Source organism: Acanthochromis polyacanthus, chromosome 9 (genome assembly GCF_021347895.1).
Source record: "Acanthochromis polyacanthus isolate Apoly-LR-REF ecotype Palm Island chromosome 9, KAUST_Apoly_ChrSc, whole genome shotgun sequence".
Classification (NCBI taxonomy): Eukaryota; Metazoa; Chordata; class Actinopteri; family Pomacentridae; genus Acanthochromis; species Acanthochromis polyacanthus.
In genome coordinates this window covers 23,498,581-23,642,759 of record NC_067121.1, presented here as the reverse complement: position 1 = coordinate 23,642,759, position 144,179 = coordinate 23,498,581, and the positions used below count along the sequence as shown (strand labels likewise).

At 40.6% G+C, this 144,179-nt stretch overlaps 1 protein-coding gene across 1 annotated transcript; it reads right to left on the bottom strand.

Annotated features, from left to right (window-relative positions):
* Positions 1–78,314: 78,314 nt before the first annotated feature.
* On the bottom strand, positions 78,315–138,572 carry cdh2 (cadherin 2, type 1, N-cadherin (neuronal)). The gene is given in 17 exon segments (XM_022202674.2): positions 78,315–79,880; positions 82,658–82,822; positions 87,106–87,245; positions 87,484–87,717; positions 88,747–88,980; positions 90,027–90,169; positions 90,911–91,164; positions 91,866–92,051; positions 92,534–92,671; positions 93,784–93,827; positions 93,830–93,955; positions 94,267–94,411; positions 95,873–96,028; positions 97,240–97,407; positions 100,987–101,207; positions 136,473–136,581; positions 138,249–138,572. Coding segments are annotated over 17 exon segments (2,730 nt in total). The 5' UTR covers positions 138,309–138,572; the 3' UTR covers positions 78,315–79,673.
* Between the last annotated feature and the right edge of the window lie 5,607 nt (positions 138,573–144,179).

The following is a 144,179-nucleotide window of genomic DNA, read 5'->3' as shown; positions in this document are numbered from 1 at the left end:
AATCTCATCTACGCAATCGTGAGTAAAATCGAATTCCAGTAGAAAATAAATCATGCCTACTTGATACTAGTGGAGATGACCATGTCTTAAAATGAAGAGTTAATCGGCTCTTTTATCCCATTTGGTGTTGCATTTGACCTTCACTATAGCCAACAGTCTTATGAGACACTTCAATAAAACATTTTTCTTGTGCTGAATCACATAACATAATATGTGGCTGCAGAAACTCAGATGCCTTTTTCTCTCCTTCATGCCCGAGTTCAAAATGCATAATTGTGAGCCTACAGTGAGTGTTTTGGAGAGCATGGATAGGAAGAATATTTCCCTATGGCGACATATAGTTGACGCAGAGCAAAAACGACATTTTCTTCCCCACACGGTTCAACTGCCAAGTCGAAAGCAGAGAAAAGAACTTTTCTCTGCTGAGACAGCTCTCACAGCAAAAGACCACCACGAAAAGGTCTTCCCAGTTTTCTCCAACACAGCCAGACAAATGTATTGTAGGCTATTTACTAGTGTGTTGGCTGTTTAGGGTAAAAACTGAAAATATGCTCCAGGTAACAGCAGAGAAACATGCATCCGTGCGAGTTATTTCTCCAACCAATTTCAATACTCTCCAGCAGCAGACTGCTCAATGAACTTTACGTGGTGTTTTGTTCGTGTTTTTGCTATCACATGTTTATTGAGGCTGTCTGTGCACACAGTAGGCCCAGCCGCTTGTGCTGGCATGCTGCAGAGAAATGGAGGAGAGTTGTTGAGTTGTGGTTTTCAAATGGGGAAACTGTTAATGTTATCCATCCATCCATTCTCTATACACCGCTTTATCCTCACTAGGGTCGCGGGGATGCTGGAGCCTATCCCAGCTGACTCAGGCGAAGGCAGGGGACACCCTGGACAGGTCGCCAGTCTGTCACAGGACTACATATATGGACAAACAATCACACTCACATTCACACCGACGGGCAATTCAGAGTTATCAATTAACCTCAGCACATTTTTGGACTGTGGGAGGAAGCCGGAGTATCCTGAGAAAACCCACGCATGCACAGGGAGAACATGCAAACTCCATGCAGAAAGATCCCGGGCTCAGGCCGGGACCCGAACCGGGGATCTTCTTGCTGCAATGCGAAAGTGCTAACCACTATTCCACTGTGCAGCCAAATGTTATCTGTTTTCAAAAAAAAATTAAAAAAAATAAAAAATTAAATGTGGAAAGTAGTTGTGTTTAAAGAAAGGGCTGCAGTGGAATAGTTCCCTTGTGTAAGCGGATGTGACAGATTCTCACCCAGGAGAGCACTTGTACTGAGCACACACTAGAGGCCAGCAGGGCCACCTGTCACACAGATCTGCAACTAAAGAACTCTATTAGCAAACAAGCACTGCTGGGCGGCACGCACGCACGCACATGCATGCACAAACACAAACATGCGCAGAATCAAGATGCAAATGAAGCCATAAATGTAGAGTGATTAGGTAAGAGGACAATAAATATGGCGCATGATAAGACATGAGTAGATGGAGAGCCCCATTCAATATTGATGCTCTTTTTAATGATCCCATTCTCTAGATTATACCCTCCTCATCATGACGGTCTGCGATATCATTGCTCAAAAGAGCGCATTTTCACTTTGCATGAATTACAGTACAGGAGGGTGTGAATGCAGCAGAAAACCAGATTTTCCCTTTATTACGTGTAAGGTGGAGCGTAACCAGGCTTCACTCTGTCCACACTCCGCTTGGCATATGACAATTATCAAGATGGATCTGCACTAAATCGTGTCCACTGCCATAAATGCAGAGTGCATTTGAAAAGAGAAGTGTTAAAATAAAAATGATCTATATTACAAATGAGCTTCCAGGCCTGACTTGACTTTGAGTGTGAATACATGCAACCTTTTTATTCTATCTTATTGCCTAAAATAATTACCTGTCACACAACGTTTATATGTAATATAGGTTACTAAGTGCGCAGGGATACCCCTCTGGAATGGAATAGCCAGAGGAATTTTCTACACTGTCACTCCGTTGCGGTCAAAAAAATATAATCATGTTTGACACAGCCACATCCTCTGGAAAACCACGACAAGTTGGGCTGTCAGGGCTCTTTTGCTTGTCTCCTGCCCTTGAAGCCTTTTGTCATTTTTCAACTTCTTGGCCCCTGACCACCCCCCTACCCTCATCCCCTCAGAGAGAGAGAGAAAGAGAGGGAGAAAGAGAGGGAGAGCAGGGATGATGTTTGATTTTTAAATGGCTGCTGGAATAATATCCATGAAATCAAGGATGATCGTAGCTGTCTCACAAACCACTACCTCCCCATTACCTCCCCATCACCGCTGCTCACGTGACGCTGTCGAGCTGATCCGAGGAGAGAAATTCATTGGAACAGGTGGAGCCGTGGACCATATCCCATTAGTGAGCCTGCCAAGGGCCGGTCCCTGTAGGAGTAAAACCCTTCTCTTCATGCACCATAGGCACACGCTACTGTATATAGACGTAAATTTATGGGCTAAAACATGCTTCTTCGGCAAAAACACGAAGAGAATGATGAGTGTATAGATCACAGCTTTCATTGCTTTTAATAAAATCTGTAAAATAAAATAAAATAGTAAAAGATGCTGCAAACTTTTATTTTTTTCCTGAGCAGTGTACTTTGCCTGGAAACATTCAGAGAACACTCATTTGCAATGAAAGTCAGCGGCTGAAAATGTACTGTAGGCTTCTTGATGTGTGTGTTGCGGGTGCATGTGAAGGGCGGACACAGCTCTGACTTTGGCTTCGACTGGCTCGGCTGTTAGCCCCTGGCTCCATGACTCTTCCCACATGGCAACACATTATGGCAACACTCTCCATTCTATGCATAGTACAAGGGAAAATGTCAAAACAAATGAGAGTCACTGTAGGTAGTGATCTGATCAACCAGTTTAAGAAAATGAAATGGAACACACTTTACGCAGTGACGAAAAAACGGAGATATTCTTTTAACTCTGTCTGTATGTGATGTGTGTGCATTACAAAATATGTCCTTTATAAGACAGAAGACATGCGACTTGCTTGGATGGATAAAGGAAGCAAGGAAAAATACTTTGAAGACTTTTTTCTTGAGTGCACAGTGAACAACTTGCTATTTTCCAGTGTGAATGCAATCCATAGATGCTTTAAAAAAATGTACAAGCAGTGATGTAAAACTGGCTTTGTATCAGTCTTTTATCAACATCTTTGTGAAGGACAGAGGCTGAAAGATCAACAAAAACAGAAATGTCTTTGGAGTACGGTCAGAATTTCATGGTATTTTTTTCAGTTTATTTTCTTTGATTGAGTGGAAACAATGAGAAAAATCAGCAGAACTTGCAATGGAAGTTCTGCTTCTGCTCTATTTTTTGCTATTTTTTTACTAGCAGTCTACATCAACAAAGAGAGCATTTTTAACTTGGCCCAGTCCTTTATTAACTAATCCTACAAAATGACTGCTGGTAGAGCTAATCTTTCATATCGCAATCTGCTGATATTAGTATCAAAGCACATACAGTGATGGATGCTGTAGCCCCAGTTATGCTAATTTGACTTGGGCTTATAATTCGCTGCTGTATCTGTGCAGTTGATTATATAACAGTGTTTTGTCAATCTCACATTTTTATGCTCTTATGTGCACTGCCTCAATTTTTTTTCATTTTATTGAACCTTTATTTATACAGGTAATCTCACTGAGACACTGGGTCTCATTCTCAAGAGAGACTTGTCCTCAAATAACATGACAAACAACACTAAGGGACGTGTACTAGATAATTTAACAATACAATATACCCTGAGTTACAGACAGACAGGTTCATGACAAAACACAACATAAAGCTCAAAACGGATTTGCAAAAGCGCTAAGTCTTCATGATGTCTTCATAATATTCGCCTCTATTATGATAAACTATTGTTGAATGCTGATGCGTGATGTGAGCATAAATAAAGTTCCCTCTGTGGCACTGGTATCAATTCATTTCTGCAATATTTCCTCATGCTCCAGTACACAAGTTATACTGTAAATTTACCTTTATGTTGCACTCCTGGCATGCGTGAGGATAAATTCATGGAAGTGTTGGTGTCTTTTGTTCTTCTCCCTGTTGGCTGTGGTCAGGTCTAGCACCTAAACCCACTCTTTCCTCAGGTAATTTGACAACTTGTTGAGAGATAGCGCAGCGAGAAAGAGGTAAAGGGGATCATGGATGAAGCAAACAGACGTGTTGCCATGGCACAAAATGGTTAGAGCGGCGGATCCCGTCTCTTCAGGAAAACAATATCAGAGAGCTGCAGCACACTCGCTGCTGTGTCCCCCTGTTGAGCTGTGCACAGTGATGCTGTTTATTTAGGTTAGCTAAGTATCCTGTTCCTCTTATGTCAGTTTCTCACCGGCTGGAACTGAAAGCTGTTGAAAGGCTATGAAAAATTTATCCAAGTTAGACTCCTGGGTCCCATGCTGAGCTGGAAAGCTGATTGAAGAAAAAGCAGTATAATTATGCTCATCAAGGGAAGAGCCTATTCTGTACATACACTCCAAAAAGTCGCCTCGCTAAGCAGGCCCCAATAATCCTCCTTTTTCCCTTTATAATGCCTTATTCTTCCTTTAAACTTTAAAGTACAGCCTCTCTTACCTTGAATTCATTCTTGAGCAGTTTGAATTTTGCACCTGACTCTCTGTAGTACGTGACACTGTCATTGCCGCAATAATAACCAGCCTAATTCAGAAGCAAGTGGGATAGAGTGCTCCAGAGCAGCGAGCGTTCATGAAGTGAAAGTGTTGCATTACTGTCCTGGGAATAGTGGTGACTAAGGATTCACTTCATGACTGAACATAATGGGGAATGTCAGCATTATAATAAGAAAGTTCCATCTCATTTTTCTTGACCTTTCGGTTGAATACTCCCTCTGAGTGTGTACTTTACAGGAAAATCAATACGTGCATCATGGTGCTCTTTGTTTTGCGTGTACAACAATTGCCAGTGGCTACATATTGTGCTTAGCATATTACGCACTATAATTCAGTAATTTGTTTACATCTGCAACGACCAGGTGAAATTACACTATTATATGGGGTTTTAATCACACAAAAGCAGAGAATTACCCCAGGCTGAGAAGTCAATCAATAAGCCTTGTAAGTGTTCAGCAACAATGACAGAACTGTTTGAACTTGCATGCATTATAGCTGGCAGTGCCCACATGTTTTAAGGTACTGTAACTCCTTCTTGGCCTGTTACTAATCGGAGCAAGTGGGGCAGAAACTGCCACTGAACAGCATGTTAATTATTAATTCTGCGTCTGCCTCTGCATATTTATTCCTGCTATTGCATAGGCCTGTGCACAAATAGGGAGGATGTGGTGGCGCTAACACGTTTAGCGTCATCTCCTTTTCCATTGTTGTATAATTAATATCTTTTTTAGAGAAGGGTTTGGCATCAAAGTTGACATTTACCACCAGGGTGTTATGCAAATACTAAAGTACACCTTGAGTTCTACATAACTTCGAATTCAAAGAAATCGAAAATAAAATATTGAAAGCGCATGGCCTTGGCAATCGCAGTGTCTATCTGCTGTTATACTTCAAGCGGCCTTAGTATCTTTCATCCTTGTTGTGCTTCCGTACAGACATTGCACCAGTCCGAGTCTTTATCTGCAGAATTGCCTTGGTATTGGACAACCAAAAAAGATCCAAAATAATGTTAAATCAAGAGAGGCTGTGTTTGATTTAGTTTTTATATTGTATATTAAGCACCCTCTAAATGTCTCGTTACGATTAAGTATTAAAGGGTGCCCCTGAACTTTCTGATGAACTACGGTGTTTCTGCATCCCACTGCTGCTTTCTCCACACTTTAAAGATTGTGACGACTAGTTTAAGAGCACCACCGCAATTGCAATTCAAAACAGAGTATTATTCAGACAGCGGCAGTGGTCCCTTTTCAACCCATCCAAAGCCATAGAGTACTTCTCTCCCGAGACTCCCCGCCTCTTCAGCCCTGACATTGTGTTCGATGGACAATTTTGAAGCCACAAAGTAAGCTGGAGAGTGGCTCAATTCCAACATGCATACCTGCATGTTCCCTTTAGACAACAACTATCCCCATGCTACAATTCAGCATATAATATTTTCTTTGTGCTACATCACATTCACGTCATTTAATTGAACCTATACTTGAATGAGACAAGCCATGTCAAAACCACTCACACGAAATTCAGTCGGATTCCTCATAGATTAAAAAAATGTTTTGGAAAAATTGCCATTCCTTCTGCATTAGGTCTTTATCTCATAAAAGTTTCACATACCTCTCTTTGCAAAAGTGCATTATTGGCTTATGTCTCTCATGCTCATGTTTCACTTTTAAGCAGCACTTTCTGCCCTGGAGTGAAATGACATGAACGTCATTGGCATGCATTTTGCACAGCCAACTCCATGTAGACGGCCTGACATTTGGGTTGTGAAGCCATTTCTGGAGTTTTAAACATAAATGAAAATTAAAAGATCAGTACTTAATTAAAAAGTTGTGCTGCTGGCACGGACCAGAGTTCTTATGGCATCAACAGTGGTGTAACTTCGAACATTTTGCGGGGATTTAGTACGAGGACACAGCAGAGTGACAGAAAGTGCACTGGTAAAATTCATATTAATAATACAAGGAACTTAGCCCACTGGGGAGAAATGCAAAGAGACAGTAAGTCAAATGGCTTTGAAGCACAAGGACAAGTAATGAATTAATTGAGACAGCACTAAGCATTATATATTACCAATGTACTGCACAGTAAAGAGAAAAAATGGGCTCTTTGTATAATGTAACGGACACATTTTCTAGTAATAATTTAAATTGCATGAAGAAAGATTTGCATTAAAAACCGTAGGATCTTTTCCCTCTTGTCTTTCCTTTCTATTTATGCCTATTTCCATTTTTTCCACTTCGGCGTCCATCTACCCGTTTATAGCCTCTACTCTGCACCACTTTGGGATAAAAAGGGTCGGAGCTTGAATATCTTTTAAGATGTAGTTTGCAGCAGCGTTGCTGGATCCGAAAGATCCCTTCCCATTTGTGAGAGGAGTGAAATCAAAGCAATCTTCTTGGCTGCACTTAAAAAGCCTTCATCTGCTGTAACTGACCCACCTCTTCACACGATGGATGATTTGGAACACTGAACCGAGGAAGTTTGAGAACATTGACTATTTTCCTGTTTGCAGTTATATAATGTATGCACCTACATTAGGTATTAGTGAGGCCGGAATTAGAGAGTGGCTGTAAAATGGAATAAAAAGGAGTTGCACACTTTGAGTAGACCACCTTCAAATGTGTCCTTCTTGCTTTTGAAGTTTTGAAAAGAAATACTAAACAAAACAAGACAAGCAAAGGTTACGTTTGAATTTATATGCAGTACATCAATAAAGTATAAAATAACCAGAAGAAGCTTTACTATGCATATGCAAGATGTGTTAAAAAATAAATGTGAGAGAGAAGGTTTGATGCAGACTCCTAAAAATGCAAAATCTACAGACGGCATATTGAAGGCTGGAGCAGACCTTGGCTGAGCTCTGCAGGAGAGCAAGAGACTAGGATGGGATGGACAGCACTGCATGTAAGGAAATAGTAGGAAATTCATCCTTGATCACAGGTAACTGTTTCAGTCATCACTGGAATACTTGACTAGGAAGTAGCACAGCAGGATAAACCAGGTGTTTAAACAGCCAGGAGAAAACGGTTCTCTTGTGACCCAGAATGGACTCATTTTAGTTAACGGTTAAGTTTGCAGGTTGCAATAATGAAGTTTGATTGTATTCCTCATTATCCAGCAAACAGGATGCCAAACAAGTCTGATTATCTACTCTCTTTAAATCAAATTAAGTATTTAGCAAAGTCATTTGGAGCCTAAGGGTTTGTTGTTCTTGTTACATGCGATTTCTTCCTTCCACTGTGAAACAAGCGAAATAACAGACGGCGCTAACAACTCGGCATTAAAGAGGCAAAAACAGTTTTACATTTGCACCTCGTGATAGATTGAATGTTCCTCTAAACGCAGTGGATGCCTGTCACAATGAATCTGATGTGCAGCTAGTCAGGGAGTGGCTCTACTTTTTGTCTCGCATGAAGCACGGGGGCATCAAGGTGTAAGATGGACTAGCTGTGCTTATTGGGGAAGACAAGTCATGTTCGCTTTCATTTTCCCAAGCCTTTGTCAAGATGCTGGGGAACGTTCAAAAGATTCGGCTTCTTTCTCTTTTTTCCCTTTTCTTCCCTTCCCTGCAATATAGAGAATAATTTATTTTAGCCTATTCAGGAAATCTGTTTATCAACAAAAGACTCAAAAGACGTCTTCACACCAAAGATTGATGACGGTAGCAAATAATGAGGAAATGCCAGTTAGGCGCTAGTCTAAATTTCCTGTAAGAATAAACCTCTACCTGTCATAGCTGTTATCATATTCAGAGAATAGCCTTCAGTGAGCTGCGAATATCAGCCTGATATCAAAGCATTCCCTGCAATGTTTCTGATATCTTTTTTTTAAACACAGTGAAAGTCAAATATGATTGAATGCTTTGTGATTTCAAATTGTAACAAGAACAATATGTGGAGTAGAATGTGAGTGAACACAAGGCATGTTTTCTCTGGGTAATATTTACCATTTTCAAATCCTCACCAAACAAACCACTCCTTTTTAATTAAATCTCGTTGTGCTGATAAAACAAACTCACAAGCGAAAGCTCTTTTACAACCATCAACCAGCATAAGTACAATAATAGCCAGTTAATGGGCTTGCAGAACAGAATGAATTGATTTTATGGCATTGCTATTAATGTCTATAAAAATACAGTTAATCCTGTTGTAAATGAGTGATGTTGAACATGGAGGGAGGATTAAATATTAGCTTTGTGCTAAACTACAGCAAAATATTTCCTTATTGGGTTGAGATCTAGAGACCAAGCTGGCATTTTTATGATGTTTCCGGAAATATCCTAAGATGACAAGATGCATCATCCTGCTGAAAGCATTCTTTTTAAAAAAAAAAAAAAAAAAAAGGTCAGCTGTGTAAATGAAAAAAAATGTATTTTGTCAGAAATGTTTAGGTACGCTGTATGATTGAAATCCTAAATAAAAAGAGTGCGCCAAGAAAAACCTTGACTAAGCAGCCTCAATGCAAGATGGACCAATGGATTCATGCAGTTTATGATAAATTGTCACCCTGCCATGACCACATTGCAACACAAACCTTTATCCTTTCTGGCAAAGCTTCCCTCAGTGCTGTGGTGATGACATCCCCACTCTGGCTTCTTTTCATTTGTTTACAGAGTGGAACCTGGCATGGTGTTTTGCTGCTGTGGTCCATCCATTTTAAGATTTGACTAGCTGTCTGATTTAGGATGCCCCTCTGCACATCACTGTGGTACTGAACTGTTTTTGTGGGCCATCTGTCAGCTTGAACAAATCTTATCGTTCTGCTGTGACCTCTCCTGGCAACAAGGCTTCTTTTACCACAAATCTGTCAAAGACAGGATTTTTTTTTTACTTTCTTTTTTTTTCTCCATATGTTATGCTCTTAGCACTATTCTGATTAAGCTGAAGCCATTGTCGTGAGCAAACTTCCCTAAATGGAGAACATGTTTATGTTGGAATTAGCACGTCTGGAATCAAACATCATACCACATTCAAAGTTGCTGAGATCACATCCTGCCCATTCTAGCATTTAGTCAAACAGCTAGTGAGCCTCTCAACCCTGTTTGCATGCTTTACACTCATGCATTATTTATATACTGTATGACTCACTGTCTGGAGAAACAAGCTGTTTGTGTACATGAGCATGTGTGCTTAATAAAGTGGATAGCAAGTGTGCTGGAGATCTCTTCCGAAAACGCCGCCATAAAAAATCTAGTCACATGCAGTTTCGGAAGTTCCCTCGGGCCTCCACCTTTTAAAATGTTTAAGAGCTTTGTTAGACCATGACGTCAATGCTGATTTATAAAATTAAAAGCTGAACATAACAGAATAAATAAAGCAGAAGCGAGGACTGTGCTGAAGGTGCAAAGAACGCACTGCAAAAGGTCGAAAAAAAATCATATTATGCCAACATCAATATGTGAGCTTTGCCATTGTGAGTGTGTTAGCAGTCTTGTTTTTAGTATTTAGCTGCGAGTGTCCTACTAATCTTGTTTCCTTCCTCTAGACCACAATACAGACATTTGAAAATAGATATACTACATGTGCCCACATGCACACGTCACTACATTGATGGCACACAAATTTAGCAAATCCTCCTCAAATCCTCACAGCTCTGTAAACATCAGTGCTGAGGGTGATTTTGATCCCTCTAATGAAGAGCTCATACGGGCGGTTTTGCAGGAGGCTTCACTCACTGGAATGGTCCAGTTAAATTGGACAGACATGCCCCGAAAAAAAAGAGCAACTGCGTGGTGTCTGTGTCCCGATGTCAGGAGTGAGCCTTGAAACAGAGGCATGCACACTCACCCACCGATGCCGCTGAATGCTGACATCAAAACAAACAGACAGAGGAAATAAGCCATGGCATTGAATCAACAAACAGCTGTCAACCATCCCTGCGTTACATTGATGGGCTCAGCCGTGGTGAGAACAACGCAGCGTAAATGGGAAGGGACAGATGGACACGCTCCGTTTGGGTGACAGACTGCACAGCCCTGGGAAAGGTGTGGGACAGACAGCTTTTTTTTCCCCCAAAGAAAAATGTTTGACACAGTAAAAGCTTGTTGCAAAAATCACATCAGGCTACCTGAGTGGGGTTAGTGACCGATGCTGGTGATAAAATAAACATATGAAGGTATTAAAAACATTTCTAAGCTGCAGAGAAATCCACAAGTAATGTTTTTTTTTTCGCATGACATGGAAATTGGATGATCTAATTAGACTTAATAATCAAAGCTTCAATCAAGCGTTGCTCGTAGTTTAAACTCATCATCATCTTCAATTTTATCCTAATAGATGTATTTCGCTATGAGTTTTGAATGTGTGCAATTAGAATCTGAATGTGTTTTTTCCCCCTCAGTGAATAGAAAGTAATCAAATGGAATTGCGCTGGTGAGGTTGTCACAAAAGATGCATGCCAGAAGTCCCCTGATAATGCTGCCATGGAGATTGCATGTGATCTCGGGAGTGATAAGAATGCATATTATAAATCTCTGGGCTTCCCGCAGCATATTGTGCATCACTTGCATATCTGGTATCACACATTAGGTCACATAACAGCACTGCCACGAGTCATATTTTGTTTGTTTTTTTAATGCGAATCTTTGCTCAAAACTTGTGTTTTCATTGTTTATTTGCAAAGAAATCAGGCAATACTAAGGGCACTCCAAGATTTGTGCGCTATCACCAAAACTGTATAGCGATATCTTGCCAATAGCATCACATACTATCAAGCTGGAGGGGCAAAGCGGGACACAGATTATAAATCTTCCCTATGTCTTTTGGGAACAGAACTATGTATCCGTCTCAATCAACACCATAGATCTTCCTGAATTTGACAACTCCACTCAATTGCCCTTGTCTAATGGCTTGTATTCTGATATTGAAATGCAGAACAATGTGCAAGTGCTTCTGGGGGAACAGATTGTGTAGTCTGGATGGAAAATAACTTTATATGAAATTATACATTTGCTTAATAGCAATGCCACTCGCGCATCTTCGATATAAATGATCTCGGATGAACTTTGATTTTCAGAGCTGTCAGGAGCCACCAGAGATGTTTGCATCGCTGTGAATTTTTCCCTCAGTTGTGTAAACAAATGTAGGCCATCAATTCTCACAGACACATTTGATGTGTAATGTTGGAAGAGCAATGCACAAACAGAACAGGCAAACATCAGAAAAAACTATGAAGATACTACCTACAAAAATATACAATACATGCTAGGTGTCTTTGTTGTGGTTGTGTTGTGAGATTAAAGGAAGGGTTACGGCAGCGGATGTTTAAATTCTGTTTTTGTAAGCAGAAAGAAAGAGGCGGTAAAGATCACACACACATTCAGGAGAGACTGAAGACTGGTATTATGGTTGAAAATGGATATGTCAAACATGCAAAAACAACATTGTTGGATCATTCTATAATGTGTCCCAGATGAGCAAAAGTGTTGCTTTCTGATAAGACTAGAAAGTGGGTCTGATGTGTTTTGTCTGCAGTGAAACCAAAATACAGTAGAAATTCCAGTTATACAATGACACATTTCACTTTTTCTAGCATAATTTTTAGTAATAGTTTTTCATAATTATTGTTTTCTGTCAATGAAACTGGCACATTGTTTGTTTTCATGACAAAGGGAGATGACACTCGCGATAGCTTGTGATCAATGGCTGCTTTTAAAAGACAGATTTCATCCTGTGATGCTCGGCAGCTCTAATTAATATGCCACCCTCCTGGCAGGAACACAGTTTTGACCTAATCGTGCTTATGGTGCCACACTTTGTCACTAACTGCAGAATGGCAGATTGGCAGGAGCAGCCTATGGTTCTAAAATCTGAATGTTGTTCACTCCACATCAAAATAGCAGCCTGTTTCATTATTTATTCAAAGCTGACATGAACATTTTCCTTTAAAAAGACTTAAAAAACAACAGTTGCAAGGATTACTGATGCCTGATTTATTAAAAATTGTTAGTCCGCTAAGGAACGCTTTAGAGTTATGTGACGATCGGCGTACATTTGTCCGTCCGTCTGTTAACAGCATTACTCAAAAAAGGAATAACAGATTTCGATGAAATTTTCAGAGACCAACAGACTAGATTTTGGCAGTGATATGGCTTATAGTCTCGATCCACAGATTTGTTAAAGATTTCTGTGTCATTGCGAGATAGCGGCATGGTGTCACTGTAACATGTGATCTTCAGCTGCCTGCTGATGATCACATGATTGCGATCCTACGACAAATTCACCACTGCGGACTTACCCGTTGGAAATCAAAGAACGACTTAACAGCCTTGGCAGGGTACTGCGCTCTCTGAGTGCTTTTCTTGTTATTTATGCTATCAAAGCATGCACATGAATATCTTTTGTTAAACATTCTTGTCGTATTATGTGGCATATTAGAAAATATCAGTGTGGCTCAGAATACCATCATTTCATCAAATCCTACTGACCCACAAGGCCTGTCAAATTTTTCTCAGTGTCAAAATGAAAATGAGATAATTCAAGGCAGGAATGAGATAACTTATGTATAAAAACAAGAGCACTAGTTTTTTTGTTTTCTTGTTTGTTGCAATTTGTAATCGTTTTTTTCCTTTAAATTACCTTGTTAAATTGAAGTTCTGGCCACGTTACACCAGCTTTAAACTTATTGTGGTATAAACCAGACCATTCTGCAGCACAAAGTGATCTGGATGCACCTCATACCATTATTTAGGGGTTATTGCATTTGTTTTCTGCTTTGTTCCTTGTTTGTTGATGACACAAGGACCAATATGACACAATCATTTGGGGAAAAGCTACTAGGCCAAGGACACAGCATGAAGTCCTATGAAAACAATGGTTGGTGGAATTGTTTTAGTGGTATATTTGCATGTGCAATGGCAAGCACTCTCATCAAAATGGCTAACTTGTGTAAACCAAGTTAGCCAGAATATATCCCCTTTGCACCCCATAAGTCATGTCCTTTTCCACAGTGGAAGCCGATCCATTCCAACCCCACAATGTTTGGAATAGCATCCCCATCTACCAAGCTTGATATCCCAATTCCCCTAACTGGAATTCTGAATGGATGGCTGGTTTTATTCCTTTGGGAATCAAGAGAAAGCAAGACCGGACTGGCTCTACAGGCAGCCAAGAAAAGCGCTGCAGCTGGTCAATGTTCATGTTCATCCTATATTTCTGCCGTCCAGTTGGCTCCCTTGTTCATGCCATTCCTGTGATCTCCCTCCTTTCTTGGTCCTTCCTGGTGTTTCCCTTCATCCTGTTCTATGTTCTCTTCATTATACGGGTCCTTTCCTTCCTTTTCCACCTCTTCTTTTTCTGCCCACCAGCTATGTGGTCTTGGGCCTCATCTTCCTCTTGGTTCTGATTGTTCAGATTGTGGTCTTGTTGATCTGGGTTACCAGTCACGACCAGTTCCTCCTTCAGAGCAGGTTGCACCATACAAATCCTTGTCGAAACTTAAGATTTTCTGTGTGATAAGCTGTGAACTTGGAAGTTGTTGCTGTTTCCTGTAGAGAATGAGACTTTAAAGATAGTAACCTGTAGATAGTGGAAGGGGAGGAGAAAGCAGTGTGAAATGTGGGCTTATACCCTCAGTCTACATCCGGTGAGTCACACTATAATATATGATATCTCTGATAAATACTTTAAGACCTCAAATACCAAACCAAACTAAGCAAACATCTATTCCTCAAATGTGAATGTTTTCTGTTTTTGGTCAAAATATCTATTTTGTCTTAAGTTTGTTCGTATCTGCAAGAGGAATCCTTTTGCCACTATTGGTTTGCACATTTCTGCTATCAATTTTCCACAGTCCTGCAGTCTCGATGCTCGACTTCTATTTTTTTAACACTGCATTGATCCCTTAAGAATTCAATTATGGTTTGCCTCAATCCAGTGTGAGGTCAGAAAACAGTGTCAACAACAGCCTCTTGGGTGGAGGATCAGGGTCACTTCACTGCTGGATGTTTACTATCAGCTCAGCTTAAAACTGGGTTTTGCAAAAGACAGTCTGTCTAAATAACTTTTCTCCTGGCCACCCTGCTTCCTGGTCCCTGACGAAACTACATTATACTTTATTGTATATTTCAAACAAACAAAAGCCTCAAAATATTGCAAAAAAAAAAAAACTATCAAAAACAGTCATGTTGGAAGGATTTAAATAGAAAAAGATGAAAAAAATACTGAAACCCCCCCAGCTGTGAGCATTCTGCTGATCCAATATATTCTATAGCAATGTTCTACATATGTTCTAGGTGGCTTTACAAGTCTCCTCAAAATATATTCTGCTTGAAATTCTACAATATCAATTTAAAATGTGGGACTGGAGATCGGTGTTTTCAACAGCCATACACTTACGAATGCCTGTCATGTCTCTTGGCTCTTTGACATCACAGTAGTGTCAAAACCAACTGCTTCAAATAGCCACATTGACAGCAATTTAATGAGGGCTCGGACTGCCTAACACTATTACTGCTCTAATTATTCTCAAAGTGCTCGGTGTGTGAATATGATCTGATCTTCAACAGAAACACGCAGAGGTTCTAGAAGTGCATAAAATCTTAAAGGAACGCAGTCTCTTCAGGGGATAGAGACTTAACGAGCTCAACTGCCTTTGAGTTGCCTGGAGACAGTGGCAGGGTTATAAAGCATTAAGGAAGGAAATCAAGTCCTCCTGAACACAGAAAAAAAGAAAGAGGCTGCAGAGGTTCTGACTAAGCTGTGGGCGGCGACTAAAGAGGCTGCAGGGCTGCTGAGGACAAACAGTGAAGAACCCTGCAGAAGATCTGAGATCAATACAGGAAAAATAATCAACAATCACCGAGGCAGTGACATTTAGTCAGAGCTGATTTAATACCACAATCAGACTTACATCTATGGGAAACAATTCAGTGTAAGTTAACACTGAGAAAGTTGAAGGCTTAGAAATGACATTTCAAAGCACAATGATATCGTGAAGACCATTTCCTTTCTTAATTACAGACTGAATCATGGCAGCGTTTAATAATATGCAGTGTCAAGCACTGTCAAGAGGTATATTTCTATTACTAATCTCATTTCCCTCTTTTTTCCCTGCCTCTCTCTGTCTTGCATTGTCACTTTTCTTAACAAAAACTCCAAAAAATGTGACAGTTGTGTTGATGGGATTGTAGGATTTGGTGCTGCCCTACAGCCAAAACCTTCTATTATTTGGTGCCCTTCTTTCTTTCTCCCTCTCTGTTGTCAACCTGGAAAGCCTCAGGTTGAAAAGTCAAATCTTTTCCCTGCTCTGTTTCCTAATTTCCAGCATGTGCGACTGTGATGAAGATTAATTATTCAGAATTTCTCATCCATTTTTATGTGTTCTAAGCACATCTCCTGGCATAACAATGTTGCATAACAGGTACACCACTTTTAGATTACAAGGCCCTACAGATCTTCATGGTCACAGAAGATGCTTTCTTGTAGTGCCAACATGGGGTTGATGTTGGGTTTTGAGTGATTTGCTTAACAACTATTGAATAGATTGATGTGATATTTGGTCCACACATTTATGCCTCCCATAGGACAAACTGTGCTAACCTTTTCTGATATCTGTGTAGCTCCATCATCAGGTTTGACCAACATTTTTCTACATGTAAAAGTGTTATGGCATTCTCATTGGTGGCGTATAGCTCATGTTAACATGTTAACATGCTAACAGAGATGGTAAACATATAAAATATTACACATCAGCAGGATAAGCCTGCTATCCTTGTCATTGGGGGCAGCTAGCATTATCATTTTGCTCAAAATAGGCTCTGCTGCTGTCCCCACAGCCTCGCAATCTGTACACTCTTGATCTGATTCTATTAAGTATTCATTTATATTAAGCATCACTGAAAAGGCTAACTGCTGATGAAAATCCTATGAGCATTTTTTTCATTAATTCTCTAAGAGGCTGTCAGTCTTTGCTTGCGCTCTCAGAGAAATGCCATCATCACTTTATCATATCTGCGAAGACAGTTGTTTAAATGTGCAACTACTTATTTAGATTTTAATATTTTAGAGGGTCAATTTTGATGACAGCATATTGCATGGAGAAAATGAAAACAGTAAATCAGGGTGAGGAGACCTTCTTGGGATGATTGTATAGTCTTGTCTTTTGGGAGGAAAACAAGGCAGAAACACAGACCTTGGCTAATTTGATTGGCATCTATTTTGATGGCTGCTGAAGTGTCCAGGTGCCCTCTTATCTAATTCTCTGTTCGGCTGGGAGGCTGGAGTCTATAATAGCCTCGTTATGGAAGCTTGTTAAATTCATTATGAAAGAAGGAAGCGAGAGCGACAGAGGGGGCAAGAGCTCAGTTGTTCTGACATTCTTCTGGCACAGACTCTGCAGGGGGAATAGTGTTTCTCATTTTCATTAGATTTCATTAGATAACACCTCGCTTTTCACAAGCAGTTAAAAAGATGAAATGCTATTTTGCACTTTTGCTGTGTCCTCTGCCCACACAGAGCTGCTTCCAAGACAGTGTTGTTGTAGAAACAGAAAAAAATAAAAATAATTGTAAGACTTAACTCATGTCTCTGCTTGAATGTTAGGGCAAAGATTTGCATGTCTTTCTCATGTATGAAACTAACAAGCAGCACGACTTTACCTGGCATGTTAACCCCAGTTGGCTATGTCTGGAAACAGACCAAATGTAAAACTTTTTCTTTTTTTTTCTTTTTTTTGAAACAGCCACCCACATTGTATCACTGAATACATGCCACAGTCTGCAGCACCTCCAGAGACGCTGTATAAATTATCATGGTGCCAACCAGACGAAGATGGCACACTGTCTTGATGTGTGGATGAGAATATGTTAGAAGTGTGACAGGGAAAAGTTATAATGTTCTTTTAGGATCACACAGTTCTGAAACTAATACATCTGTATTATTTTACCATTGTGCTCACAGTCAAGCAGTAACTATTTCACATATCCAGCATTTTACATGTATGTTGGACATCCAGTTATGTCTATATGCAAGTGAAAAGCAGTGAGACAAAGAGAAGATCTGAACACTTTACAGGACATATTATGTGCATCAGTGGCTAGTAAGAAACGTCAGTGCAGTCATAACATCATTGACAAATGAATGGTGGTGATTACATACTCAGCCCATGAAAAGAACTATAAAAATGTTTACCATTGGCAGCAAACATTTAAAGATGAACTTATTTCTGACTGTTAGTGAAGGTTGCATAGCATGTAGTAAATAGACCTAAATTGCCCTCAGTTCTTCCATCTATCCATTAGCTATACCCGCTTAATCATGTAGATAATCACAGGACTAATGAATAGAAACAGACAACAGACAGACAACCACGCAAAGCTATGGCCAATTTTAAATTACCAGCTAACCTGCAGTATATGTCTTTGGACTGTGGAAGGAAGCAGGAGCACCTGAAAAAGCTCACATATCCACAGACAGAACATGTAAACCTTTCACAGACAAGCCTCAGCTGACCACCAGGTTGGAACCCACAGATTGCACAGACTGTACGGAAACTATGGACGAGGCAACCATGACATCACTATTGATTTTTGAAGCCTCAAGTTTGGAATTTGGCCTTTGCCATCTAGGTCTTTTGAAAGTGAGTGAGATACGGATCTGACGGAGAAGTCAAAATCGCTATGTCTGGTGATACGTTAGCGAGCATATCTTGCTTTATTGTCTAATTTCTTCTAATGAGATCATAATGTATGAGAATCAACATCATGTTGTATTCAAAAAGTCATGAAACTAGTAATCGAGATGATAAATTAATTACAAAAATGTTTACTGAGGCAACAGATTAAGTGGGGAAAAGGGTTTTCTCATTGACTTCTATCCAACCAGACTTCTTATGGCAAACACAAAAGTCACCCCCTGCTGGCTGCTTGAAAGAATGCAGGTTTAAGGCACTAGCTGCGGCGCAAAAGATAAAATACTGTGACCGCTTTAATAACTTTAATATGCAAACTGGACTTTGCTAAATAACATTACAAGGTTATTGAGATTACTTCACACACTTCTCAACTTGCATTTGCCGCTCCTCAGCAAGACTTGTGTCGCTACACTTGAATCAACTTACTCACATTTACATTTATAATATTCGGTAATCCTATTAACAATCTATGTTATATACAGTCACATGCTCAGTTCAATTATGTGTGCATGCAGCATATGGATCTAATTACAGAATGCTAATTAGTCTCTAAGGTATATATGACAGAGTCAGAATCAGGTCCATTAACAGTCAGGAAAAACTGTTTTTTTTTCCTTCAACAACATATTTCAGGGTTTCAAATATGCATTCTGCAACTATCTGTTCCAATGCCAACAGTGCACTTATGGCTCCTTTCAGAAATGTAACTCCCTTAAAATGCACCTAGGTGTTGCTTTTTGAGACGTAAATAATAACCTTTTCAAATATCTGTGGCAGAATATCAACAGAATTCTTTTTTAAGTGGCGCACAAGCGTTCATATCAAATTCTGGCTCGGCTCTTTGTATTGCTGTAACCCTCTTAACCTCCAAACACCAACCTCTCCTAGTGCGCTCCCATTTCACTTTCCAAGTGTTGTATGCCGTGCTGTTTCTCCATCCTGCCCTGCAACCACAAAGCCGCATACCGCAGAATATCAATCAATCTGGCCGTAGCACGCTTCATGGCTCTTCAACTCAGCCTCTTCTACTTTAGTTCAAGCAATCAACTGATTGTTCTTCAGCCTCCCAAACCTCTCCTAAGTCACCCCACAGATTTCAGCTGAAATGTCAACCAAATTAGCAGCAGACTACTGGCAAGCATCGCTATCAAACAGAAAAGGCATTCTCAGCCACGGTGCTGCTTCCACACTGAGCTAACAACTGTGCAAGACAAAACAACTATACCGCTGCATCTCTGGCTTTCAAAAAAGTTCCTGGCAAGCTGTTCATGTCAGAAGTGTGGCCATCTGAAAGTCCAAACAACAGCACTGCTGCTATTGGAAGATGCCTCTTACTTCCATGCCTTTGCACGCACCCTGATGTCTCTTTATTTTAAAATTTATTCCTGTATGGGGAATGTTTCCAGTTCCCCTTGCATATTATTTACTATATTATTGTTTTTCTATGCTGCTTTGCTCCTGCCCCAGCAGGGAGCATCTCCAAAAGCAGAACTGCACTGCCAAGTCAGAGTCTGTTTACGTCCATATCTGTAACACAGCATTAATGTTATTTACAGGTAAAAGTAGCCCCATATAAAATATGAAAAATGCATTTTTCTGAGCATTAATGCTTGTTTTTTTTGTTATATGCTAAAACTAGTATTACTATTTCCAATCTTTTAAATGAAATCTAAATATTTCAAAAAAATAATGTAGTAGTTCTGTAGACAACATTTTTATGAGTGTGTTAGAAAGGAAGGAATAATTAGCCCCGTTTTTGTCTCCTGAGGTGTAATTTTCCAGAGCTTGCCATAATTGCCAGGGAAGGAAGTTTTAGTATGAAGTACAGGTTTCTAACAGTAAACTCTGATTATGGGATAGACCCTCAATCAATTGATAAAGTGCAGAAATCATGGAAGGGTGGTTGGAACACTTTCTTACAGCATTCCCCACAGTCAGGTAAGAGAATTCACTCACAGAAACTTTAATTACAATTGCATGAATGGCTGACTACTGTGTATTTCATCATTGTATCGTTAAATAGCACTGCAGTGTTAAATATAGACAGATGAAGAGGCATTAAACTGAGTTTAGTCACATGCACAGTAGTGGAATTCGGTAGTATTTATAGAAGATTAAATTATGGTATTTGATCCACTTATCGTTCAGTCTCACGCAGGTAAAATCTTCTCTATTAACTGGAAGAGTAAAGTTCCTGTTAGCATCCTCAGTATTGTCAACAGTGTTTGCACAGTAAAATTCATTCTATTTTCAGCATGATCCTGAGAAAAGATGAGAACAAGCTATGATTGCTACTTAATTAATTGCTGATATTCCTTGTTTGACAGAGAGGAGAGCACTTAACAAGTATTCAAAACATCAATATTGAAGTCATACTTAGCTTTTTAAGTCTAGCATAATTATCTCTAATCACCTGCTCGTGTAAAATCACACAACTCCAAATTTTCACACTAGGATTCAGTTGAATAAAGAAATGCAGCAGTATTGTATTTTAATTAATACCAGCCAGCAGGGACACATTTTCTTACTTGTTTATGATTGTGCCATAATTCTCAAAGGCCCTGTTCAGCCCCCTCAATATGTCATGTTTAATCAGCAGTTTATGCCATGAAAAAGACGTAGGCTGCTGCTTTCCAAAGACAAATGGTGTCTCTTTTCATCCTTAACTTGCGTCCTCTACGTCTGGCACACACGGCTGCTATTCCAAGCTACCCCATGTCTTCCAGTGCTGTAAACAAAGTTATCCTAAGGCATTTGTTCCCTGCCATAAAGCGTCTGACAGTCTGTCCAATATCATGTTTCACACAAACAGCAATTTCTTGACAGGACTCGTTTATAATGACAGCCATATAGCATAAAGATCAAAGCTACTATCAGGGCTTCAGTTCACAATAATACTGTTTATGCTTCTGCACAGCAGGAAAAAAAAGCTTTCCATGCTGTGCGCTTTATTGAAAGCTGTTTATTACTTTTCTATTACAAAATATTAAAAAAAAAACACAAAAAATGATGATTTGCCGTGATAGGAATCTCAAATCTCAAATACTGTAAATACAAGACTGCCAAACCTGTAAAAAGCCATCTTCAAATAATTCACCTGATGCCAACAGAATTTGTTGCAGGTTTATTTACTTCATGTAATGCTATCAAGAGTTAGTAAACTGAATATTCTGCATGCAGGTCACATGCTGCCTGCCTTTTTTGTCCTAATCCATCTTATATCTTTTATTTCATACAGACATTTTCCCCTCAAAGAACCGTTTTCGTTGGGCTGCTACTGGCAAACGTTGATTGACTCATCTCTGTTTAACGTGGGCACAATCCCTGTGCTCCACAGGCATACACGACATTTTATAAATGCAATTAACATGCAGTGCAGTGTCTCTCTAAAAAGGACGATATAGACGTGTAGAGTGTTTTCAGAATTTTTTATATATAAATTATACATAATATATATGGAATATATGACTACAGTTTGCCCATCGAAGTGACTGGGTTTCTGAAATCCTGCATTTTGTCTATTTTCTACAACTGTATAGAAAAGCTACAGATTCTGCAGACCCGCATAATGCTTGCTTTTATCTCGCCGCAGAAAGAAGAGAGCCACGTGGCACTTAGGCATTTACTTAAATTGCACCCTTCAAGAGCAGTTGTCAGAAACGCTTCACACTTACATAGAAAGGTAAACAAAACAAAACATCCACCATGACAGCAATGCAATGAAACATACAAACCCACAAAAACAAGGACACCAAGCAAAGCTTTTAGAAAAGGCTTGTTTGTGCCCCGCATCCACCATGATGTGGCCGTCAGTATAATAATACTAATAATACTAATCTACCTTTGTACCACATTTGAAAACTTCAGATGTAACAAGATAGTGTCCAGGGAACTCCAATAATCTACAGCTCACTGTGAACAGTCTGAAATGAGACTGGAAATCCTCTAACAATAGAAAACACTTATTACTCTTGGGCTGGTACAAACAGCAAGTTGTCTCAGCATTCAGCAACAGATCAGTTTGTTACGCAGCTACACACATCCTTAAAATGAGACCCATCTCAAAGATGTACGGTCCTATATAACTAAACTGCATTCTCAAGTGTGTCTTGAGGGAAAAGCATTTTCTCCAGAATTGCATTTGCTAGCAACGTCTCAGTAATACGTTTCTAATCAACTTATCTTTGCCATTTATTGTATTGCTTTCCAACTGTTGCTCTTTCTCAGTAAACAAATCGTATATTATTGGGACTGATTGCCCTGGTAACCCAGAAAATGGAGAAGCTTTAAACATGTTGTAAAAGGGTATCTTTTAATGCAAACCGAGAGGTCTGGGTGTCTGAAATTAACCAGAAAATGAAAGTCAGAGCAGTGCTCCCCCACAAGACACAAATCCTGTTCACTTGGGTGATAACAGTGTTAGGCTGATGCCACCACTAACCTCCAATGTACTAACATTGACTTTGTGGCTCTTTGCAGGTGCAAACATTTTTTTTTATTTTGTTATGCTCTTACCCTACTGGGAGAAAATGTGTTTCTTTCAGAACTTGATTGAGAATACAGTTACGTTGTGTAGCAACATCATTTTGGGGAGGACAGGGCTGCTCAAAACTTAATTTACACTCAGATTAATACTATTTTCAAGACTGAAAAGTGAAGTAGTGCATGTGGCTTAAGATATAATAAGCAGCAATGGTTCATATTTTATATTTCCATATTCTCACGACTGAATACATTAAATATGGTTACATTAACCTAGCCAAATTTGCGCTTCACATGGCCCTGAACAAGGATGTATAAGAATAATTTGAAAAGTTCTCAGCCTCACCAAAAAAGCATCACGGAAAAAAGATCGCTCCTAGTTTGATAAGTCAACATAGTCTTCAATGGAGACTATTTTGACAAGTCTCCATTGAAGTTAAAGGAGACTTGTCAACATAGATCCTTTAACTTCAATGCACTCAGTTCACTGATGTTCAAATTTTGCTATTCCACTCACAGAAGGAGGTCACATCTTCAGCCTCCAGTTACTCCTCAACAGCATGCATGACGTCATCATCAATCTGAAAACGGCGACCACACAAGTGGGACTTGAGTGTTTGTGCACAGTGATATAAAGCTTTAAAGTATATATTTCTGACCAAAAATTGTAGTTTTGTCTCTTGTTTCTGGGTGAGGATGAGAACTTTTTGTAGGACCAGTCATATTTTTTATGGTTTCAAAGATGACAACTAATAAATGTTGAGCTGTTGTTTATTGTGTGTTAACGTGATAATGTACATTACAACAATGATGTCACTTTTTCCAAACTTGGCGAATCACAGTCTACTTCAATCAGTTGAACGAAAGTGCACCAAAACAAGAAAAACATTGTGTAATTTAGCATTATGGCCTTCAACTGAAGGGAGCAGAATAGAGAGCAAATATCAAGCAGGCCTGGAAATACCTTCAGGTGTCATAAGTTCATGTGGCTTTATAAATAAGCTTTTTTTTTTTTTACCCCCTTTCTTTTTCCCAAAATGAAGGACCTGTTTAACCATGTACTGTATGTTGCTGGAGTAATGAATTATTCTGTGGTGAAATTACAACACAGCCTCAACAAGTGGTCATTGTGCAGTCTGCACAATTTTGCGCTCCAGGCAAATGAAGCTGTGAATGAAATGATGCAATAAAGAGTAACAATGTTTTCATTATCAGTAACTGCTCATTTCTAATCTACTGTATGAAGGTACTGTGATTTCCTCCAAATAGTTTCCACATAAGAGTGCCTAATTAGTAATCAGTACAAGTGCTCAGTGCTGATAAAATACAAAAAAAAGATGATCTGCTGAATACCTTTCTTTCTTCTTGCTTTTTTCCCCCCTCCACTGGCTGAAGCTGGGGTTTTCAACAAAGTGCTGCTATTTAAATCAATACATTCCTCATTACAGAATGATGAATATTTCATCAGCAAGACTATTACTTCAAATGAATAATTTAACTGTGTTATATCAGTCAGGGTTGGGGGTTCAGTGGTACCCTGGTCCCTCAGCTTTTAAACCCAATCACTCATTATGAAGCTCTTTAAAACACTGCATAACCCCACCAAAAAAGGTTCTGGATTAGGTTCAGAGATTGTTCTCTCTGAAAATGCCAGAGTCACAGTTCAAACCACTGACAGTAAAGATATCCTCAGCTCCAATTAGCCATGATATATACATGGCATTGGAAGCATTTTGTCTTTATTATAATGAGCTCCATGCATGAAATCCTGTCCGGATGTATGGCTTTCGTGCTCATTATAAATATGAAAACTGCGCATGACCTAAAAGAGCAATTCATCAATATTCAAAGGACAAAAAGGAATAAGTATGGATAGTTACCAGATTAGGGACTGCTTTGTGATGGCAGCTCATTTTTGTATTTTTGCAGCTTGATTTTGTTCATTTGTTTGTTGTTGTAGATACACAAATAACACTGTGTGATCATTCAGATTATTGTGACTCTGGATTATCTACACTACCGCTCAGAAGTTTGGGGACACTTAGAAATGTCCTTATTTTTAAAGGAAAAACAGTTTTTTTTTTCCAATGAAGAAAACATTAAATGAATCAGAAATACAGTGTAGACATTGTTAATGTGGTAAATGACTATTCTAGCTTGAAATGGCTGATTTTTAATGGAATATTTATGTAGGGGTACAGAGGAACATTTCCAGCAGCCATCACTCCTGTGTTCTAATGCTACATTGTGTTAGCTAATGGTGTTGAAAGGCTGATTGATGATTAGAAAACTCTTGTGCAACTATGTTAGTGCATGAATAAAAGTGGGAATTTTCATGGAAAACATGAAAATGCCTGAGTAATGCCAAACTTTTGAACAGTAGTGTACATAATTTGATCTTATTTAAAGTGTGTGCGGTAGAAATTAGCTCTGTCTTTTCCCCCTTCCTCTTTTTTTCCCCCACTTTCTCATTTGTAATACATAGCCTCAGCTAAAGCGATGTGGACCTGCTCAATGATAGAATGTAGGTTTAAAGCAGAGAGCTTAAGAGTTCATATTAAAACCTTTGATTAATCATTTAAGCCCTAAAACACATATTTCCAGTCCACCACCAACGGACCAAATCTTGGTACCCCAAACATGACCTGAGCTCAGGGATACTACAATAAAGAATATCTTTATTATCAGTGACATCAAATTCACTATCATACATTAAATATTGAGTGAGTAGATTTTAACCTTCGGGATTTCCACAGGGAATAAGGATGAATCCACTTCCCCCCCTCTGAAATTCATCAAAATGGAGATAAGAGTTCTTTCAAGTGTTGAGCTGTGCTGGGTATTAAGCAACGCAAGGTCAAATTCAGTGTTCATGTAAGATTATGGAAATGTCAGTCTATTGCCTCCCTCTCAACTCTGTAGTTAAGAACACTGAGAGCACAGTAGTTAAGGATGTCATACACAGATAGACGTGTTGATTGTATGAGAAGTACCTATTTCAGTCACATGCTTGCTCATTTGTAGTCTTTCAATCAGACAGGTAATAATTTTGGTGTAATTACTTCCATTAGCATGAATTGCTCTTCTCATGCTTGAGTATGTGCTGACATATAAATTGTGAATGCAGGTAGTTAAACGTGGAGCATCACAGGCTCAGCAATCTGCTCCTTCAAAACGCAGCTATAGCTTCATCCTTTTAGGCAAAACAAGAGGTGTAGTGGATATAATTTCCTATCTGCCTGCTCTACAAAATAAAAAAAATAAAATGAAGCCGAGACTCATGTTGCATTTTATTCATCCATATATAAGATCCCATGTCTGCTCTGAGTTTTCATTCGTTCACTGTGAGGTCCTTCCAAAGCTTGGTCTCTTTGTTGTCCTTTAACTATAACTTTATGAACATGCAGTATAACGAATGGCCTTACATGTTTTAAGAACAAACATACATTTAAAAGAGGGGGCTGGCATGGCTCAGTGGGTAGAGTGGCCGTCTTGTAACTGGAAGGTTGCCGGTTCGATCCTCGGCCCGTTGTGCTCATGTTGAGGTGTCCCTGAGCAAGACACCTAACCCCTAATTGCTCCTGATGGGTCGTGGTTAGCACCTTGCATGGCAGCTCCTGCCATCAGTGTGTGAATGGGTAAATATGACATATCATCATGTAAAGTGCTTTGGATAAAAGCGCTATATAAATACAACCATTTAAAAGAGAACAGGATCGTGACATTCATTTCTCTGCGGTGGAGTTGTGTGATGATCGTCTGTTAGTAACATTGCTCAAAAACAGACAAATTGATTTGGATGAAATTTTCATCAAAGGTCAGAAATGAAACAAAGACTAACTGATTAGATTTTGGCAGTGATGCAGCTTAAAGTCTGGATATACAGATTTGTTCAATATTCCTGTATCATTGCAAGATAGCGGCACGTTGTCACTGTAACTGTGACTACAAGTGAACACACGATAACATGGTGGCGATTCTGCTACAAATCGACCGCTGCGGACTTATCGGGACTTATCCATCGGAAATCATACAAGGAACAACTGATTTAATTTTGTTTTTTTCTTTTTTTATATCAATTCATGCCACCAGCTACATATTTAAGGTCACACGATTCGGTATCCGTACATAAGGTACACATGCATAACACACGCCTGTGCTCAACGCAAGGGTTTTTTTTTTTTATTAAAGCTTTCAACTGTTGGAAATGAGGAGGCTGAGCAGCCTTGGTGGAGCACTGTGCTCTCTGAGTGCTTTTCTTGTTCGTTTTGCTTTAGCTCTATTTTGTTCTTAAGTTGAACTGCAGTGTTAAACATTCACTCAAAAGACTAAAAGACCATATAAAAGATGTAATTTTTTGTGAACAGAACTGTTGTGAATTTAAATTGTTATATTAGTTATATAGCTTCAGGGGGATTTGCAGTGAATATAAGTTTAGGTTTAAGGCTGTCATAGTATTATAGTATTATACAATCTTCCTTTGTCCACATAATGCTCAGCATTTTCCAAATAACCACAGTATTTCACATCAAAAAGTTATCCTTATGTCTCCTAAAATGCAGCTATAACTGCATACCTTTTCATATTTGTAGCTAAATCATTCTTCGGAGCATAAAAAAATCATTAGTTCAGCAAGTGTGCAGAAAAGACTTCCAAATGGCTTCATCTACATCACTAGTGAGCTTCAAAAGCTTTTCATACAATTTACATCAGAGGCATTTTCCGAATGTAAAAGGCTTTGTAATGTCTGATCTGGGTTGGTGAGTCATTCAACAAAAGAATACTTCATGCAGGTAAAAAAATAAATGAAAGTAATTTTAAACATCTGAAATCTAAGCAAATGAAACTGTTGATCTTTTTTTTTTTTTTTTTTAAAGCCTTGTCATTTTGCCCAGTCTGTGTTTGCTAAATAGTTCTGACCATGACCTTTGAGCATCGAAACATTTAGCACTGCTGGTTAATCTCTGCATCGGTGAACCATTCATACTGCTCTAACAGTCCGTCCTCATAGACTGCGCTGATAACAGTGGCAGAAACAACCTACATCTAGATAGAGCTCTCCCTGGACTCTCTCCTATCTCTCTATCCTCTGTCCTGGAGACCTACTGAATGACAAACTGTACTGTTCTCTGTGGATCAATGGCTCATAAGTATAAACCAATTTCCTTTACAAACTGCACTCTGGGAAATAAATAGACACACTTCCTTGGGAGCCTGACACTGCATGAGCTTCAGCAGCCCATTATTCATTTTAATGTTGTGGAACCTTGATAGATGAGGCAAACTTTGGAGATTAGGCTAAAAAGTAAATCTTGCAAAAGTAAAACTCACGTCAGAAAATGTTTGATATAAGGGACAGAAAAAGGAATGACTATTGTACACAGAATTCTCTTTAGACAACTGCTTTATACAAAATATCTCACAAGATAATACAGTGATTTGCTCAGTTTTAAGCCCTTTGAAAAGAATTGTGACATCCTGCCAAGCATTTCCCAAGCCTACTTTTTAAGATCAACTTGACTGGACCCCATTCATTTCATTATGAACTACATGAAGTTTTAAAGGCTCAAAACTTGCTTTAAATGGCCACTTTATCACCATCACATTCCATTAACTTCATATGTCTTTATGCACTTATTTTGTCAAAGTTTTCAAGCTGTTAAAGCAGAGAAAGGTTTTAGAAACTCTCCTTATTGATGTGTTCAAGGATTCTCCGACATGTGAGACTTCCAAGTCAGCTGCTGAACGTAAATCAATATTTTAAAAAAAGAATAAATGAAAAATACCAAATTCATGTTTTCTTTTCAAAACAGCCAGCTTACTTAGCCTTTTCATCTTCTGACGCTATAGCTCATCAATGCAGCGCTTTTTGGCAGACAATGACCTGTGCTGGAGTATTGAAGAGTCCTTCAATGCGTTGCCAAATACAGCTTTATAAAGAGTCCTTGTCTGCAACTGCAGTGCAACAGCACACAGTCTCTCTGCGTAGATTAATTTCATTCAACACAGTAGCGCATTATTGAATCAAAGCTAAGCTATCCACCAAATTGTTTTCAGAATCTGAGGTCGCTTGCTTCCCTCTCTCAGTTCTGTTAAGTTTTGTTAAGTGCTTATTTCTACAATGTATAGTGCATGATACAAAAGCAAACTCTCTCAGTGATAATGCTACAATGCAAACCGATAGAGTGAAATGGCTGAGGCATCTGAACACATTACGGACAAAATGCTAAAAGGAATACAAACTGAGAGAAAAGGCAGGAAAAAAAATAGATGCTGTAGCATTTAGATTAGACCTCTAGAGTACTGTGTTTTGCTACAGTAAATCAAATGTGAGCAGAGAACAATAAAACGAATAAACATAAAATATACAAATAAAAGAATAATCTCAGCAGTGAAGATGACAAAAAAAAACTGTAGTGGAAGCAAAAGAAAAAAGTGTTTGATATGATTTGTATTGCTTGTTCGTTCACTGATAGAAAAGGATGGTTCTATTCAGGTCTGCACAAATTTCTTCTCCCCAGTGAACTAAACGTATATTCTTGTGTCATGGCAATGCTGTTTTTAGTAAGCCTTTTGGTTTAGGTTGTGAATGAAAGATATTATCAGAGTGACAGTAAAATAATGTCCATACTTCTCAAAAATCTTCTGTCCGCTTCGGGGAAGGTCATCGGTGCTCTGTGTGGTGTTGTATCGACGCTGGAGACGGTAAATGGTGGTGATGTTGACATTAAAGTGACGGGCAATGTCTCGGACAGACTCTCCAGCTTGCAGACGTCCGATGGCTTGTTTCCTCTCAATTTGGTTTAAGCGTGGCATAGTTAAACAGCAAGTGAAATGCCTATGATCTTGAACGAAATTTATACCCACTGAAGGTGTCGATAAATCGTGCATATCCAATTACACGTGCAAAGTGTGAATCATGTCCACATCATCAATGCATTGGTGTATTGCGACGATTCGTTTTCCATTTTCGGTTTTCACACCAACCTTACAAAACGCAACAGAAAATGTTAAGAACACACCATGCACCACAAAGTACCAAATGCATTTTTGTTTTGGGAAACCAAATTTAATTTTTCATCAGGTAAAAGAAACTTGCGTTTCTTTTGCGTGTGAGTATAGTAATACATGGTGTCATCAAAAAGTTCCATGTACCCATGTAGTGAGTACATGCAGTGTGTCATCGTCACACGTGTAGTCTGGAGTCAGGAGACCCTGTGACTTTGTACCACTAATAGTGGGAGTTGTGTTACTCACATTTTTGTGGCCACTGGTTGGTTGTGGTTTCTGTAGGAGTTGCAACCTGAAGCGACAAAGAAAACATCATATTCTGTGTCAGTCAGCAGCTCAGGATGCACCAGCCTTCATGTTGAGGTTCATCACTGGTCTACAGCTACCACTAAGAGAAAGACCATCAGTTTTCACAGTGAAGGTGTATGCAGTTTCCAACAGTTGACAGTGTACACTACTGTTAAAGGTTTGGGGTCACTTAGAAATGTCCTCATTTTTGAAAGAAAAGCAGTTCTTTTCAATGAAGATAACGTTAAATTAATCAGACATACAGTCTACACATTGTTCATGTGGTAAATGACTATTCTAGTTGGAAAAGGCTAATCGATGATTAGAAAAACCTTGTGCAATTATGTTAGCACATGAATAAAAGTGAGAGTTTTCATAGTAAACATGAAATTGCCTGGGTGACCCCAATCTTTTGAACAGTGGTGTACATCTGGTCGGGAGTGCACAAGAAGCAAACTTGTTGTTTTCTTCAACATTCTCATGGCTGTGCAGTAGAAACCATTCCCCCATAGTCGGGCTGTCGAGGCCAAGTTCAGCTGTAATCCCCTGAGGCGTCTGTGGAAGAACAGGCGATCTGTGGTGCAATGGCATGTGGGTGCTCCAATGTGTGTCACAGCGCTGTGATTACTCCCAGGTTTAAAGCCGCCACAACAGCACAGTCACTGCTCCCTACCCACCATGTTTGCTAGATGTGACTTCCTGTGACTTCTTCCTTTTCCCCAAAATAAAATTCAAGTTGAAGGATCAGCGTCTGGACACAGTTTAAGAGATTCAGTGCCCATCCCAGATTGTGCTTGACATGTTTATATAACTTACTTTCAGCACTGGAGAAGCACTGAGAGGTCTCTATCGCTGCACGGAGAGACTACTTCAGTAGGAATGGCAGGCGAATTTACCGGTAAGTCAGATATGGTGTTTGATTCTTATAGACAGGAATGGCTTACATAGATATGTTGATGCTTTTCCCTGCTTGGGGGGGAACCTTTTTGGAATACGATGCTACAAAATAAGTTTTGTGTATTGCATTAATAAACTTGTTAAAGGTTTGGTAGGTGTGGTGACATTCTGTACTAACAATTACAACAAGACCCCACTGATATTTTTAACTCTGTGACAATGGGCCAGCATTAGAAATAATTCTACATTTTTTTTTGCTATACAACAGCATGCATATATAAGTTCTTTCCAGTATGTTCTTGTGCAAATGCATGGCTGTTTGAAATTTGTTGGGTAAATGCGAAGCAGGATGCTAAAAAGACAAGTGTGCTTCCAGATCAGCTTCACCTTCCCAATAATACAAAACAATACTCAAAAAAGGCGTAAAGGTGTATACATCATCACTTAGGGCAAAATACTCCAGATTCTGTTTGAAACGTTAACTGTTTAAACTCTCTCCATACATACAAGACTTTAAAATGAATAAAATGCTGTAAAATCCAATTCTCTTTTACTGTTTAGAATGTCAGGTGGCATTACAGCGATCGTGGATATTCAAATATTTCAGATTGTGCTAAAAAGAATTCAATAGTTACTTTTTTTTCCTATTACGCTACTGGATGAAGAACCATCTCTATACAGTAAGAGACTAAAGGCACCAGTATAAAGGAATCAGTGACCCCAATCATTAAAATGATGGCTGATACAAAAAAACTATTGAAACGCTTTAGCCGGAGTGAGCCATTGTTCTTTCTTTGCTTCTCTTATTCTTAAATTACCTTGACACTAATTACCAGGAGCTCTGCGGTCTTCGACATCCACACAGACTCGTCATCTCTCTCCTTTAAGTTTAATCTGCAGTGTGTGTAACAGCCACTCCAGCTTCATACGCATTTCTTTTTTTGCCACTACTCAATACTGCAACTGCGACTGCCAACGTAGGACTATTAAACACTAGCCTGTGTCAAATGAATCTCTGATCTTTTATCAAGACTTCATTATCTCCAAATTCACTATGGATTTCTGATAATTGCATCGTGGGTGAGTGATGGACGACTTGCTCCACTGATTGAAGCCACTCCTACCTTAACCATCAAGGCGATTTGTTCATGCTGATGGAGTTGCAGTTATACACTGAATTGATTTCAAATGGTATCCACTTGGTCGTCCTAAACTTCTTATTCCAGTGAATGATGATAAAATCCTTCTGTTGCGTCTCTTGGACGACTAAAATGAAGGGTCACATTATCCTTGATAAAGTTTCCTACTGTCTACTTCTGTATTTGCTGACCTTTCTGACACTCCTCTTTGTCATATGATGAGCAATGGGAATGAAATGGCATTCAATCAATAGAGGTTTTATACATCAACATGTTTGCTTGCTTTCAGCTATTTTGACAGAAATCCAATTTACCCACAACAAGGTCAAGTATGAAAAGATATTAAACAACACCTTCCCAATTATTTGCTGTCTCACAACCAAAAAAAGAATGAGTCTTCATCTAAAGATTATTTCAAACACTAAAAAGAAACTCTATTTCTTATGAGTACAAAGTCTAAACTCTTCCCCAATGGAAACCATTAAATAAGCATAAGGAAAAGATCTTGGTGAGGAGATTTCTGAAGACCTCTGTGATATCAGAATGAGTTGTGTACATTTGTTCTACAAACTCCAGACATTAAGTTCAAGGTGCAGAGGTTATATTATTCAAAGGAAATGCCAGGATTTTTCTTGAGGTGTCAGCTCAGTGTGATAAATGTTCCTGTGCTGAAGGTACTCTGATACACCGTGTGTAGTTGACCATATGGCATCTGTTTTAAATGGTTGCCCAGCCTCTTCCGTTTTTTTCTTTGCACCTGTCTCCTTCTATAGTTTTAACTCTGCATCTGCCAGCAAATTTACAGAAGCCTTTTAAGCCCATTTTCTCTTCCAGCACCACTTCAGTGCCTCCGCTCAGTTCTGAAGAGTTTCTTTGATTGCTTTAACAGCACTTGCTTGAGTTCCCTTGATGCCGATGCTCCTTTTAAAGACTAAATTGTCAACAACAAAAAAATCCCTGTCTTAACTAAATGAAACCACTTCAGCCACACTGAGAGGATGGCTTAATGTTATATCATGAACTGATATAATGTTTTCAATTACTTGCGAATAGTTATCTGAAACAGACATTTTTGGGGTCCCTGGAGTTCAAAACACTTGTGTGTGTATATTTGAAAGCAAACAGTACGAATATTTTCAACAAAACAATTTACAGAAAAACACTTGCTTCTCATTTACCTACAGCACGATAAGTGTCTATCTGACAATGTTAGCTGGCAGCAAAAACACCCAAATCACCCCCTATTCATACTTGTCTGCTACTGAAATGTTGTTTACCAATTTACAGCTTTGTATCATAACTGTGATCACAAGTTGCCCTCTGTAGTGCGAATCATCTCCAAAATTAAAGGACTGAAATGGTGTAGTTACTCAACCCTGCATCTCAATGTGGCAGATAAGAGCCTTCAAAATATCAAAAGGTCTTTGGCAAGTGGACTTGCAGCTCATCAAAAAGGTTTCAGATGTTCTCCGTCATCAGCCTGTAAACTGATTGTCCAAATTAGGATTGCACAGACAGAGCTATCGACTGCAGCATCAATTTGATGAAGTTGCCAAATATAAAAACTTCAGCAGTGATATCCTCTTGTTGATGTTGATGCTTTTGGGTGCAGGAAGCAAATGTTTTCAGCAAATAAGCCTGAAAACCAAACTGTACACTACCATCCCAGCACCACACAGCAGACAAACAACATTAGCAATTAGCTGGTGAACAAAGCAGACTTTTTTTTGCTGCTAAAAAGCTAAGACCAAAAACATTTTATAAACTAAGAGGAGATTTTGACCTCCCCAGACTTTATGAAATGCTCAGAAGTATGACTTCAAATGACTGCTGATTCATGTCTTAAAGGGAGATAATTAGACCCTCCAGAAAAACACGAACAAAAATCCTTGATTATGCGGGCTAAAATCCTTGATTATGCGAATAAATATGCGGGGTTTTTATGCCATTTTATGTGGGGAAATTGCGGAAAGTTGCAAAGTATGCAAATAGTTGTGAAATATGCAAAAATATGCACAATTCACCTGCCGTCTGGCTGCGGAGGGATGTGTCCTCTAATCAGACACTGGGACTGCTGCGGGGTTACTGGACTGACAGCCTGTGCTTTGAGAGGGGGAGAAGCTCACAGCAGCACCTGCTGCTTGTTGAGGACAGTAGCTGCAGAATGATCTGAGTTTTCCTGTCAGTCTCCAAAACGGCAGAAAAAGTCGTTAGATTTGTGGCTCGTCGCTTTAGACAAAAAAAGTCGCTAGGATGCTTTGGAAAGTCGCTAGATTTAGCGAGAAAGTCGCTAAGTTGGCAACATTGGCACCGCGCTCCGCATCAGCTCGTGCTTCTAGTGTGTGTGAGAATGCGCGAACTGATGACGTCAGGCCGGGCGTCACATAAAACCTCGCTCACAACTCCATTTATATTGGTTATAGTTTTCTCATTTTATGCGGAAATTGTGAAATCAAGCGGGACCCGCATATTTCTCTTTTTTTTCGTGGAAATGTGAGATTCTTGCGGGAATTATGTGCTGTTTTACGGGGATTATGTGGCCTTTTGGGAAATAATTGACCCCCGCATAATCAGCGGCATTTTGGTGATTAATGCGGGAATTCATGCGATCGCATAATCGCGGTTTTCTGGAGGGTCTAGATAATATGTCACTGGTGGTGTGTAAGCAGCATGCTTACATTGATCCCAAGTTTAAGGTTTTGATCAAACCATGCTGTGATGTTAAGTTATGGGTTTTGAGGCCTGTTAATAATGTCAGCTGACTAAACTATACAGTCATGAGCAAAAAGCTACACTCACATTGCAAAGACCATGTATATAAATATGACAATCTGCTGGGTAATATATATATATATATATATATATATATATATATATATATATATATATATATATATATATTGTATATATAGCAACTTAAATCGTTGCTTTCAGTGTATAGCTTGTAGGAAGCTATATAGTCAAATTTTCCTGGTGGCATTACCTCTTAAGTTCTCCTGAGTAATTCTGTTTAAGTACAGCTGCTGACTTCTCTGAGCCAATATACAAAGGGCCAATTTGTGACATTAACTAGCCACAAGTGTTACAATGAGAAAGTCTAAGGAGCTCATTACCGATCTAAAAAGAAAAAAAAACATCATTGACTTGAACAAGTCAGGAAATTCCCCTGGAACCAATTTATAGCAGCAACAGATCCCAAAATCATCTGGACAAACGACTGTATGTTTAAAGCAGTTGTGTCACTGCCATGATCAGTAAGCAAACACAAACAACCTCCTTCTGCTGAGAGAAAATCACTCTGAATGGTCAAGAGTCAACCAAGAATCACTAAAAAAGCAGGTCTGTAATGAATTAGAAGCTGCTGGAATACAGGTGTCCATAGCCAAGTGTGTTTTACATCACCAGGAGGTGAGAGGCTGCCATGCAGGAAGGAAGACCTTTTTCTAAAAACGACACCGTCAGGCTCAACTGAGGTTTGATGTTGATCACATGGGGGAAAAAAGAGAAAGAAAAAAGAAAGAAAAGCACTCTGAAGGAAAGTTTTGTGGTCAGTGTGAGAGTGGATGAAAACTTTAATTTCTCCTCTTGACACTTTAATTTTACATTTTACACTTTTCCTTATGTGTATTTTGCTTTTGGGGAATTAAAACACAGCACACAGCCATTAATTAGTTTCAGTTATCCTTTAACTTACAGGTCAAATGTGTTTTAATTGTTTCTTCCTTTGTTCATACTTACCTTTTTTCATTCCTTTGCTGTGACTCACATGCAGGCATAGTGTTTGGGAGGAGGCCGGCCCACCACTTCCTGAACATATGCTATTGGTGATGTCAGAGTGACATCAGTGGGCCAGACCAAGTGGAGGATTTTTTTTCCTCTTGTGATCAATGTTACTTTTGTATTAAAAGGCATCATTCAGTAGTGACTTCAAATGTGCAGTTCTAAGGGAGACATTTAGAAATGCCAACATGTCTGTAATGTGTACAGTGATGCTGTTTGCAGTTTTGTTTGCATCAAGGTTATCGAATAGGTCACCATTCTGTTTGATGGTAGGGCCGAATTAATGAAGGTGTGAACTGAGCTCCATATATGAGGAGTAGAGTGTTTGAGGTTCTTTGGGGACAGAGGTGAGACCGTGCCGCTAAAATGTGACATGTTTGAGAAGCTATGGGTTCATGTTTAAATAATTTTTCCTTTTAAATAATTTTCTTGTTTTGTTTTGTCACTTCAAGCTTCACATAAACAGAGAAGCACTGTAAAATATGTTTTTTTTTCTTCTTTCTTTTACTGCTTTTGCTCACAAGAAGGCTGCTGAGTTTGCCTGCCTGACACCTTCCTTGACCTTTTGGCCAGACTGTTCCACGGTCAGATGAAACAAAAACTGAGCTATTTGGTGACAATGAGCAGAAACATGTTTTAAGGAGATAAGGAAAGCCCTTTAACCCCACAAGCACTAAACCTACTATCAAGTGTGGTGGCAGTATTATGCTCTGTGGCTGTTTTGGTGCCAATAAGGAAGAAGATCACCTCATTCTTCAGGAAAACATAAAAACCATCAGCCAGAAGGTTGGGTCAAGACACTGACCCAAAACACACATTAAAACCGGTAGAGGAATAGCTAAAACAGGCTAGCATTAAGGTTTTAGACAGGCCTTTAAAAGTCCTGACTTAAACATCGAGAATCTGTGCACTGTGTCAGAAAGCCGACAAATTTATTTTAAAGGTACCAATTCTGTCAAGAGGAGAGGTCAAAGCTACAAAAACTTGCCAGACATTTGTAGACAACTAGCTAAAGTGCCTGTATATTCTTTTTCATAACTGCTAAACATTAATGTTCATGTGCGATGTGAATCACTCAATCAAAGTCACTGAATGGAATAATTAAAGTGGAAGAAAAGATAAATCTCTTAAAAGCATTTTTGTGAACATATCTAGGTTACTAAACACATTGCTCGACTCCAACAGAGACATATGGGAAAACCAATTCACACAGAACACTGAGAGGTTTTGATCTCCTGCAAGAGCCATTTTCTCTGAACCTCCTACTTAATGTTTTGACACTGTTATCCATGTAAATGCTCGGCGCAGTGCTTATGAATACTGAGAGCTCTCTTTTGCACATGAATTGTCAGAGTGGTTGGAGATCATTTAATTCGTAGGAGATGGTAATTAACACATGCATTCATTTCAGGTTATGCACCTCTTTGATGGCAGCGAAAGAAGAAGAGAGGAAGACGGGGCTGGAGAGAGAAGGAGAGGAGGAGGAGGAGAGAGGGGAAGGGAGGGGAAAAGATGGAAGAAAGAAATACAAAGAGACAGACGGAAAGCTACACAGGGACGGAAGAGGCAAATCCCTCATAACCATGTATTACTAATGTGTGGCAATGTGCAGGAAAGACTCTTCATTAACATTGTTGATACTAAACACAACCTCATTTAAAAAGCACAAAGAGCATACATTATCAACAGGCATGACAAAAGACTGGAATCAGAAGCAGCAACCATTTATTTTACATAAAAAATTATGTTCTCTTTCCTCGTTGACTACATTGTCCGTCATTGACATCATGTTCAATTAAAAAAAGATTTCTATGCATTTCTGCACACATTTGTTGTGGAAGTCTGAGCGGGGGAAGGGTCACTTTGAAAACATGAATGAATAAATGATGTGCATGTAAACATTTAGAACAAAGGAAGATATAAGTAGGCAGTTGTATGGAGAAAGGCAAACGTGAGAAATGTGAGGAAGGCTTTGCATTATAATTGTGAGATTTAACCATTTGAAGGGCTATTATCCTCCTCATACGGCCTTCAGCCAATCTCATTGAGTACGGAGATTTTTTCATCTCTTCAGCGGATGCTAATATGCCAGCACCTTCCTTTGGGTAAATATCTCATTGTTTTTAAAGGTCATGTCCCAAATACTGACTCATAGCTCATGCAAAAGGGCAGGTGTTCTTGAATGAGAGGTCATTTGCAAAGAGTAATATCCATCCATACATTGTATCTGTTTTCTGTAATCTTCCAGCCTCCCATGAATCTTATCTGTTATCCATCTATACATCAGCTCCGAGGATCAGCAGCAAGCAGCCGCCACGGTCTGATTTACACTTGACGTATGCTTTCAACTGTAAAAGACAAAATACTTCACAGTTTGGTCTCTTGTCGCAGAATCTCAGATGGTAGAATGGCATTGTTTAGACATAATTCGCGTTAAGGAAAATGTAAACTGTGCTGTTGATGTGTTGTTGTGAATTTGCGATTCAAATGCTGTCATTCTACTCTAGTGACATGTACAGTACAGGGAGGTAAACAATCGTTACATCCTCAAATCCTGCCTTCTCTCACTGTAACTTCAATTCCAGTGGAGCTGTTACCTCAGTTAGAGCAGTCTCTGGCGTGGCCTTTAAAATACACGTTGGAGACAATTCATAAATTCAAATATTCAGCTTTCAGAAGTACTAATTGTGTGCGAAAGCTGTTCAAGAAACCAGTAAGGAAGCGATACTACATCGTCGAACTCAGTGATGTAGTTGTGGGGATTTCAATTCTAACCAGTTTCAACTCACAGCCACGTACAGTATTTATGACTCTTGATAAAAGCAAGAGGAAGACCTGTATTTGTCTGTCTATTCTGTGTAGGTGATAGCCACATGCTGCGTGTGACACATTGCTCATAACAGAACAGAGCGCACTGCTTGTGCCTGTAGTATATAGTATTCTGAATTAGCGGATGTAGAAGAGGTGAAAATAAAGAACCAGCCTTGAAACTGTACTGCTGTGTGGACCTCGTTAGTCCTGTAAGAATGATGAGGAGAAATGTGAGATCAGACTGTAGTTTCATTTTAAAATGACCCCGTTCCACAGCTTAGTACTTGTTTACAAGAGAAGAGACTTTCACAATGAGGACTAATAGATGAGTTTCACAGACTGAATCTCTGCTATTAATCCACAGGGAAGCTAAACCTTCCCAAATCCAACCACAGGAGCTGCAAACATTACCCCAAAACTTTGATGCCATTCAAGAAAGACTGCCACACAATGACAAAACACTTAACAATCAGTGTGCTAGCTGAGAAAATGTTATTTTCTAACGTGACCCAAAGTTTGTGTCTGGCTGCTGCGAGCTTTTAGAAATATGAACAATTGCATGCAATGTGACACTTTTGCTTTTGTGTTTTTGATTTTGAAAAAGCACTAAAAGGAGACAGTATTGTCCAAGACCCCTTTCAGTGCAGAGAGTTTCTCTTTCTACACTTGCATACAACCCACATTGTCTATTCCTGCACAGGCTTGCAATACATCATTAGAGTTGTTAAGCTATGATTGGACAATGGTAGCTCAATCGAGGGGATTAACATGAGGTATAGCTTTAAATATTTCCTCTTAAAGTATTTCTCAAAGCATTACACCAAGAATCCAATCCGATCTATAATTCCCATCATAAAACAACAAACGGGGGTGACTCCACTGACAATGAAAAGGACGCTGACTTTATAGACAGTGTGGAGTAACGATATTCTGTGGATGTACATTTTCCACTCCTCTTTGTTGTCGATGTAAAAGCTCAACCTGCCAGTTCACAAAGTCAGCCTGACACTTCTTTAAGTATCGTTTTGTCACATAGCTTCAAAAAATGTTGTCTTGGTTTTGCAGGTGAGCTTTTAACCTTCAATTACTTGTCTATACCATCGCTAATAATTTATATTTATGCACTGATTTGCTCAAAATTGTACTGTGGCAATTGGAGCTCTAAAGACTTTATGCTAGATGCCTTAGCAAATAAAGGTAGGCATTCTACCAATCAGTTAACATATTCATTCAGCTTTGTACATTTAGATTAAGGGAAGACATTAAATTATCATTGATGCAGCTAACTGATAGTCAGGTTTTCAAAGGGACTGATGCCCTGAGCAGTGAACCCCTGGCTGCCTCTTGCCACATAAACCTGTGACCATTTTCTCTAAATTTTTACATTCTATGCCTTCAAAAAATGTGCCCTAATACACTGACTGCTGTGTTCCACGGGTTGTCTGAATCTACAGAAAATAAATTAATTTGTAGTGCACCTTTTAGTGGGAAAGAGCACTTTGACCAACAGCAGTCTTTATAAATCAAATTACCCAGTGTCCTTGAATGCGCACGGCTTTTACAGAGAGAAGAGGAAGTAAAATAGATGCAAAAATTGCCAGTGTGTGTTGGCGTGTAGCGCTCGTTCAAGTGTTTGCTCGGGGAAAGGGAAACATGCCGAATTATCTTTTATTACTTTAGAAAAGGGAAAATACAATTCCCTTTCATCAGCTGACTATTTCTGCATGTGATGGTATATAGAGGAAATAAGATGGTGACCGGGGGCCCTGGGGAGCAGGAGAATGGTGATGATACCGGTATCGTCATGACCGGTCTGTCACTATGCGTGGACAAACTGTGTGGGGATGATCGGGGACAAAGGAGGCGATTAGTTGGACAGAGCACTCGTAATACACTCCCTGGGGACCAGTAAGTCAGGCTGCTCAATGCTGCAGCCAGCCTCTCTGAGCAATTAAAAGCGCCGGGAGAGTCAGAGTGGCTTAGCCTGATGCTCTGCAGCTCTGCACTAGTGCTAAGAGCAGAGGGTCACTTTCAACCCCTATCAGTCCACCTGTGTCTTAATGTACCCATCCACACTGGCTAGAAGAACTGAGAACAGAGCCAAAGGGACAAGTGGGGCCAAAGCAGTACACGGGAGGAATTATTCTCCCCTCTCCCCATAACTGTGTCTGACATATCCTTTGGCTTCCCTCCCAGATCACTAGCAATACATATATTTTTCTTTATACCCTTGTTATCCCCCAGTTCCTTAATGAATTATTTATAGTGGGGTGGGGCTGAGGGGGTAGAGAGCATTTCCCTTGGAGTAAACATACCAATAAAAGGAGAGAAGACCGCAATAAAAAGATATGGAAGCCATCATTTGCCCTTTTACCAAAATGGGTTTCAAAGTATGATTGACTGCGCACCATTTGAAACTTCAAAAAGAGACAGAGTATTTAGCAACACTGTTTTCAGTAAGTGGAAAGAGTGAAACTGGAAGAACCTTGGGGAAAAAAAATCAGCTGGATTTGTATTTTAGAGGCCTTTGTTATGAACGCCTTCATAATTCATTTGTGCTGCACGAACAATTGATCTTAACTGTAATAATCCCGGCTGCTGCATAAACGTAATCGATTAAATCCTCTTAAATATTCCATTTTTGGATGCAGTCTGACCTGCACAGAGCAGGAGCAAACATAGTCATTAAACTGTTGCTCCGTTTGCAGGTTTCTGCAAATTCATAGGTGGGCGTCACATATTACCTGTGGCTACCTGGCAATCAGAAACAACAATAAAGTCTTTACTGTACGGGAAACATTCTGAGAAGAAGGCCCCAGGACATTCCTCAAAAGGTTTTTTTTTTTTTCATTTTTTTTTTTTTTCTCTTTTGCACCAGTCTACAAGACAAGCAACATTATGAGAATGAAGGTGGTGATGCCTTGAGGGGAACAATTTCCAACTTACCTGCAGCGCGTTCATGTGCACTCTCTCACCTCGAGCTCCTCGGAGAAATCCATGCTCCAATTTACCGCTTCCCGGAGAATGTGAGAAATAACTGTCCTGAAATGAGGAATCAGCTCTTTGTTACATTTCATTAATTTGGAGGAGAAGCCATCAGCTCCATGCAAAAGATCACAGTGTCAGAACTGACCCGCACACCACTCTCAGTGAGGTCCACACGTGTGAAAGTGGATTATTCCACCACATATGAATCTGCATGATTTCTTGATTTATATTTTTGCTCACTGAGACACACTTGCTTGCAGAGCTTCCAGTGTTTCAGAGTTGCAGGAGAGGGCAGCGATATGTCAAAGAAGAGAGCCTGTTAATTGAAGTTGTACATAATAAAAGAAGAGGTTGGGGGGTGAAGAGGGGGGGTCTGTTCATTAATAACTGATCAAAGAGCCGTTAAATTGAAATGTGTTTGCATCAATTAATCATCCCCCCAGATGCCACTAATCAGCCTTTTCCATCGTAGCATCATAGCAGTCCTGCAGACTACACTAGTTGTGCTGAGCTTAAACCATCATTCATCATGTTTTACTGTGCTCTTAAAGCCGGCCTCAAGTCTGTGACAGAGTGATTAAAACACTATTGCCACTGAGCGCTGCAGGCTTTACCCACAATCTATTCGGAAAATTGGTTGCAGCCTATCCTGTGTACAGTGTGAAACTTGATTACCATGTTTCTATGAGCTATTGATATTCTTTTGAACTTTTAACAGTGCGGCAAGGCATTTCTGTAACAGTCTGTGGCGACAGCTTTAGCTCCTAAAATGTTTAGTTCAATCATTGTCAGGTTCCACAATTACCTGGTGTGTTCAGGGGGTGGACACTCATTAGCGGCTTGTGCGCGCGGCAGAGTCAAATTCAAAAGGTACTGATGACTTCATTAAAGCCGTTGGTTTGAGGTAGCGTTGTTAAACCTCAATGTACTTTTAAAAAACAGGTTCCATCTACTTTGATCCAGCAACTAAGCTACTGTAAGTGTCTGAAGTCAAACACGCACAGATAGTCGAATTGTGCAGCCAAACAGGAACATGCATGTACACTACTGTTCAAAAGTTGGGGGTCACTTAAAAATATCTTCATTTTTTAAAAGAAAGACACTTTTTTTTCAATGAAGATAACATTAAATGAATCAGAAAGGCAGTCTAGACATTGTTAATGTGGTAAATAAATATTCCAGCTGGAAATGGCTGATTTTTAATGGAATATCTCCATAGGGTACAGAGGAACATTTCCAGCAACCATCACTCCTGTGTTCTAATGCTACATTGTGTTAGCTAATGGTGTTGAAAGGCTAATTGGTGATTAAAAAACCCTTGTGCAGTTATATTAACACATGAATAAAAGTGTGAGTTTTAATGGAAAACATGAAATTGCCGAGGTGATCCCAAATCTTTGAACGGTAACCTGTACATACAGCTACACACGTGGACAAAATTGTTGGTACCCCTCAGTTAAAGAAGGAAAACCCACAATTCTCACTGAAATCACTTGAAACTCACAAAAGTAACAATAAATAAAAATTTATTGAAAATTAAATAATCAAAAACAGCCATCACTTTTGAATTGTTGATTAACATAATTATTTAAAAAAAACAAACTAATGAAACAGGCCTGGACAAAAATGATGGTACCTCTATAAAAGATTGAAAACTATTTGACCAGAGTGACATGATTAACTCAGGTGTGTCATTTAATTGACATCACAGGTGTTTCCAAACTCATAATCAGTCAGTCTGCCTATTTAAAGGGAGACAAGTAGTCACCCTGCTGTTTGGTGAAAAGGTGTGTACCACACTGAACATGGACAACAGAAAGCGAAGGAGAGAATTGTCCCAGGACATCCGAAAAAAAATTATAGACAAACATCTTAAAGGTAAAGGCTATAAGACCATCTCTAAACAGCTTGAAGTTCCTGTGACAACAGTGGCTCATATTATTCAGAAGTTCAAGACCCACGGGACAGTAGCCAACCTCCCTGGACGTGGCCGCAAGAGGAAAATTGATGACAAATTGAAGAGACGGATCGTTGGAATTGTATCCAAAGAGCCCAGAGCAACCTCCAAAGAAATTAAAGGTGAACTCCAAGGCCAAGGTACATCAGTGTCAGATCGCACCATTCGTCGTTGTTTGAGCCAAAGTGGACTTCATGGGAGACGACCAAGGAGGACACCACTGCTGAAAAAAACTCATAAAAAAGCCAGACTGGAATTTGCAAAAATGCATGTTGACAAGTCACAACGCTTCTGGGAGAATGTCCTTTGGACAGATGAGACCAAACTGGAGCTTTTGGTAAGGCACATCAACTCTATGTTCATAGACTCAAAAACCAAGCATACGAAGAAAAGAACACTGTCCCTACGGTGAAACATGGAGGAGGCTCAGTAATGTTTTGGGGCTGCTTTGCTGCATCTGGCACAGGGTGTCTTGAAAGTGTGCAAGGTACGATGAAATCTGAAGATTATCAAGGCATTCTGGAGAGAAATGTGCTGCCTAGTGTCAGAAAGCTTGGTCTCAGTCGCAGGTCATGGGTCTTCCAACAGGACAACGATCCAAAACACACAGCCAAAACACCCAAGAATGGCTGAGAGAAAAGCGTTGGACTATTCTAAAGTGGCCTTCTATGAGCCCAGATCTGAATCCCATTGAACATATGTGGAAGGAGCTGAAACATGCCATTTGGAGAAGACACCCATCAAACCTGAGACAACTGGAGCTGTTTGCTCATGAGGAGTGGGCCAAAATACCTGTTGACAGCTGCAGAACGCTCATTGACAAATACAGAAATCGTTTAATTGCAGTGATTGCCTCAAAAGGTTGTGCAACAAAATATTAAGTTATGGGTACCATCATTTTGTCCAGCCCTATTTCATTAGTTGTTTTTTTAAATAATTATGTTAATCAACAATTCAAAAGTGATGGCTGATTTTGATTATTTAATTTTCAATAAATTTTTATTTATTGTTACTTTTGTGAGTTTCAAGTGATTTCAGTGAGAATTGTGGGTTTTTCCTTCTTTAACTGAGGGGTACCAACAATTTTGTCCACGTGTGTATTGCTAAAAAGAGGAAAAAAGAGAGAAATGTGAACAATAAAGCATAAAATTACAAATACTGTTGTGGAGTGTGAGACTCCATAACTGATCATCAACAACTGTGTATTGAAAAGCAAGGACGCCTATATGTACGTACTACACAATGTACCAGAAGATAAATAAAAATGTGCACCTGCTGTGGTGTTTGTACTGCTTTGTGTTGTCTGTCTTGCTTTACTGCAATGATTAGATTCATTCTAGTGAGGCCAGACCGAGAGAGGCTCTGATTTGTTGTATTAGTTGTATGCATACACGACCGTTCAAAATTTGGAATCACCCAGACAATTTCATATTTTCCATGAAAACTCACACTTTTATTCATGTGCTAAAATAATTGCACAAGGCTTTTCTAATCATCAATGAGCCTTTCAGCACCATTAGCTAACACAATGTAGCATTAGAACACAGGAGTGATGGCTGCTGGAAATGTTCCTCTGTACCCCTATGGAGATAATCCATTAAAAATCAGTGGTTTCCAGCTGGAATAGTCATTTACCACATTAACAATGTCTAGACTGTATTTCTGATTCATTCATTGTTATCTTCATTGAAAAAATTGCTTTTCTTTTAAAAATAAGGACATTTCTAAGTGACCCCAAATTTTTGAACTCTAAGCTGTAAAGCACCCATTTATGAAAAAAAAAAGAACTAGCATTTGATTTGAACAATGGCATTTGGGAGCAGTTTCCAAGTTTGACATTAGTCCCCTTATCCACAAATAATGAAATAAATAGCAACAATTAATAATATTCATTAGATTTTTTTCCTAAATGTGTTTTTAATACTGCTGATAGCAACGTGTCACTTAAGTCACTTATGGATAAAGTCATAACAGATCCATGTGTTCCAAAGAGTCACCTCCATCTAATCTGCATGAAATCGGAGCCTCCATCTTTAATTAAGATGAAAGCACAAACTGCCTTTTCATATTTACTACATCAGTGAACATCCAGGTTAATCCTAGCAGGGATTATCTCCACTCGCTGAGAGTGACCACTCATGTAATAAACTCACAGGTAAGGTGACTAAGTTTCAGGCAGCCTGTGGACTTACAAGATGGCCCAGTCACAGGTCGTAATAGTCAGAACCACTAAGCCATGTTAAGAAATGTCCCCATCGTCTTTACTTAAACTTTAATATCTCCAGGCTGTGTCTCCGGCCCGATGCTGTTGACATAAAAATGATCAATGACAGTAGATCAGCCCCATGGAAGTGCAAGATGCACATCACATGATTAATGGCTTTGCCAGCTGTCATGAACTATACTGGACCAATACAGTGAAGGCTTCATAAATCATAAGTGTTCCGACACATGAAGTTTTGCGCACTTTATAAAAGCCAACATTTGGTGTATTTTCATTTTTCTTCTTTTTGATTTTCTGCAGCACTTTCAGGAACATAACGGGGATCAACTTTGCTTCCAGTTCAGTGCTTTTGTACCTACTGTATTCTGTTGACTGTATCGGCGCTGCAGAATGCCTGCAGTCTAACGATGAATTAAACATGAAATTTAAGGAGCACAAATAAGATGTCCCGCAGGAAAGTCTGTCATGTGCTGTCATACACTAATGAATGTCCCTAAAAGCTGCATTAAGTGTTTACCACTAGGAGAGACTCTGAAACAGATTCATAGCAACCGGGCCCTGATATATCATCGGCTTATCAGGTGCTTAGGGCTTAAGTATTAGTAGAAAATTGGCTGTTTTACATATCCAACAAACACCGAGCTACAACAGCATCTCAATGGAGCCTTTTTTTGTTGTTGTTTCTACTGTCAAATATAAGCCTAATGCTGAATCTCATTTCATCCCTGCTTTCGTCTATGAACCCTTGAGAAGAAATATCTGCTACTGAACGCAAGCAAAAGCTGCAGAGCTGAGTGTTCATTTTTAAAGTTGTAATCCGTAAGATTTGAGTCCAGTTGAGTTTGGTCACCGTGATATTAGCAAGTGCAGCTCAATAGCTATAGGTTCCGGCATGAACAATCCTTGAGCTGTTGCTTTGTCAAATAACCTGATGTATCTTGCAGTGCTGCCCTATAAATTCAAATTTCTTTGACATAGAAGTCAATCAATAATTGCTGATTCTGCAGGAAAGTTGGCTACTACTTTTTCTCACAAGTTGGTTGTGTGCGGTCCCATTGCCTGCAGCTCTGCGTCCGTGTGGGTTGTTTTTTCTTGCGATAGGAGAATTACTTTAGTCTTGTTTTGTAGACACATTGATAACAGCTCTGCCAAACATTAACTGGGGTGAAAAATATATTGCATTCCCAGCCCGTGTTTTGTTAGATTATTGCTTGTGATGTGAAGCAAAGTAGTAGAAATGTTCTTGCTTTAAAAACATAGCAGTACAATGTAAACATGGTGTGCATGTGAATGCAGTCGAATCCAGTAAGGGAATGGAGGACTCTGCTATTCCTAATAAAAAAAATAAATAAAAATGCGATAACTGAATTGATGGTAGCATTATAAAAAAAAAAACAACTCTAAAACGTCCAAAGTATCAAAGTGGAATTTGATTGGTGAAGGTTCTAACTTTTAAAATGATTAGTATTATAAGCCATTCCTTCCTTTGCAGGAGTAAATCTATTTTAGTCAGCATAATCAAAATATTACTTTATGGGGGTAAAATAGTTATGTTTTGTTGACTCAAGTTAAATTCCTTCCACAGTGCATGCTGTTAATTCCCAAAATGTGTGCGTGGTGTATTTTGTGAGAAACGTTTTTCTACTACTTATTATAATGACTAATGAACTTAAAATGGTATTTAAATTTCCTGCATTTGCATTCCATCACAGGCTGTTTTGGTGCCATGTGGTCACAGTACTCTCCTTAATGGCCTATTAGTAAGACAGGTCAACAGGGGTACAACATATCCACCCACCAAGCCACCTACACATATGTACGAACAAGTTTCATTTGCTCGCACATACATGTGTGTTTGCCCACAAGTGTGCACAACGAAAGAAGAGGAGGTAGAGGGAGAGAACAGGAGAGAAGGAGAGAGATGGAGGTCAGAATTAATAGAACCCTGAACCTTTAATAACACCGTACAATAGTGAGGCCATTACGATTATATTACAACTCATTACCCTAATATCTCCTCCTCCATCCTGTACAGGGTGATGCGCAGCTCTGCAGAGATCCATCAGCTTCTTATGTGTTGGGTACTCTGTGAGCATATGGTGCATTTAACGATGTGGAAATAATAAAATAAAATAAATAAATAACTCCACACGAATCTGAAGACAGTTGTTTATCTGACCATGCCTTTGGGAATGCATATGTTTCCATTAACACAGAGAAAAATAGAGCAAAAGCGCTGGCTCTTTGTTGTATTTAATTACCCACAATTTTCCAGGCAAGTCGGCGAGCCAAGTTACCACTTTTGCCCTGACTATATGAATATACAAATTACATCCATAGCTTATCTATCTAATCCACACCGTTTCTTTAATATCATGCCTTCAAAGTGAGTGATTGTTTCAGAATGAAACTGCAAAAAATTTGAAGAAATCTATTTATATTTGTTGAGGTTTTCTATTCAAGGCTAAGAATTTGCCGGTTTCTCAGCAGTGCAAGGTTACTCCTCAAGCCATTTCTCCCACCCTCCACTCACTCCAAACAGCAGTTTATGTGAGTTTATCAGTTTTAATCTAACATGGCAAGGTCAACACACAATGAAGAGCAACTGCTATCACCGAGCGGATCCGCAGAAATGTCTGCCAATGCCACGAGGCAGAAACAAAAAAGGCATCGCAACTTAAAACATTGCATGTCAAGAGCTGTAAATGCAGTTCGCTGCGACCTGGTAAATGGAATAGAATAACTCGAAATCTGTATGTGTACTATCTTTTAACACGCATACCCGTGTCAGACCCCTATGGCTGTTTTCACCTGTGTATTTTTAGAGCTTTGTGGTCGACTTGCAAACTGAGGGTTTACACTGCACCGCCTCTTGGCCAGTGCATGCTGGGCTAGATCCAGCTCTACTGGGACCCTGAACAGTATAAGCTGGTATAGACAATGGATGAATGCAAGGAAGTCTCCCTGGAGAGAAGATGTTTTCTACTTTATCTGTTATGAAAATGACGGGCCAATGCATTCTTTACAGGCATGCTCAGTCCTGTTTGTTATGCAGGATGTTGGAGAAGAACATTGTCTTGTTCAAAAGCTCACCTAGAGGTGGGTTTTTGTAGCGATGGGCACAAGCAGACAGCTGTACACAGTGTTGTAAAAACAGTCAAGACCATTGCCAAGGAGCACATCTACATAGCCACAGTTATCAGCAGAGGAAGCCTCTTAGGTTAATGATACTACCAAGAGCACAAATAAAGCAAGAGAAGCCAGACAGTGAACCATGTTAGCACAAGCAGGAACTAGTTTGTTGCGGTGTAGTGAGAGACATAGTGATCCAGGCTCTTCAGTAAATAACACTGATCTCAGATTGCCACATCATGGGAGAGGAGGAAAAGTGCCTCCCTCGCTAAAAGTGCATCTTGAGGCCCAGAATGATTGAAGAAGCAACAAACAAATGGGAGCCGAGGAAGTCCGAGTGCCTGGCCAGCGGCAAAGAACAGAGGTGCAAACACGTACCTCACAAAGCACAAACATTTCCTTCCACAAAGCCCACCCGAAGTGTCATAAGTGGACTCTCAGAAAGTACATTTTCCTTACAAAAACTAACCGAGAGCAGCAGTAGCAAGTGACAGCACAACTTAATAACCTGGTAACCCGAAGCAGGCGACACAAAACAAGAGTTTTGCTGCAGTTTTTGGTTGATGTTTCAGTGAGTGGAGGAAGTCATGTGGGAGTGTGGCACTGCGTATAAGTTCCCTGCCTGATCTGGCCTCACAGGCTTCTCAACTGGTATAAACAAAATAAATTAAATGTCTTCAAATCTGAGAAAAAGATCAAATTTCCTGTGCCAATAGGGATATTTATTTCCCATGAGTTTTTGGCTGTTGACATTTGAAAACACATACTCTTACTAAGAAACTATGATTAGATATTCTAAATTTCTAGTTTTTATTTCTGAATTAGGAAGTTTAATCGACAAGAAGTTGATGGTTCTTGTAGTGGGGCAACCATCAGTATCTATATACCCGTAATATCACCTAGGGTTGTGGGGGTTGGAGTCTATCTCAGCTGACTTTGGGGTGAAAGGCAGGAGACACCCTGGACAGATCACCAGTCTATCACAGAACTACAATAGAGACAACAAGTAAAATTTAGAGTTACCAACTAACCTCAACATTGTGAGATAGTGGCACGCTGTTACTGTAACTATGACTACAATTAAACATTACGATCATGATTGTGTTCTACTACAAATCGACAGCCACTGGCTTATCGGACTTATCCATCGGAAATGATAAAAGGAACAGTTGATTAAATTGTCGGGGCATTTCCGAGTCCCAGCATTCCCACGCCGCACATATTTAGGTCACGCGATTCGGTGTCCGTACATAACATACACATGCATAACACAGTGTGCTCAGTGCAAGGTCATTTTGTTTGTGGTACATCTATATTAAATAGCCACATTCTAGGTGCCATAATTCTGCCACAAATTTTTCAAAATTTCAATCGTTGGAAGTATACAACAACTGAGCAGCCTTGGCAGAGTACTGCACACTCTGAGTATTTTCTTGTATTAAACGTATTTATTGTGTTGTGCATACTTAGTAATAGCAGTTTTATATCAGCTCCTGGATTTTTGGGAAATGTCCAAGTATTTGAAAGCTCTTGGGGAAACTGGAAAATAAAATGCTACAATCAGTACAATTATGTGCCGGAGACAGAAGACGCATTAGTATGAAGGAGGGAGCCAACACACAACATCCTCATTAAATATGTGTCTCAGGCTGTGAACAGCAAGGTTGACTCTTTGATAGACCAGAGCAGAGGACAAAAGCAATCCAAAACTCCTCCTCGCCACTATGATTAATACTCCAAGAGCTAAGGCATCCCTGTGCCTTTTTTCTCCCTTTTTGATCATATCAGATGATTCCAGTCACAGTGGATTCTAAAATAAATAAGTCAATAAAATTGAAAATGAAATACAAAAGCACTGCAGACACCATTAGGCACCATGGGAGGGAGGAGACTACAATCTCAACTCTGCCTTTGTGGAATCTGCCTGCAGTGTGTTAACATGTCAAGTTCAATGAGCGCATCTATATCATTAGTGGTTTCTACAGGACCATGCCTCGATTCTCATCTCTGTTTTTGTCGGCCATTCGACCTCTGACCTGCTGTCTCCATCTTGCCACTAGGTGCCCTGGACTTTCTTTCTTTGCAGTCTCAGTCAGCTGACTTCCCACCCACTCACACCCCTCAGCAGCTACTTCTTTGGTTCTCCGTATGCAAAACTCTCTGCTGCACCTGCTTCCCACCAGGTCTTGCGTCATCCGGCTTTGTATTCTGTTACCTGTGCCGTTTCCCTGCATCTGTATCGGCTCCTGTACCACCTGCCCGTCTGCCAGTCGATCTGCCTGAAAGCCTTCGTTTACTCTTAAATAAAGTGAATCAACTGTTCCTGCCCGTCTAGTGCTCGTAGCAGTGTTCCTGCAAACCAACCATGCAGTGTTCTTATATATGCTCCAAACATAAACAAGAAAAATGAATAATTCTTAAAAAAAAGAAATAAAAAGAATCCGAGCCACGTTTGCATGTATGGTATGTTTTGCATGTTTTTGTTCATGTGCTGCATTATCTCTTGCAGGCAGATGATTAAATAAATGCAAGCAAACAGCGGAAGAGGCTCGAGTCGAAATTAGACCTGGAAGATGAGATAATGTAATATGAGAAATAGCAGAGTGAGAAGTTAAATGTTATGCATGTTGTTGGTACTGTGTTGATAGTTAAATTTGTTGAATAAAGTGTTCAGATTGGTTCTGTTTAGCACTAATGGTTCAAGATACAGGATGGAAATTATATAGAAAGCAGTTATGAAGTGATCGCTACTTTCAACACGTTCACTCTGAGGAAAATGTCTCATCGCAACAAATAACAAATTCTTCAAGGAGAGAAAATCATAGACAGAAATAATTCCAGATACATTGTTCTAACTGTAAGACCATACAGTGGTGCGAAGGAAACGTTACTGCACTCACAAAGTTTTGCTTTTTTGCAAACACTTAAATTGTCTGTCTTTTTTCATGGATATATGCAATTTATTTTCACGCGTGAAAATGACCACATTTTAAGTGATATTTAGTTATCAACATTTATTCTTCACTTCTAATTCTGAAGTGATGTTGAGGGTGAAGATATAATAGTGGTTGAGTTAACTATCATCTCCACCACAGCTCGAAGCTCCTCAGTCATAAATGATAGGAAAAGCAATTAAAATACAGTGGTGAAAGTGACAATAAACCAAAGCACTAGCGTGACTCAGAACATTAAAACATATAGATAATGTAAATATATGTTACAACGGAACTGAAAATTCAAAATAATTGAAGTCATGCTCAAAAGATAAAATGTAAATAAATCTGTGGTATTGATTACGCACAATGTGACATTAATTCTCAGTTTGATTATTTATAACTCGAAAAAATGTCAATAATAACACATTTTTGATCACTTTAGCCAGTTTAAAAGTATTTTGGACTGTTTTTGAGGTATTTCAGGAATCTTTGAAATTTTAGTACTTCGGATAAACTTTTATGTCATATTGGATGAGTTTCAAATAATTTTGAACAATTTTAGGCCGAGAGGAAAATCAGACCAACCGGATGAATAAAATAAATGCAGCATGGCTCAGAAAACAGGGAACCGGAACAAGTTGTTGGAGATACATTAAGCATGTTGAAACATCTTTCAATTATTTTCAACCAAAACAAAACATGACACATATTAATCAGTAAATGTGGTGTATTTTTATACAGGCTATCGAAATATACTATATTGTCAAAAGTATTCGCTCACCTGCCTGTCTCAATATGAACGTAAGTGACATCCCATTCCTAATCCATAGCGTTCAATATGACGTCGTCCACCTTTGCAGATATAACAGCTTCAACCTTCAGGGAAAGCTGTCCACAAGTTTAGGAGTGTGTTTATAGGAATCTTTGACCATTCTTCCATCAGTTCACACACTGATGTTGGACCACAAGGTCTGTCTCTCTCCGCTCTAATTCATCTAAAGTGTTGAGGTCAGGACTCTGTGCAGGCCAGTCAAGTTCACCACACCAGACTTTGTCATCCATGTCTTTATGGACCTTGCTTGTGCAGTGGTGCACAGTCATGTTGGAAGAGGAAGGGCCAGCTCCAACTGTTCCCACAAAGTGGGAGCATGGAATTGTCCAAAATGTCTTGGTATGCTGAAGCATTCAGTTCCTTTCACTGAACTAAGGGCCAAGCCCAGCTCCTGAAAACAACCCCAAACCATAATCCCCCTCCACCAAACTTTACACTTGGCACAATGCAGTTCGACAAATATCATTTCCTGGCAACGCCAAACCGAGACTAGTCCATCAGATTGCCAGATGGAGAAGCACGATTGGTTACTCCAGAGAACACGTCTCCACTGCTCTAGAGTCCAGTGGCGCGTGCTTTACACCACTGTATCCAACGTTTTGCATTGCACTTGGTGATGTATGGCTTGGATGCAGCTGCTCGGCAGTGGAACCCATTCCATGAAGCTCTGATGAAGCACTTTCTTGAGCTAATCTGAAGACCACATGAGTTGGAGGTCTATAGCGATTGACTCTGCGAAAGTTGGTGACCTTTGGCATATGCACCTCAGCATCCGCTGACCGCTCCGCGTCAGTTACGTGGCGCCACTTGGTGCTGAGTTGCTGTCGTTCCACACACTTCACTTTCTTTATACAGCTGACAGCTGACTGTGAATTAGGAGCGAAGAAATTCACAACTGGATTTGTTGCACAGGTGTATCTATCACGTTCCACGCTGGAATTCACTGACCTCTTGTGAGCAACCATCTTTCACATATGTTTGTTAAGGCAGTCTGCATAATTAGGTGCTTGATTGTATACACCTGTGGCCATGGAAGTGATTGGAACACCTGATACTGATTATTTGGATGGGTGAGCGAATACTTGGCAATAGCCAACCAAAACAAAAACATGGAGAATATTAATGAAGTTTAAAAAATAAGTTTTATTGAAATAAACAAAATCTCTTTTATGCTGGATTTTATAAAGAAAACTGATGAGTCGAGACTCAAAACTGGAATAAAAATTGTCTAAAATATGGAAAAAAATTGTCCCAAATGACTCAAAAGTGCCATTTTACACTCATTTCAAGTTATTTTTGGAGAGTTTTCTATTTAAAAACAGTCTGTGGAAGCTAGCATTTACCTTCTTGCCAAAAACAAGTTGTTTTTGGCAAGAAGGTAACTGAGTAAAAGCACAGTTAATAAATGTGGTGTAGTTTTATACAGGCTATTGAAAATACGGTATGTACGTTTCAAATCTAGCTATTTGTAATGCAATGTCCTTGACAGATTGTACAAGAAGCTATGTTTTATTTTAAATTATGCAACAGTTTCATAATTTCTTAAATAAAATGGTCTCGGCACTTACCTCCACTGTGGCAACATTACTGGTTTGCTTTCATCGGTGCCATGTCCAGCCTCACAGACAGGAAACATGCAGGCAGTCCTGTAAGGATGTGGTCTGGTAATTTCTGTCCACAGAGAGCAAGCCGCAGGAATGAACCGGGGGTGTGTGGGGGGGGGGGCGGGAGTTCTTCTGTTCATGGCTGTGAAAAATAATCTGTGAACATTCTTCTGAAAGCAGACAAACAAAATTAGATCAAGCTGATGGAAAAGGTGTCAAGGCTAACGCTTTGGGTTGTTAACACTGCTGATTTCGGTGACCAGACTCTGCCCCCGGTTCACATGTGCTCTGATCATGAGAGACCTTGTGGTTTTCAAAAAGCAATGGCTCTAAGTGCTTAAAAGCTGTTTTGAATCAAGGGGGAGAGGAAATATGTTTCCCAAAGTGTTTATTTTGTCTGTTATGTGGTGCCTGCGCTAAAATATCTTAATACAATCATCAAGATGCTCTGAAACCAGCATACAGTGACTGAATACATTAGAGTGCAACATCTGGAATCATTAAATTTCACTTTTTTTGGGGGGGGGGGGGGGGGGGGGGGGGGGGGTTGGTGAGAGAGTTGTTACAGTAACCAGTGTGGTATAAACTTGAAATAAATTGACAGGTGGTTGTGCCATGATATGTATGCTAATCACTCCTCCACCGTGGAACATGAGTGAATATGAAATATGAATATGGAGGAGTGTCATCCTGTGCCTGCTGTTTCAGGACACCTGGCTATTACGCTGCCACACCGCTGCTACTTACACAAGTTTCCTCAAGGTTACTTCATCCTATGTCTGTCCTTGCAGGCTGCACATCTTCCCTGAGCATTTAACGTCACTTGAATCGCCGCACGTTATGTTAACTATCAAAGAGTGTAACGGTGAACATTTCTCCCCTATAAAGCAGAGATGCGGTCATTTTAGAGGCCAGAAAGAAATCTGAAACAAAAGCCAGCAGCTTAAACAAAAAAAGGAGAGAAGTAAAATAGATTTTTAAACATTTCATTTGATTAGGAATCATCTCTGGAGAGCCGTACAGCTTTTCTCTCTACTCGCCATTAAACAGACGAGCAGTGCGAGGATTAGAGGAGTCAGAACGAAAGCTACCATCTTAGAATAATTATCATCATTCTGTAACTTTTAAGTTCCGGGAGTGGAGGCTCTGACATCTCTCCGCACAAGGGCAGGCTAGTACGCAGGAGACATCCACACTGTATGCACAGCTCTGTATGGCTACCTCAGTTTCACCTCAGTTCCTAGAATCTCTTCAGCGTAATCGCTAAGTACTCAAAAAAGGGGCTTTTTTGGAGGGGGGAGGGGGGGAGGGGAAATCATTGGATGATGTGAATTATTAATTAAGAGGAAAGCAACCATTTTGGCTCCGGATTTAGACGCCACAGAATTCACAGTGCACTCGCCAAGACAATAATAGCACGGATGCACATGAATGCCCTCAAAACAAACACACAAGCACACACACAATGCAGATGCAGGGAAACAAGGAGCATGAATGGATCCAAATACCCTCCCTAATCCTGGTGGAATATTTTGTCGTTCCTGGCTCTCGTGTGGGCGAGGATGCAGGAATGCAGAATCCAGTAAGTGGTGCCCTATAGCCAGCACTGGGAGAGCCCCTGCCAGCCTGATGTGTTCTGCTAGCAATCACAGCACACTGAGTCACGGGCCAGTGGAAAATGCCAGATAAACATCACACTGGGAATGAGCTTCCTCCCTCTCTCCTCTCTCTCTCTCTCTCTCCCTCTCTCTCTCTCTGGCAGCTTAAGTGGTTTAAGAATAGCACTAGAGATGGAGCTGCTTATTTTAAGTGACACCATGAGAGTCAAAAGGTCAAATGAAATATACAAGGTTAGAACAGGCGAATAAGGTGCCGAGTAGATCCGATGACTGAGGTACATGCCAGGGTATGTTGTGGGTTGCGCTCTGATTCAAACGCCACTCTGCATGTTATTCCATCTCGCCGACATCTCCGCTGTCATCCTCTATTATGTACTGTGCAATAAAGGGGGTGGAAGTCGGCAGGAAGCAGAGAGGAACTGAAACCTGAGTCGGAGCTGCAGGAATACTGCATTAGGACTACTTGGCTTCGTCTCAACCATCCAATTCGCAACTTCACACAAACATTCACAAAAGCTTGTTGTAATTTCCTGTGAGACCTTAAAACAGAGTCAGGAACAGCTCTCACTGCAGGCTGGTATTGTAAATCACATGAGGGCAGCTCTGATATTTCATTTTTGCTGAACATCTCTCGGCTCATCGACCGGTGGGAGAAAGTAGCCTGTGAAACATCTCTTCCTGCGCGATGCACTCCGAGTAGGACTTACACCATCTACCACTTTTGTCAGACATAACAGCTTTTTACTTGTTAAAGCAATGGATATAAAAATATTCCCTTGACTTTCAAGGTAATATACAGTGCTGGAAAGTATCTAAGTAGCTGTACTCAAGTACTGAAGTGCACTTTGGCAGAACTTTACTCGTATGTTTTTATTTAAATAATTCACTAGATGGTTGCACTTTTGCTCCGCTACATTTATTTACTGGCCAAAGTTACAGGTGACTTTGGAACTCATGGTCAGCTTATTAAAACTTACGCTATGCTGTGATACAATAAAATGCCAGCGGTATATAAAATATTTAAAAGTAGTTTCACCTCCAACATCTGCAGTTAAATACTGCTCACCCATAGGTGCCTCGGTAATAATGCTCAGTATGATATAACACTCTGGAGAGGGTCATCCGGGAAAAATATGCTTTTATTTTTGATACTTCATTGTTTGTTTTTTATTCTGCCACTTCTTGCCCTATAGATAGCTTTATAATTGGGAAACAAAAAGCACATGTGAACTATAGTTTATGTTCTTTCTAGCTCTTTATTAATGTTATGCTCTCACCGAATAAAAGAACTTTGTCCAAATATGTCAGGGCAAAATGCAGCTTGTCGATCTGAACAGTACTTGGTGCCTCAGTATGGCTTCAGGTTCAGGAGTTTAAGTGTAAAAATCTGAAGCAAAACTGCTTTTTACCATGTTTTGATGGATGCAATCATGCAGTTTAAAAACTAGTACAACAACTTTAAACTTTAAACTTGGCAAAGCCTCGTGTCAGGCTCTTCATCCCTGAAATCAGTTATCTTTTTGCCTTTAGTGAGTCTTTTCCAGCCGTAAAGGATGAAAAAGCAAAGTTTCGGTCCATTTCCTCAAAACTACCTCATTACTGTGCTGACTGAGTGCTGCCTGTACTGTATAGCTGCTGCACAGAGCATGGATGAACTGCTGTTAAGTGCCATACCGTTCCTCCTCCTCTTTCTTCCTGGCATTCACTTGCGGTGGCAGCCGGTGATCATGGCAACGGCTAGTCTTTGGCGGGACCGCTCAGGTCTAGACTGGTCCAAACTACAGTAGACTGCTGGCTGCAGTGCTAAGGCGCTGTGTTTAATTAGGCCCATCCTGCTGAGCTGCTGCTGTTTATTTCCCCTGTGACACTCTGCTGATCTCCGCTGAGCAGCCAGGGAGAGAGAGAGAGAGAGAGAGAGAGAGAGACAGAGAATCGTTATGCATACACTTCTGCAAAAAAGCACCCATACACTGACTGCTACATCTGCACAAAAGGCGTCTCACGCCACTACTACACACAAACTCGCAGTACAGCAATCCTCTCACATGACCTGACTATGCTTCGCTATATACACATTCAATTTCTGGAAAATTTCATTCTGTGCACACACCATCACTTTGCTGAGAGACACAAGCAGCTCATACTGCTCAGTCAGTGATCCTTTGGTCTTCGCCTGCACACCCACATTATCACACTGCGTCAATGTGCTAGCCTCACACATCTCTAAGAAGCACTTTAAAACTCGCTCAAGTTGAGCCGACAAAGTCTACACTTGATATTAGCTCTGCCATTATTTTGACACATGATCAATCGTCAAGTGCATTGGTCGAGTGCCATGTTTCTTGACAGGAGACAGAGCCATCATTAAAACACTGGTTTGACATTTCAGGAAATTTGTTTAATCACTTTCTTGCTGAAAGTTAGAAGAGAACTTCAAAAACTGTTTCATGTCTGTGCAGCATGTGAAACTATCCACTTGTTAAGAAGCGATGTATCGACCTTCTGATTGTACTGTTTCCAGGTCCAACTGTGCTGGCTGAGGCTCTCTTCTTTTCAGCGTGCCATAGTGCTCTGTCCCTTGCTGTTTGAAAAAGATCTGAGTCCAACAAAAAATTGTTCAACTGCCATTTTACCATTTCCTTGCAATGCATGCATTACACGTCAGCAGGGAACACAAAAGTGTTACAATATGGCAGCCTTGTTGATGTGGGTTGAGAAAAATGCCCTGAAACTTCTGAAAGACATTTCCAGTGCTGTTTAAATTAGCGTAATGATCCTGCTGTAGTTTGCCAAGGGAAAGCAGATAATTATACAACATTTAGCAGCAAAATTTAAACCTCTGACAGAGGATGCGAGAAAACCTTGGGTTCTGGCATTCACTTGGATGTTATTTGGACTCGTACCACCTACCTGAACAGTGCTGCAGACCAAACACCCTCCAATGGCAATGGCTGTCCCAGATGGTCACTGCTTCATCCAGCAGGACCGTGTGCCCTGGCACACCAAAAGAACTGCTCAGGAACTGCTTGAGGAACATGACCAAGAGGCGAAGGTGGTGACGGAGGCTCCAAACTACTCAGATCTCAATCCTATCGAGGATCTGCAGGAGGTGACAGAATGAGTCCAATCCACAGAAGCACCGCCACAAAACCCACAGGACTCAAAGATTGTGGTGCCAGAACCCATAGGACATCCCCAGCATTGCCATGTTCATACCTTGACAGGTCAAAGCTGTTTTTGCGGCACTAGAGGGACCTACATGATATTGACAGGTGGTCTAAGTTTTTGTATTTTAACAATGACCTCAGTCAGAACATGGCTCATCATCTATACATGTCAACTAGAAAACTAGTTCACTGCTAACTTCTTATTCACCCGATTTTCATAAATCGTCTTCACGGATACCTGGCCTCTAACTGTTTATACCACCTGGGAGAACAGTTACAAAGCTAATCATCCTTTTCAACCCTCTATGGTGCTGCACTGAGGAAGGAAGTAGGTTTGAAATGCTTTACAGGTTCTGTTCAATTTTGGGATCTGAATGAGCAGATGCCACATGTGGATTTAACAAGAACTCAAATTAGCACAAAGACCAGAAGGGAGAGCGTCAGTCTGGTGTGTCCAAAGGCAACAAAGTCTTTTAATCATCTTCACATTGTAAAGAAATCATTGAAGACTGACTAAGTCCTTGCCAAAAAGGTGTCTCGTACATACAGCAACTTCTCAAAACCCATTTAAGTTTTTGTAGCCTATTAACCATGATAGAAATCATTTTATCAGTTTAATTTCAGAAGCAAGATCACACACACACACACACACACACACACACACACACACACACACACACACACACACACACACACACACACACACACACACACACACACACACACACACATATATATATATATATATCACAATAATATTCTCACTCAGAACCATTACTGAGAACCACGTGGCTCTCAGTAATGATGTAGTCTTTGTTTGCAAATGAGCTTTGTAGGTGCTGCTGAGTAGAATGTCATCTTTAGACAAAGTCCTGAGAGTTGTTTTTCCTCTAGTTTTAGTACAAAGTTAAGCTAACCAGCAGCAGAAAGTTTACCACTAAGACATGAGAAGCATCAATTTCCTCATCAGTTTCACAGCAAAAAAACCTCCAAAGAGTAGTTCCCATTGTCATACTCAGAGTTCAATAGCACGCTGTGTTCTTGTCACAAATATGGTTTAAATTTGCAAAAAGTTCAGGGCACTTTTTGGTACACAAATTCATGCTAGCAAGCTACTTTGACACCCCGTGACGGAAAATATCAGAAATGATTGTTCCACACAGAACTGAAAATGGAGACATGCCACGTGGAGAAAAGGGCAGCAGCCATGTCACTCTGGTACAGAAATCAATCCAACAAAATAAGCAACCGCCCTGACAGAAGTTAAGTTGGGTCTGTGAGTTTCTTTGGATCCCTGCAGGGCAAAAACTCCACAGTTCTTTTAAACAGTAGCTGTTTAATTTAAGTGTGGGTCCAGTGAACTGGAAGAGAATTACTGTTTATCTCTACTTGGTCTCCATGCAGCAGAGAGAAGCATCAGGTCAGCACAACGCTGCGGCCCAATGGAGACAGAGATAGATGGATTGTCAGAACACCTCAGTACCAAACAGCTCATAATGTAGGACACGTTTTCCCTATGTGCAATTTAAGCTGCTTAGCTAAACAAATCTGAGTGAAGCTAAGGTAGACGAACAGGATAATGTGCTGTCCACACATTTTTCCTTGCTTTTTACTTTCTTCATTGTGTTTCAGTAGCTGCAAATTGAGAACAATTGGAGCACATGGCATGTTGAAAATCAGTTTGACTACTCTGGCACCAACTAAGCTGTGAAAGTAGGACTGGCAGAGCAACCATATGCTCCGTGCCAGATCGTTGTTGTAACACAAAAACTGCACACACACAACAATTATTTAGAGGAAATATGATTGATTTTCTGCTTTTAAATGTGAACCAGCACTGACTCATGCCCTCCAGTTTTAATGATAGGCAAACCGGTACCTTAATGTGGGATGAAAAAGTATAAATAGCATAATGTAGAGCTCTTTTCCTCACATCTGGAACATTATGGCACAATATCAATACCAAGGTCATTTAAATGTTTTAGTCCAGATGAGTAACTCATGAATCTGTATTTCAGCTCCAGGTGCTTAATTGTTATGACATTTCAAATTATGTTCTTGTTTTCTGGTTTCTGGCAATCCCTCCCCTTGGCCCCCAAGATCAGAAGAGAATATTTTCCTTAGTAAATGGCACAATTTCTCCTCTTTAGGCTAAATATATGTGAAGAATAATTCATGAGACACACTTTTACGGTATCCGCTTTGGCTTGTAATTCATTGGGCCATATGGTGTCAGTGTGTCTGGGTGATAAAGTGACTGAAAGCAGCAAAAAGGACATCCAGGAATTCTTTTGAAGTGCACAGCTGTGCTCATATCAGTTGTATATGAAGCATAATGAGGGATCTCCTTGTCACTGTCACCTGTGATAGACTCATCCGACTCCAAATCACAGGGCTAATGGAGAGATCGCCCAGCGGGATACAAAAGAGAGATATTGTTGTTCGAGGTTACAGTGGCACTTGAGCATTGAAATGGGATGCATAACGGCAGATTTATTTATGGTGTTAATGTATCTGAGAGGAGCTCATTTGTCTGTCGCCATGTATACTTGACTGGAGAGGACTGAGATTAGCTGTGGAGTCAATGTGACCTTTCTTTCTGTCATTCCTCCGTTTTTCTCGCTGTCTGTTCCAGCCAGCTTTGCTATTTTTCTCAGACTGTGTGCACAGAATGACCATCATCTTGGATTGGGGACAGCCCCGCTTTGTTTCTTGATCCCGTGCCTTGGACTAGAACATTTTGGAGTATGCCTCGAGGAAGCAGCTCTTTGATGCTTACTTAACTTGATGAAAAAAAGAAAATGCGCTTGTCATTTTACTAGCATATGAGAGCAGTTGTGATTTCTTTTAGTTTTGTTTACTTCACCTTGCCATCCATAAATGTAATAAATACATAGCAAACAAGAAAAATGAGAATTAAATTGACAGTATCTCGGCCCCGTTACTTCAAACGATCAGAAATGACAAAGATAATAAAATGGTTTTATTACACCCAATATATCAGTGTTTGCATAATGTTTTTGGACTCTTTGAAAGACAAATATTTGCTTAGTGCTTTGACAGGCGTCAGAATCTGACGCCAAAACAGATTCATGGCACAAAACCCTCCAGCCAAATGTTTGGAAAGATTAGCCACAGTCTAACTGGCGGTTTAATTATTTTTGATTGCACATTATTAGCAACTCTCTCAGCACATATTTCCGTCTCTTGTTTGGCGAACGGAGCCCATTGTTGATTTCCTTTTTCTCCATGTTACCAGAGTTCAGGACAACACTGTTGGCACTGAAATGATTGGGAGAAAAAAAAGAGAGCTGTGACAGGCTTGAACAAACAATCTCAGCATGATCAAAGCTGCTGAGTGGAAGAGAACACTGTGTACAATGATTGGAGAGGGCCGGGAGGAGGGCACTGTAGTGAAACAGATCACCTCAACACAAAGTTTCTCTGACACTGCAGTTCATGCGATGGAATGGGGAGGTGCAGTTACAATCCATTAATCATAGCTTCAACACGAATGTCAGGCAGTCTACTCGTGGTGGCAACTTTCCGGCAAGCCAAGACGTGTTTGCCGTCGCCGCTTCATAATTGAACAGCCTTTGAATCTATCAGTTATCACATTACAACCCGAGGAATGACAACAGGAAGCAACAATAACAACAAAACACGAGTGCGAGGTCCGGTCATCACTATACATTGTAATCAAACTGACAGGGTAACAACCTCCACTGTCACATTCACAATCTCCCTACTTGTATGTAATTGCCACATTTCTCCCCCTGTAGTGAGTATTACCGGCAGGAGCTGCATCCCCGTGGAGGGAGACAGACACGTGACACCGACCACTGTCATTAGACACTGAGTGGAGGCAAAGATCAGCTGACAACTCCTACCTAATGGTTGCACGTCGGGACGGGGAGCTGATGGGGGACTGGGCAAGTAAAAGCGCATAATGGGGTGGTGGAATTAAATGATAGTAGCGAACTGGCTGTGATGTAGAGTCGGCTAAATTGGGTTGCAGACTGCAAAGCTGTAAATGATGCTCACTGATTTAAATCTTACTGTGTGATGTCATCCTCCCGCCTCATAATAAAGCAGCTTGAGGCTTTCCTAATGATCACACGAGCCAGTGAAGTTGTTGGGGTGGAGCATTTTTCGCTCACGTAATTAGGGATGGTTTTGTTAAAGGCAATGAAAAGTCGAGAGGAAAGAAAAATGAATGCTAACCACAGTAAATAAGGAACAATAACAAATTCTTAGATTTGTTCTTGATCAAGGTGAGTTAGAGCTGAAGGAATGCTATATTTTTCAGTGTTTTACTGTGCACTCTCTTAAAATTTTAATGCCAAAAAAATATGGTTTGTGCCTTTCAGAATGAAAATCAAGCATTTGTGGATTAAAAAAAATATATTTTAGTTTCTTATTTTTCATTTACAGTTAGATATAAGTAGTTAAATAGAAAAATAATCGCAATAGCACAAATGAAGAAAGTTACATCACACCTCATATGGATGAAACATTACAGCTGATATTGTCATTCTACATCAACATAATTATATATATGTAATAAATACATGACAGTTGTGCTATTGTTCTGTGTTTAGTTTATTGACAAAGTTTAACTGAGAAAAATGTGCCGCATCTTGAACCTTCAATTTGCATTCTTGTACGAAATGTCTGCTTGAATCCATTATGCTTACAAGTCAGTACATAGATGCATATAAGCACGAATTCAGCGGACACTTCTGGGTCAGATTGCAATCCAGTCTGTTCCTTCTACGTACAATTAAAGCACCTCTGAGGAATAGTCTACTGTGTCCCAATTATATTTCTCCAAATGTTCCCGACAACATCTCTGCAGCTCCCGCTCCTCTCCCACTCCTCCCACTTCTAAGTTTGGGTGACAGGCATCTCAAATACCTTGTCTGTAGAGCTTTTCACAATGCCCCAGATCCATCATTGCAGGGCCATTGAGGCTCAATGTGTGCATCCATTAACTGTATCTATGGTGGAACCTTACAAAGGGCCAGCTTGAAGAGGGTCACTGGTGCGTGGGCCCCAGCCATCATAAATCTGCTGCAGTCCAGAGCTGAACCTCCCCTGTGCTCAGCTAATGGTGCTCTAATCACTGGGACCACTTCTTGGGTGGGTTGCAGGGTGTGTGTGTGTGTGTGTGTGTGTGTGTGTGTGTGTGTGTGTGTGTGTGTGTGTGTGAGTGAGAGAGGAAGGGGTAGGGGGCTTACGAGGAGACGGGGTGTGTAAAACATTATTCATTTGTTTCCGAGCTGAGAGACCAATGAGCTCTAACTAATCACCGGGCTTTTGTCTTTTCCATGAAAGTGTTTCTGAACAGCGCAAATTTGCCAACTGTTTTAGAACACTTCCTTTGTCAAGATATTGATATTAATCATTGTCTTTATCCCCACTCCAGCACTGTGTTAATATCCATATGAATAAAACATAGACTGTGCACACGGGACGGTCAAATCCTGTCCCTTGCTTGCTCCTGAATGGATCTCATTGTTCCTCATTACTGAAGTGGGTCAGTGCCTCTTCACCTCTCTGCTCACCTGTAGGAAAACATATGGGTTAAGAGAGAACTGCAATATTAATGCCCTCCATAAAGCAGAGAGGACCTTATCCGCTCCCATATCTTGCCATAAATATAGGTTTACGCTTTGTTTATGTGCTGGAAACTAGATCTATAAATATCACAGATGGTCATTGGTTCCTTTGTGATTGTAGATACGAGTTTAACAGCATTAGATGATTGCTTACAACACCAAGGGTATTAAATTCTCTGCAATAATATGTTCACTGATGATGATGATGTAAACATTCATTACAGTGTGTAGAAAATCTTATAAAAGATCATCTGTGGCAATATCACACCCTGGATCAATCAGAAAACCTAAGAAATGTATTTACGCAGGAGACAAAGTTCAGGAAAAATTGGTTTTTCAGAATTGCATTTCAAGAAAGCTGTGTGAAGTAAGTGGATTTTGTACCAAAGTTGCAAATTATTACCCCGTTTCATGTGTTTCCCTGTGCTCTCGATGCTGAGCAGCATCCCTGTAAGCACTCGCATGCAGGTACAAGCGTCCCACTAATTTGCCTGCGGGGCCCACCGGAACGGCTAATTCCCCTGTGTTGTCGAACATCGTCTAAATTGGGTTATTTTAAGGAAACTAAATGGGATATGAGAGGATTCTTTAACACGCACTATCCAATAGTTTGTCTTCTGTAGATTGGGCAAAGAAAATTACATTTTTATTCCTTTCGCTTTCCTTTTCTGCTCGCCACCTCCAGCTTTGTAGGCATCTCAGTCAGAACATCTCCCACTGGAGTCTGTGGGTGTCCTCTCAACTAAAAAAGGAGCTCCTGTTGGTCTTCCCATTGCATCCTACCCACACACATCCAAAAGGTTCCCTTCTCTTCGCCAATCGGCCCCTGCAAATCCTGGCAGTCATCACAGTGTCTGAAAAACAAAAGAAACGTGTCTACCTTAATACTGTCCCTGGGTGCCTCGAGATGCAGAGCTGGTATTGGCAAAAAGAGGAGAGTACGTCTGCCTGAGGCCCCCTAGTCGTCCTCTTCCCTTCATCTGGTGGATGATCAAACCTCAGAGGAAGATTTGAGTCAAGGGCTTGGAAGACAATGGCTTTCTTTTCTACCAAACACTGCAGGGTTACTGGTGGAATGAGGCCAGTCGTATTCTCACATCAATTACGCCACTGAGACAATAGACACGTCCAGTGCTTGATGTCCAGTCGTGCTTTTTATGAAGCCCCAACATACTTAACAAGTGAATAAATATGATCGTTAACTATTCATAAGGTTGAATTTGTCAAATAATTTTAGAATTTGTTTTTTTTTTAAACCAATTATTTTTGAAAGGTTTGATTCACACATTGGAATTAATTTTAATTTTATTACAGAAACTTATTTTTTTTAGTCTGTCTTTGATTCATAATGCGTTTTTCTCCATATAATCCAACAGCTCATTTACTTAAAGTCACATTTTATTTCAAAATATGACCTAAAACCAACAATGTGCTAAATAATACAAGTTGGTTACTTCGTCTGAGTGTTTAATCTATTTCACAGCAGACTTGTTGGTTCAGCATCCCAACGACTTTGTTGTTGCTCTAGCAAGGGCTAACTAATTTGGAAGCTGTTGAGTTGCTTAAACGAACAAGTTCAACAGCAGAATACCAGACATGCTGCCTCCGAGCTCACTGGCTTGTTTGCCACAGACTATGTGTGCTTTAATTGCTGTTTATTTCCTCCATGATATGCTATTCAGGACTCGTCGGACGCTGTTAATTCAATGCCAGACGCTGCTCAGTGTATAATCACAGGGGTCAAATACACCATCATGAGTGGCCTGTATGCACCTGGTATTTCACAAACAGTGTAGCAAACTGTCATTCACAATCTGCATGAGGAAGATTTCTTCTTCTCTCTTCTTCTTCAAAGTCCTGTAGTCAAAAACAACATTTGTGCTCCTCCACTGCTGAACTTTTCTCCCCACTAAAATGTACAAGTTACACTTTATCTTGAGTTTATTCAACATAATGCATTCTCGTACTTTTAAGAACCAGGCTACATCTACTGTTGATCCATCCATTATCTATACACCACTTAATGCTCATTAGGGTCTGAATGCAGGACCACCTAAGGAACATATTCCAACTTCTTCGACTTTTACATGAGAATCAATATCTTAGACACAACCAGCAATGTTTCACTTTGTACTGCCCTTCATGCTCCTTCACTTGCAGCCTATAGAACATGAAATATTTTAATTTATTTGTATCTGAGCAGTGCCACTAAAACTGTTTTGACTGCCACAGGGGGAGAAAAAAAAGATTTTGTGTGCTGAAAATAATATCCCGCACCACAATACATTGAAATCCTCTGGGTGCTCTTCTTGCCTTAGAAGAAGGGCTAATTCTAATCCTGCAGTGATATTTTAGGACAATTTAAAGTCTCTTTTGTTCTATACTGGTATTAGCATTAACCTAAAGTGACCCGTCATGACAGCTTCTATGCCAAGGAAAGTGTGTGGGCGTCTCCACAAAGGAAATTTATGGGCCCGAATAGAGGTTTCTGGTCTCCGGATATTCGGACCCTATTAAAGAATATTCGTTCCGCCCTGTAACGTCCGATGTGGGGTGGGGGTGATGTGGCAGAGACGGCCGGAATATTCGAATCCATTCGTCTGGTCTCCCGGACGCAAATTTTGCACACTGCCCTCATTTTGTCTTCAGTTAAACTGAAGAATTCCCAAACAGCGGAGGTCTTCGGCATCTTGTCTTGTGTTTATGCAACGAAGTGAAGCGTGACGTCAGAGTCGGCAGCCACCCGGACATTCGGGTGGTGGTAACAAACACGAATGGAGGAGCCGAGATGAGCCGAACACGACGGGATGAGCCAAAGTGGGCCGAAGGCGAAGGGAAGAGAATATTCCGAATATTCCTATTTTTGTCTGGAGGGAGGAGGGGGTGATCACATAGACATATGTGTATATGTTTTGTGATCACATGATGGGATGAGCTGATGTGGGCTGAAGGCGGAGGGAAGACAGTAACGCCGAATATTCGTTCCGCCTGGTAACGTCCGACCGGGGGGTGGGGGGGATATTCGGATACCAAACTTAATATCCGGATACCGCCGTAGCGAACGAATATTCAGATATTCGGGATATTCGGGTCCAGCCCTACCTGACACCAACAGCTACTATTTGAGAAATGCATTATAGTGATGCCTTTACAGTGTAGCCTCAGAATAGTTGCAATTTTTGTAATGCAATCTCAAATAAAATCATTTTAATGACGCATTGCATGCTTTTCTCCTCATGACACTGTGGGCAGGTTAAAGAAAATATTTTCTCTGATGTAATCTATAGCTGCAGCACTTTACAATCAGTGAGGCGTATGGCGTAATACACCAGAGAAAGCCGTATCGGGTATTCATCTGAGGTAATTTCCAATGTGTAAACATGAATGTTGTCCTTGATAAGGCTGTGCCCAATAGTCCAGCAAAGATGATAGATGGCCAGCGATCCGCCTGTGCGTTATTCAGCGATCCTCCAAACGTGCTCATCTGCTGCGGGGATTAACATTCTGCTGGGGTCCTGCTTCCTCTGTGTGCCCGGTCAAAAAAAAAAAAAAAGCACCAGAGGCTCCACAAAATATTAAATACATATGCAAACAAGCAGGCGAGCAAATAAATAAATAAAAGGAAATATTCATGCCTACCTGTTGGATGTTGTTTGGTAATGATTTCAGGATCACTCATGCATTCAGTGTGCTTTATTAAATGGAATTCCTACAGTGTAGTTAAAGGAATTTCACTGTGTGCATTCAGCTGGAGATAAGATTATCCGTGGTGTTGTACAATGGCTCATTTTAGTGCTGGTGGAGATTTTGTCAAAAGAGATTATTTGTCTAATCCCCTTTCAGTCTATCTTCTTCTGTAAAATGCACTAAATATACCTAATATACATAATATGTGTGCTGAACATATTAAACAACCTTTTCTTGAAATAAGATAGATATTATTCAAGCAAGAAAATGTCTGCGAATTAGATCCTTTAATTGCCTGGAGCGGAAATAGATATACACTTCCGCATGGCTGTAAGTTAAAAGGGCATTTTGATGTTGCTTAAAATATCTGAAGACTAACCTTTATTTTGTTTCCCCCAAGCCATTAGCTGAAACCGACCTGCTGCTAAGCTACAGTAGGTCTGAGAAGTTACGCTGTGGCAGGTCCAAGTCTCCAAATGAAATGTTGGGGCGAGAAACATTCACGTAAACACACAGCTGTGCAACAAAAAAAACAAAAAACTCTGAAACTCTCTCTTATTATAAAGCGTGACTGATCACAGTATCTTGCCATTAGTGGTGTCGGAGCTCAAATTAAGTTTCCTGGATAACAAAGTCATGCTGTTCTTGGACGGGTGGCAATATCCGCCATTTCCGTCTCACTTGAACATATTTTTAATTCAGTTTGACTTGTGTTATCCCCGTTCCTTCCTAGACAACAAAGCTGAACTCTTCCGAAAGACTATTTTGCACATGAATGTTTAATGACGCTCACCAAGCCAACAATAACCATGGAATTATTGACTTTGCATGGCCAATTCATGACTAATGTGTCTTAATTACGTCTCTATGGCTCCTATTTAAAACACTAATGGGCAGTAACAGATCTCAAACAGCGATGTGCTATATTAAATTAATTATTGATCTGAAGCCCCACATGCAATTGATGTCTCAGTCCTTGGATACCTTGCTATTGATGCATTTTCAGCGATGTCGTAAAGTGTGTCTGGAGCCGAAATGCATCAGACTGTGGAGCTTCACGCAGACCAACATGCGTAAGCGTCCGCCACGATGCAGTTTGTGGTCCATACTGAACTCAGGGAAATCAATCCAGAATGCACAGGAGTTGCATTTACAACGACTGGCTGGGCTGTGCTGTCAATAGGTGGGGATAATGAGCTGAAATTGTTCTGTATTAGCGGTCAGCATATTTCCACACGCAATTAAAAAGAATTTGCTGCTACAACCATGTTTGTCTAATTGAACAAGGGAGTGTGGATGTAAAGGGATTCACGAGGTCGTATAACTTCTCATGACATCAGTGGTAAAATAGAATTAGATTAAGAGTTTAGCAAACGGCCACTTTTATTCATTTAACTACACATTTAATGATTTGGCACGTGACTGACTGGAGCTGACTCTGCTGGCACATCTGTCTTTACTGTACTACATTGTTCTGCATACTTGTACTTCTTGGCTGTCATGTAGGGTATACCGCTGCCAGGAACAACAATACTGGAAAGAGCAATATAAAAAAATTGTCATTCCTTCGTCATGTGCATTGTTATGGTTTGTGCACCTGACCAAAACCACTTCCACTACGCCGTACGTACAGATAATAAAAGTCGTTCCGGAGTTCTGAGTTCTATGTTCGGGGCTTTAAAACCAATGAGGATGATTTATCCATCTTGGCAGGCATGCATTTCTGCTTGTTTATAAACTGAAGACTTTATGGGCTTCTCAGTTTTGGCACTGCTGTCTTCATCTGTCTTTTAGCGTGCTTTTCTTTTACAGATGAAATAGTCTCTATGCTGCAGGAGAAAACAAACCACCTAAACATTGTATTTTAGAGCCCTTTGCACACACACGGGCTTTAAAGTACACCCTGACTGATACTGCATCAAAAACAGGGCTAATGTAATATATAAATACAGATAACCCTGCAGATGTAAAGCTCGGATCCTTACAGAACTGGGAAATGCTGTGGTTCCTGAATTGCTCCAGGCTGTAATGACATTAGGCTGCAGCGTCATGGCCGCACGCGTTACGCTCAGCTCTGTGGGACTGGAACAGCATCTGGCCTGTCTGTTTATTTGTTTGCCCGTAATACAATTCTTTCCACGCTGATAAAACAAGTAGAATGAGGCAGTCCCTTTACCTGCTTTTGGTTGAGGATGTGCCTTCTTTTTTGTGCTGGCCGGTCGCTTCTTTTCTTCTTGCTTTTTTTTTTTGCTACTTTTTGTGCTAAAAAATACTATGCGTGAACAAACATGAAAACAAAAGAGAAGAAAGGAAGGTTATACTTTGTTCAAGAGCAAAGTCACCAAGAAGAGTTTTGAAATGCTTCACGCACTGAGGAGAGCGTAAGGCTGAGTTTTAGTCAATCCTGCCCTCAGCGTAGGAGTTTATTAAGGGTTATTATAGCCGTAATAAAACAGAAAGAGGTTTCAGGGATGCAACCTAAAAAGCCATTTAGCTCCGTAATGAGCAGACTGTACACCAACATAAATCAACCTCTCTGAAGATTCAATCTGGTGTAGCAATAACTGGATTTTTTTTTTGGTTTTATCTCTTCTATCCTACAAGAGACATGCAAATGAGCAAGAGCTCCAGGTTAGCAATAAGGCCCAATGTGACACTTATGAAATCTCCCCTGGGGAAAATGTGCGCTTGGACTGTGGACTTCTAAAGGACACCGTATGTAAAAACTTTCCTCGACAGAAAGTAAAGACGTTCCCACTTTAAGCCATCCTTCTTTTGAGGCTTCTCTCCTCTCAGAATTGAGGGTAAAGGGTCAAATCAAAAGAAGAGGACATCTGCGAAAATGACGGCCTGACGACAAATTAGGGTGGAAACTCATTTGACATCATTCACTCGCCGCGTAAATCTGTTTTACACCTTCTGAGAGTAGCTTAGGCGATGTCGCATTAGCATGAAATGCCAGTTTGAACTATTTATTATATCATGGGAATTTTGTCAATTGAATCTAAAGAAGTAAAAGGGATTAAAGAGAGCCTGTAATTGCAGTGTTTGTCACTACTTACCCAGTCACAGCACACTGCTTGACATATATGTCAGAGCTGGCTGATGATTTTCGGTTGCTTTTTCTTATTGCTACTTTACAGTAAAGTGCCGCAATTCGTGTAATAGCTGGCATTTTACAGATGTCAAGCAAATAATAGGCTGATTAAAACATACATGAATTGATGTGAGCCCTCATATCGCATCTCGCAGTTCACAACGTGTGAATGAAAACTGATGTTCTTCAGACTCTCTGTGCTCTGGAGTTTTGTTCCTGCCTGGCTGATGGCTTGTCACTCTGGCTCGCGGCTATCCATACGAATGGCTGACTACAATAGAGTCAGCAGACAGGAAAGACTGGCCTACCCAGTGGCCTCTTTTCTCCTCCATATAGACAATAATAAAACAACCCCGCGGTACAATCAGCTGCACATTGATCTCAGTGCCGTGTACCCTGCAGCATTTATTAGCCACACATCGTGGAAGTCCCTCACTAGTCAGCACCAAGACCACAGCAGCGAATTTGTGCCTATTGGAAGAAATTATCCGGTTATTGTGCGAATGTGACCAAGGGACCAAAAGCCTTAATGACAAGAGGGTGATGGAGTGTCAAGTGTTTAAAAGCATGAATAAATCTAAAACCTCTCCAGGGATTCTTTGTTTACCCACTTTTCCCTTGCTGTTGTTGCACATACTATTTCACAAGAGAATAAAAAAAAAAAATCTAAAAGTATTTCTCTGGAGTGAGTAGTTGCCTAATGTAATTGCCTCTTTCAGCCGTTTTCAGATGGTGAGCGTGTTTGTGTGTGTGAGAGAGAGAGAAATAAAGAGGGAAGGAAACGGAGGAAGAAAGAGAAAGCGATGGCCTGGGTGTCTTTTAATGTGTGTGCATGGTTTATGATTACATGTCCTTTGTGGAACACATCAACCATTCATGCAAGAGAAACCACAGCGAGATGAGAAATGCCTTCCGTGCACTCGCAGGCAGCAGAAAGTGACATTGAACGTTCGTACACGAGCTGAAAATCTCATGCTCAGCCGATATGCATCTTATGAAAGGAACAGCGCTCGTGGTTTTCGTCTCAGCGCACCCCCACCTTCGCCCTCGCCCTCCCTCCCGCCTCCCCTTTCTCCAATTCTGCGACCACGGTGTCATGGCTGTGTGTGGACTGAGAATAATGGCGGGATGGGGCCTGATAAATGAGAGCTGATAAATCAGTATCACGAACAGCGGCAGAACAATATCTGCTGAAACAGAGGGTAAGCCAGTCGAGAGATATCTGTCTGAAGTCAGTGAGAACACAGGGAGGTGTAGATCAAGGCTGGGTGTTGGTGCAACTGCAAAAAAAAACGGAGGCTGAAGAACAAGTCCCCCCTCAGTCTCTGTGGGGGAGACAATCCAGACAAACTGATCTAATATTACACTTAGAGGACAACCGTGTAGAAATTAAATTGATTGATTCAGCACGAGTGACTAGGTCTGCACACAAATACATTGAAGAGTGCATGTGCCCTGGTGTGCGCTCTGTCATCCAGCCTACTTACTTATTCATTCGAAGGTAGCATGCAGGGGCTGGGAAACCATAAGAAATATGCTCTTGCTGCTTCGGGCCAGAAATTTCTATCGATAGCCCGGGTAGCATCCATCTTCCCAAAGTCCACCAAAGGTCAGGAGCAGCATAACTTAGAAGCTGGTTTGCATTGGATTCTAGTCTGTATTCTGCATGTTTACTGACAGTCCCCCCACGGAGGCTGGGTGGCTCTGTGACACTTGCTCAGCCATCCACACACAACACACTGAGGAGCTGAGGATGGCTGTCTTGTAAATCTGCGGCGGTGGTGAGGGGGTGTTGGTGAAAGCATTGTTTCACAGTCAATAAAAGTGGCCCTGGGGTGCTTGTAAGAACAGCAATCTGCAGCCATTTTCCAAAGAGAACATCTTGGGAGTACTCTGGGGGTTGTAAGTTGAGTTCCTCACCGTATTCGGAGTTAATACTTCCGATAGAACCTAAAATAATAATCTGCCCGGCACATATTGCAGAATCTAATGGAGAAGATATGGTAGTCACTGGAATGCAATGTGTGCACGAGAAGCCAGATTTCACTCCAGGAGACACAACAAAGCCCACGATGCTAGCAACAACTGATAGCACATTCATTATTTATCTATTGTTTGGTATTCTGAGGTGTTTGCTTTTTAATGTGCATTTTGTATGTCAAAGGCGTTCCACATGAACTGGCAGAGGGAATCAAGTGTCATTTGCATCCAACTTAATTAGCTGTGCAAATAGTTTCCTGCATATTTAAATTCCTTGCATTACTGTTTTTAGTCCATTTCTTATCTAGCTAAAATGTGTAAATGAGATACTGTTTTTGAGCAATTATTTCACCCCAACCTTGTTGACCATATGGCAAATAAATGATGAAAATATGTTCTCACACAAATAGTTATTTATTCTAATTACTGCTCAGTCAGTCTATGTCAGTGATTATAACCCTCAAAATACTCTACATTATCCTTTGATTTCCCACATATTGTAGCCCAGCAGCAGCCCAACAGGCCCCTTTCACTGCATTATTCCTCAGTCTCCAACAGCACATATCTATAACTGGTACAGAGCTGTATGTTTTGGGTGTGGATGGTGAAGGAGCTGTGTAGCAGCAGCCTTTTATGTCCTGGGCTCTCTTAGATTGCCAGCATACCTTCGGGATAATCCATGTTGTGAAATTGAAGTGCAGTGCTGGAATATTCAATTCTTTTTTTCCCCTGCTGAGGGTTTAAAAAATGAAGCAGGACTTGACTGCTTGGTGGATATTGAACCTGTTGGAGCAATCTGACCATCAACGATGACAATACAGCGGAGTGGAGGAGCCGGCAGAGAAGTTAAAGGCGGGAACAGGCAGCATTTAAACTCCACTGACTTGTGGCGCAATCATAATGCTGTTCATCTTTTGTGTGAATTTAAAGTGTTTGACATTTTACGAAAATATGATTATTTGCTTTCTGGCGGAGAGTAAGATGATCTGTCCCGTAGCCAGCAGTGGATTAGCTTAGTAAAGGAAAACAAACAAAAAAAAAGTAAATGGTGTGAACAACTTTAACCCTAACCTGCCACTGTCCAAAGGCTCCAACACCTCTAAAGCTCTGTAGTTAACATGCTGTATTTTGTTTGTTAAATCCATATGAAAGCCTAAGACATAGTTTGGTACATAATCCAGTGTAAAGCAAAGAACTACCATTTTACATGCTGTATTTTGAGATTATGCATACTAAATGTTTATTTAGAGAGCACAATAGAGGGTATTGGTTGCCAGATTTTCTTTTGCGCAAAGTTAACCAGCTTCTGACTCTAACCTTATCGTAATGGACAGATAAAGTGCCTTTAATAAGTTTTTGCACCCTCTTGTTTTTCAACATTTAATCCAAAGTTATTTAAATCAATCCACTGGATTTTAAGAAAGTTCCTTGAAGACGTTTCACCTCTCATCCAAGAGGCTTCTTCAGTTCTGGTGGTGGTTGGTGTTGCCTCAGGCTTTTTAAACCTCTGTGAGGTGTGTTCAGGCCTATTATTCCAACAACCAATACCAAAACTCGTCTGACTACTCAACGATGGTCGTTGTGAGTATCGGTGAGAGTCGTTGAAATGCACAGATGTCACTGAGCCCTCGTGTGCTAATGGTGGTCATTAGCATCAGTCTGCTGAGTAGTTCTTTTGGGAAGTTTTGAAAGGACCTGATTGTACATCGGCGAAAGATGATGTCGCAGACCACCCCCCCGTTCAGAGATGGCTTCTCTACTGTGACGCCATTCATGTCAAAGTAGAGAAGCCATCTCTGAACGGGGGGGGTGGGGGGTGGTGGTGGGGGGGGTGGTCTGCGACATCATCTTTTGCCGATTTACAATCAGGTCCTTTCAAAACTTCCCAAAAGAACTACTCAGCAGACTCCCACCGATACTCACAACAACCATCTTTGAGTAGTCAGATGAGTCTTGGTATTGGTTGTTGGAACAATAGCACCGAACACACCTCACAGAGCTTTAAAAAGCTGAGGCAACACCAACCACCACCAGAACTGAAGAAGCCTCTTGGATGAGAGGTGAAACATCTTCAAGGAACTTTCTTAAAGTCCAGTGGATTGACTTTGGATCACCATGACCTGGATGAATGAGAACCTACACAGACATCAACATTTAATGATTTTTGTTTGTATGACAGGAATTTACAAAAATCCAAGCAACCCCAAAACAAAACTTGTTCACGTCAACTTGAAAACACATTTACAAGGTCCAGTCAGTTATTTAAAAATATGAAACCTGGCATAAGAACCTTCCAGTCACAATTTAGTAGATGCACCTCTGGTTGCAAAGACAGCATGGAGTCCATGTGCAATTATACTCCATGCTTCTTTGCAAAACTACTCAAGTTCTCTCAGGTTACATGGGGATCTGGAGTGAACAGCCTTTTCCAAGTGCAGTCACAAATTCTCAGTTGGATTGAGGTCTTGTTTCAGACTCGGCCACCACAAACATTCACCTTGTCTTTAAACTGTTTATATGTAGTTTTGGCTTACGCTCCTGGCCCGTTGTCTTGCTGGAGAACAAATCTTCTCTCATGTTACAGTTCTCTCATAGACTGCATCAGGTTGTCCTCTAGGATTTCCCAATACTCTGCTTCATTCATTTGCCCTTCCATCTTTTCAAGCCGTCCAGGGCCTGCTTCCAGGGGTATTCCACATCATGATGCTGCCACCACCACCCCTCATGGTGAGGATAATGTGTTTGAGATGATGTGCAGTGTTTGGTTTCATACAAACACAGCCTCTAGTCTGACGACCAAAAAGCTCAATTTTGGTCTCATCAGACCAAAGAACCTTTTAGAGTTTGACTTAAAAATGACCAACATAGCTTCTGGAAAGCTTTTAGTTGAGATTAAATCTGAGTGTTTTCAACAGTTTGTTATGCCTTCATTGTGTAGTTACAGAGAGCAGCACTCATTCACCAGTGACTGGCCCTCCAGAAACAGGTGTCTTTATACTACAGTCACTTGAGAAACATTCACTGCACTCAGATGATTTCCATTTCATATTATACGACTTTTTGCGCCAATTGGCTGCACCTGTGTTGAATTAGGCGAGTCACTTTGAGGGAGTGAATTTCTGATGCAGTCCCATATTTTATCTTTCATACTTTTAATTAACCTACGTTACTTTGTACAAATCTGTTTTCACTTGACAAGGAATAGTTTAATCGTCTGGTTTTTGTTTTTGTAAGTTCTTGTCAAAAAAATCCTACTTGATTTGACCATGATTTGATGTTTTAAAAAATAAAACAAACAAACAAAAAAAACAATAGGAGGAAATTCCAAGGGGTTGAATATTTTTAATGTGTACTGTATTCCCAGAAAACAAATAAGCATCTTTTCAAAACTCTTAAACTATTCCTTTAATGGTGGAAAATAATGTGAAAGTATGTCCGGCTTGGGTACATCTGAGCCATAAAAAGGATTGGATAAAGCCCCTTGTTTAGGATGTTGAGTCACTAAACCACATCTGCGACTGTTCAAGATCAAAGCAAAGAAAGTAGTTAGTCAAAGGTTTAAGTGGTGCAACCCCTTCTACCGGGAAGGCAGAAACAAAGGAAATACATTAAAACCAGCCGTTTGAAAACCTCAAATGAAAGGAAGTGATTTGGAAAGCAAATCTGATTCAGTTGCACTTGGAACAACACCTCGAGGTCAGACAGTGTGTTGTTGAACATTTCACGTGACGGGACACCATAAAATTTTGTGCTGCTTTTTGGCAAATGGAGTGCACAGCTATGCATACTCCAAGATAAGTGATACGCACAAGACAAGGTCATTTGAAAACACATCTGCGAGAATAACTCCTCGGCTCATTCGGGGGGATGTATGAAACACTGCTGGTGTTCTTCAGAGGTACAGGATGTGGAACTGATTAACACAGACCAGCTACACTGATTACACCGGCTGAAAAACAAAAGGCGAGTACGGTTCACTGGTTATTCTCCGATAGACATTCATAGTGTTTTGTGAGAGCACTGCAAAACTTGCTCCTGCCTAATTTGGTTGAATTAATAAGCCATGTCCACATCTATTCCACTCGGAGCAAATGGTGGCTCTGTGAATTACAGGCCCTGATCTAACAGAGGAGGGAGGGGAAGGGAAAGGCGGGCTGAAGGCTAAACGGCTGACGCTCCGTGACTTTCATCAACCAAAGACACCACACGTGACAGCTGAACAGATCGTTACTGCTGCTACCACCACCACATACTGCACACACACACACGGTCTTGTTTTCATCCTTCCAAGTGTCCCAGGAGACCAGATACAAGCAGAATCCCTGGAGGCAGTTTTTGGAGGCGCTCTTCTTTTTGAGTCCAATCTGACCTACAGCACTCAACGTTAGTCCCTGAGAGCAGACAGGTGCCGGATGGATTTGGGTTTTTCATGAGCTTTTTGACCTCGGCTTGGCCATAGGACACACAGAGTAGACTGTGCTACAGAGTGAGCTATTGTTTAGCTCACAGCCTCACAACTTATCATCCACGGACCTACACAAGCCATAAGCACTTTTATGCAAACAACAAATAAATACGGCTATACATGATTTATTCTGCCTTCTGGCAAAATCTTGTACGATTAACTATTGTTTTTTGTTTAAAGCTATTGTCCTCTGAGATAGATTACACAATTCACAATCTAATTAAGCCTCGGCAACACTGTTGAGTTTGAATAAAACAAATAAATAAAAGAGGCAGTTTTTTCGCTCCAAAATTAGCATTTTATTTGGATGGTTGGGGTCAGAGATGTATAATTTGGGTTCCAGTACACATGGTTATCCACAAGGCTTGAATCCAAAAACCTTTTCCAGTCTTAAAGCTGATTCAGTAATTAGTGCCGAGCGCGTCATCCCCTCCCCGCCCCCACCCCCTTTTTGGTACAAATTCAACAGTTGTGCTGACAAGATCACTACTTTTCGATTTTTTTTTTTTTTAAATCAACGTGGGTTTTTTTTCATGTTTCATACAAAAAACTCTTAACTTCTACACATTTAATGTCACCCAGATTTTTATTTTTTTTTTCAACTTCGTAAATAAATTTGGGAAACAACATTTTTTTTTTTTTTTTTCCATTTTTGTTGTCATGAAAAGATAAAAACATGCAAAAACTTGAATTTGTAGTCCAAATTATACATTTACAAGTTTGGAACTTTTTGCACTTCTTCATATACTACATCAAAAGAAAAGATAAAGAAAAAAAACATTATGTACACACATCTTTTTACAGTGAAGCAAAACTTGAAAATATCAGATGATGACTAAGGCAAATGAAGTGTACATAGATTAGACCAAAACAGTTTGTTGTTTTTGTAAAATACTACATCACTTCAAAAAAAAGAAAAAAAATCTGCTACAAAGTATGATTCGTACCTCCCTTTATTTGCAACCAGCTGCATAACTTTAATTTTTTAGTGAGAAAGTCTAAAGTTCTAGCGTACTGTACAGTGCTGCTCTTAATTGTTTTTCCTTCCATCCAAGCTAACAGATGATCCTTCATTTCTTCATCTTTGTGATTTATTTAAATAATCTTCAACAAACAGGAGCGTTGTGTAACCAAAGTAAAATAAAAAGCATGTAGAAGCATACCAGAGTGGAACATACTTTGTTTGAAATCACTCCAAAAGTCAGTACCATTAAAGCCTTGAACATAAAACTAATCATTTAGATCCAAAAAAATGTACAAAAAGGCACATTATATCCCAGTGCTTCTGTACTGTGAAATTCAAGTGTAACTGAGCGCATTCAATACCAACAATCTGAGTGGTGACAGTCCACCAGTGTTCCCTCCCACATCCTCCATAACTGGACCACAGCCTATGCCTAAGCTTTCAACAAGCATATGTATGCGTAGACTACAACAATAAGCCTAGGTTGGTTGTTTTTTTTGAAAAAAATTCTGAATCAATGTTTATTTTTTGTTGTTTTTTTTTCTGTCACAGTTCTATCACTCTCTCAGGGAATATCAGAAGCTGTCCGTGTCCATCAACAGGAAATCTTTCCTTTTCTTCAACATTTTTTTTCCTCATCTTTCCATCCTCCAAGGTGTGGCTGTGTGTCCTAGTCGTCGCTCCCACCGTACATGTCTGCCAGTTTTCTAAAGCGCGGGCCCCAGTCGTTGAGGTAATCGTAGTCCTGGTCGCCCCCGCTGCTGGAGGAGTTGAGGGAGCTTAGGGAGCCAGCTGTGGAGCCGCTGCCCTCGTAGTCGAACACTAGCAGGGAGTCATAGGGAGGAGCAGTGGGGTCATTGTCTGCTGCCTTGAGTCCCTGTACAGAAGGAAATAAAACCACAGTGAGATGAGAAGATTAAGGGACATCTGCACACCAACACCGCCTGCAAGGAGTGAGCCACACAAACGGAGTTCCCTCCCACCTGCTGCTCCACAAAAACAGGCTAATCTATCCTAAAACCAGTCAGTGGATCTCCCTCCCCATGTTCAGGAAATCAGGTTTTTGTCCAGATTAATCAGGCTCTAAGGTTCCTGTGAGTTCCCTCTGTGTCTTAGTTGGGATTCTCCTGATGTTTCTCGGATGCTGGATTATCCAGTGCTTGATCAACAGCCAAGACTGAGCATGACCACTAGCCTCAGATGACGAGAAGCATTTCCCCTTCCCCCACTGACCCCTGTGTAAGCACCACCCACCCTCAGCCTCCTCTGCTGTACCTTGCACAGGCAGTACAACTGTGGAGCTGATACTTTGTCATCGATCATCCAGATGGCAATAGCTTTAATATTTCATATGACTCCTGCCTAAACAGTAGAAATAAGCACAGAGCTCAACAGAGAGTGTGTGTGTGTGTGTGTGTGTGTGTGTGTGTGTGTGTGTGTGTGTGTGTGTGTGTGTGTGTGTGTGTGTGTGTGTGTGTGTGTGTGTGTGTGTGTGTGTCACATATGTGTGTCTCTGTGTGTTATCTTGAGGCTCATGTTAGTAGTGGGGGTGGTTCTATTTTGAAGATTGTGCTTGACATTCCCAGAAATCCTCATAGCGTCATGAGAGGTCCTTACGGATTGTTATTGATTTCCAGCCTCATTCCCTAACGGGACTCAGGAGGCTTGATGGATTGCTAACCTAGGAGTTGAGATGTGCTCTGGCCATGAACCACTTTGGATCCAGGCCTGGTTTCGCCCTCTTATCACCACAACTGAGGACAACCAACAAATAATAAATGAATTAAAAGAAGTGGAGCAACATAAAACAGAGAAACGAGACCTCAGCTCATTGGGAACTTGTCAAAGATTTATAGTTTCCTCTATGCTACCATTATAGGGCTAAAATGCTTTCAAATAAAAAGATGGATTGAATTAAAGTGCCTAGGCACTTAGCGATTATTTTCCACTTGTTAGCTTTCGCTAAGTATTTGCTCTGGGCTGTAGTGCTGATAATTTTGTGGGAAATATGACAGATGGATCGTTCATTACAATTACAACCATAATCGCTCTGCTGGTTATAGCCTCCTCCATCTACAACCAAAATCCCACTGGCAGTTTCATAAGGTTAGTCAATCACAGAACTCAGCCTTGTAATTTCATTATGATGGAGTCTTCCTCTGGGTTGGAGACAATCACCACTTTTAGTGAAATGGTGAACCGTCATCATTTTGTGAAGTCACTCTGTTCCACAGATAACAAAGCCATGTAATCAAACCCACTGCTATCTCTGTTCAAAGACAAAATGCTGGGGCTGAAATGAGGCACTATGCAAAAGAGTGAATGAAATCACTTCAGCTTTGTCTCCCTCTGTGGCACTGGTCCCACGTGTGACCAACAGAGGTCATGTCAAGTTGGTGCTGAAGCATTTAATGTTGCCCCCCCACTGTGAGAACAGACCAGGAGTTGACTAACAGACCTTTGTTTGTCCAACTGTGAGGTTAAAGTCCTTATGCTAAACCTACGCCTAATTTTTTTGCCTCTCTAATTTAATTAAGAGCCACAAGCTCCCGGGGCATGTGTACAATTCAGGATGGAGATCAGACACACTCCCCTCCCCCACCCCACTCTGTCTCCCTGCTCCACTGGCAGATAGCCCTATCAGTTAGGTCAGATTCCAGCTCCATGTGCACGCTGAAGCTACCATGACTGAGCTATAGCAGCGGTCAAATTTGAAACTAAAAACAGATCAACACTGCCTGGTTGCACTGAGTGTTTTCTGGGTCAGGATGCTCAGAAACATCTCAAAGGTCTTGTGAGCATATTAAAATAACAAGTAAAAACATGCCTGATGAAGGATGGTGCGCATTGTCACGCTGCTCTTTACTGCACAGCGCGAAAAAACATTACATTTCACTCCATATCAGCTGCTACGACAAGTGCATTAGATGTATTCATGACTTACGGTGAGAGAGAAAATGCGTTGTGCCTGGGTAAAGGATCTGAGAGATAGATGTTCGGGGAGCAGAGCTGAAAGAGTAAGTTCTAATCTAAAAACATGGGCGCCATCCAAAAACTAGAGGAGAACTCCATTTGTAATGCTGTGAAACTCTTGTCTGTTGGAGCTTGTGAAAAATATATGACTGCTCTTTTCATTTTACATTCTCCCGTCATGCTGGAGTCAATGATGGCCCCAGGCAAACGGGGGCACTCTGAACAGTGCACTCCGATAGAAAGCCAATGTATTGCTGCTCTCATCTCCTATTTCTATGCTGACACATCTATAACTCTACTTTGGCGGAAAGTGAGGCGAAAAACAATTACATCCAAATAAGTTAGCATCATGTACTTTTGGGTTTTATATGTGTCTGAGCGAATAAATGTGAGATGAGAAAGTTTCTACTTTCTGCCGGGAAAAGATGAAAACAATTCTAATAAGAATTGATTCAATTTAAAGTATTTTTCTCCGATGATAAGGCACCGCAAAACTCATTGGTGCTCAGTCATATGAATCACATTGTTTGTTTAGAAATAAGTTTATTATGAGAAAAACATTCAACTTGGAAATGAAATTCGAGTTCTGCGACAGCACCGAGATCGCACAATTTGATTTCACCACACAACAAAACAAGTTTCAGGTTTTTTTCAATAACTGTTGCTGGCTGGTGTTTTTACCTCATTGATGAAGTCTCCGATGTCTCCAGGGTGGGGTGCTGCTGACCTCATGGGGTACTGTGGCTCGGGGTGGAGGGGTCTCTCGTCTAGACGACGGATTCCCACTGGCTTGATGGCATCGGGCTCTATCGTGTCTGGCTGCTGGAGCTGACTCAGGTCGTAATCCTGGAAAACACGTAGACAGATGGGACTTAGCCAAGCAGCGTGACAAGACCCCGAACCGAGTGTGATTATTTAAATAGGTAAACACATCCAGTGCTGTAAAGAAGAAGGAGAAGTTCAACTGAGTGGAGGAGAGATTTGAAAGTTAGAATGCAGCGAGGAGAGTTGAGGGAACACGAGGGAAACTTTAATCTTCTTGTCTGTGAAGCACAAGCCCAGGGACAATTTGACACATAAAAAGAGGCAGCACTGAGGGGGTCCAAGCTGAGGACCACATCATACGCTGCAGAGTGTTTGTACTTGTGCGGTGTGCTGCAGGAAGGATGTGCAGACGACTGTTTGCTCTAATCAATGCCCAGACACGGGATGGTGGATATGCATAAGCCATTGCTAATCCTATTAACATTACCAAGGCAACCTGAATGGCTCACAGTTTGTGCAAAGTCATGGGCAGGAAGGAGGAGGTGAAAGAGTGAAGAGAGAAAAGGAGTTAGGGGAGAGAAAGAGGCTGTGGTGAAGAGCTGAGCAGCTGAGCTGAATGACTGGATGGTATCAGGGTGACAGCAGATATGATAGAGAAAACGCCATTTGAGAATCAGAATGTGTGCCTAATAAGCGTGCATGATGGATTGTCCCTCTTTAAGAGATTTTCGGTAATCCATCCATCTCTAATATCCCCCTTCAAAATTGTCTTTGCTCAGTTGCACATGTACCTACACACACACACAGACAGGCACTCCCAGGGAAGGAAAGCTGCAGACGCTCCGATGTAAAAATAAACATGAGAATACACATAAACCCTGGGATGATGCACAAACAAACCAGATATATAAACACCACAAAGCTAACAGGCACTTGGCAAACACTCAACCCCATACTACTAGGTCTAATTTCAAATATATTGATTATTTATTAGTCATTTAATTTCATTGGGGAATAGGAAAAGACTTGAGGTAAGTCTGAAAGAAACAATGGTCATCACACATCATGCAGTAAAGGCATCCATCATCTTTGGTTCATTTCAGTCTGACTCCCGTTTCACCTTGTCTAAGGTCGCACACCGGAGGGGTCAGGGGCTGGTGACAGGAATTGCAACAGAGCCATATAATGGCTGAACTAAGCAGGAAGGTCTAATGACATACCAGCCCCCTTCAGGGAATTGACTCCTCACGCGTACACTGGCCTGGTGAAATGGCTGCCCCTGGCACTCATGACCCACATTCAACCACGCAAGACTGAACATTACTAAGCCTTATACACTTTATCTGCTGTGAGACATAGCTGAGCAATTTAAAACGGAACAGAGTTTATCATTACGCCAATGGAGAAGTCCAACCCAACCTCTAAAATGCAGGGTGCAGCTTAGTGAGCATATTGGTATATTTTAATAGGTCTAGTCAGCGCTCAAAATTGCAATAATGACATTATAGACATCAGTTCCTGTGCTGAGCTGTGGGAAAGTGTTTCTTCCTCTATGCCTTTAAATAAAGAAATTTGCATCATCTGGCTAAACTGTTGCCTTGTGTACAATATGCCAGAAAGAAACAGCTCAATATTTTGGGAAATAGAGTATTCACTTTCTTGCTGTGAATTAGGTATGAAGATTGATGTTATATCTGTTCATATAAAAAAGGGCTGGAGCTGGTTATGCTAGCACATAGCCTAGACATGGAGCTGCTGATGTTTACCTTTTTTTAGAAGTTAAATTTCAATTATTACTACATAGACACAAGCACAGCATTCTCATCTAGCACTGGGGGGGCAAATAATAAGCCTATTTCCTAGATTTTGTAAGTACTCCAAAATGTTTAATGTAGTTTTAGCAATTACTTCCTTTTGTAAAATATTACAAAAAAACCCCCAAAACAAATAATGGCAGAAATCTCAAAAAGCAAGCATCATGTTGTAATAATAAAGAGTCTGAGTTATGCTTTAAGAGACGTTATAGTCCTCCGGACATGGTGAACTTCTTTTTATCTGTGGTGACAAAAACATGCAGCACTGACCCTATCTACATAACCAGGCCAGATTTGTTTTATTTTATTCGCCGTATGAAATTGATGAATAAATCCAAACGTTGTTCCAAAGCCACGCTGTCGATGGTTAATGCGAATCAATTTAATTTGAGGTCATCTGAGGAAGCAGATGACTCACCTCAGTCTTACGTTTTATTTTCATTTGAGAACCTGTGCACGGCAACTTTTGAATTTGCCATTATTTCTGCATTATTTTTTCCATGTCCAGGTAGCGCGGCCTGATCAGCTGTCTGCTTTTGATAAAATGAGTACTTCAAAAACCAATACAAACCCAAGCAATGGCAGCAACAGCTAAAATCATATACTCCGAGAGCACCCAATAGTCTGACACTTCAATTTCCTCCCCAGCAGGAGATAGGGAGAACAGAGGTGGGCATTATAAAGACCACATCACTGGGAAACTCAGGTCCATTTTTTACCCAACACTGACTCCAACGATTCCGCAGACAAGACCATTTTCTCCTGGCGGTCTGCCCTTCTCTGCGCCACTCAAAAAGGAAGCTTGTTTTCCCTCGATAAATCGCTGCACCCGCTCGTTTCCCTTTGAGGGGTGTTATATCATGCAACAGTTTCCTTCTCAACATGTTCAACTCCACAGGTTTGTACATTTTGTGTGCAAAACTGAGGATGTGAATACACAAGTAAGTGCGCTCCCTCCTGCCTAATCATTGGCAGATGTGTAATGGCTTTCCAGTCATATTGTTACCTTAGACAGGGTTTCATTATTGTGCCACAGCAGATGTCTGTCTCTAAATGACATCAGCTTACCAATTACCAGTCTCCGAGGCTAATTTGGCACTGCGCTGGGTCAGACTGGGGTCCCCCGCACATTTCTGCTGTACCTAAGTCACCGAAGCACTTCAGCCAGCAGCAAGAAAATAGCCCATTTGGTATATTACTGCCTTTTTATGAAATGATTCCGTTCTGCTAACAAGGGGTTATTAGGACAATTGAATTTGTGTCTGTGTGCGCCTGATCAGTGCAGGAGGATACAGAGATGTGACTTTATTGGAGCCTGTGGCACTGCATTTCTGTTGTGCATGTGTGTGCTCGGGTTGTGGAGCGGCAAACAGTTCCAGCTGAGGAAACGTTTCCAATATTTCCAGAACCGATTGGAAGAAAATGTGTTTGCCTTATTGATTCCTGCTTTCGATTCCCAGCTCCCTTCTAGAAAAAAGTGCTATTTCAAATTTACAATGAAAACTGTCATACTCCTCATTGTGAATGACTGAGAAATGCACGTTGGAGCAGCATAACTAGAGGACTTACACTATAAAGAAGCACTGGGACTGTATGTATTCCTGCAGACAGAATCTAGGTGGTCTTCTTTGTCGTCATGCTGCTTCAGCTATATAGAGACTGTTTCTGTGCTGCATAGATGTGACCTGAATATTCTTCCCCAACAAAGACCACACACCCGCCTTCTGTCACCCTTTCAAAGGCCACATACAGCTTTCTGTGTTTGGCTGGGTGTTCTTTCACAGTTTTTATACTGGTACAAACATGACACCTACATTTCTCTGATAGAAACATAAAAATGTTACTAATTTACTAGTCAAAAGTGTGGTATCTTTATCTAAACAAAATAGAGTGCAAAATATTTCAAGATATATCAGAAACAATCTAATGAAACAGCAAATTAAAAAAAACAGACTCAGTTTCTGTACTTTCTACTAGAGTTAAGATCTGATAACCAGCACTGATTATGTGTGGAAGCTATTTGGTTATTAAAATTAAAACATTTTTTAAGTTAAATCTTTCCTCCATTCAGTTGAGCTTCTTCTTCCTTGTAAGTTGCAACTTGTCAGTATTGCTAAGATGTGTGGGTGTTATCTGTGACTGCACTATTCAGGTAAAATGCAGAAAAAATACTTTCAAATCTTAAGCATTTTTTCATTACTGAAAATATTCACATCTAATTAACATATATATATATATATATAAACATATATAATTCAACATAAACAATTCGGACTGTGTGGGTTTTATCACATTTGTTTTACAGAGGGCCTGGCTAACAAAAGCAAGCACCCCCATAAACATAATAAGAATCCGATCGCTGACTGGTGCTCAGAGTTTGCCACCTGCTCAAAGCCAATGAGAAGAGCATAGATGAAGCAGTGTAAACAAAAATAAAAGGTGTTTTTCTTATGTGGTTAATGATCAGGCTAATGTAGGACAGCAACTATAATAAGATTGGATGTAGAACACCAGATTTCGTAAAAAGTGTGTTTACCATGTGATTCTTACCTGATCCTCTTCTCCTCCCCCTTCTTCATCATACTTGAGGATGTTGTCTCTCACATCATCCTCAGGATCGATAAGGAGCTGCTTGGCCTGACGCTCTTTATCTCGGCGCTTCATCCACACCACAAACATCAGCACGAGAACTAGCAGGCAGACAGATCGAGAGAGAGATCTCGTATTACAAAAAATAAAAACTTACATATTTTCATTCAAATGTAATCGGATCCGATGCTTTAGAGCTTGGATGCGGGCCTGATCAAGGCTATCTTTTTGGTAATCCTACAGTAATCTAGTGATATCTCGGATCATGTTTAGCTGTCTTTATAATCCCTGTGTGCATTCGTGTGATGTGCTGTTTGAGAGAGGCACTGAGACACTCACTGAGGAGGATGATGATGCAGAGGAGGATGGATATGATGGCGCCTGTGCCCAGACCGGCAGCCATGATGTGCTGCTGGTCCGTGCAGTCTCCATTGATGTCGCACTGGCACACTTTAATCCGCAAGTAGGAGGTGTTGGACATGGGCAGGTTGCCTGAGTCTGTGATTATGATGGGGATCTCATAGATACCACTTTCAAGGAAACCAATCTTCAGGCTCACCTGAGCATAGTCACCTGAGAGATGGAGAGGAGAAAAGACAGAAAGAAAGAGAGAGAGAGAGAGAGAGAGAGAGAGAGAGAGAGCGAGAGAGAGAGAGCGAGAGAGAGAGAGCGAGAGAGAGAGAGCGAGAGAGAGAGACTGATCCACGATGGCTTGGTGTCAGAGGAAATACATTTTGAGTGCTGAGTGTGGAGATTAAGTAACTCAGTGTGTTTAAATATAAAATAACATAATGTTTCTTTAGCAAAGAAGTCTTTCAGAGGGGATTAAATCCAAATGCTGAACAGTCGTTTGTAGAGACTGTGTTCACAGCACGATTACATTCCTATTACCACAAATATGCAGCATAAATTCCTACCTGGAAGTTGCATCAGCATATCTAATCCAAAACATGGTCAGGATTTGGATTTGGAGCTTATAAATCTACTGAATACCTTTTGATAATGCTGCTTAGGCTGAATTCCCAGCTGCGATAATCCAAATGCCATTATCCTATTAAGATATATTCACTGCATTTCAACTCACACTATCTAACAGCTAACACACAACAAATGAGTTTTTGCTCTCATGTTTTTGTTTTAAATTAGCATAAACAATTAATGAGTGTTTGGTCAGGTTAATATATTATTATGCTGTCGGTTCCAGCTCTGACACCTCAGCGGAGAGCTGTTTACACACATTTCATGAGTGCTGCTCAGAAGGATCACGGATCAAAGTGTTCAACTTTAATTACTAGACAGCAAACTGCTGAATGCTATCCATATTGTTTGATATTTTACAGTTTTCTCGTTAATTATTAAATGCCAGCGATTTTAAAAGAGAGAGATGGTTCATCTAGTGTTCCTTCATTCGACAGGAACAAACACAATCATAGGTGAAGGCCAAAAAGCTGAATTGTGTCTGACGTATCTTGGCAACAGCAAAATGATGATTAGATTAGTTTCATTTCATTAGCACGGGGTTTTAATATAGCACAAATGGCCAAATATGAACATAACTAGGTTGATTAATGTGAAATTGTGTAAGTATTTCCCGTATCTTACCACTAATTCTTGTTATGGTCCAGTTTCTCCGGACATCAGAAGGCTTATGGGCTAACTCGAAGGCAAATGGCCCAGCATTTGGGTTCAGGTCTCCATCGAGGGCTGTGATGTTGATGGCATTTGGCTCTGGCTTTTCGCAAATCTCCGCCTCCTGAGGGAACACCTTGGGTGCGTTGTCATTGATATCCAGCAGGAAGATCTGGAGAGTGCCTGTGCCACTTGCTGGGGGCACACCTGTATGGGCCATAAAATGACACACACTCAGCACATACATATTTATGAGAGAAGGAAATTCTTAAAGTCTATATATGGAAAGGAATATATACTATTGAAATGTTATCTCTCATTTTGTAATCATTATACAGTCGACAGAGAAAAGTAAAGTATGAAGTTTATTCTCTGGGTCTCAAGCTATAATAAGACACTCTAAACAGCTATTTACTCTAGTGGGAGAAGACCCATACAAACTGCATACTGATCTGAGAATCTAATCTCAAGTGAGGAGGTAGACAGAAAGAGTTAGATATCAGAACATTTGGTGTGTTTGTGTGTGTGGCTGAAGAACGTCTTCCTGACGAAGGACACGGGATGGGAATACTAAAGCAGACAAACAGAGCCCACTGTCGCTCCTCTCAGGCTCCTCTATGTATTCACTCAGCTAAGAGGCTTTTTTGCCATTCAGGCCACGCTCAAAGGAGCTAGTCATCCAATCCTGACCCATTAATGCTGAGAAACCTCTTTATTGGTGGAGTTTTTAAGCCTATTGGCCTAAGCTATGCTCCGTAGAACAGGGTAAACCTGAACAGAGGTAAATCCCACCAGTGCAGGGAAGAGGTGAATACATCCACATGCTGGATGGTTCTGGGATTGCTAGCACATTAACCTTCAGCTAAGGTGGTCAGTGTTCCAGACATGCCAAGTGCCTGGTACAAGGTCAGCCTTCAGGCATGGCGGACAGCTTTGTGGTTGTACCTGAGATAGATTTCGCGACAGATACGGTGCATTATGTGAACTCATTTCAGGTGAAAAACATACCAGAGGTAGTCAAAGTGATGCGAGGTAGAAGATTGAACTTCGAGAGGTAGGCTACATTAGGGATCCGTTCGGCTTCCTTTTGAAAAGGGAGCATTATCTCCTCCTGAATGCTCTAACAATAATGGTCTGGAACAGAGTGCTTGTGTAACAGCCGGGCTAAAACACCTAGACCATGTAACTAGTGCATCACAGAAGCTCAACAAGGTAGTTTTGGACACTGCAGTACCACTTGAATGGTTACATACCGCTATCAGAAGCCAGGAACGTTGCATTGTACAAACTGTTCTTCACAAAGGGTGACTCTCTGTCCAAAATGGCAATTGTTGTGATTCGGCCAGTGTTGGGATCAATCCTTAGCCAGTTGGCTGGATCGGAAAGTTTGGAGTATCTGAGATGACCAAAAAAAACAAACAAAAAAACAAGTGATTTACACAGTGATTCAGAATTTCTGCAAGTTCTCCTGTAAAAGTAGTGAGAAAGTCTAAAAAGTTATTTTTTTTCTGCAAAGAAAGATCTTTGTCTTCATTTCCAGTACGGCATTTCTTTGTTCCAAATGTGTTTTTTTTTGTGTTTTTATTTGTGTACACTGAATAAATATTTCAGATTCAATGCATTTTACATAATTATTCTAACTTTTGAGAGCAGCCTCACAGGGGAGACCAAACTGGCTTGTTGTTATCAGTAGCTCAAACTAATTTGTAGGACAAACCATGGAATTACAAAGCCAGCATATTTTTCATGGACTGTTTTCAGGCAGATAAACACTTCCACGGCCAAGAGCTGTGATGAAGAGGGGAAAAAAATAAGGCTTGTTCAAGAATGAGATGCAGACATGCTGGCTGCTTAGTGTTATTTAAACAGAACTAATGGAGAGAGTGGCTACAGTGAACAGTCAACCCATATCACTCCATTTCACTCTACTTAGTAGAGAGTACTATTTATAATATAGATATTAGATTTAGTTTATTTACATGTGCTGCATTTTAAAAGAGGGAGCAGACGTTGAGACGAAGAAATTCAGGTAAATTTTAAGCTTGGAATAATTACTAATAGTTTTCACATTTGTTAGCTGGACTTGATTCTATTGAGGGTGATTAAATCAGACATTTCTTTTTACTGGAAAATCTACCTGATGGTTTGCTGCATGTAGCGATCGGGGTCTTGTGCAGTCAAGGTGGTGAGAGTTGTCTCCTGCATCATCCCCTCTTCCAGTTTAATGAGTTTGGGGTTGGGTTCGAAGTAGGGACTCTCGTTGACATCTATCACTTTGATGGAGACAGTGGCAGTGGACTGTCGGGGAGAGTGGATGCCTCTGGCCAGTGGAACCTCGTTTCTGGCTTCCACTGTCAGCACATATGTCCTACTGATTTCATAGTCAATAGGCTGAAAAGCAGTAAGAATACAAAGAGAGTGAATCACGCATACAAATGCAGTAGAAATTAAATCATACATTTTTTGTCCTCGTTGCACTGATTAGAGACTAAGTCACAGAATTAAAGCCTTTTTTCTTCTTCTTGCCTGAAAAATGTTACTATGTAAACTTGTAGTAGACAGTGGGATAAGATAAAGAGACTGAATCTGGTTGTGTTCAAGGACGCACAACAGCAAGGTAGGTGGTCCAAGAACTGTGCCTAAATTTTAACGTTTTAAGTTTTTATGTATTAATTAATTAAATATACACCAAATTCCAATCTGACATGTCCATGCTTTAAACAACTGAACTGGAGAGTTGGATTACCAGTTTGTCCTTCTTATTACTGGGAGCAACATATAAAACGTCCTCACTTCTATCAAACTCAGTGTACTTAAAATAGTTTCTGCAACATCATAAAAAATACACTCACAGAATATTCTGCCACACTATGATGCAGAGCTGACCACCACCAAAGCCTTTCAGTATAGCTTACACACACACACACACACACACACACACGCACACGCACACGCACACGCACACGCACACGCACACGCACACGCACACGCACACGCACACACGCACACACGCACACACGCACACACGCACACATGCATGCACTATGCATCTCCAAGGGAATAAAGGGTGGAGTTTGAAGAGGAGGCCTTACCTTGACAACAGTTACCAGGCCCTCGTTAGTGGTTGGATCAGTGGGCACAGAGAACCTGCCGGTGGGGTCGCCCCCGGTGATTTTGTAGACAGCGTTCCATGCCGGCGTGTTGGGCTGGTCCTTGTCAGTCACCGTCAGGTTGGCCACAATGACATTCACGCGGTTCTCAGGCACCTCGCCGTAAAACTGCATGAATAAACCATGAATGCACAGAACAGCGAGTTGTTAGTGATACTGCTGTGGCAGCAAAAAATAAACCAAGCCCAGCCTCAAACAGCACAGCAGGACCAATCTCGGGTAAATAGACATCTAAGGTAACTTATCATGTCGTCATGGTCATCTCATTCCCTGTGCACCCCCGATAGCACAACAGTAGCATTACAAATTTCAGTGATTCGCGAGCACAGTAAGTGCCTCTTTCACTCGGGCAGACATCCCCGTAGTTGCATGTGTCAACATTTGGAGGGGGATATAACACTTTACGCATGGCTGGCTACTTGTATATCTGTACGGCTTCAGAAATGCAGGGCAAGCAGAACTAGGTAAGTGAGCAGAACTGACGGTTGACTGCATATATCCACAGTGGGGAGTGAAATGTTGGTCCTTGTGGTGCATTTCATACCCTAACCGTACAGTGTTGGCGCCTCAGATATGCGCTTGTTTCTTACCGTCTCAGCAGTAAACTCTGGCGGGTTGTCATTAATGTCAGTGACTCTGATGACAGCAGTAGCTGTGTTGGAGAGGCCGTACATGGGGTTGCCCTCCATGTCAGTGGCCTGGATGATCAACGTATACTGAGGCACTTTCTAGAGGGGCAGAAAAGAGAGATATGGGGATATTTGTTGAACCAACAAAAAAAAGACTTAAAAGCTTCATGAAGACAGGTATTGAATTGTGGTAAACTTCTCAACAGTCACTGATAGAATGGCAGCACATTGTACATCAGTGTTAATGTGCTCAGCTACAATGAAACAAATATGAACTGCTTAATTGTGATGACTAATGGTAGGCTTTTCTATAAATCAGATTTATTCCCTACAGGGTGATGTGCGTTTGTGTGTGCATGTGTGAAAAGTACACCTCTGCAATGAACACTATTATGAAGCTAACAAATGACTCTTTTCACATTAAAAACCACTCAGGTGATGGACCAGTTGCTAGGTAATGAGAGTCGGGCAAATTACTTTCATGGTGGCAACTGGCGGACATAAAACGGTGGCCCCAGGGCGAAAGTGATTGAGCAGCCACCTCAGCCAGATTGCCCTCACTAGAATTGCACCAACTGGCTTCGGCTGTATATATTATTTTATTTATTTTCTCAAACAGTCATGCAATTCCAATTAAATGAAAGAGTGGCAACATTTACAGCATGGGGAATAAAGAGAATGAAGATGCAAGTAAAGCTTCTGCTTTAGAGAAAGAAAAGCAAGAGAAGAGGGGCGCGAATGAGAGGAAACATTTAGCTGTTCAGTGATGCATGCTGCCTCCTTGTAAGAGTAAATAAGTGTGAAACAGTCCACTTCTACTTCTCATTTAGTTGGTAATAAGCAAAACTCACTTTGGCTCATTAGTTCTCAGACAGTCTGGATATTAGCAGCAATACTCAAGCTGTGTTTTGTCATCATATTTTTTAAAAACACAGCCCATTTATGTAAACATGGAAAGTGATACGTTGATATATATCTTGAGCAAGAAGCAAATTCAAGATGAAGAATAATTAATATAATGGATGGCCTTGCTAATGGAAGTCTCACTTAAATGCAGATGTAATATATCTATTTAGTCCACATTCATCAACATTGGTAATGACAGAGACAACCTGAAGTGGCAACAGTAATTAGGTCTATTACATGAGGGAAAAAAACCTAAGTAGGAGAAGGTAAAGAAAAAATCTGAATGGGAGTAAAGTGTTGAATACCTCTCTGTCCAGGCCAGCTGCCACTGTAATGATGCCTCCCGTTTATTGTTGATGGTGAACATATTGGAGGTCGGACTCTCGGGATTCTGAGACAAAATCTTGTAACGTAGCATCCCATTAGCTGTTTTGGGGTCATCTTTGTCAACAGAAGTTACTGTCATAACAAATGTTCCTGTGGGAAAGAAAGAAGGCAGAATGCCAATATTTTCACATCATCTCTCCATTTCATTTTTTTTTTACTTGCAATCTAAAGGCATTAGCAGTTGAGAGAACAGTGCTACACCGAACACTACTAGATTTACAGCTTTGTAATATATTCAGGCATTTTTTTTTATTTTTTATGGCCTCAGAAAACCACTGATGGCTGTTAACAAAGTGGCCACCCCAGGAATGCCATCAATGCTGTTTGATCTGCTAAAACTACGGCAGCATGCGGCGCTGGAGGCTCCAACAACAACCAATACACCTCATGTAGTATATTACCTGGCTTGGAACCCTCTGGAACAGTGCCATTCCAGATCTGATGAGTGAACTCGGGCCTGTTGTCGTTCATGTCGATCACATTGATCACAATATCAATGGGGTTTTCTACTTGGTTGCCATTCAGGTCTACTGCATGAGCTCTCAGCTGGAAGAAAACACAAACACATCTGGACTGCAGAACTGTTCAAGCAAAGGGCTACGCTCACCTCTGCAAACAATACACTGAGACACAACTTAAACAACTTACTCCATTAAACTTTTGGATAGCATCCTTCTCTAGAAAGCTTTTGTATATATAGGAAGCCTTTTATTCAGACCACCAACATAAGGAGAGGGATTGTGTTACTTTCCCCACTTCTAGCTCTGCATGTACATGGCAAAAGATAGACAATGACTACACTTTGTCAGCTTCTGCCACAGAATAGTCAATAACACTGGCACTGTAGCTGCATATTTATGGGTGTCTCTTGAAGCAGAGACATTCTGGTTTAATTCATCTCATATTTATACTGTTGCTAACTTCGGCTTAGCACAAGTTCACTTTTGTTTTACAAGAACAAGTCTGATGTACTGCATCATTTTGCACTTCAAATGCATTTTTCCCTCCATGCATAGGACTGTAAGATTCATGCCTGACACAGGATTTCAATTCACTGATGTATACCATTCATGCTCTTGAATAAATGTAGTTGCTACAGTGTAGAATGAAATCTACAGGCTATGTGTATGGTTTACATCACATGCCCTTATATGGTCGCCTTAGAGTGTTTTATAAAAGCACATTCTGTTGATAGTTTATCATTTGTTTACATGTTAATCATCCATACATAATCATTTTTTCATGCATTCATTTATCCCCCAAGTAACTGCTATGTACTTTGATTAAGATTCATTCTTTTGGCCTCAGCATTAATCGCAGTTTATCCATGACAGTAGTTCGAGTGTAAACTAATCAACAAATTACATGATACAGTGTCAAGTGCCTACAGTAAAATAAAAATGACAGGTCGTAAACAGAAATTGGTCAACTCGCAAATTAGGGACATGCATAACTAAAATAAAAATGAAGCTGCTCCTGCACTGCCCTTGGGTTTACATTCTCCACATGCAGCTTAACCTGCAAGGATGTTTGTGAAGGTCTTTTTTGGTAAAAGTCTTTTGTGACCTTCGGCAATATCTTGAATAGACTCAATTTGATGAATACGATGAAGCAAGTAATTCCGTTTGAACTATAAATCACTTGATGTGCCCCAGTTGGTGTTGAAGCACATCATTTAATGACTATTTTAATATAATGGAAAAACCACAAATGAATAAAGCAGCCTTAAACTGTAGCTAGAGGTTACCTTAATGTATCTAACACGCACCAATTTCACTCAAAATCCTTTAAATTCTCAGACGGATCAGTCAGATTTCCTAGGAGACCCCATGTCTTTATTGAGTCTGAGGAGACTGTTTAGGCTACACGTGACCCTTGAGCACATGCCAACTGGCAGGAAAGTACAGAACTGCCAGAGAGAACACATTCCTCTTGATAAAGGAGAGTGGAGAAACATTTTCAAATCACAAAGAAATCATTATAGGGCAACTATTGCCTCTGACTTACATGGAAGTTGGGGATGTGCTCTCGATCCAGGGGTTTGTTGACAGAGAGCTCTCCAGAAATTGGGTCAATGATGAAGATTCCAGTGGGAGGCTGGTCAGCACCAGGGCCTGTCACACTGTATCTTAGGGACCGGTTTTTGTCATGATCAGATCGGATCTGTGGGCGTAAAGATTTATTAATAATAAATTTGAACCATTTCAACCATTGTCTGATTGATACTGGGTATTTCATAGACTTCAATAATTTGTTAACATAAACTACTTTCATAAAGAAAGACTTAACATTAAAAAGCATGTTTAGAATTCCCAATTTTACACAGAAATTTTCAATACTTAATAATTATAAATCATAACACTGGCATACATATACACATGTACAGAGATAATGCATATCAGTGGTTATCCCTGCCTAGTTGGTGAATATATCTACTACTAACAGAGCATGTCTACAACTTCTGATTATTATTCATCTTTCATTTTAACTATTAACTGTTTCAAAGATCAATGATAAATCCAACATTTGAGAAGCTATACTAAGCAAATCTATATTACAATATATATTGCTTTTGCTAATAACTGAGTGTGAGTTACATATTGACTGATCATTTCAGCACCAATCACAGTATTGGTTTAAAAATAGGTTGCAGTGTGAGTAAAAGTGTGCATATAATGAGTGTCTACATTGTATTGAAGTTCTGTCTTGGCTGGGCTGTCTATCCTGTTTGCTGTGTAAGCTGAGACGCTCTGTGCCTACACCCTTGATTCATTCTGAGCAAACAGAGTATTTCTTCTTCCTGATATCACAGACTAAAGCCGGAAATCATCCCTTCAAATATGGCTGGATTAAAAATAAAACATACACATAGCATATACCAGATTCTGCAAGGAAATAGTCTTAATATGCTGAAAAAGAATCTACTTCTTAGCTGTCCAAGTGTCTCTTGTCAGCCACCTGGACCTCGCCCTGACCAGAGAATTATTGTGAATTACTAGGCTTGCTTCTGCCCTTCAGCCATGGAAAAAAAGAGTCAATATCTCAACAGTCAACAGAGGAACAATTACACTGGAGAGGATGTCAGATTTCTCTCTGTTTCTAAATAATGGCAAGGTACACTACTACAGACTGCCCCCTGAAACAAAAAATAAATAATACAGAGGACGAAAAAGCCCTGACCTTTAGGAAAGTGCTGTAAATATGAAGCATTTAGTTGAAGGAATAGGTTTCATGTCTGTGACCATCTGAGTAGGAGCTCAGGGCAAGGGAAAACCTACAAGGTTGTCATATCAGGCAAAAAGCATTTTCTCTGAAGCTGGAAAACTGGTGTCTGTGTATACGCATGTGCTATGTGCTAGGGTGAAGTACATTACCCGGACAAGCTCTTGAGGGAATGGGCCTCGTGAGTTCTCTGGGACATTGATTGGGGGGATGACCCAGTCTCTCTTCATGCGTTTCAGTTGGCTGTCTGTGTTTCGTGATGGAAATGCTATTTCCTTTAAATCCTTCGACATGACTGGAGGTACCGCGTCTTCCTGGACCTGACAAAAGAAAATGATTTAGTGATCACATCTATGAAGGCACGTAGGAGTACATACATTTTCAGTCATGCTAGCAGGAAAGCTCTATATATGGTAGTGCTGCTCCGTAGGTTGCTATGCCGCCGACTGAAATATCTGAACTATGTCACAGATCGCCATGAAATTTAGCACAAACACTCCTGCATGTTAGCTTCCTGCTGTAACACCTGAGGAACCTCTGACTTTACCTCTAACACCACCACTTGTGATTTGACATCTGAACAGCTATTGTATGCCACAAAATTTGGTACACACATTCATGCTCCCTTTACGTAGTATGGACTGTAATGGTTTTAGTGATTGCTTCGCTTTGATCAAACTCTTGGCAAGACAAACTTTGTCCAATACTTGCTAAACAAATGACTTGTCATAATAGTTGTCATTTGATGTGTTTTATGGATTTATATTGATAGCCATGGGATATAAACCACTATCCTAATATTGTGTAGATCTACCTCTTGGCACTAAAACATGTCTGACTTGTTGAGCCACAGACACGTGATCTCTAGGGATGTGTGGTACTGGAACATTGGCAACTGCTCCTTTGAATCCTGCATGTCGTGGACTAAGACACTGATGCTTGATCAAACTAGGATCTCTGGAATTTGCATGCAAGGTCAACGCCTTGGCCTCTTTGAGTCATTCATCAATGTTTAAGTGGGTGGTGTGTGTCAAAGTAACATACATGCCAGGTTTCCCAGCAGAATGTTGCATGTTACAAGATGATCAATGTTATTCAGTTCACGAGTCAAGAAATTACTGTGATAAGAAAAGAAAAGGTGGCCATTTTCTACACAACCTTACAATATCTTACAAATGTAATTGAATACATAGTCTGTGTTCAAACAAGCAATCCCTTCTGTTATGGCTTTCTTTGTAGCTTAAAATATACACAATACGACATCTGACGTTATGCCTCGAAACTCCTGCGTATCGCTGTTGCGGCAACCATACACCTCCAGTCCTGGTTTGCTTTAAATGGCAGACCTCTTCTTATGTCCTGATAAAATGCACCCACACAAATAGACCAGCTTCCATAATGGATCTGCCATCCTCCCTCGGCTGTAATGAACGAGATTTGAAACAAAGGAGGATGGTACCTGAAAGCCAGACACTAAACACACAGATGGCTCAAATTGCCTATGCTGCTCCAGAGACTGAGGAGACTGAAGTAGTGCCAGAGAAAGTTAAAATAACCTTGAACAAAACAAGGCTGGAAGGAAAACAGAAAAACAATATGTAAAATCCGTCAATGTCAATAAATGATAGTTGAGATTTTAATGAAACTGCAACGTCCCTTGAAGTATCGTCCCAACTGGTGTCTCTAAGTATTTGAATGTTGATCGGTTGTGAGGTAGTCAAGTCCTGCAAACTACTTTAAAGTGTCTTATGCAAACACAGAAATTAATTACCACGTTCTCACCTTATAACATGACCCATATCCCAGACTCCCCCTCCTTTAACATCTGGGGAGCTGTCGCAGAGCTTCCACTAATCATGTTTGAAATCCGATTATACTGCTTTCACACATTGGCAATGCAGAGAGGCAAGCGGACAGATAGTGAAGGAGCATGTTTCAGAAATATCTATTACCCTATTAAAATGGGTGCGAGTGAGCGCAGTAATTATTTGCAACTTGCGTCTGGAATGACGAATGGCATGGTGGGTTTGTTCAGCCCAATACAAATCTATCTCTGGTACGCTGGAGGTCTGCACCCATCCACACTCTGCGAACCCTCTCCATCTTCTGACGAGGACTCTACTTCAGAGTCCAGAAGAGTGCTAGGCTGAGTGATGCCCTCAGTGTTTCCGAGTTTATGGGAAGGATTTCATACGTGCACATTTGCCTTTTTAGAAAAATTCTGCCTTTCAGGTACAGAATGTTTTCTTGTCATGGACTGCGGCGGCGCCGAGGTTCTAATGGAGGTAGAGATAGTGGGCAAGTACACACTCACGTTAATGAGGACATTGTTTGGTTGCCATTGATTAAAATGTTTCCCCAAGGCTGGGGCATTCATGGCACTAATAAAAAAAATTAATCGCTGATGTGATTAAGAGATGCGTGATGATTCATGACAATAATTGTGCTGGGGGAAGATAACCGCTCATGACCTCATAAACGTGCTAGAAAAGGGAAAGTCAATCCCTGATTTCATTATGAACAATCAGGGCAAATCCAACAGCTCTCAGCAGACACAAATCTGAATATAGCTACTGATAAAACAGTTGATATTTTTTACACATGTGAGATACATATTTTTTTTCCAGACATATTGTACAAAACTTTATGCTGACATGATAGTATATACTTACCTTTGACCAACCAACAACAGTGAGCAATGGTATCATTAAAATCACATATACCTGCAGGAATCCCTATAGTAAATGGCTGTCAGTGGCTAACGATGGGTGTTTTGAAAAGCCATGAAATCATTACCCGCTACAAGTTTAATTTTGGCTGAGCAGACTCCTGTGCCTCAAGCACTGACAGTAACAACACATAACTGCCAGTATTAACTTTTAATCTGCACCCACATAAAATGTGATGCCCACCTTTCCAGAGATTATCTGTTGTGCCGCACAATTATAAATGGCCACATGTGACCATTTGTTTAAGTGCATTAAAAGGATTAAAAAGAAAAGCACACTGGTCTTTGCAAAACAAACACGATTATTGCGTTTGGGGGTGTTCAGTTAGTCACCAGAAGGCTAATGATCTAAGATTTTACAACAATGATTACTCACATATGCACGTCAAGGCTCACATTTACCCCAACGGAACGAGTTAGAATAGAGCAGAAAATACCATGGGCTCATCTGTTTGTGTATATGTGTAGTGTCACTCCTGCAAGTTTAAAGCAGCAGATATTATCTAATTGAGCAGGATCACATAATCCACCGTCTTTAACCGAGGTTAAACCTTCTACAATAACGCAGCCTTTAGAGCTTCTTTTCATTTCCTGGTTGCAAGGCAGGCAGACAGGACATGTGCAGTGCTTTTTTGTGCACTTCCACTGATCCTCAGCCAACCACAATGTTGACATAAAAGCACATGGTCATTCTAACTAATTGCAGATGACTGCACAACACATCCAGTGGAACAGTTAGTGCAGCTCTCTACTGCTCAGACAGATGCTTCACATCTTCCAAAGCACTGAGAGAGGTGTGTCCCCTTTTGGATGGTAAGGCAATAACCTCACAATCACAAGGCATGCTCAGTGAAATCAACTTTATGGGGAGCTATTCTGCATCTGCTCCTGCTACCCACTGACCGTGTTGAGTATATGTTTGTGCTCCTAGTAAATTGACACATTAAGTTTTAATTAGCAAGCATCCATCCAGTCTCTCGGAACACCTGCTACAATTTAGGGAACTAGTCATCTGTGAATGTGCAATGCGCCTAATAAGTGTAAGTTATTTGATGCAAGGGCAGAATTGATCAGTCCACCTTTCTTCGACTTAACATCAGTCAGACACTCACACTCACACTCAGACACAAACAAGACAGAAATGTTATTGGAGTGGTTGAGGTGTATTTACCTGCTGGCTGGAGTGTGTTGAGGGTGTCAGCCTGACTTGGGTCACCCATTGCTGCTGAGTGGTAGTGTCACTGGCCTTGATCTGCAGAGGTGACGCAGGGAGCACAGAGTGCTGAAGAGTCCTGGCAGCATAAACTACTCCGTAGGCGTCTATCCGAAAGTCAGAGGGGTTACTGCATTCAAACTGCACCTGACCACCTCGGCCACAGCTGATAAATCTCACTGCAAGAGAGACAGACGGATAGATTTAGGTTAAAAAATTAGCCTGACAACAAAAAGAAACCTGGAAAAAAGTGGGGATATAGACAAAAGGAGGAGGAAGACAGGCAGCCAAACAGAAGGTCCACAAAGGTTTTCTGATTCTCCTTCTCGCTCATACATTATTCACTTCAAGCTGTGCCCCAAAGGTATTGCTCAAAACAGGTGCAGTGGAGGAGAAAGATGGAGGGAGACAAAACTAAAGAAAAAGGGGAAGTGTGCCCCTTAAGGGCTATTAAATGAGAGCCCAAAAACCCTAAACAATACATTAAAAAACTGACGTGTAAATTAGACTAGTCTAATTGCACTGCTGTGGTTGGGTTTGAGAAAATACATACAGTCGGCAAAAACATGTACATTTCTGCTGCAAAAGTGCTTTTATATTTCCAGCTAAGGCCATAGCATGCTAGCTTTGTCCCCTCATCACATACAGGGATTCGTTCTGTGGATGACTACGAGCTCAGCTTCTTGAGAGACAGAATAAGGGAGTGTGATGTTTATTTCATAAGTAAGTACACATAGAGAACACTGAAACTCAAGCACATATACAGACACTGCAGACAGGTGGCTCATGGGGGCTCGAGTCCCACAGGTGCCTCAGTGGCAGTGGTACAACATAGGTTCATGTTACAACTGAGTGACAGTACAGCACAGCTTGCGTACCTCCTACGCGCACACACACACACACATACACACACAAACAACACCTAAGAACTTCACTGTGTGATCCTGTTGTTGTGTGGATATGCGCCCCCCCATCCCTCCTTTGTGTTTATAGCACACAAAAGGAATAAAAGGAAAGATAAAAATTCCCTCCAGCCACAGAGATCACAATGTTACCATATATCGTTTGTATGGAGGCTCTGCTGATGCCGCTTTGAATTATTAAAGCAGATGTGGAATACTTAACAAAAACCCTTGAAGGTGGGTGCCTAATCTTCCTTTGTGCTGCTACCTTGGGGACCAACTGACGTCTTCTGAGCATCATCTGCACTTGGAGAGCATCAAGTTCCTCTGGGCAACCACCACAAGTACCACCACATTGTGCTACTATTAAATTTCCTCATCATGACAGTAGGAAATTTACACTTTTCTTGCAAATGTTTTCAGAGAGGCTCTTGGACCCAGCACTTGGTTGTAAAAGGAAGGTAAATGCCTTCCTTAAAGAAAAAAAACTATTGAAAAGAGTGGAAAAAGTCGATACCAGACAAGCATCCTATAGAAGCTGGCATGTGTCTGAATCTGAGTACAATGTAAGGGAGAGTGAGAGAGAAAGAGAATGAAATATACAAGCATACCTGAGGAAAGTAGGGAAACTGACTGTAATCACAATGTATTCATCCGGATGAATAAGAATACGGTTTTGCTCTATTTTATCAAAACCCAAACAGGGAGAACAAATTTTCTGCAAGAACCATGTATTGCATTCCATACAGCCTGGTAAAAAATTTAAACATGGACAAACCAAGATAACAGCAATGAAAACTGATTTCTTTTTTTACCTGAAAAACTGACATTTATCTAAATATTGCTTAACAGCACACAAGGTGAATTATCATTACAGGACAGCCAGCAGTTCCAATAATAAAGACAAAAGATGGCAACATCTTCCTTCTACACTGAACTACACTTCATATTGACCATCTTTTCTTGGCTCCCAGTGTTCAATTACCCTTGACCAATTAGTTTTGTTTTCCCTTTGAACCTGGCAAAGCTGACATCAGATAGATGACCTTCTCTCTCTGAAGGTTTTGCCTTAAAGCCAGGTGCCTGTAAACTCAAAGCCTTCAGGCAATCACCACCCAGCCCAAGTCAGCAGATACTCAGACAGAGGCAGAATACAGAGTAAGGGACTGTCAAAATAACTCACAATAAAGTAGAAGAAAGTCTACAGATTTAAGAAGCTTCCCAATGTTCAGGCTGGGTAAAGTCTGAATGAAATGTGTGCATTCGGAATAATGCCATTAAACAGCAATTATTTCAATGAAAAATAACTAACTAATTTTCAATGTAATAATGGCTATGGAAAACACTTCTTCAAATTAGCTACAGATGAAGACACATGCAAGTATGAGCCTGGTTAGTGTCTACTAATGATTACAACAACCTGTTTAGTGTTTATGTCCACAAGAGACTGATAGAGACATTCCAGTCAGCAAGTTGCTAATAAGTAATTACAATGTAATGGTGACGCAAAACTGACTGGTTTAGGTGTAAAACAATAATTAATAGACAATAGTCCACTGGCTTCATTCCTCAATCCAAATTTTTTAACTTGCCGCTATTATGTCACAACTTATCTCCAATGCCAATCATCACACATGCATCCCACTCTGTCAGATTATAGATACTTATATCCCCTCTCTGCTTCCCAAAGATGCATCCCACGTGTTTCCATTTTCTGTCCTACTGGCACTTTTGATGATACATTTTTTTGTGGTTAACAATGTACTTGACAGCAGCATTCCCCTGCAAGTTATTTTAACCCAAGCCTCTTCTTGAGCTGAGCTCCAGCTTTTTAGCATTGTCTGAAATTTGGCCACCTCTGAGAAGCCCTTCAACAGTCAGGCCCCACAGCAATCACTACACAAACTCCCAGCAGGCACAACCATTTCCAATGATAATGAATGGGAATGTCCTGCGTGTGTCTATTCATTTATCAGACAGGCTCCGGTGGCTTATAAAAGCACTGAAATGTGTAGTGTGGCACAGCTGCAGCTTATCTATATCTAGATGTATTAGCTCCCCAAGGTACACGGCCAAAAGAGCTCCGGGTGGCCACGCCCTATCACGCATGTCGTCATGGGTACGATGGTATAGGTTTGAATTGGGCAGAAATGCCGATGCAGCACAGGGCGCCTGGGGGTTAGGGTTAAAAAGGAGGGGGGAAGAGAGGGGAAAACAGGCATGTCAGCAGAAAGGCCCGTCCAACTAATGCCCTGCACCGGGGCCCAAAATTACGTCCGACTCAATGATCCTATTCACAGCGTGGATGCCCCTCCCTTCACCCGACAACACAAAAACCCCTACTAACCTCTCCATAGTGCAAGAGTGCCTCTCTATTGTCTGCTCCATCACGTGATAACGCTAACTCAGACAGACACAAATAGAGAGACAAGGGGAGAGGCAGAGAGATACATTTAATTTGGAACATGGAATGTGGACTCAGTGACTCCACGGAAGCAAAAGAAAATGTTCCACAGTCTCATTTTTATATCTGCCTGTCAAATGCACTGGCTGCAAGTGGGCTGACTAAGAATCCCTCTAATGTGTTGTGAATTTGACAAGACAGAAGTCTCTCACGTGAGATCATCCTGATATTACTACCATTAATTTCTGGGGAGTGAAGTCACTGACAGTTGAGAAATACTCAGCGTAGGTGTTTCATCAGTAGCTGCAGATAAATGCAAACACAGGCAAATACCCCGGTGGCAAACCCCCCAACCCAACCCTGGCAAACTGTGCAGCACCCCTGACAAAATGCATTCTTCACAAATGAATGTGACCAGGTTTAGTACAGTGGCCTGTACTGGCAATGAGACAATGCAATATGAAGCAGAGGCTCCAGCTGAATGTGCCATGTGAAACATCCATGCCAACACCACTGTTTATAAGATCCTGTTAAGCCCCACTGGAGCTCGCACTTTGGTACTTCAATTCAAACTGCTGTGATATGAAATTCTAATCTCGTTCAAAACTGGGGAGAACACACTAAATTAAGGTCAGCATTCTCTACCAGCGTACAGAATTTGCGGCCAACCACAAAAATATCAAGCACATTCTGTAATTGTCCAATTATTGCATAAACTGCTAAAAGCACAATGCACTAATGTAGCACAAAGTAAGATCGCTGCTTGCTACATGTAATTGTTCATGCGTGTGTTATTCCTTTTAAGCATATTTTTTCTCATGTTTTTGTGATGAATGCATATCCCACAGCTTGAAGGCTAGTAGGGAAACAAACAACAACTTAATGTGCAACTTAATACTTCCTATTCTTCATAATTATAGCTATTTTCATGCAAATGCTCAGTTTTTTGCCTTCCAATAGAAAATACTGCTTTGTTGCTCCCTGATCTAATGCAATCAAAGACGCCTTCCCATTTTTTCAACAAATTTACATAATCTGTAGACTGAAACACATAGTTTACATTACAATTAATTGTGTCAAGAATTCAGCCTGCAGTTCATGAATCCTCTTTAACCTATTTTAATACAACAAACAGAACCGGTACAGTCAATCATGATAGTCGAGACTAAATGTCCATTTATTTTAAGAAGTTGAGATGCAGAGATGAGACCAAGGTACATTTCTGTTTGCCGAAAATAGGGTATTCTTCAGAGAAACTAAACTGTTTGTAGCTCAAGCTTGGATCTGGGAATGATGATACTGCCTTTTGCCAGACTAAGCCCTTGAAGGCGTTTCACTAATGCACTGCACTTCAAACGCGCAAAGCATTCCATGCATTTATAGCTAGGCCTAAAATATGTAAGGGATTTGCATGAAAAAAACATGCAGCGTTTGTACTCTGTTCAGTGTCTCGAGCAATTAAGAAAACTAAAGAGGAATTGCATCAGAGCATAAACACATTTAACAAGCAGCTGGCTCATTTTTCTAGCTTGATTGCAGTGACCATTCCCTTAGCACTTGGTTTGTGTAGTTTATGTATGTTGTTGGAGCCGCAGTTCCTTCCTAAAACTGCTGCCTCAATCCGAGAATTATGGAGAGGTCCTCAAAAAATGTATATTAACTACTTTTCCCTACCACACACAGCCAGATTAGCATACACACTGAGCATAGATATCTGAGTAGCTATAGCCATATGCTAGATTTTTAAGCTCCCTTGATCCAACAAAGTGGTCCTTAGAAGAGAGAGACTATTAAAATTTTGTTTTGAGGTATTTTTATTACATCATTTTTACATTTGCATTTGCATATTTTGGTCATTTGCTCTCCAATGGCACAGCAACCACATCTGACAACTAATTTCTTCACTTAAGGACAATTATGAGGTAAGCAAACCCCCCACTAATCCAAGAGTCGCCTCTAATGCCAAAGCTTCTCTCTGGTCCTATTGGGGAGAAAGGCTCAATCTAAGCAAAGATTAGCAACAAGAAAACGAGCATCAGCCGTCTCGACTGGCTGTCCCATGCCTGCATATCAATTGCATGGTTGGCAAATACCCGTGGACTTCTGACTGAGCAAGAAAGCTGACCAAATGCAACTGATCTTCCCCAACTTAAATTTGGAAAGGGCCTCTTATTCCAGTAGCGAAACAGGGTCCTCTAAAAAGAAAAATGCACGATGACAGTTTTGTTTTGAATAAGTAACGCTTGGTCTTTGAAAATCTCCCTGGGTTAGTAGTGAAGGGGAAGAACAGGGGAACATCACAATTATTCTCAGGCTTTTGTTGGGCAAATGAAATGGTTCTGTGTTTTCTAGTACAATGACAGTTGAGCATTGTGTGGATTATTGTGCCACTGGAGCCAGGAACTGATAAGGCTAAGCTACATCCTTCTGCAGTTATCAGCACATAGCTACTGGGATTTTGTTCTCTGAGTTATTGAGACAAGCAGCTTGATACACAGGCTTTAGAGGGGCATTAAACTGACCACATTACCAAGATGTCAAACACTCCTAGTCATCAATATGCTTTTCAAAAACAGCTCTGTGACCCACTGTGAATACATACAGGTTAAGCTGTTACGTTACATTAATATGCCAATAAATCAAACTGCTAAAACAACAAAACCAGATTGCTTTACAGACTGCCAGAGAACTTGTTTTTTACACTGTTCTTTCTCCTTCAAGTTCAAAGTAGTCTAATTGATACCCTTTTTTAAAAGGAAACTTATAATTACTGTACACTATGTTGTGACTGAATGCTAGGTAAACATCAGTATAATACCAACGTAGCCTCATGTCTCTGAATCCACCTTCTACAACGCCCAGTTGGCAGAACATCACAGATGTATAAATCAAAGTTCTATGAAATGAGGTGTTGAACTTCATGTCTGTAACAGCTAACCTTTGATATTATTGTATCCACTCACAAAGGTCACACGCTTTTGATTGGCCTCTATAACCCAATTCACCTTACAACTGCTGACACTGGCCAGTTTGCTCAATCTACAAAGGCTTTAATGATGCAGAAAGGAGGAAGGAGAAAGGAACAGAGGAGTCATTCCATCTCATTTCAACAAATCTGAGGAAATTTTGTTGCATGACCTCCTCTGATCATCTCCAAACTTTTTTTTTAACTATCCCAACATAAGAATAGATTACTTGCAAAGTTTTAGCATCATATGATTGCTATTTGCTAAGTTATAAAATATTTAAATCCCTATTTTTCCACTCGGAAATTGATATGTTAGGTAGAAAGGCTTGATTTAGGAAGATAATACTGGGAACTGACTGATGATATAGACTTACAAGTGATCTGAAGGGTTCAAACACCTTAACAATAGAGCAGGAAAAAATTTTTTGGAATGAATATACCCATTTCTCTGTGGTACAGGGCAATTTAAAAATTTGGCGAAAATGGCATTTTTCAAGAATTTAGGCATTTTTTTCACAAATTTTAATAAGTAACAAGGTTCATATGTTATAAAAATCTCAAAGTACCTTAAAAGTTCTCTCTAACCTAAAAATATCCAAGAGCTAGCTAGTCTCCTTAGACCTCAAAACGATGCCTATTTATGAAACAGACTGAAAAACACCATACATATATTGGCACAGAAACCAATGTGGGACATGGAGTAGAAACATGAAACTTTGTCTGTATAACAATAAACATCCGAATAATTGATATCTGAAGTATCAACATTGTTTCTTGAATCCTTCATGGCCAATTTAACCAAGAAATGCACTATGTTTTATAGGCGTTTTTTTAGGAATTCTAACTAATATATTGCAGTTAAAATGAGTTATATTGCCTTAGGTCCCATGTAAAACATGTAATTTGTCCCCAACTTATCACACCACTATTTCTGTCCTTTGAACTGCTTGAATTTCTCTGAAATCAGGCCATCATCTGCACCAGATATGTGGTACTGTCCACCACGGCGTGTTGAAGGAGCAGTGATTGGACAGAGGATGTGGGCTGTAGGCACCCACACTACGTCATCCTTTCTAGGCCATGTGAACTTCTTGCTGGGACCTTTTGGGTGCATGAATTTCACTTGCAAATCTTCAAATTCAGCTGATAAGTCAAATACGATACCGAGGCTGTCCTGAGAATGCAGTCTGGGAGTGATGCCATTTCTTCTTATTCAGTTACTGTATGAAAGAAAAAACAATGTCTATATAATAATTAACTTCAGATATGCCCTTTGTAACTTATACTACGATGCTGATGCTTCAGATTCATCTTTCATCTTTAGTTGGTCATGTAAATGGTTCCTAAAAACAAAAACGAGGATCAAAATGTATAGTAAATTGATTCAGCAGTTGCTCATCTTTGGCACAAGAAACAAATATGAAAGTAAGTTCACACATACTTCACACATACTAGTTCCTCCAAAAAAATTTGAACCGCGTACCATGTATCCCACATGCACTTTTTAATGCCTAAAGTTAGGCTATTTTGGGTCTACACCTGAGTTCAACAGCCTATAAATCAATAAATAAGCTTTATTTTAATGTTTTAAAACTTTTACCTTATGCAACTTTCATTAGTAAAGAAGAAAATTCATTCTTTCAATGTCTTTTCACAAGAATAAGTCCTAAAATAGAGGCATGAAAAACCCAAAATAAAGTCGCCCATGAAATAATAAGGATATTTTGGGAAATTCCACAGTCCAGTATTTTTTTATTTTCATTCATTTCTATACTTTTCTCACCAGAAGGGTAAAAGTTTTGGAAGGGGAAAAAATTCTGACCATGTAAAAGGAGTATAAATTGCTTTTTTTAGTAGTTTAAAACCCTAAAATCATAGGCGAGGATTAAGTTTGGACTGACTATGGGTATTAGATTAGATCATTACTGCTTATACTGTATGTTTATAACCATAATACTTTGCATTTGTTCATAAAATTACCCAAATAAAGCCCAAAAAAATTTTTGGGAGGATCTGAGAAAGTGGTGCAACAAGCATTTGTTGAATTGACATGGAATGACTCAGAGATGAAAAACTAAAGTTGGGAAAATAAACCAATCTGTGTGAAGTCAGAGGCCAAAGGTGGGTTGAGACGCAGAGATGCCCTTTAAAAACCAGGCTGTGAATAATAAGCCACTTAAGATGTTCGCATGAATCAGTTTTTATTGTTTCTGTATTGAGGAGGTCATTCTCTGGTGACCATACACCAGAGACATGCACCGTAATACACATTTTAGGAAATGCTCCACCGCACTGTGCATTTATCACTGCTATGCCATGGTGCTGCTGCAGCGCTATTGCGGCTCAGGCATTTTCAGCTGACCAGAAAGTTAACTCATCCCTGAGGCTCTGGTTGGATAAGATAGAACCATAAATATTAAACATCAGACGTTGATTGCTTTCATTTATTATGCATCTGCTATTATGTAAACAAAGGTAGTACTTGAAGAAAGAGCTCAAATATTATGCACCTTTAGATTTAATCAGACACTGGAATAAATTTTTATGGACGAAAACATGACTTATTTTATTATTTTTATGTATTTGTCATTGTATTGTATTGTCATTGTTGTACAGAGTAAGTGTGGTAAACAACTGAAATGTGCTAAAGACACTACTTAAACTGAATACAAGAGTTAGTTTTATATTGGTTAGTTGTTTTTTTTGGAGGCTGATATTCAAAAAACAAAAGTAAAAAAGTAAAGCAGCTAATGGCTGTGTCAGCTAATCACTATGAGCCCACATGCCTCTGGTTCCAGGCAGTGGTGATATTTTCTGAAGAGGCTGATCACGAGGGCCAGGCAGTAAAACTGCCTCAGTGCAACCTGTAATGTGACATTATTAGAGTCTTTTGATCTCAAAAGCACAGACTCAAAGCAATTTAGTTCTCTCCCTTGATCACTTATGTCAAAATACCATCATAACAATCAAAGAGACAAAAAAAACAGCGAGTGACCAGTGATGAGATAACCTCTGCTGGCATGTTGTTCACTGGGTCTTTTAAGGCTTTTTAATCACACCAGCAGAGTGCTTCCCATCTCTGATTTGTTGCTGAGAGAGGAAACAGAAATATACCATATGTCTGTGCCCAGAATTGTTCCACAGGGACAATCATTATCCAGGACTTTTGGTGGAAAAATAGAATAGGTGACTTATGCAATGATGTCAGTGCCTCACGCTGCTTTCACAGAGTAGAAAACTAAAAATGTTATAATCATAAATAGCTAGGTGATGATCTCAAGCTCATCTCTTATTATATATGCCTGTCCAAGTTTTTGCAATAATAATCTATGATCGCAATCTTGCTTGTCTCTCAGGTTTATTATTAGAAATACTGCCTGCCATTGCTGTATCTTGTATGTCTGATACAGAACAAGATCATATATAGATGTATACATACATACACACGTGCACGCTGCAATGTGGATTAGGTTAAGTTTGTTGAAGACGTTTAATCTTTCACCAAACTCTTCTTCCATGAGTTACTCATCGCTGAAGTACATTTCTTCAGAGCATATTGCGTCCGCTCTTCTTAATATGACCTCACCGCAATAAAAAAAAATCTTTTTAACATTTCAACTGATTACAAAATAGAATGATTTGTGGCTAGCTACACAAAGTTAACTGATTAAACCATTAATCAAACATAATTATTATATGAATCCACTACTGGCATGGCCACCAGTGCCACACAGAATTGTTCCAACACCTATTTGTGTGCAAACATTGCATGTTTAAGTAGAGGGTGGAAACACATTGTGTCAGTCAAATCCTAACCCTAACCGCTGACATATTTGTTGTGTATGTAGTGAAGAAGCAACAAATGGAAGCTGTGCATATGGCCACATTTTGGCATTAGGGTGGACAGTTGGGAAATTAATTCCGCTGGAGGAGTGGTGTGAAAGAGCCTGAAGACTCGTCACAAAAGATCTTTATGAAGCAGAAAAATACCAACTTTAAAAAATTTTTTGAAGGTGACAGTAGGTAAATACTGGATACGAATATAAAATTTAGCATGATAATATACTATTGGATGAATAGGTATCAGTTTTTAAGTACTATGAAAACTGAAAAACTATTTTATTATAAGCACAAATTGTGTTTAAGTTTAATAAGATTTTGATGTTAAATATAGTCCTAGATGTTCCGTATATGTACTAAATCGTATGCTGGATATGTTCCAAGACAGTTAAAGGACAGACAGGACCTTTACCAGGAGACAACAAACCCACACAGTTAATTAAAACTTTGATTTGCACTGGACAAAGGTTGCGCAAATGAATGTGCAAGAAGACAAAGCCATTTCCCAGGAGATTGACCACAGAGGAAGCTATTTGTACGTTATCAGTTTTGATAAGATTAGCACAGTTGTTTATTAGAATGTGATTAAATTTTGAAAAATTGCCTAACCTCTTGTGTCATTACTTGACATGAAGTTCATTTAATGCTGAAATTAAGCACATCCAGCCACTGTAAATAATAACCATCATGTGTGACAAGGCCGCGTGCTTCAAATGTGCCGCAACTTTAGCACGTCTCACTATATTTAAACATTCACACTTTCATTACATGGTGCTGAATAGGATACGTGAGTGAGCAGCCAGAACAAACATAATGGCGAGGACATCGTGATATTCAAGGCAATGTAACACCATAATATGAATGATGTTAAAATTTGAATGCACAGCTCCCTCCTATCTTAAGTGAGTCATATTCGCACATTCATGAGTGAGTGGAAGTTAAGGCAGCTTATTATAGTGGGCGTAAAGACAACATCCTGTGTATTAGAAGAACAGCAGTAGAAAAAAGTACAAGGCAAAATGGAAAGCCAGCTTTATTTCTGTGTTTAAAGGCTGTGTGCAAAACTCACAGAGGAGTTCTGCGTTTCTTTTTTTGGCTGACCCCACCTTACTTTTCTGATAAATCCATGATGCCCCTGATTTAGCTTTGCTGCTGTTGTTGAAGTGGACTTAAGATGTTTGATAATGTTTTTCATGACATTTGATGGCCTTCACAACTTTACAGAAACCCAACTAGTTTAGCCTAAGGTGAGATCTGATTAAGCAAAATAAAATCAAACACTCCAGTAGATAAACCATGACTGAATATGATTTATATGCTTTTATGCAAATGTAATTTTAACAATTTCCTTAGCAATGATGGCTCAATACTGATTACCAAGAAAGTGATAGCTAATGAAAGAGGGTTGTGCATTCTCTGCCTTCGTAGGGAATAAAACCTGTGCCTGCTTTGCAAAGCTCTGTTGTCAATCAAACCCATGCAAATGACTAGCTCAGGTAAAGACTGATACAGTCCAGTGCATCCAATTACAAACCTAACCACACACACAAACATGCCATTTCTGTTCCCTTCTTCTACCCTTTTTTTTTTCTTAAAATGCACACATAGATTGGTGCACATACACGCAGGGACATGCACACACACACACACACACAAATATATAGTTTCCCTTTTTTCTTCTATGTCTATGTGCTCAAAACAGAACAGTGCTGCAATTTGAGCCATATTGAAAATCTGGGGGATTTTATATAACAGAGTGTCTGTAAAAAATGTACATAGAAGAATGTGTTTCACTCACCTACAGTACAAAATGTAAAATAAAAGCAGTAGAAAAATGCATGGGGATCTGGGACCACTTCTGGGGCCGTTATGTCATGTGTAGCACAGTCACAAGTTCATGCTGAGTTTTTGAGAAAAAAGCTAATGGAATTCCTGCTTTTCTGCTTTTTGCTTTGGAGAAGTCAGGGCACGGGGAGAAACAAGGAGAAGGCATGTGAATCCTCTTTGGCTGGAAAACAAAGCGGCAGACAAAGGAAGATGAGGCTGACAGCCTCTGGAGAAGACGAGAAGACTATTATATTGTAGGATCGGGGCTGCTTCTGCGTCTCTCTCGAAGTAAAGAAAAATGATTCACTGACTCCTATGCACAAAAAGGAGACATAGTATACATATATGTACATATATAGGGAGAGAGAGAGACGGAGAGAGAGAGACAGAGAGAGAGAGATGTGCCTAGACCAAGGTTTGTGAATTGTGCAAATGTACAATCGTGCAGTAATCACTTCAAAAATTCCTAGAGGGATACATACATTTAAAATTTAAAAGAAATAATATGAAAGAAAGAGGAGAAAAAGAGTAGGGAAAAACATTCCTTTACCGGAGAGCCTATTGGGACATTTAAAATGCTTCTTTTTTTCAAGCTAAACAAAGCAAATGAGTCACTGTGGTAGGCAGACCATTACAGTCACATTTACCAACCATTATCCTCTTTTTACTCACTTGACCAATACTACACGTCACGAGACAATTGAAAGTCTCCCTCTCTCTAAAACCTCTTTGTAAGAGGAAAACAAACCAACATATGGAAAAACCCAATGCTGTAGAGGTACTGGATTTAGAAAACTGTGCCTTCTGAAAGGTTGGGGAGAAAAGAAAATGTTTAAAAAAAAACAAAACACCGTCAAGACAATGACAGCAAGAAAAAAAAGATTCTTCAGAGAGAGGGATTTGGGCAGCTGCCAATACACAGTGTGTGCATTCGCCATTGCACATTTGAATCAATACGTGTCAAATTCTGCTTGAAACACAATTAGCCCGCGCTTAAAGAAAAATACACAGCAGGAAGATTAAAGATAAGTCCAATGTTCCTCTCAAAAGCTTTCACATCAACGCATACACAGCTTTTCAGACACATGACAGCTTGTTATGTGCTGCTGCAGTCGAAGAAAGCAAACAGAGGAAAGCATGCGTTTGTATGATTTACAAACACTGTCTTAATGTGTCAGCTGAGCTTATGCCTTTGTGCTGTCTTGGTTCCTGGAGATGCTGAATGCATCTCTCTGCTAACTCTTTGACCTGCTTGACCCTCCCCCACACTCAGTGTGTTCAAAGAGGTCAAGTGATTGCGTATGGGTGTGTAGAATAAAGGGAGGAGGGAGGTTTTTCTATGGATGGATGCAACCTGTGCAAAAGCAGTTAATGTTTGTATCTCAAGGCAGATTTTTTTTGTTTTCACATGCTGCCTGTTTGTATACTTCTGTTGTTTTTCTAAGTTGGGCAGAAAGTTTGTATGTTGTGTTTTAGTTATTCAGCTGTGTGATTCCTGGTACTGGTTTTTATGTCATTATTGCAGAAGTTCAGGCTCCGACACTCAATGCGGCATCAATTTGCAAAAGAGACACATCTTTCTATTAGGGCTGCTCACTTTCATATGCATGACTTTTTTTTTTTATTTCTGAGCAGAAGCAATTTAACACAATCCAACCCAACAAACTGACGTACTGCATTGGAGTCTCGCCTTCACATAATGCAGTGTGAGCAGCATTAAAACTACTTGATACCTTAAAAAAGTATGTCCATTTCAAAATGCCTATAGATTGAACAATATGTGCCCATTCATGGTGGGCAAGGCTGCACTATGGTTTTAACAATTCTTATAGATAAAGAATGACCGTGATTTCTATTCTGCGAGCAAAATCTGCATTACACATCACAAACATAGACTGGTTATTTGCAGGCCCTGCATGGTAACAGTTGCTCAGTGCAAATGCAACATCAGGTGTGAACAATTAGTCTTGGCATCAGTCCAGCACAAGGAAGTGTCTCCTCTCACATGCATTATCTGTGTTAAGGGAACAGTTCAGCATTACCATGTGGGGAGCCCAGCAGTGCAACTGGACTCAGAGAAGAGCCCTCTCACTCCCATGTAATCAGATGAACTGAGTGGGTTCAGAGAGGGATCTGTGCAGCTGTGCTTTATTACAGACACAATGACTCCCAGATTAGGGAAACTGGAAGGAGGGAGGAAGGGAATAGACGGTCGGAGGGGGAGGGGGAGGGGGGGGCCTGCGAACACATCTGTCCTCAGTTTGTCTGCAGCTATAACACCAAACCACAAGCATGGCCATGTACAAATCTGTCTCTGCTTGGAAAGGCTGACTGCGGAAATGTTTCCAGACCTTGGGTTTTTAACGCGAAGACTCGTGGGAATACTCTGTCGCCTCGTGGTGATAGCAGTGTTCACCAGGGTCACTCTAACATCGACAGCGGTGGCACAAACAAGCAGGTGGCACAAAACACGTGAATCACTGTAGACAGCTTCTCATGCCGCTGTATAGTCAGTCCATGTGTCTCACAGAAACAGTGTTTTCTTGTGACCCTTAGTTAGGCAGTGAATGACATGCTGTCGTCTTACCGTTTAGATTTGCCTATTGTTTTCATATTAAAATATCACCAAAGCAGCCTGACTGATCAAAAGACAAGATGATTGTTGCTCAATTATACAACTGTTTCTATCCTTTGTTTCTTCCATCTGTGTTTCTACACAGCTCTGAAGTGGGTTTTCAAACTTCAAAAAATGCAAGCGATCACATTGCCTCTATCTGAGTCACCCTAGACCGACCTAGAGAGAGAGAGAGAGAGTGTGCGGGAGAGACAGATGAGAAAAAGAGAAGTGAGGTGCTATGTTTGGTCGGTGCTGTCCTATCATTCTGCTTCAGTGGAACCTCTCCGGCAAACACAAAAATGCAGGTTCACAGAGTGTCATGCCAACAGAGGCCAGACTCACCAGGAAGACATCCCACTGCCATAAGAGCTTACTGAAAAGCCTTTCTAACCCCTTTAGAACATCTTACGCATAGAGAGTGATTAAACATCAAACCACACTGTTTCACCCAAATCCACCACCCAATTCCTGATGTGTCTCCCTTTTTGTCTTGCCATCTCCCTTTACGTATACATAAGTAGAGATAAGCTAATTCTTAAGACTATTCAGAATGAATCCCACAAAAAGGCATTTCAAGAGTTTCTTACACTGTTGAGAAAGCTTTTCCTTCGCTACACTATACTTACTAACAAGAAAACTACAACTAACTTAAAGACAACATAAATTTGATTTTTATGGACACTGATCTGCTTTTTCATTACTGAGAAAAGGCCAAAGTTGGATAAAATTGGCAGAAAGTGGCCGGCAGGTACATGACAAAGGCAGCATATAGCAATACTTCCATGTTGGAAACAGTTGTGAGGATTAAATTGTTCCAGGTGGGGTCTTATTTTCTTGAAAACTCCTCTTCTAGGCCTGCAGGTATAAGAATAGCAATTCTCAAGACTGAAATTGATCCTATTTTTTTAAAGCGCATGAACGGACCAACAAGACTGATGGGGGTTGCATCTCGTGGTCTGTGGCTGGTTTTATTACGTACACCGCTTCCCGTCTTAGGCCGCTCTCCCCACTTATCCGCATGCCTCTGATTCACTGGAGTGGGCAAAGGAATTAATTTTTTTTTTTTACTAGCCTAATCTCATTACTTTCATTGGCTGATAAAACCCTGTGCTAAAAGTAAGCTTATTATTTATTGTTTTCAACAAAGTGTATCTGCACCAGGTGTGTGACCATGCTCAGATTAATGTAGGGATTCAAACAAGCAGACCAGGGGTGATAATAATAACCTTTTTTTCGTTGTTCATATCTTCTGTGGTCAGGGTATGGTACAGCTGCTCAAGAACCAATATGATCTCCTCTGCTACTCTATATTTTCTCAGACCACACAGGACGGATGCAGCAATATACGTGGACACTCAAGATGTATGGCCTAATAACTCACATTATATGAATTCAATAACACATGTCTGTAGCACTGCATGGTTGGTGATGGGAACAGTAAAACAAACTTTAATATCCTAGTGTATTAGAACTGTTAATGACCGGTACTGCGGGCATTTGGATTGTAATTCACTGTCCATGTCTTCGTACTGCCAATGCAGACTGTAATTCTCATGCTAACACTGTACGCAAGTGTCAATGAGATGGCCTCCCAAAAAAGGCAAACACAGCACCAGTACATAACATTCAGCTGACATTTTTACAAGCTTACCAGCTCTGTGACGTCAACACAGAACTTGTGGAGCCCTGAAGCTCACCACAATATCTGATTCACCACCACCTATTGTTTCTTTTTTTATGGGAAAGCACAACACCGACCTCTTTTGAAGGTTATTCATCAGCATGAGATTTGGCATCAGAGAGCAAATAATGAGTTAGCAGAGGTTGAGCTTTGGCAAGGCGAAAGAATACAGTTAAATATGGCAAACATGGCATGCTATGAGATCACAGACTGCCAGCCAGCTGTGTCTGTTGATGCAGTGGAAACCTTTCAAGTCTCTTCAGCATATGGTTTGAATCAAGCACGTCAGAGTCATACTGAGTTTTGAAAACAAGCAAAGGTCCCATGTATTTGCAAATGCTGGATTAATTAAAGCACTGAGAAACAGACCTTAAAATGCATCCTGACATGCAGAAATGCTGACAGTGAACTTATACGACCGCCACATCATTTTAAAGGGATAAAGAAAAAACTTGGCCAACTGTTTCAGTGTAATCAAGCAGCTCCTTTAAATTAAAATGTAAACGGCATTTGACAATGAATGTCACTGTTAATGAAGGGTGCTATACATTTAAAACCAAGGATTTAACTCTATAATGTGGTGCTGAAGTTGCTACATGTACATTAAATCTCCAAAAATACTGCTCAAGTGAAACAGTTGAGGTGAAATGAAATAGAACACAACTACAGCCACGGCCCTTTTCTTCCAGCACAGGAAATTGTTGTGGATAGAAACTTACAGAGCTTGACTCCAGAATACATCTCCCACCACCTGCTGCACATGCTCAGACGCAGACGTGCATCAACTAACAGCTACAAATCATACAGAGGTGAAACTGTAGTTTATTGAGTGTGAAGGCCATCCTTCCTATGAAATGCATTATTCTGTTTTACACATCACTGTACTGTGTGAAAATCTAAACAAAAACAGAGTAAATGTGTAAAAAGACAATACTGAGAGCCATTAAGTCCAGCTGTGTAACTTCCATTACCGAAGTGTCAAACAGGGTGCTGTTATACTCATTAACAGTGCACACAAAAGGCAGGGGACAGCAGGTTTTTAGACTCCTTTTAAAGCAAACACTCTAAAATGGCAAATAAATGTTAACTTCTTTTTCTTGGGAGGATGTTAATAACTGATTAACTGATTGGAGACTACTGCCCTACTGACACTCAAAACTATAAACTATGAAGCAGATATTTAACACATTTAACCCATGTCAGTCATGTATATGTGCAGGGTCAGATTTAACCTCGCATTACCTTCATATACCAACTACAACACCTCATATTATGCCCCATTATGTGCCACACATGTTTATCATATCTACATATCGGCTAGAATGTCTAACAACCTGTTGTTATTAAATTTCTTTCCCTGTGCGGCTGACATGAATAGAAGTTGCCACCCATTAAATTACAGGAACTAACTGCTTACGTTAATAATCACAATGTCGCCATGATAGCTGTCATGATTGCTATGATAACGAGTGTTCATCCCAAGTAAAGCAGGCAGAGTGCAGAAATGGGATCCAGGTCAGAGAACTCGTGTTGAACTGCTTCACAATAAACACCGATTGCGTTTGGTGTAAAACGTCGTGGGCCAGAAATGGTTAGGTGATACACTCAGATACACTCTGGGAAAGGGCGTTGTCCATGAACCTCAGCATGTTGCTCCCTCTTGCGTTACACATCCCCCCCATCCTTTGTGCACGGGGACAATAACAGCGCTTGAGGGGGGTGTACTGCAGCGCTGACGGGGTGATCTGGTTACCTTCCCAACCACTGCCTTGACAACATATGGAAGAAGCTCACAAAACACTCAGGAAAGAGAAGGACGAAGACATGCCCACTTTGATATTAAAGCAAGTTTCTGATTTCCATCTCATTACTACAAGCAAACTCACAAAAAAATGAAAGCTCCCATAATCAAAATCGGTGTGTAGAAAAATAATTATATCGTTCCTCTCTTTTGCGCACTCATTTACATAATGTGGGCGTAGAAGGGTCAAAGATCATCCCCATTGCAAATCCCTTTGAGTAAGAGCTCACAATGGGCAGGAGCTGAATGCTTTTAGCCTAGCGGCAAAGGGGAGAGAAGCTCCTCCCTTGGTGCCGCGTTCCTCCATCCCTATTCCCACACCTCCACTACATCCCGTTATTCACAGAGTTCACCGTTTGAAAAGTATCTTACAGCCTGCACTGTAACCTGAAGCGGTCTATTGCATATCAGTTTTCGACCGAGTAAGAAGAGCTGTGGAAGGGAGGAGAGGGAACAGAAGAAGACAGAAAAAGGCATTGTGAAACAAAGAGAAAGAGAAGGGGGGGTAAAAGCGGAGCTCTACTTGTAGCTGTTTTATTGAATGCTGGTCCACGGCGGAAACTGTGGGGCTCCTTTCAGTTGTCACATTAAAAGACCCATCCGTCAGAAACAGAGCTCAGTGTAGTCCCCACAGACCTGTAAGGAGGGGGCACTTTCTACTGTGCTGGCCAACACTGCTTAACCCAGCTAGTCGAAATAAGATTTCCAGTGGCCCTCCTTACGACCAGCATACAAACAAGGCCAACAATCCACAGAAAAGAAAATAATTAAAGATAATGATCGCAGGGAGGATACCCGTACACTAAACCAACCATATATAACCAGTGTATTTACTACCTCTTACCCTGAACAACATTAGACTGCACACTATCTAAAAATGCACGGTTCACATTAAGTTCATTCAGCACTAATATTAGAACATGGCATTATGAGGCCATTAAATCTCATTCCTTCCTTGAAAACTACAGTTGTTTTTTTGATTGGGACTTGAGCCTCAAAGAGGGCGGTTATGCCAGAAGCTTAATGATTAAATATGCAGGCTTCTGTCAAAATAACAGCAAATATCTTAAAGTGACAGCAGCTGGTATGCTAGCAGATATTGTGTTGCATTTTGAGCTACAAGTTACGTGCAAGAAGGGGATAACATGACAGCTGTAGCGACCCGGGATACCGAGAAGACCTGGAAGCACAAACATTTGCCTTTCTGCCTCACTGGAATCCACATTAGGAGGTCACCGGCATTACTGAACCCCCCTCCGATGTGCCTCAATAGCAGCTGTGCACGAGGGTTTACAGCCCAAACACAAACAAGAGATAGGGTGTCTAGAAAGAGATGGGTGTTTTGCCATGCGTGTACAGTATGACACTGATGCACCAGGCTTGACTGCGCCTGGAGTAAATTAAATTACCATCTCATGACAACCGGTTTTATGGAACCAAGTACACATTTACATATATTTGTTTAAAAAGAGAGGATTAGGATGAGAAATGAGGTGAGTGGTAATATGAGACACCCCGTTTTTGCATCATAAATCAATCAAGTAATCATCACCAGGATCATGTAATCCTACATCAAATCCTGAAATGTTTGATGTTGTCCATGCATATGTCCCACTCAATCAGACTAAGGTCTTCTGCTCAAGTACACCAGTGGGAGCCAAGCTTTTAAGATCAATGTAACATATGGAACACACCAAACCGAGAAGGAGTGGCGCCCATGGGTTAGATTTAAACACGGACAGACAGCTGGTGCCGTGAGCTATGACAGCAGAGAATTCTTATGGAATTCAATTCCTTTTTTAACGGCTGTGGAATTGTGGGCAAACTGTGGAGCTTCTCTGGTAAGAACATTAAAGGGAGTTTTACGAGTCTGCGAGCAGAAAACGGGTCACTTTAATGAGGGGCAATGTCCAGCCCATGCTCCTCCTCTCTTTAACAGCATGCTGCCTCAAAGCACACGAAGGACCCTCAGCCACATCAGAGACATCTGGCCCCTCCATCTACAAACATGGCCCTTAATGGGCAATTACAAACTTCAGTACCTGGGAATATGCTTCAATTTATAGTTCCAATGTATTCAAACTCAGAATCCACTGTCTATCATGACCACATTAGGTTATATGAGACAGGAGGCCCATCAGACCTAATAAGCCTTATCCTTTCCAGAGGATGGCCATTAAACTCCCTCTTTCCATGCCAAACCAGCCATCAGCTCCCAGTCTAGTAAATTAAACAAATGAATGGCATCCTCAGTATTACAATTAAAGCATAGAATAACATGAAACTATGAAGCTCATTAAAGCTCTACTCCATCTACCATCTATGCAGAGCCTGGGCAAACTCAATTATAAATCATTTAAAAGGCAGACATCCAATGTGTGTATTTTGTTTCACCCTTTCAAAGTCAGGCTCATATTCAGTCCTACTACATGCTTACATTGGAGCGTTCTTGAAGGGAGGGTGAGAGGGAAGCAGTTTGCACAGAGCCATTTTAGTTGCCCCTGACAACCCACAGCTTTTGCCAAGTTGAGCCCTCTTCATTTAAGTTCGCCTCTTCTTCATTTCACTCTTCCTCCCTCTTTTTTCAGTTGGGGGTCTCCTGCTTTTATTAAGTACCCTCCCCCTTTCGTTACAAACACAAACACGTTATCCATGTCAAATCCATTGGAGACAGCCTGAGGAAGTCAATATGGAGCCAATAGATTCTGTGCTCCCTCTGTGGAGCTTGGAGGTAGAAATGGCTGAAACTAACAGAGAAAGCTTAAAACAGTAAACTTTTTAAAGGCAAGATTATACATATATATTTGTAGTGGAATTTTAATTCAACCCAAGATCATTGCACATTCAGCAAAGGTCTATTCAGGTATGACAGATGCTTCAGCAAAAGGTTTATGTTGTAAAATAAAGTAAGCCTCATTCTGAAATGAACATCTGGACATGAGGAAAAAAAGGACACAATTGTTTTCAGAATCTTGATAAATTCAGAAACAGTAAAACAAGGATTTTGGGACTGATACATTAAGCGGTATAGTGCCTGAACTAAGAGAAAATGTAAACTGAAAAAGTGAAATACTTCTTTGCTCCCAATTAGATGTAAAAATAACAACACTCCTAAAAGTATTCTTAGAAGTGTGACATTTATTCACAACTTCTTTACAATTTTATTTAGCAGATGCTTTTTTGAAATGTCTGCTCAGGGGAAAGTACAATACACTACAAAAACATATGCAGTATTCTGCAGTCTTTTTTTCCCCTGCAATTAACACATGCCAACAGCCTTTCACCCTCCTCTCCTGAGCCGCAGGTGTGAGGAGACCAATGTGTGACCTGATGAAAGACACACTGCCAGTGTAGTGCCAAACAGTTATTTCCCCTCACTGATAGGCCATTCTTTATTTAGCCTTGCCTAAGGAGGTATGCTTAGCCACCGTGCAGACCAACACACACCGGCACCGACGCTAAAAATAAACCATCACCACCAGCACAGCCCACTGGTCACACATTAACCACAGCTAAACTAGCTATTCCCTGCCTGATATGATAGTAAGCCCTGGAATTAAACACTGACACAAAACAAGAGCGGAAAGGACTGAACATGGCATCACAGGTGAAAGTATGAATCACCACCTGTACAGCGGTATTTCTCGCGCTCTTCTCCCTGCTCACCCAATGGCCGGAACTCTAGAAGTGACAGTGAATACTAACAATGTGAGCTAGTGTCTCCTGGGCCTCTGTACAGCAGGCACAGCGTAGAATCATAAATGAGCGACTTTGACAGAAAACACATAGGCTTATAGAAAAAAAAGGGGTGAAGGATGAGCAGCCGAGGAGGCAATGAATTTAGAGGTTGGGGGATTTTTGATATGACAGGGGGTAGTTATTTGCTGGCAGCAGCAAGCCCTTTACCAACAAAGGGCCTTTCATATTTCCTGTGAACAGAGACAGAGACTCCCATTAATCCCGAAGGGAGGGCTCATCTCAGGCTTCTCGTCCACACATAAATTACTCTTCTTATGCCCTTCCTCCCATTACTACTCAGTGTTTACAGCATAAAGAGTAAAGAAAGAAAGGAGGAGTCAGTCGCACATCTTTAATGTGTTAGGCCACTCATAAAAACAGTTATGTTGACGCTAACTCATAACACATGTGCCAACATTTGCTTTGCTCCAAGCCACAGTCAGGAAACTGTGGCCACCCTTTTCTCTGTGTCACTCTTCTCATTCTGTCTCTCCATGTCTCATTTCTGTCTGTCTTTCTCATATGGGAGGAGTGAAAACACTCTGCCCAGCTGTCGCATTTTTGAGCAGATGAAACCGCTCTGACGGGCAGAGAACATGCCAATCCCCACTTATCCTGCACAGAATGGAGTTTAACGGTGGCACACAGCTGCCTGTGTACACATGCTTAGACCCCTTGGTGGTCTGGTGGAAGGCATGATAAGCGACAAAGGAACCCTCGGCTCGCCTATGTGGCATGCTGAGAATGGATTTGCAAGAAGTGGACAGGAGCAAAAAGGGAGTGAGGATGGAAATGGAGAGAGCATGAGAGAAGGAAAGAGTAAAAAAAAAAAAAAAAAAACATTTTATGCATGTGCCCAATGTCTGAGCCGCCTTATTTCAAACAGACACAAATCAATGGTGGTGTAATTGCATTTTCCAAGCACACTGCAGACGGACCAATAAATGAAGGCCAGGGACCAGAGGATAGGCTAAGAAGCGGCTAGACACTGCATTGTGTGGCCAAGTTTTACAAAACGCTGTTCCAGCTGTTAGCAGGGTCCAACACACGCTCACACACAGCTTTAAATGTCTGCAACAGCTCTCTGTTCACAAGGTGTTCTGGCTGTTGGTTCATCTACCATTAAAAGCTAAGCCCACACTCTTCCTGTGAGACTGGTTTGATTACAGTTGTAAGTGGCACAAAAATGTGGATGAATCATCTCCATAATGTAGTGATTTGCTGACCTCATCAGTCAGGATATTTATTTATGCAGTTGTGCTTAAGTGCGGGCTTCTGGGCTCAATGCTATAAATACTTAGTCTGAAGTCATAGAACTGTGGCAGCGGTGGATGCGTGCATGTACTATATGCAGTCTGAAATCACAAACATAGAAGTGCATTTCACTGTACTCCATCTTGTAGCATCAAATATCTATCACCAAAAAGCCACGGATCTCTTTCACACATCAATATGTAACCTATTGCAGGTCCTGAACCTTACTTTTATGAAAAGCCTCAGAATTCACAACATTCTAATTCAGAGGATAGGCGTGACTATGTGGGCAGTCAAAATGCAATAAAACTAATCTACAACTCTGACGCTCATGAATAAGTATCCTCTTTCAATCAACTACACAATCTTTCAACAGATGTATAAAAGAACAATGTGTGTCAGTGTTGTCCACTACAGTCACTCTGCCCAGAGTAAGCCTGGTAAACGCAGAACAAAGCCTTGTTTGTGTCTTTTGACCTCGGCTCTCCCAGACAACACATTCTTGGTAGGACAGAGGGGAAACATTCAAACGGGTTCACCACAGTTGTTTTTCTGCTATTTATCCAATATAATCTGCTTTAAAAGACAAGCTGTGTTCGTGTGTGTGACTCGAGGCGGGACAGCAGCTTTAAACAAACACTAAATACTGAAGTAATAATGCCATGTCAACGTAATGGTTTATGTTCTTGCCAAGTCATCCACAGCATTCTTTGTTTTGGTCTGTTCTAAGCTGAAGAAATCATTGGTTCACAACTCATGGGATAATCAGCTGAATTAATTGCATATTCTTTCCAAAAGTTGCTCCATTATTATTGCCTCTAAAAAGAGTGCAATAAATTCCAAGCATGAATAAAGGCTAATTTCTCTGTTTCCACAAAAACAGACTAAATTTTTTTTCACTCGACGGAATCCCTAATTACTAACGGACTAGTGTGGCCATGCAGAGTGTGTTTCTGACTGACAGCTCTATCAACCACTGACAGAGGTTTTAAATTACATACTACATCAGTGCAGAGCATGATGAGTAAAAACAGGGTCATGGAATTAATGTCTTTATTCGTTACTAACACCCATAACCACAGCAATGTAAGAACAGGGCAAAATGGTGGCAGCTGTATGAAACATTTCTTCTTTTCACTCTGGCTTGATTGTTCAAACAGCCAAAGGTGTGATTTTATCCTAGTGACTGTATGTGGTTTTCCGTCTGTCAAATTTAGTACTTCGAAGGGAAGTGCTCAGCAAAAAGTGCAGTATTTTGTCCAAGACCACAAAATGGCCCACAGTGTGAGCAGCTCTAGTAGAAAGGCAGCGTCTGGACTGAAAAAGCCAGGATGTTACACCTCATTGCTATCTCTGTATCTGTTACTGCCATACTGCAAGGACAGAGGCAACTCACACCTCAAGAGGAAGAAGGAAAAAGCCAAAAAATAAAAATAAAGCTTTACCTTTGATGTTGCCAACTTCCAGCTGACCAATGTGTTTTCAGTTCAGACTGTAAAATTCAAATGAGCACATCTCAAATTCTTCAGAAAATTTTGAGCTGAACTGTGTGTGAACTTAAGATTTAGAGTGACAACCACATTTAGCTGCGGCGTGATCATACGGTAAGTGCATGTTTTTCCATCAGCTGGCACCCACTTGTCCGCAGTCCCAGCTCGAGGTATGAGCTTTTGCGATATGGAGCTTTTCAGGTCCAAAAAACGTACACCCACTCATTCACACCCCTGCTTCTCAAAGGCCGAGATAATTTTTTTTCAATTTTGAACATACTGTACATTTTGATAAGTAGTCCATTTGAGCATGCAAATAAGTCCCCCACTCCGATACACAAGTATGCTCTGCAATTCCAAACAGCACACTCAAGCACACAAAATTCTCCTGCATTTGTCCTTTTTTTTTTTTTTTTACCTCGTTCTCTAGCTTCCTCCGTACAAACAAACGCTTGAAAAATTCAACAATCTCTTCTAAATTAATACTACAAAGAATGGCTGAAGTAGCGTCACTGGTTCTATCTTTTTTTCCTGCTCCTCAAACTGGATTACAGTGAAGCCCATTTGCAATATCTGAGGTATATATAATATATGAACGGAACATGAACATGTATAATATTTAAAACTGTCCGTATGTTGGATCTCACTGGGGAAGTCATCTAATAACTAAAATACATTTATGGTACAAGTTCTCTGGTTTGATCTATTGCTTATTTCCACTGGGACGTGATTGTGGTCCTATGTACAAACAATGCATCAGGCAGAGATAAGCTTCTCCAGAGTCAATAAAAATGGTTTTACTTGAATCCCATAAGGGACCGGGTGTGATTATAACCACAAGTAGTGGAGCTGGAAAAATAACATCATAGCATGTTGATCCAATATAAATGCATGCCTCCCACCAGGTTTTAGAGACTGGGAGCTCTGAGGGAGGACAGGGCTGAAATAACATGTGCTCAATCTTCTCTATCCATGGCTCTGTTTCTCCACAGTGCGCACAACATTCTTTGCATGCTTCATTTTATTCGAATGCTTTTCTTCTTGTTCGGCTTTCTTCCACTGTCTTACAAACCATAAACGTGCAAATAAATCTCAAGCAAAGACCCGCAAAGACAAAGATCTTTGCGATTGAAATAAAAATCCTTATTCCGTCTATCAGTTCAAATCGCATTTGCAAAAACTGATGAGCAACTCTAAAGTCACGGAATCCTTCATCTGATAACAATGACCTCAGTTTAAGATGTGCTGCTGTAATGTGTTTGTGCTCCAAGTGTTAATCCTTCAGGCAGTTCACACATTACACCCTGATCTCTCTCAAAGACATTCAGGGGAGCAATATGATTTAGTGTAATTCCAGGTGTATGTGCTTCAATTTCTACTTTAGCTGAAGACATTTGGTCAAATAGTGTAAAAAAAAAGGATTCATTTAAATGAAAAAGAAAAGTGGGGAATAAAGTTGGCCCCTTGGTGTGATTCAAAGCCAAGCCACTTAATAAGCACAATTCATTTTCCCCCTGGACCTGGCTCCCTCTATCACTAGTGACAGCGTGAAAGGTCAATAACCTTGGCTCATAGCCCTCATATGGTTAGCAATGCCATGAATAAATGGTTGAGGCCGTTATTCTAAAATCTTCGAGTCAGGCGGTGGAAGCTTATCTTCTACAAAGGTCACAGTGTTTAGATCACTTAGTGTGAGAGCGAAGAGCTGACACAGGACCTATACAAGATTGAGTGTATTGTACTTGTGAGGAATAAGATGAAAGATAGGTTGTATATTGGTCAGTATCTGCAAACTGTGGCTATACGGAATCTATAGTGTTATGAAAGATCAACAGACAGCACTTTGGCATCTCTGTCAATAAAACGTAAGGGCTCTATAAAGCAGTATTCATGATGTAAACATTGAATCATACAGCACTCTCGATTGGCAAACAGATAGACTAAATATGTTGCATTTCTTTTGGTTAGAAACCACAGAAAAGCTGCCCAGAAATCAGCAACTCCTGTAACACAAGACACCAGCTCTGCTGGAAGTACCTTGAAAGTTTTTACTGAGAGAAGTTTATCTCCTCCAAACATCAAGAGATTTGACCATGGAGACAGCAGACACTGCCAGGTAGTACTTGCGACCTTGATCACTTCATCATATTGAACAAAACCATGGCGTTACCTTCTAATGCTACAAATATGATTTGCTTACAGGTACTTGTCACTCTCATCAAAGACCAGTCAAATAAAAACCTTGTTAACATCCCCTATGACATATGTTTTTTTTCTGTTACAAGACACATCATAAAAGTAAAAGCAGTGAACACAGACAGCCGGAGTTTCACACAAAACAAACCCAAAAATGAATCATGTCAACTTGTGGTGAGGCTTTCTGTATCATTTTGCTTCCTTGGAAGGGTTTCAAGGTTTCAACATGTATGGATGAACTGCTCTGATATTACAACTTTCCACTGTGGAGTGTAGAGTAGCTTAATAATGTTTTAACAGAGTCACAGGTGAGCTGGTGTTCCTGAGGTGCAGCAAGCGACAGATAAATGGGTGCAGAGAGAGGCTGTGTAGAGCTACATCTAACACATTTTAATTCAGAAAATGGTTATTTTAAAACCTAAAGGTTTACATCCAAATTAATGTCAGCGTTATTTTAGCAAAACATGCTTAGGGTTAAAATTCTATTCCATAAACCTGATTCAAATATCTTCTTCCTCTTCATCACCAGCTGGGTTCTTTTTCCTGACTCAATTCATGGAAAAATTAGGAATGTTTGGCTTCATACTACTGATCTCCTGCTTAGCAAGACCTTTGTAACACAGGAGCAAGAGTTCAGAGTTATTAATGTAAATATTTGAATCCAATTAATTGTGCAACTTTAATGGGCAGCTGCTTCTACCCATTATCTGACACAAACAGATTCTACCTGCTCAGGATAAAATGACAAGAAGTCATAATGAAAAGAGGCGAGTAATGAAGAACTTAAAGCACCTAGAAAGGGCTTAAAACAAACTGGTCATTAAGAAAACTGAGAATGTCTGACTTACATCTGACAGGTGGTGAGAATGAGAACACTGCTGCTGTCACTTCTGTTTTATTTCTAAAAATCGCTTCATTGCTATTACTGTGACTTTTAGTGATGGAGTATTCATTTCAGAAATCTTCTGATTTAGTCATTTCTAGTAGCTTTTAATATAGCCATAGGGTTATCCACACAAACGCACACATTGTGCTAAAGCAGAAAATAATTCACAGCCAGAGAGATTCAATTTAAAATCCCATTCAAATAGTTATGGCATGTGTTTTAGCTATGCAACAGGTTCGTATTTTATGTAAGTTAAACATATTGCTTTAATTAGCAGAACTTCAGCTTGTAGCTGCATTTATGGGCCTCAGATAGAATCTACCCCCCTGCAGCCACTACCCTGCTGGGGAGGCAGTGCTACTGGAAATAAAGTGGCAACATGCTGCACGCCCTTTAATGCCTCAGTAAATATCGACAGAGGAGGAGATAGTATAAACTCAGACAACACAGGCCGCAAAGCGATATGTTGCTCAGTGCCGTGGTGTGTGCTCAAATGGAGGCTAGAAATTGCCGCAGGTCAATCACAATATCCGTCGTGATGGCAGACACTGGTGTCAGCAAGGGATGGTAACAGTAGACCACTTGAGAGAAGTAATATGGCGGGCTACATGTGCTTATCTGATGAGCCAACAGTTTGTGATGCACAATGGAAAGCAGTAATCACAATCATCAAGCCAAATCATGATTAAAAGACGTTTTTTTTAGTATAAATAACAATAATAATGTCTTTTTTCTAAGGCAAAAATACTGTAGGATCAACTGCTAGACACAAAGCACAACCTGGTGTAGAAGTCATAAAGTATCAAAAAACCACAAGCTCCACAAAACAACAGAAAGGCATCTTTCAAAAATATTACCACATCGATAAAATAACACTCATGACGGAAGCCATGAAACAACCAAGGTCACTCTAGGAAACAAACTCAGTCATTGAAAAAAAAAAAAGGACTAAATGCTACAGTACTGTCCTTGCATTACTCAATTAAGGCACATCAATCATTGTATCGAGCCAAGGGAGCTCCTCCATCTTAAAGCTCATATGAGGTGGAGGGGGAAGGGACAACCGGGAAGGGAGTGGTGGAGGTGATAAAGGACTGGATAAAAGGAGGATGCATGGAGAATGTCACGAGATACAAGCAAGTCATCAGAGGCTAGTGTCCAGAAAAGCGCTGGTGTGTTGAAATTGAAGCCTGTGCCGGAACACAATAGTTGGCGTGGCCTGCAGGAGGTAGACGTCTCTTCCCAGGCAGGATATTGGCCTTTGTGAACATGGCCACAGTATCTGGGTCAATTAACGTGTCCCTGCTTCAAATTTCTCTTTTGTTGTCAGAGGAATAATACCGTGCTAATTCATGTGGCCCCTTGAACGCAGCATGAGGTTTGAAAAACATGAGTTATGTGTGTCACTTACGTATAGAAAGAGGCTAAACACAGGGCTACTTCCGTTTCTATTTTCTACATTTGCACAAACTATCTCATTAATATATTCATTTCAGTATTAGCTTCCCTGTTTGACCCTGCACACAAAGACACAGTTGTCTGCCTGCTGTCCGTCGTTTACAGCTATGTGAGAAAGGTAATGCCGCTGAATCTACATCTGGGCAGCTAGTGAATGTGAGCTTGCCGGGTTAGAAGCAAAAAAGCTGGGGCTAAATGCATTGCTTTACGGACAAAAGATTTAACGAGAGAGTGAAAGCAGTGGGGAATGGGAGTGGCTTCCTTTCACTTGCCTGCCAATGCAGAACGTGAGGACAGAGCTCTCTATGCTCTCATCTAGCTTAACATAATGAGAAAAACAAGCACAGCATCGAGAGAAACTGTGGGCAAAATCGAACAGTGTTATTGCACAATAAACAGCTGGAGAAACACTACAAACAGAGCTTTTTTGGAGAGACAGAATCTGTGAAAGAGATATGGAGTTGTTCACTCTACCAGCCAAAAAAGGCTGTCCCAAAGAAGAAAAATGGCACCGAAATCCACAAATCAGTCCCTAGAAAAGTAAACAATTCACTCTACAGTGCTGATGTATTGTCTTCTAGGTGCAAGCTGGCATTTTCTTTTCCACACTGGCTCTAGCATTTCACTTGTGAAAAATAACACTAGCCTAGTTATATGGAGGCATATATGCACAAAGTCGGGTCAATGCAGCTATTTATACACGGCCTCATTGCATAGTGGGGTCATCTTATGCACTTTCTGGGTGTTCTTCATATTAAATTAAACAAATCAGAAGCAGCGTGTCCGATATCCCACACCACAGTCCCTAAGCATGATTACAGATCCTTTCTTTTAATGTCACGACCAACTGCAAACTGAGGAGGGGCGGGGACAGATTCAGAAGAATAAATAAATCTTTTCTCTTTTGACAGTCTTAGATGAAAGCACACACATCAATTTTAAAAGCCTAGAAATACAACGTCATGGATGGAAGGGCCCAGGTGTGATCTTGAAGCATATTACCTATAAACCCCCTTAACCTTCACATGACTGAGTCAGTCTCTGCTGATCATAACACACAATGAAAGTCTGATTTGCTAAATGTAGCTTAGAGGCAGCTGTGTGAGAGACAAATGACAATTTGCATTTTACCGCTTTAAGTCAAATTATACAGCTCGGTCCGACTGCTTGTCTACAATCACATTCTGTGTTGACAGAAAGAATCTCTCAAATAGCCTGTGAAAGCCAAACAGTTAAACAAGATCCAAGTCTCTGTTACCAGTATACTTGTACACCGTCATCAACAGCTCTCTGGGAAGAACAAGCTAATTATATGTCAAGGACAAACTCCATATTCACACTCACAGGCACCAGAGAGAGACACTTCAACTACTGTCCAATGTCAGAGCCTTACAGTTAGGTGCCAGGAGCAGAGGGCAGGGCCTGTAGCTGATAAGAGCGATATGAACAGAGGTGATGAGAAGCTACAAAGCCACTGTCTGTCCTCTACAAAATACTTTATCAACATTCAGGCATTGCACAAGTGCCTGTCTGCCTCTAAATATGGAGGGTTACGTTTCAAACTACCCTTGGATTGGTTAAAAACTTGGGGCCTCGAAAAGGTCACACACACATAAAATATGTCCTATCCTTTCTATGTCTGCCAGTAGGCTCAGAAAATACTCACAATTTAGCCACAGATGGGTGCACTTGCTTTAATATACTAACATCATTGTTATTTCATTTTTACGGTATAGCCTTAGGACTGCATTGGAGCTGTGATCTTCTGACAAATGACGGTGGTGGTGGTGTTCCCAGAAGTGCTCGACTAACTCAGCTTCTTCGTTTTACTGTAGGCAACATGCTAAAGGTTAGTTTCCAAAATCATGTATAACCAAAATTCAATCTGCTGTCACAATATGTGATGGTTATCTAGGCCACGGTGCACCAGAGAAAGAAAGAATAAAGTAGAAGATGAAAATAAATTTATGCAGGCTGATAACAATAAAGAATAAAACAAATGCAGCCCTACTCTGCCAGTGATGCTTTAGCTGGGAATTAGAGCGCAGCCTTCATTACAACATATTGATCTGAGCAAACAAAGACCCTGAATTCATTGATCCACTCTCAGGAAAAAGAGGGGGTGGGAGCAATGAACTGCTCTTTCAAACAAACTTATAGTGAAACTGTTGCCGGAGCTTAAAACTCTGAACCCCAGCAAAAAGAGAGATATGGTCATGGGGTTGTGCTTGATACAAAGAGAATATGAGAAACATGCAGCGACTACTATATCATTAAAAATAAAGGGCTTTCACAGTGCATTGTGTTGCTTTAAATTTTCCTCATCTACTGCATAATATCTTCTCTGTACCTATGGATCTCATCTTGAAAAGGAATTTGAATTCCAAGAAAGTCATGTTTGACAAATGAATTATTCAGCATTGGCACAGAGATCAATACATACACCTCAAAAACAACTCTTTATCTGGCGCTGTGTGTCTCCGCAAATATTCTGTTTCCGGCTTTTTCTCTAAGTTATTACTAAATATTTCAGCAATCAACAGAGCTATAAAAAATGTTCCAGGAACAGTTGGTTGGCCCACAACACAAGGGCCATAATAGTTAGGTACTTTTCATCATGCTGTCGCAGCACAAATAGTAAGAAATTTGATATGCAGACAGCCTGAAAAAAACTCAGATTTTTAAAATTTGCATTTGTTTGTTTTTCTAATTAACGAACACTTGACTCTCTAGGTCAGGATAACACAAGGTAGAGGTGTCAGGTATTTTGGGCCTCTCTGGAGATGGGTCAGGACCCCTTTGGCTGGCCTTCCATTCATTTATACCTCATCAGGAAACCCCCGTCAGCCTCATTCCTAATCTGTGGCCGGGAAAAGGCCTTGTGTATGTTGCTGAGCACTCATCCCAGTTTACAGGAGAGGGTCGAGAAGGGTCACCTCGCACCAAATGCTGGGGCCCCTTAAACACATATGAGTGGCCCCAGCTGCATTCAGGACCATCAGAATGTTAACAGGGCGAAGAGAACCAGAAAAACATAAAAACTGGTTCAGTCAATGCAGAATTTAAGAGTTCACAAATGCAATGTTTATCTTGTCAAAAGGGTGAAATTACATTTGTTTTAAAAGTTTGCCTTAAACAAAGAGAGGTAATTATTCTTAATGATAGATTGACTGCAAATTCTGAGATATATTTAGCCTGTAAGCGCTTTCCTGTTGATGTTCTCATTGCTGACGTTGACACTAATTGTTTCAATCACGTTATTAAACTGGTCAACTGTAAATCCCTCCCCCAGCTCATCTGTGGAGCCAGCTCACTAGACCCTCTTGACACCATCACATTTAAAGCACTTGAACCAAGGCCAAAGCCGACTATAAACATACTTCTCCTTCACCGCACCGCTCACATAATTGTCAAGAAAATAAGTAAAACTCAGGACTGAGGGGTGGAGGAAAGAAAAATGAAAGTAGAATATAAGGTTGGGGGTAGGGATGACAGAACAGCAGAATAAGAGAGCGTATTAAGCTCAATTAAGCTTTTGGGCTTTTCATTAACCCAGTTTTTAGGGAGGGAAACCTCTGCTGAATAATGCTCCGACTGACTCACTTTGCAACCCTGCTTTATAGGCTTCATCTAGAAAAAAAAAAACAACTGCGCAATGTGTGTCAGCTCTCCAAAGCCACCAGAATTCCATTAGACACCCAGGGGCAAACCACCCGCAGCCACAGTCTACCTGAAATTAAATGCAATTTAGTAAAACAAGTCATTTTATCAAACCACTAAACAAGATAAGAGGAAACACTGTGTGAATGTTTAAAGACTTTAGGTGCTTTCATCTGTACGATGGTCTGATAATGAATAACTATGTTTGGTCATTTCTCATCACACGGTATCAGGCCAGAGCAAATATTCCAGCCTTAAAAAGCAAGGTCATATGGGCCCCAGAGGGTAGACAGCGGGTAAGCCTAATGTGGTTTTGCATCTGCAAACAATGAGCGTAACCTCCCTTTAATGGATCATTGGAGAGGAGTTCTCATTGAAGAATAATTGTCCTGCCTGCCTTTCCTCTATGCTGCTCTGCCAAGCAAATTTGAAGAAATTCCTTTTAACAAATCTACAGAAAATCAATGGGGCATCATTTGGCCAGCTAACAGTTAAAAGTCCAGTTTGCCCGGCCAGAAACGTGATTAAATCTTACTGGCAAATAGCTATGTCAGCTGGCCGGCCACAATTGCCATCATCAAATCCACAGGATGTCTTCAATTTAGCGCATGCAGTGTCGGTCGTTTACATGTGAACAGCCACCATTTCCAGGTTTTACAAGGCTCAGGATGTGTATTCTCTTGATCAATAACAAACGCTACAATTATGTGGGACAAAGATTTCTAACAGCTCACACCCACTGCCTCTAATGCACGCCTGGAGTGAAATGCATATGAACAAAGAACTCATATTACTGACACCTTACAGAATACACTGACAGCATTACACTGATACTCAAGCAGATCTTATTTCAAATAAGCTAACCAACCTGGTCACTGCTCACTAATAACTTAAGGAGAAATTTCTGCACACTAGAATGAGCTCACTGGGTTATTTATTATGGGTTCTGCTACACCATGTTTAGACTTTCAGATATATTTAATAAGATACTGTAGGATTCACTCACTGATGCTTCATTCATTATTTAAGGCCATGCAGGGCACAATTGACAAAGTTAATGAAATGCAAGGAAACGTAAAGCCTCAGCCTGCTACATGTGGTTAAAGCCGCTTCAGTTTGAAAGAACCTTCCGCTTGTGGTCAAAAACAATATTCTAAACCAGCATGGTGAAAGCGAAGTTGAAAAACTTTGGGAATACTCTACACACTGTGGGGGCTTTGTCTTTCAAAACATGCCACAGGAGATTTTCATTAGAGAATGCAGTTTCATTAACATCATCCCACGCTGCAGAGCCCTGCTGCATTACAATGACACAGGAGTGCCCCTCTCTGTCAAGGAAATCTCCACAGAGCAACAACTAACAGGGGGAGGGGAAGGCAGAGAAAAGGGGAGAGAGGGGGTAGTGTGGGGGCAAACAAAAGAGAACCCGATTACCCCCGGTCACGGCTCATCCACAAGCCAACAGAGGGAAATCCATCACCTGCAGGATCAAACGGAAACTTGTGCACAAGGTAAAGCCCAGTGAAAGCTGTACCCACCCATCTAAGCACTCTCTTCCCTCTCTCCTTTCTTCTCTCGTCATTGCTACCTCCCCCTCCATCTCTCTGACTCACACCAACGGCAGCGTGCAAGTTTTAGGCACACACTGTGAAATCCAACACAAGCGAGAATGTTTTCTGGTCCAAATGACCTCAAGGCTCTAACCCATCTAATGGCACACTGGTGATATATTCCAGTTTTTATTACCGTCTGTAGACCTGCGTACCATTTCACGGTAGCTGCATCCTCATTTTGCCAATATTAAACTCCAAAGAAGCAGTATTGGTCATGCCTGCTGCAATGTAATGGAGTAGAGCAAAAAATATATTGTTTTCACTTTCTTGTTGGCATCATGTTAGTAAAAAATATAAACCTACTATAGCTGTCTTTCCAACAGAAGGACTACTGCTGTGACAAACATTTAAATTGCCGTTATTACTGTGATTGAGGGGGCTTTGCAGTGTAATACTGCAACTGGGCACATTACCATGTAATTCTAGCAGGAACCTTTAGGCATCAAAGTGTTTAAAGTAAGAGGCAGAAATGATTTAAAACTGTACAGCAGAGCAATTAAATTCGGACAAGACAAATGCAAAATAATGCCACAAGATAATGGAAACAATTCCGTGTGCCAGCACAAGGCATGGAATGTTTAATAGCTAGATTATTTGCTCGATTAAAGTCGCATAAGTATTCAAATCTGTGTGTAATTGATTTTTATTCACCGCAACAAGATGCATGTCCCCAGTGCAATCAACAAAGTTTTCCTACTTTTAATCACAACGCAGGCAGCTAATATTTGTCCAAAAATGCAAATTTAAAAAAAAGAGCAAAAACAGCATAGCCACAATGTGTGAAGTAACAATCTGCCTGTGTCTCAGCCTGCTTTGAAAGAACAAGCGGCGTGTAAGCAAAATGGACAGGAGCAGTGCAAAGTCGAACCACATTTGAGCTGGTTTACAAGGCAAACTACATGACTCGCGATACCACACAACCACACCGAAGCTAATTGTTTAAATATGCCGGGCTTGTTCTGATCCCCCCTGAAATGTAACACATGGAGGCAAGCACGCTCAACTGACGTGCATGCCTACACACAAAGACACACACGCAGACGCTCAATCAAACACAGACATAGCAGGCACACAGCGCGAAACAGGACAGGACATATTTCACTGCTCACCGGTGAAAAGGGGCTGTCCTTTCTCTGTGATATTTGGCACCACAACCTCGTTGACATCTTCAGAGAAGCCCGGCCTGCATGGTGGGGTACCCCTGCCCTCTGCTGCAATCTGTGACGGGGGAATGAGAGAAGAGGAGGGGCGGGGGGAGACAATGAATCATAAATCAACCTTCAAAAAATGCACTCTGTTGACTCCAAAACCCCTTGGTCACGTTCTGAAGTCCCCACAGTTGTACAAAAGCATCTGTTGTTTTTATAACAGGGGCTGCAATTAGGATAATGAGGCCAAAAGGGTTAAGCATTAGCCAAAAAGCATGGCTAGGCAAGAACAAGCTCCATTTGTCCCCATGTAGGGGCCCAGGCGCAGGGTAATGGCCAGCACTGTCGGCCAGCCCCTCTGATCAACACACCACTCTGGACAAACACTCTTCACTTTGAAGTACAGGAACAAGGGAATAAAAAGTAAATGCTAACAATCCGCTGTTGAGGGAATAAACATTTATGAGAGAATGTCTGAATAAACACCCTAAAACAACAGGATTTTCTGAAGTGAATGCGAGGTTATGACTGATCAATATATTCATTTTTGTCTTTTTGTACTGCCTGGCTTTGAAAAGGAAAACTCTGTGCTTAGGTTGTCAATAAAAATACTCACAGAATTATGAGGCAAAGAAGTACAAAACATGTGAATCACGCCGACGCTGGTGTTTCCATGAAGCAAGAATTTAGCACAAAAGAAAAGAAAAAACACTAACCACAAACAGGGCATAACTCTGAAGGAAAATGCTCTGGTGTTCAGGCATGTCCAAATGTACTCCATCACACAGCCTCAGCATTGATTCAGCTCCCTTGAACAGAGGCCTGGCCCTATTTCTTTGCATGCACTCTCTAAAGAATGTAAAATGAGAGGAGTCCTGCTGAAAAAGAGCATTGTGAGTATCCGTGCCACTTGCCATTCTTAATCAGAGGAATTTAAATGGAAAACGCTTGCAAGAAGAAGAAGGGAGGAGGAGGGAGTAGCAGGATGTACATTTCTGGATTTAAATGTTAACACAAATGCCAGCCCTGTGCAATGAGCCTATATCAGGTGGTATCATTTGAGGGCTATTCTCTGTTGCTCAAGGGGAAGCTTGAACAGAGCAGCTATGTAGTCAAGAAAATATATTATTTCCACAGAACACTGGAGGGGTTTACATTCTTAAGGTTGGACAACAATCCCCATCCCATCAGTGTCATAAAGTTGGGTTATACTGAGTCACCAGCATATTTTACAGCACGCTTCTTCTCATTGTTGCTCACAACGACTTTTACCAGAGAGGCAATTAACTCGCCGGGGGGACAGGGACACGCTGCAGCAATCTACATAAATATTCAACCTAAACTAAATATAATCACAAGTAGGTGAACACGGGCCCGTTGTCCTTTAACTTCCAGACAATAAGGTTCAACCACACGAACTCCTAAATTAACCTTTTTAGGTAAATTTCTTTAAAGCAAAATTCAAATTAGCGCAGTGCTGCGTCGCGTGAGAAAAAAAACCCCGAATCGTTAGCTCGTAAACGCGGTTTAAGCTAGTTCCGAGCTACTTTATTGTTTCATTTATTTTATTCTCCTGGCCACTACACAGATTACACTGTTCACCAAAGTGCCCGCTGGAGGGCTAGCAGCTCGTACGGGTTTCCAACTCAACAAAACAGCATCGCTACGGAACAGAAACAAGCACCGAAAGTGTCCGGTGTGTAACTCGCTCGAAGCCGCTCTTTGAGATTACGTTACCTGCAGTCCTGCCAAGACCACCAGCAGCACCAGCCCACTGCCATCGTGCAACGAGTACATAGCTCGCTTAATTCCCGGAATGCGTAAAAACAAAAAAAAAAAGGGAGAAATGAGGAAAAATGGGGGAAAAAAGAATATCCAAGTGGCTCAAATGTGGCCTCAACGGAGATTTTAAAAAATTCCTCTACGACAAAGGCAGGAACAGCTTTAGCAGCACGAGCGGCGGCGGCGGCGGCAGCATGTATGTAGCAGCCTCCTCCTCTGTGTTCTCCGGTCCGTACTGAGGGAGAGCAGTGCCTGGTACTGAGGCTGCTGCTCCCTCCCATCCAGTCCGACACAAAAAAAAGCCCCGGCCACTAGTCTATAAACCGCCCATCTCACTGTCTCTCCCTACTGGTGACACAGCCAATTTCACTGCTGGGACGGAGCAAGGTCTCCTGTGTTAACCATCATCTCAAATGACAGGGTATTATTATTTTATACATTGTTGTTGCCTGTTATCTGGGATCTGGACTAGGCTATTTTAAAAGGTGGCTGTAAAATTTATGACTGCCATTTGTTCTCTTTTGCACAGCCTGAGAATGTAGGTTAAAAAAAAATGCTGATAGGGCTTTATTGGCATATTCTGAAAAAAATATGTATATAAAAACATTCAAACTACTTTGAATATGGCTTTAACATATAGCTACCATTAAGTTTTAATGTCATGTTAAAATATTAATGTATATTTTCAATAAAAAATAAATGTCCCCTGATGTTTTTTTCGTACTGTTAAAGAATATATTTTCGTCTTAGTTTTCAGTATTTTAAGGTCAACTTGAGGTCATCGTTTATTTCTTTATCATCTGGTTTCACTTACTCAGGTGCATTATGTGTAAATTAGAGTCACTTCAGTGGCACGTAGAAATACAAAGAAAGCAGACATTCATCTATATTAATGTCTTAATAAATCTGTTTTGATACACGATGTGATTTCAACCTTTAATTAAACCTTAATTTAAATCGTCAAGGGCAAGCCCTGTGTTGTCGAGAGTACAGTTAACAGAACAGTCATGGAGGAGGCAACAATCAACAAGACAACAAAGAAAGCAACACAGTTTAAAAAAACAATCACATTTAGCCTATAATCATGGATATAAACACAGCTGCATCATTTACCATCTGACATTTGGAGATTGCCACAATTTTAGTGTAACATTTTAAAGTTGATTTCTGACTATGACACTCTGACTTGTGTGAGGCCTAAATCTGTACTGTTTTTCATTTAAATTCTGTGGTCATCAGCCCCAGACTCCTCAGAGAAAAGTCAGTTTTGAATGTCATGGGAATCAGCGAATCAGGATTCTGTCAGTTGTCTGTCAGGCTGCATAAAAAGTGGCCCAGACTCTATTGATCATAAGGTGTGAGATTCTGATCACACTGGCCCTTAGATAATTGACTTTTACTGCATGTTTGATCTTCAGGGTTGTTAATTGTCGATGGTTTGGTGCTAAATCTGTTTGTGTTGCCCTTTATTTCTCCCCCTCTCACATACATGGTGTTCCTCTTAGCTGCCTAATAAGCTCACTGTTTCACAAATGGCTCAATCACTTTGGATTTTTGAAATTTGCATTCTATTTATGCTCTTCTCTTTAGCTTAGAATTTGTAATAAAGCTTTTTTTCATGTTCCATGGAAAGATGCAATGAATAATTCCCTTATATTATCTTTTCATGTGATACAGCCTGATGAAGGTTAAATTACCTGGGCTGTGCTGCTGACACCTAATTAACCATCATGAGGTGGCTCTATGGAATAGACTGCATCTCTGACAGTGGGATATTTCAGAAAAATACTTATTTCATCTCCAAATAATAAACAAAGGCTGACTTTTGTTTCACCTCCTTCTGGGCAATCTGTTGTTTTCCAAGTTATTGGCGTTTTGAGGTGCAGGCGAGTATGTGATGGGAGTGATGCTTCCAACAAATAAAACCATCCACTCCTCAGAGTCTATTGTAATCCTAAGCAAACCGTAAGCGCCATCACATCCTACTTACAATCAACACACACACACGCACACACAGAAACACACACAAAGAAAAGCCAGGACTGAATAGCTTTTCAAAGTGCTTGCTTCTTGTTAAAAGTGAATCGTGTCACTTCACACTCTTGTCATTGATTAGCACGCCTGATCATTTCATGTTTTAAAATAATTAGACTCTTTGGTGGGAATGAATGCAATCAAAAGAAGAAAGAAAGTACAACAAAATTAAGATAACACACTTATCCCATCAAAAAAAGCATTATTGTGGTCACGGTTTCCTACGGGCAGATTTTCCCACAGCACCAAGTTTTTACCAAAGGCAGCCACATTCAATTGTCTTTTGTTCGCGGTGGCAGAATTGGGCAAGAGATCAAACTGAATGACCTGTTGATCATTTATATCACATTTTGTACAAATTGTTAAATTTATGTAATCTAATCTAATTGAGAGTGGGATCAAAATGCTCCATCTCTTTGATTAATGCAGAGGCGGTTATCTTTCATCAGTACTTGTCTAGGCAGGGAGGGGAGGAGGCGTTAGTGGGAATCCAATTTGGACTTGGTGCATTCAATCAAACAATATCATGTTGCATGATTCATAATACCAATCTGAGGCCCCCACGAACTCTACATGCAGCATATACCTGAACTTGGCATGGTTTGAAATGTGCAATGAGAGGAGAAATTCAGCACTGGGGGGTTGCTGTGCAGTCAATGGATAATATATTCCCAGACCTGAGCTGTCTGTGTGTCGACAGATAATGTTGTTTTGCGGGCATGTGTGAGGCAGCTGTATGATGCATGTTGGTCATGATGCTGACACTGCAGTTGACTCTCATAAGCACAGGTGTCCAAGGGTCGGTGGCCTGGAGGAGCCCTCGATTCCACACCTTTTACTCGGCACAATTGGATGCAGCGTGGAGCATTGCAGCACGGTGGCCTTGATGGCACTGGAAGAAAAATGGACGAGGTCAGCAGCACTTTCACATCCGCGGCACTTCTTCATGCTGACTTTGTGTTGATACAGGAATATGACACAGTTCACCCTCCGCTGCAGCACGCTGTAACACAGAGCTTAGTCATTTTTTTTCAAAGCCATGTATATACAACAACATTTAGTGGCACATTTGCGCACGACCTCTTCCTTTTTGAATAATTTGGGACACAGATGGGGTATTTTGAAACGTCTCAGTGTTCACTCAATAAAGGAGCATGCGCTTTCTTTTGGTATAAACACATGTATTATGACCCCTTTCAACAGTTGGCTAATTACCTTGTCATTGGCAATCCCATGCATGTCAAAGGTTGCTTTGGAACAAATTAGTAAGTGGAAAGGAGCAACCTAGCCCTCAAAGCCATTATCAATTTCAATCAAGCTTCATTGTTATGCATTCAATGAAGGATCTCTGCGGACTGGAGTATTGCTCTGATTATTCTCGTCTCATGCCAAACCAGCTCATTTAGTCCTTCATACCATTTGGACAACGGGGCCAAATAGAGCTGTGATGTGTACATGGGTGCAGATGCTTGTTTCTTCACTGCACATGTGTGAATATTGGCCGAAAACATGATGTTGTTTTTGCCTTTCACAAGGATTTTTAAAGCAAGGTCACCACATGCTATCCTTCACGTGTGCAGTGCATGATTGCTTCACGGAAATTTTGTAATCTTAAAAGGATATGAGGATATTGTGTTACACGGAAAGTGACAAACAATGACAGCGACATGGAGGAACATTTCCGCTGAGCATTTTCTCTGTAATTTCTTGTGAAAAGACATGTCAGTGAAGCAGCTTGGTGCCACCCCCTTGTCGACAAATAAAGGCCAAATGCTGCTTTGCAAGCAGCTCTGGCAATGTCTACTGAGTCACAAGGCTTTTACAAGAGTGTCTGCCCCAATTTATGGATTGTAGTTTTTGCTGGGGGCCACATCTGCCTGCTGTGTGCTGGTGTGGCACACAGATCTAATAGTGATTGATTGCCTGATTAAGAGAAATTGTGTTGAACTCCAGAGCAACCCAAGGAGAGAAGAAAACATCTTTAATTAGCGATGCAATAAAAGTGTGGCTATTGATTTGTAATGGCTCATGTGTGCAAAAAGACAGTTATCTCAATTATTTATTGTTCACTTGTTATCCTACATTTTCTTTTGCACACACCTCATCCAAAAGGTTGTTTTGTATGTTTGATATGTCTGCAACAGTTTAACATTTCAACTGTGAAATGTGAAATTCAAAAGAAATGCAGATTTATGGTTGAAACTGTGGCACTACATATATCCCAAACCCATGATACTAATATACAGCCATATGGCAGCTACTGAAATGGTTAATTTCTGTCTTTGTGTTGAGTCAGTAGCCATGCTGGCACTTTTGCAAAGCTGTATTTTGTAACTGCAATGCTTTTAGCTAAATGCTAACACCAGCATGCATCTCTGTGACGTTAAGCAGGTATAATATTTGCTGTGCTCACATCATAGTTTCATTCACTCATTACTATGAAACACAAAAGTAGAGCAGAGGCTGAGGGGAATGTTCCGTCATTGTATGTTGACATATTTCAGCCTGCGGGAGAGCGGTAGACTGACTGACTAACAGTCCAATGTTGCTATTCACTGAGCAAAGCCTCCATGCAATGACTTAAAATGTCCACCAGCAAACTGTGACAAAAGATAGAATAACAAGAAAATAACTTAACAACTACTAGTTTTTTAATTAAAAAATAATAATGCTTGACTATTCTTGACAAAGAAAACTGGAAGGTTTGTTTGTAAGTCTCTCTGTTGTTATTGATTAAGCCTCTAAAAACTCATCTCTTTGTATCAAAATTATGTATCTAGAAGGTCTTTACATGAAAATAATAGATCATTTTCTTTCTTTTTCAGGTAACAAGTATTTTGCCTTGTAATGTGTACAGTGTTGGTCAAGATTAGCAAATGATGATTTGTGTTAAAATACATCCAAGTAGATTTAATGCCTAAATTTGACCAAATAATGAGTTAAAGCAAAATATCACACATACAAAAAGAAAAAGTAAGTGGAAAAAAATATGCATACTATTGCACGTCATAAAAGTCATGCAACTTGTACTGTCTCTCCAGCCTCCTTGTGAAGCTCTTATAAACTGGAATAACTTCTATCGGTCTTTTGGGGTTTAATATTGACACAGGTGGCACTACTGTCGCTTAGCCAGTCGATTCTGTAGAACGTATTGGTCTGGTTCTAACTCCCTATCACTCTGCTATAAGGGGAGAAAAAAATGCTCGGGCTTATTTGGATTTTATGAAACCAATCGCAAACATCTTGGCGCAAGGTAAGTGAAGTATGTTGCTTCGATTTTCTCTCAAAATAGTGACAGGTGGAATTGTTTTAGTGGAGCATTTGCACATAGGAAGCCAAACACTGTCTGCCAGTGGGACTGCCCGACTACACAGTACAAATGGTCTGTAAAACTAGAAAAGTTTAGTGTGGTAGGTTGCTGCCTGAAGGTTGTTGTTGTTGTTGTTAATTCCTGTAGCGAAGTGGATTATTAAAAATGGTAGCAAGCAGTAGGAGAGGTCAAGGCCAACTGACACCTTGTGCGTGTCTCTGAGACACAAGTGGCTTTGGCAGTATTTGACACCATGGGAATGACAATGGGATAAAAGGGAAGTTCCATGGCGTCTCTGAACGTGTCTCCACCAACCACTCTGCTACTTGCTGCAACTCAAGCACACAAGCTGTCCTACTCTGTTTAAACACTGTAAAACTACTCTTCATCACACAATGGCAATTTGTGATGTTGGAGTAATTCAGCTGTTGTAAAGAATAACAATCATACAGAAAGCCTCAACATAAATTGACGGGATTGTTTTCTCAGGTGTGTGAAACTCCAGATGTCTGAATTTGTGTTTTTTTCATCTAGGGAAGATG